Source organism: Hyperoodon ampullatus (assembly GCF_949752795.1).
Source record: "Hyperoodon ampullatus genome assembly, contig: scaffold_416, whole genome shotgun sequence".
NCBI classification, from domain to species: Eukaryota; Metazoa; Chordata; class Mammalia; order Artiodactyla; family Ziphiidae; genus Hyperoodon; species Hyperoodon ampullatus.
This window is the reverse complement of record NW_027641067.1, coordinates 84,791-228,969: the sequence shown is the minus strand read 5'-3', so window position 1 is coordinate 228,969 and position 144,179 is coordinate 84,791. Positions and strand designations below refer to the sequence as shown.

General features: G+C 38.6%; 1 pseudogene across 1 annotated transcript; it reads left to right on the top strand.

Moving 5' to 3' along the window:
- The first annotated feature begins 30,428 nt into the window (after positions 1 to 30,428).
- On the top strand, positions 30,429 to 34,780 carry LOC307069977 (ferritin heavy chain-like; annotated as a pseudogene). The gene is made up of 2 exons: positions 30,429 to 30,505; positions 34,196 to 34,780. The product of its transcript is annotated as a ferritin heavy chain-like (transcript).
- The last annotated feature ends 109,399 nt before the right edge of the window (positions 34,781 to 144,179 follow it).

The window sequence follows — 144,179 nt, the reverse complement described above, 5'->3', positions numbered from 1 at the left end:
AGTTTCCAGGCCACAGCTCAGGGAGGGGAATCCCAGGCAGAGACCAGCAGTCTCACTAAATAAAGGAGAAAGGGCTGAGAGACTCTACAGAACACGGTGGGTAGAGTTTTCAAGACAGAGTACCAGAGAGGAGAACGATTCACAGAGAGGGAACTCCAGAATCTTGCACCTAACTGTTCAGCTGTTTACTGTTCACTGATTGGCAATCTTAACTGTTCAGCTGATTACTGTTCAGCTAACTGTTCAGCTGATTACTGATCAGCTTATGTGTGTGAGTACATTACTAGAGGGCAGGAAAGGAACCACTTAAATGGACTATAGAAAAGAGTGCCTAGTATTCATATAGGGCCTGAGATACTGACCTTTCCTATCAGCCAGACTGTAAAACCTCAAGATTAACAGGGCAATGGACAATATACATGGAAAGGTCTTGCCTCGGTGGTTGGGAATATTTAACCATATATTATAAAAGAACAATATAGGAACATTATTTAGCCATATAATATAACAGGAGAGACTTCTATGTTTCTTTCTACCAAATCTTTAAAAGGACCTAAAAGGATCAAACCATTTCCAAGCAACTTCACAGTATCCCAGAAAAAAAGGTAAAAAATATTTGTAAAAATAAAAATTTATCCAGCACCCAAAAAGGTAAAATTTACAATGGCTGGCATCCAATAATCAATTATCAAGGAAGCAAAGAGGCAGTAATCGCCCTTGTAATGAAGAAATGAAGCAATCAAAGCCAACTCATAATCGACACAGATGTTAGAATTAGCAGAAATGACCATAGAACAATTCTTATTACTATACTCAAAAGGTTCAAAAAGTTAAGTTAGAGACATGCAATATATTTTTTAAAGTCCTAAATCAAACTGCTAGAAATGAAAAATGCAAAGTGTAAGATAATAAAAAAAACACACATTGAATGGCATCCATGACATTATTAGACACTGCAGATTAGTGAACTTGAAGACTAAGCAAGAAATATTAACCAAAATAAAACACAAACAAAAAGAAAAGATTTTTCAAAATGAGCAGAGCATCAGTAAACTGTTTGAAGAAAACTTCAAACTATCTAACGTATATATATAAAAAATTGGAGTCTCCAAAGGAGAGGAGAGAGAAGGCAAGACAGAAAACATGTTTGACGAAATAATGGCAACTTTTCCCCAATTTTAATGGAAACTATGTCCCCATATCCAAGAACTTCAACAAACTTCAAGCACAAGAAACATAAAAAAAAGGACAAGTCATATCGCAAACAAATTGTTCAAAAACCGTGATAAACAGAAAAATTTTAAAGGAGCCAGAGGGAAAAAAGACACATTACATACAAAGAAACAAAAATCAGGATGAAATCAGACCTCTTATCTGAATAATGCAACTGAGAAAAAGTAGACAGCCTTCTTAAAGAAAAAAATTGGTAAACTTAGAATTCTATGTACAGTGAAAACATCTCTTTAAACCAAGGCAAAATAGGGATTTTTTTTAGTCATACGAAAGATGAACATATTCATTACCAGCAGACATAAAGTACCCCCAAAAGAGTTGAATAATTTCATTTAGGCAGAAGGAAAATTATACCAGATGGAAATAAGTATCTAAAGGAATAAAGAGTAGTGAAATTGATAACTACATGGGTAGATAAATAAGATTTCCTATATATTAAAATCATTGGTGATTCAGTATTTAAAGAAAGGTATTTTTTTAGGTAGTATGGAATTTATAAGATACAAAAGAGCAAAATGGATGTCAACAGTAGAACAAAATTGGGAGGAGAACTCAATGAAATGGAAGACAGAAAAAATAGAGATAAATCAATGAAGGTAAAAGCTGATTCTTTGGGCTTCCCTGGTGGCGCAGTGGTTGAGAGTCCGCCTGCCGATGCAGGGGAAATGGGTTCGTGCCCCGGTCTGGGAAGATCCCACATGCCGCGGAGCGGCTGGGCCCGTGAGCCATGGCCGCTGGGCCTGTGTGTCCAGAGCCTGTGCTCCGCAACGGGAGAGGCCACAACAGTGAGAGGCCCACGTACTGCAAAAAAAAAAAAAAAAAAAAAAAAAGCTGATTCTTTAAGAAGACCAATAAAGTATATTAACCTCAAGCCAGTCTAATTAGTAAAAAAAAAAAAAAGACTGCTAAAATCAGCAACGAAAGAGGTGACATCACTCTAGAGATTCCACAGCTATCTAGGATAACAAGAAGTAACATGTATACTTTGACTATAATTTTGACAAGATAGATGAAATAGATATATTCCTTGAAATACACAAACTAATAAAGTTCATTCAAGAATAAATAGACAATGTGAATATACCTATATCTATTAAAGAAGTTGAATTTTGCTTCAGGTTCATCAATATTTTATCAACTATGAGACCAACATTCATATATACTCCTCTCATATTTTTGTAGTGCTATGAACATTACACTGTTGTATCAATTACTGGTGAAAATGAAGCCATAAGTAAAAGCAGAATTACTCTTAAAAAAAATGATGTAGTTGGGCTTCCCTGGTGGCACAGTGGTTGAGAGACCGCCTGCCGATGCAGGGGACATGGGTTCGTGCCACAGTCTGGGAAGATCCCACATGCCGCAGAGCAGCTGGGCCCGTGAGCCATGGCCGCTGAACCTGTGTGTCCGGAGCCTGCGCTCTGCAATGGGAGAGGCCACAACAGTGAGAGGTCCATGTACCGCAAAAAAAAAAAAAAAAAAAAAAAAGATCTTGTTAAGTCACTACAGCATGGGAGGAATCTCAAAATAATAGTGTTGAGTAAAAAGAGAATTGTATAGCTCCACTTATATTAAGATTGTAATGAAATAATTATGACAATTATTTTGTTAACCAAAAATTTAAACCTATGGTCAAAACAGTGTTAACTCTCCTTAATAATGAAATTATTAACTCCCCTTTTACAATTCCATCAAGCCCCCAAAGCCAGATTGAATACTACTTACTTAAATTGTAGGTAAAACTTGAGTTATGCCCTTTTACCTTATCTCCCAACTAAATATAATTTTTAAATTTTACAATATTCATAAAAATTCACCACAAAGGAATATTTCCATATCCTATATCACAGATACAGAACAGCAGGGTGCTTCAAGTCCCTGGCAAATGTAGTTTGCAAAATAGACATCTGTGATCAAAACTACACAGCAACATCAAATATCCTCAGAAATCTATTCATATACTTTGCATTTCATGAATAGCAATTTAAAATTCACTCATTAAGAAATCAAGCAACTCCTTTACATTTCCAAAATAACAGCTAAAACTGTCTGGGACAGGAAAATTTGTAGCTAGAAAAATTCATAGTGCAGACCTAAAGTGTACTTCTGTTTCCATTAATGAAGGAATTCATCTATAAATGGAAGTATATGTATATATTTCATCCTTATAGGAGAGGATATCTGTTTATGTGCAAATATTCTATTTCAAATGAAGTTTGCCTATGAGCATCGTGTGCCTGAAGAACCAGGTCCTTTCTATGTAGTTGTGGAAGCCAAAGCCTAGAATTGCTCTCTAATCTAAAATTTCTCACCACAACCTTAAGTCCATATCACTGCTGTATCTTATTTATGCAATGATTTCCAAATTAGTCTCTCTTCTTAAGTATATTTTTATAAAATGCAAATCTGGTCAAATTCATATGCTTGTTAATTCTCCAGGCTCATCTAAACTTACCTATACGCATAAACACATCTCTCTCACACACACACAGCCACACAAACACACTCTTACATTCCAGATTCCAGTCAACATGTCCTTTTCATACCTCTATGTCTTTGTACATGATCTTCCCTATTGTTAGGGTTTCACTCAGGCCACTGTGATCTTGTTTCAATGCTCTCTCCTTTGAGGCCAATTTTATGATTGATTTTATTAAGATCTTATGTTTTTAGACAAGGACCCTCATTTGCCAGTTGCCTTCTACTGAAGAATTCATTCTAATACTCCAGACAAATGAGTAACTAATGCCTTCAAAATCTAGGAAATTGGGGCTTCCCTGGTGGCGCAGTGGTTGAGAGTCCGCCTGCCGATGCAGGGGACACGGGTTCATGCCCCGGTCCGGGAAGATCCCACATGCCACGGAGCAGCTGGGCCCGTGAGCCATGGCCGCTGAGCCTGCGCGTCGGGAGCCTGCGCTCCGCAATGGGAGAGGCCACAATAGTGAGAGGACCGCATACCCCCACCCCCAAAAAAATCTAGGAAATTGAAAAACTTATTTACTCACACATCAAAAAGGCCAATATTATGCCCTCTGGCTCAGCATTATCTGGTTTCTGTGGCTCTTCATTCAAGCCTTTGACTTTGTGAAGCAGCTTTCACCCTTACACTATTCCATCCCATAAAATCTGCTTTTCCACATTTTGGTTACGTGACCTTGCATTTCACAGAACACATTTACTCAACTATAAAGTGGAAACCATATCATCAAACTCAAACTTTGGTGAGAATTAAATGATCACTTTACATAAGTCCCTAATATTACAAGCATCACAGAATGATACTCAGCAAATATTTGTAGAAGAGTAGGAGGGAGAGAGGAAGGAAGGAGAGTTCCAAAAAGGTACAGAGAACCCAAGACAAAAAAAGCTTTAATGGGGTTTATCTTGTGTGATAGCCTTCAATTAAAGCTCAGGCAATCTTATCTATTAAGATGAAAAAAATGTATTTGCAAAATGAGAGTCACTAGAAAAGCTTCCTATTGCTTATTGGTGATGGCTACTTCCAGTGAAATAAACTTTCCTTGGAGAAATTATGTGGTTTTTTCCATTGCTGTAATTACCTGTATTGGTATAAGTTGTCATATAGAAATAAACAGGAGCAATGTTTGATCTCTTTGGATTTTTTTTTTTTAGCATCAATGAGATTTTAAGAAATAACCTGCCCTCAAATCTGTAGTTTTTAGGAGAGAGAAACCAGGAGAGCCTTATATATCTGTGTTAGTGTAGCCTCCTAAAGTTTTCAAAGCCCATTCACAATCTTTGGGTTTTTTTTTTTTTTTTTTTTTTTTGTGGTACGCGGGCCTCTCACTGCTGTGGCCTCTCCCGTTGCGGAGCACAGGCTCCGGACGCGCAGGCCCAGCAGCCATGGCTCACAGGCCCAGCCGCTCCGCGGCATATGGGATCCCCCCAGACCGGGGCACGAACCCGTATCCCCTGCATCGGCAGGCGGACTCTCAACCACTGCGCCACCAGGGAGGCCCTGGGTTTTGTTTTGTTTTTTTTTTTTTTTGGTTGGTTGGTTGGTTGGTTTTTTTGTGGTACGCAGGCCCCTCACCGCTGCGGCCTCTCCCGTTGCGGAGCACAGGCTCCGGACGCGCAGGCTCAGCAGCCATGGCTCACGGGCCCAGCCGCTCCGCGGCATGTGGGATCCTTCCGGACCGGGGCACGAACCCGTCTCCCCTGCATCGGCAGGCGGACCCCCAACCACTGCACCACCAGGGAAGCCCATTTTTGGTTTTTTTGAGGTTAACGATATAGAGAAACCAGAGGGTATTATTGTCTTCATTTTAATAACTGAGAAAACTCCAGATAACTTGAGTTACCTAAAGTGTGAGATCTGAGTCAGTGTCTTCTAATTGTGTGCATTATTTCCACACTGACATTCAGCAATATTATGAAAAATGAAATATACATCTTGAAACCTTGGACCCCAACTATTGAAACTAGGGCAATAACATATGTACCAGAGCCTCTAATAAAGAAAACACAAAGATATACTTTCATTTTCTGGAATGAGTTGTACCCTGCTTTTCATCTTACCTGTTGTTGGTCAGTTATGTGGCAGGAGGGGGAATAAATTCCTTTCTGGATGTAAAAGCCACAGACAAGGTGGAAGTGGACTACATGGCCACTCATACTCGTATCATGCTCTCCTGATCTTTCACTATTTAAAAAAAAGTTAAGGATATTGTTCTCTTTCAATCTATCATTAGAGTAAATAAGGAACTTTTATTGTGCATAATAAAGACAATGCCTTTAAGTAAGCAAATATTTATGGCATAATTTATTCAACAGATATTTCCATCATGAGGAAGAAACTGATAGTACATGGAAGAATTGAAAGGTAATGAATAGCCACTCCTGTTATTTAATATCTTACAAAATGGAAACCTGTGATTTCTTAATTATCGCCCTTTCACTGCTGCTTTTTTTGCCCAAATGCACAGCACTTAACTTTTTACATCAAATTGTATCCTACTAAAAAAGGGAAAATATTATACCTCATCCTATTTTTTGAAACATGTATTTTCTATTTGCTACAACCCTACTGAAAACAAACACTGTGTAATTACTAAACATTGCTAACCAGGTTAATTATGCTCATATTAAAATTCTTTAAAATAAGGATTTGCTTAGGTTAGGAAAATAGGTTGCAGTAGACTGGAGGAAACTTCCTCTCTGTTAAAATTCCCTTTGGTGATATGTGTGTCCATGTGAGCCTCCACTTTAAGCCAGCCACGTGCCTAAAGCTGATGGTATATTATACAAATATTATAATAATCAATTGTATTACAGTGTCACATAAGGGGTAACAAAACCTTTGGAGAATTTCGTTCTAAGAATATGTAGTTTAATAAAGAAAAAGGAAATTGTTTTTCATTTCTGGCACTCTGCATGAAACAGCATTAAAAGTCCAGCCTTTTGAGCCAGGCAGAAATGAGTTCATAGTCCAGCACTGCCATGTTGTTATCCTGCGGCTATAGGCAAGTGGCTTTGCAGAAAATGTTATCTCATATACATACATATATACATACATATATATATATATATATATATATATATATACACACACACATACATACATACCTAAATATAAAAGAATATTATTCAACCATAAAAAAGAAGGATCTCCTACCATCTGTGACAGGGCTGGACCTTGAGGACATTATGCCAAGTGAAATAAGCCCGACAGAGAAAGACAAACACTCTATGATCTCACTTCTATGTCGAATCTAAAACAAAAAACTCACAGAAACAGCAGAATGGTGGTTGTTAGGTACTGGTGGGTGAGGGAAATGGGTAGATGTTGGTCAAAGTGTACAAACTTCCAGTTATAAGGTGAGTAAGTTCTGGGGACCTAAAATACAACATGGTGACTATGGTTAACAGTGCCATATTATATACTTGAAAGTTGCTAAGACAAACCTTAAATGTTCTCACCACATACACATAAACATTTAATTATGTGAGGCAATGGATAAACTAACCTTACTGTAGTAACCATTTCATAATACATACAGGTAACAAATCATCACATTATATACCTGAAACTTATACAATGTTATTTCTCAATTATATCTCAATAAAGTTGAAAATTTGTTTAATTAAGAAAATAAAAATTGGGCTTTCCTAGTGGCACAGTGGTTAAGAATCTGCATGCCAAAGTTGCACAAGCCTCTTAGATAGCCTCATCCACCAGAGGGCAGACAGCAGAAGCAAGAAGAACTACAATCCCGCAGCCTGTGCAACACAAACCACATTCACAGAAAGATAGACAAGATGAAAAGGCAGAGGGCTATGTACCAGATGAAGGAACAAGAGGAAACCCCAGAAAAACAACTAAATGAAGTGGAGATAGGCAACCTTCCAGAAAAAGAATTCAGAATAATGATAGTGAAGATTATGATGCAGGACCTCAGAAAAAGAATGGAGGCAAAGACTGAGAAGATGCAAGAAATGTTTAACAAAGACCTAGGAGAATTAAAGAACAAACAAACAGAGATGAACAATACAATAACTGAAATGAAAACTACACTAGAGGAATCAATAGCAGAATAACTGAGGCAGAAGAACAGATAAGTGACCTGAAAGACAGAATGGTGGAGTTCACTGCTGCGGAACAGAATAAAGAAAAAAGAATGGAAACAAATGAAGACAGCCTAAGAGACCTCTCGGACAACATTAAATGCAACAACACTCGCATTATAGGGGTCCCAGAAGGAGAAGAGAGAGAGAAAGGACCCGAGAAAATATTTGAAGAGATTATAGTCGAAAACTTCCCTAACATGGGAAAGGAAATGACCACCCAAGTCCAGGAAGGGCAGTGAGTCCCACGCAGGATAAACCCAAGGAGAAAAACGCCAAGACACATAGTAATCAAATTGGCAAAAATTAAAGACAAAGAAAAATTACTGAAAGCAGCAAGGGAAAAACGACAAATAACATACGAGGGAACTCCCATAAGGTTAACAGCCGATTTCTCAGCAGAAACTCTACAAGCCAGAAGGGTGTGGCATGATACACTTAAAGTGATGAAAGGGGAAGAACCTACAGCCAAGATTACTCTACTCAGCAAGGATCTCATTCAGTTTCGATGGAGAAATCAAAAGCTTTACAGACAAGCAAAAGCTAAGAGAATTCACCACCACCAAACCAGCTCTACAACAAATGCTAAAGGAACTTCTCTAAGTGGGAAACACAAGAGAAGAAAAGGACCTACAAAAACAAACCCAAAACAATTAAGAAAATGGTCATAGGAACATACATATCGATAACTACCTTAAACGTGAATGCATTAAATGCTCCAACCAAAAGACACAGGCTTGCTGAATGGATACAAAAACAAGACCCATATATATGCTGTCTACAAGAGACCCACTTCAGACCTAGGGACACATACAAACTGAAAGTGAGGGGATGGAAAAAGATATTCCATGCAAAAGGAAATCAAAAGAAAGCTGGAGTAGCAATACTCGTATCAGATAAAATAGACTTTAAAATAAAGAATGTTACAAGAGACAAGGACGGACGCTACAGAAAGATCAAGGGATCAATCCAAGAAGGAGATATAACAATTATAAATGTATATGCACCCAACAAAGAAGCACCTCAATACATAAGGCAACTGCTAACAGCTACAAAAGAGGAAATCGACAGTAACACAATAATAGTGGGGGACTTTAACACCTCACTTACACCAATGGACAGATCATCCAAAATGAAAATAAATAAGGAAACAGAAGCTTTAAATGACACAACAGACCAGTTAGATTTAATTGATATTTATAGGACATTCCATCCAACAGCAGATTACACTTTCTTCTCAAGTGCACATGGAACATTCTTCAAGATAGATCACATCCTGGGTCACAAATCAAGCCTCAGTAAATTTAAGAAACTTGAAACCATATCAAGCATCTTTTCTGACCACAATGCTATGAGATTAGAAATGAATTACAGGGGAAAAAACGTAAAAAACATAAACACATGGAGGCTAAACAATACGTTCCTAAATAACCAAGAGACCACTGAAGAAGTCAAAGAGGAAATCAAAAAATACCTAGAGACAAATGACAATGAAAACGAGACGATCCAAAACCAATGGGATGCAGCAAAAGCAGTTCTAAGAGGGAACTTTATAGCTATACAAGCCTACCTCAAGAAACAAGAAAAATCTCAAATAAACAATCTAACCTTACACCTAAAGGAACTAGAGAAAGAAGAACAAACAAAACCCAAAGTTAGCAGAAGGAAAGAAATCATAAAGATCAGAGCAGAAATAAATGAAATAGAAACAAAGAAAACAATAGCAAAGATCAATAAAACTAAAAGCTAGTTCCTTGAGAAGATAAACAAAATTGATAAACCAGTAGCCACTCATCAAGAAAAAGAGGGAGAGGACTCAAATCAATAAAATTAGAAATGAAAAAGGAGAAGTAACAACAGACACTGCAGAAATACAAAGCATCCTGAGACTACTACAAGCAACTCTATGCCAATAAAATGGACAACCTAGAAGAAATGGACAAATTCTTAGAAAGGTATAACCTTCCAAGACTGAACCAGGAAGAAATAGAAAATATGAACAGACCAATCACAAGTAATGAAATTGAAACTGTGATTAAAAATCTTCCAACAAGCAAAAGTCCAGGACCAGATGGCTTCACATGTGAATTCTATCAAACATTTACAGAAGAGCTAACACCCATCCTTCTCAAAGTCCTCCAAAAAATTGCAGAGGAAGGAAGATTCCCAAACTCATTCTATGAGGCCACCATCACCCTGGTACCAAAACCAGACAAACATACTACAAAAAAAGGAAAATTACAGACCGATATCACTGATGAACATAGGTGCAAAAATACTCAGAAAAATACTAGTAAACATAATCCAACAACACATTAAAAGGATCATACACCACGATCAAGTGGGATTTATTCCAGGGATGAAAGGTTTCCTCAATATACGCAAATCAATCAATGTGATACACCATATTAACAAATTGAAGAAGAAAAACCATATGATCATCTCAATAGATGCAGAAAAAGCTTTTGACAAAATTCAACACCCATTTATGATAAAAACTCTCCAGAAAGGGGGCACAGAGGGAACCTACCTCAACATAATAAAGACCATATATGACAAACACACAGCAAACATCATTCTTAATGATGAAAAACTGGAAGCATTTCCTCTAAGATCAGGAACAAGAAAAGGATGTCCACTCTCACCACTATTATTCAACATAGTTTTGGAAGTCCTAACCATGGCAATCAGAGAAGAAAAAGAAATAAAAGGAATACAAATTGGAAAAGAAGAAGTAAAACTGTTACTGTTTGCAGATGACATGATATATACATAGAGAATCCTAAAGATGCCAACAGAAAAGTACTAGAGCTAATCAATGAATTTGGTAAGTAGCAGGATACAAAATTAATGCACAGAAATCTCTTGCATTCCTATACACTAATGATGAAAAATCTGAAAGAGAAATTAAGGAAACACTCCCATTTATCACTACAACAAAAAGAATAAAACACCTAGAAATAAACCTACCTAGGGAGACAAAAGACCTGTATGCAGAAAACTGTAAGACACTAATGAAAGAAATTAAAGATGATACCAACAGATGGAGACATATACCATGTTCCTGGGTTGGAAGAATCAATATTGTGAAAATGACTCTACTACCCAAAGCAATCTACAGATTCAATGCAATCCCTATCAAATTACCAATGGCATTTTTTATGGAACTAGAACAAAATATCTTAATACTTGTATGGAGACACAAAAGACCCCGAATAGCCAAAGCAGTCTTGAGGGAAAAAAAACAGAGATGGAGGAATCAGACTCCCTGACTTCAGACTATAAGACAAAGCTACAGTAATCAAGACAATATGGTACTTGCACAAAAACAGAAACATAGATCAATGGAACAAGATAGAAAGCCCAGAGATAAATCCACTAACCTATAGTCAAATAATCTATGACAAAGGAGGCAAGGATATACAATGGAGAAGAGACAATCTCTTCAATAAGTGGTGCTGGGAAAATTGGACAGCTACATGTAAAAGAATGAAATTTGAACACTCCCTAACACCGTACTCAAAAATAATCTCATAATGGATTAGTGACCTATGTAAGACTGGACACTATTAAACTCTTAGAGGAAAACCTAGGAAGAACACTCTTTGATAGATATCACAGCAAGATCTTTTTTGATCCACCTCCTAGAGTAATGGAAATAAAACCAAAAATAAACAAATGGGACCTAATGAAACCTCAAAGCTTTTGCACAGCAAAGGAAACCATAAACGAGATGAAAGACAACCCTCAGAATGGGAGAAAATATTTGCAAACAGATCAACGGACAAAGGATTAATCTCCAAAATATACAAACAGCTCATGCTGCTCAATATTAAGGAAACAAACAACCCAATCCAAAAATGGGCAGAAGACCTAAATAGACATTTCTCCAAAGAAGACATACAGATCGCCAAGAAGCACATGAAAAGCTGCTCAACATCACTAATTATTAGAGAAATGCAAATCAAAACTACAATGAGGTATCACCTCACACCAGTTAGAATGGACATCATCAGAAAATCTACAAACAACAAATGCTGGAGATGGTGTGGAGTAAAGGAAACCCTCTTGCACTGTTGGTGGGAATGTAAATGGATACAGCCACTATGGAGAACAGTATGGAGGTTCCTTAAAAAACTAAAAATAAAATTACCATAGGATCCAGCAATCCCACTACTGGGCATATACCCAGAGAAAACCATAATTCAAAAAGACACATGCACCCCAATGTTCACTGCAACACTATTTACAACAGCCAGGCCATGGAAGCAACCTAAATGGCCATCGACATACAAATGAATAAAGAAGACATGGTAATATATACAATGGAATATTACTCAGCCATAAAAAGGAACGAAATTGGGTCATTTGCTGAGACGTGGATGGACCTAGAGACTGTCATACACGCGTATGTGGAACCTAGAAACATGGTACAGATGAACCGGGTTGCAGGGCAGAAGTTGAGACACAGATGTAGAGAACAACGTATGGACACCAAGGGGGGAAAGCTGCAGGGGGATGGGGGTGGGGGGGTGATAAATTGGGCGATTGGGATTGACATATATACACTAATGTGTATAAAATGGATGACTAATAAGAACCTGCTGCACAAAAAAATAAAATAAAATTCAAAAATTAAAAAAAAAAGAAACTGCCTGCCAATACAGGGGACACGGTTTCGAGCCCTGGTCCAGGAACATCCCACATACCACAGAGAAACTAAGCCTGTGCACCACAACTACTGAGCCTGCGCTCTAGAGCCCGTGAGCCACAACTACTGAGCCCATGCACCACAGCTACTGAAACCTGCAAGCCTAGAGTCCATGCTCTGCAACAAGAGAAACCACCACAATAAGAAGCCCACACAACACAACAAAGAGTAGCCCCTGCTTGCCACAATTAGAGAAAGCCCACGCACAGCAACAAAGACCCAATGTGGCCACAAATAAAATAAATAAATAAATTTATTTTTAAAAATAAATAAAAAATAAAAACCACTGAAATCTACTATATATTGTATGTTTGCAATCTTTCCTCCAGTTTTTTTAAAAAGCAAATTTAGCATGATGAACCTTCAAAATTTTCACAGTACAGTGCATCATTACCAATATTTAGTGGATCTGTATTCAGTGGACTAAAAAACTCCATAAGATCTACTACTTGTTACACCATTATTATTGAGCCTCTGGGAGAGAAAAATCTGTAATGGAAACACAGACAATATCTAAGGTTCCTTTTCTGCTGTTTTTAGAGAGACAAGACAGTTACTCTTGAAATTAAATAAAAATTCAGGACAATAATATAAGAAATGTCTAAAGGCCATATAAATGTAGCCCTTGATAAGCTACTTTTTGAAGTTTAGTTCCTCTGTCTCAAACTAATCTTCAGGATTTATTGATTCCAAAAGCTATTCACATGCTGGAAATGTGCTACCTACTAACACTTCTACAAGAAAAACTATAAATGAGATTTCAGTGACTAGCTGGAAAAGAAAAAAAAAAGAAAAAAGGGGGGAAAGGTATTATGTTAGCCTTCCAAACTCACAACAGAAGAACCTAAAGTTTAAAAATGAACTTGAGTTTTTACATAATGAATAGACTACTTTGTCAAGGTCAGTCTTTTAAAAATAATTGCTACCACATATTAATTGAAGCCAATGAGCTAAGTGTAACATTAGCATCATTTTAAATGAATCATCTAACTTAATACTTATAATATATGGTATTATTAGCCCCATTCTTCTGATGAGTAAATCACTATATGCAAGTTCACATAGCTTGGAACAAGCTTTCAACTGAGGACTTTTTGACACAGAAGCCCAAGTCTTTCATACCTGCGAAAGAAATAAAGAATGCTTATTGCATTCATTTTGTACCTATATATCTTAAATGAAGTAGCAGTACACTGAGAATATATATAGATCATGAATTATCTCAATTCCCAGGGCTGCTATTATATCATTAAGCTATTATTGTTAACTTTCTGCTAACTACCAGAATATTGACTATTATAACTAAAATTAAAAAGAGGACTTCAATTTACAGACAAGTGAAGTCACACAGTATATGTGTGTGGTGACATCTCAAATTTGGGTGTTGACTTTTACCTTTTCAGTATAACAGTTTATCAAATGACAGCATGGTGCTTAAAAGATTTTACTTATAGGCTGTTTTCAAGAGGCAAATGTCTTGGATATTTTTCTCACTTCACTGTTCTTTAGCATAATGTATACCCTATGGCTCATTTTCCTAGTTAATGATCAACTTGAGCAATATGTCTTTTTAATGTGAATATGAAATTTGTGTTCTGCAAGATGATGATGACAGAACACAGCAACAAGCTTTTCATTCATTTATTTTTGCTAGCCTTTTTAAAATTAAAGTCATCTGACCAATAGTTTATGAAATTATTATTTAGAGCAAGAACGTTATTTATTTACTCCTGGGTAAGAAAATGAAAAAGTTAATAAAGTTCATAAAACTCCATTACCTAATGAACTCTAGTTCAATAATGCACCACAGACTTACATACAAAGGGCCTTGCAAACACTTAACCATGAGTTAAATCAATCAAAATAAATACAGTTGCAACCACAAAACTGACTACGTTGAAAATATTTATAACATTTCTGAGAATGTTTTGTCCATCCTGCTGGGTAAAAAAAGTCACTGCTGTAAACAACTGTGGTTTTTTCCTGTAATTTGGCAACAAAACAGTCAATATACAATTCCGCTCTTCTTATTACAAATATATAGGCAGTCAATACGTATGTTGACTGATTGGTTTTACTTTTAAAAAGCTATTTCTGTGGCCCACTGTTGATCTGATTATAATAAATTTTATACCAGAAATAATCTTAACACAGTGTTTTTTTAGACCCTGTCAACAGTTAGTCTCCAAACCGACAGATCTTGATTGAATACTGTTTTCCTAATAGTGATAAGGAGGAAAGCTAAAGTAAACTTAGTCAAGCCTTTCTGTAGTACTTTAATTCCCTTCATTTAATATAATTACTATCATCTAGAAAAAGACAACCAAACTTTAACCTGTCACCAAAATAAAGATGTGATAAATTAGTTTCAAAATCCTGGAGGAGGAAATGAAATGGGCATGGAGGAAAAAATGATATTCCCTTGCTCCTATCTTCATAAAGTACTTCTTAATTTATTTATTTAATACAAAGATATTAGAAATTTCTAATAATATACCAGATTAAATTTAACAAAATTTGATTGTAAAAAATGTATTTCCAATGCTGTATATTCTAAAGTGACATGGTTCCATTTCTTAAACTGCCCTGTGCCTTAATATGTTCTTTAATTTATAAATATTTTAGTAAAATAAATCTGAAAAATTCGCCCTATAAAATCGCTTAGAGTTTCCCAATGCCCATGAGTTCATTAAATGCCATTTACAATAACGGATTCAAGAAATAAATTTAATATTTGTTAAGCGCAGTGTTTCCTAAACTCTTTTAACTTTAGAAAAGATTTTTTTTCAAGTAATACCTATTAAACTCTCATATATCAAGTGGAACATCCTTTGGAAAAACACCAGGTAAGAGAATATTATCTGTGTTTACAATTCAGATTAAGCAAGTTATAAAAATCAACACAATATTACATTTATATATTATAAATAAATAATTAAAATACTATTTCTGGAATTTAAATCTTCAGTATAGGAACTGAATAATGCAATGAATCAGGCAAAAGGGAAATAAAATTGAGGAAATACTACAGAATGTTGAATAAAAGTTACAGTGATTAAATATATGAGGGATAATTAAGATATATGGTGATTAAGTCCAACACAAAACTAGCAGAAGTTCTTAAATCAGTTAACATAAGAAACAGAGAAGAAGTCATCAGAGCCATTAATAAAATAATATCCCTTAGCTGAACAAATATCTGAGTTTTTAGACTGAAATAGGTCCACGGAGTAATTTACAGAGTTCAAAGTGTTAAAAAAAAGATTCATAGCGAACCATACGCTGATGAAATTTCAGAAACTTAAGTATAAGGCTTTCTAAAAAGATGTCAGAGCAGAAAAACAAGGGACCTACTAAGGAATCAGATGTACATCTAACCCTTTACCAGAACTGCTGGATACTAGACGTCAACAGAATAATGCCTGATAAAAACTATTTTATACCAATAGTTTATACCCAATCAGATGACCAATTCTGTGAAAGAAGAAAAAAATGCAAATGCGAAGAAAATTTTCCTACCACATGTTCATATTTTTAAAATTCTACGAAAAGTATTTTTACAAAAAACTATTGCTTCAATTTATGTCAGAGTGTTCTGCCTATGGTTTCCTCTAGGAAGTTGTATAGTGTCCACTCTTAAACTAAGGTCTTTAATCCATTTTGAGCTTAGTTTTGTACATGGTGTTAGAGAACATTCTAATTTCATTCTTGTACATGTAGCTATCCAGTTTTTCAGCACCTCTTATTGAAGAGACTGTCTTTTCTCCACTATATATTCTTGCCTCCTTTGTCACAGATTAATTGACCATGAGTAGGTGGGTTTATTTCTGGGTTCTCTATCCTGTTCCATTGATCTATGTGTCTGTTTCTGTGCCAGTACCATACTGTTTTGATTACTGTAGCTTTGTAGTATAGTGTGAAAACAGGAAGCATGACTCTTCCAGCTCTGTTCTTCTTTCTCAAAATTGTTTTGGCTATTCGGGATCTTTTGTGTTTCCATACAAATTTTAAAATTATTTGTTCTAGTTCTGTGAAAAATGCCATTTGTAATTTCATAGGGATTGCACTGAATCTGCAGATTGCCTTGGGTAGTATGGTCATTTTAACAATATTGATTCTTCCAGTCCAAGAACACGATATATCTTTCCATCTGTTTCTGTCATCTTCAATTCCTTTCATCAATGTCTTATAGTTTTTGGAGTACAGGTCTTTGCCTCTTCAGGTAGGTTTATTCCTAGGTATTTTATTCTCCTTGATGCAATGGTAAATGGGATTGTGTCCATAATTTCCCTTTCTGATATTTCATTGTTAGCATATAGAAATGCAACAGATTTCTGTATATTAATTCTGTACCGTGCAACTTTACCAAGTTCACTGATGAGCTCTAGTGGTTTTCTGGTGACACCTTTAGGATTTCCTATGTATAGTATCATGTCATCTGCAAACAGTGACAGTTTTTACTCCTTCCTTTCCAATTTGGATTCCTTTTATTTTTTTTTCTTCTCTGATTACCGTGGCTAGGACTTCCAAAACTATGTTGAATGAAAGTGGCAAGCATGGGCTTCTTTGTCTTGTTTCCCATCTTAGAGAGAATGCTTTCAGCTTTTCACTGTTGAGTATGATGTTATCTGTGGGCTTATCATATATGGCCCTTATTATGTTGAGGTAGGTTCCCTCTATACCCACTTTCTGGAGAGTTTTTATCATAAATGATGTTGAATTTTATCAAAAGCTTTTTCTGCATCAATTGAGATGATCATATGGCTTTTATTGTTCAATTTGTTAATGTGGTGTGTCAGACTGATTTGGGATACTGAAAAATCCTGGCATCCCTGAGATAAATCCCACTTGATCATGGTGTATCATCCTTTTAATGTTTTGTTGGATTCAGTTTGCTAGTATTTTGTTGAGACTTTTTGCATCTATGTTCATCAGTGATATTGGCTGGTAATTTTCATTTTTTGTAGTATCTTTGTCTGGTTTTGGTATCAGGGTGACGGTGGCCTCAAAGAATGAGTTCGGAAGTGGTACTTCCTCTGCAATTTTTTGCATTAGTTTCAGAAGGATCAGTGTTAACTCTTCTCTAAATGTTTGGTAGAATTCACCTGTGAAGCCATCTGGTCCTAGACTTTTGTTTGTTGGAAGTTTTTAAATAACTGATTCCATTTCAGTACTGGTAATCAGTCTGTTCATATTTTCTATTTCTTCCAGGTTCAGTCTTCAGAGATTGTACCTTTCTAAGAATTTGTACATTTTTTTCTAGGTTGTCCATTTTATTGGCATAGAGTTGCTCATAGTAGTCTCTTAGGATCCTTCGTATTTCTGTGGTGTCAGTTGTAAGTTCTTTTTCATTTTCGATTTTATTGATTTGGGCCCTCTCTCTTTTTTTCTTGATGAGTCTGGCTAAAGATTTATCAATTTTGTTTATCTTTTCAAAGAACCAGCTTTTAGTTTCATTGATTTTTTGGACTGTATTTCATTTATTTCTGCTCTATTTTTTGGATTCCTCTCCTAAAGTAAAGAAAATATAAGCAAAAATAAACAAATGGGACTTAAACTAATTAAACTTAAAAGCTTTTGCACAGCAGAGGAAACCATCAACAAAATGAAAAGACAACCTATTGAATGGGAGAAAATATTTGCAAATGATATGACCAATATAGGATTCATATCCAACATATATAAACAGCTCATAAAACTCAACATCAAAAACAAACAACCCAATTAAAAAATGGGCAGAACTGAATAGACATTTTTCCAAAGAAGAAATGCAGATAGCCAATAGCCATATGAAAAGATGCCTAACATCAGTAATCATCAGGGAAATGCAAATATTGGGTGGGCCAAAAAGTGCCTTCAGTTATTAAGGAAAAATAAAAGACACATCTTTCATTTTCACCAAGAACTTTATTGAACAACATATTCACCCATTTGTTCCACTACCTTCTGCCATTTTTCAGGCAAATTCATGATTCCATCTTCCCATAACATTTTATCTTTTTGAGCAAAGAACTGTTCCAGGTGCCTTTTACAGTCTTCCGGGGAATTGAAATTTTTTCCATTAAGAGAATTTTGTAAAGACCAAAATAAACCGAAATCCAAAGGTGCAATGTTTGGTGAATAGGGCAGATGAATCACAACTTCCCAGCCAAGCTGTAACAGTTTTTGCCTGGTCATCAAAGAAACATGTGGTCTTGTGTTATCCTGGTGGAAGATTAATGCATTTTCTGTTGACTAATTCTGGATGCTTTTGTTGACTGTCACTTTCAGTTGGTCTAATTGGGAGCACTACTTGTTGGAATTAATCCTTTGGTTTTCTGGAAGGAGCTCATAATAGAGGACTCCCTTCCAATCCCACCATATACACAACATCACCTTCTTTGGATGAAGACCAGCCTTTGGTGTGGCTGGTGGTGGTTCATTTCGCTTGTCCCACGATCTCTTCCATTCCACATTGTTGTACAGTATCCACTTTTCATCACCCATCACAATGTGTTTTGAAAATGCAACGTTTTCATTACGTTTCAGTAGAGAATCGCAGGTGGAAATATGGTCAAGAAGATTTTTTGTACTTAACATATATGGAACCCAAACATCAAAGCGAGTCACATAACCAAGTTGGTGCAAATGATTTTCAGTGCTTGATTTGGATATTTTGAGTATGTTGGCTATCTCCCACGTGGTATAATGTTGATTGTTCTCAATTACTGTTTCGATTTGATTGCTATCAACTTCAACTGATCTACCTGACCATGGAGCATCATCCAGCGAGAAATCTCCAGCACGAAACTTCGCAAACCACTTCTGTCATGTTCAATCAGTCACTGCACCTTCTCCATACACTGCACAAATCTTTTTGTGCATTTCAGTTGCGTTTTTACCTTTCTTGAAATAATAAAGCATAATATGCCAAAAATGTTGCTTTTTTCTTCCATCTTCAATATTAAAATGGCTACACAAAAATTTACCAATTTTGATAAGTCTTTCTTTATATGCATGCTGATATGACAGCTGTCACATACAAACTAACAAAATTGTTTTGAAGAAAGTTAAAGACAACTAAGTGCTACTGGAGCCATCTTACAGAAAAAATTGAACAAAGCTTTTGGCCCATCCAATAAAAACCACAGTGAGATATCACTTCACACCTGTCAGAATGGCTATCATCAAAAAGTCAACAAATAACAAATGTTGGTGAGGATGTGGAGAAAAGAGAACCCTTGTACACTGTTGTTGAGAAAGTAAATCGGTGTGGAAAACACAGTGGAGGTTTCTCAAAAAACGAATGGCAGAGATACCATGTGACCTAGCAATTCCACTCCTGGGTATATACCAAACAAACAAACAAACAAACAAACACTAATTCAAAAAGATACATGCATCCCAATATTCAAAGCAGTGTTATTTACAGTGCCAAGGTATGGAAGCAACCTAAGTTTCCATCAACAGATAGATGGATGAAGAACATGCGAGATATATATATATATATATATGCAAATATATATATATAATGGAATACTACTCAGCCATAAAAAAGAATGACATTTTGCCATTTCCAGCAACACGGATGGACTTGGAGGGCATTATGCTCAGTGAAATAAATCAGACAGAAAGATAAATACTGTATGATATCGCTTATATGTATCATCTAAAACCACAGCAAACTAATTAACATAACACAAAAGAAGCAGACTCACATATATAGAAAACAAACTAGTGGTTACCACACATGAGGGGAAAGGGGAATATAGGGGTGGGGGAGTGGGAGGTACAAACTCTTGGGTGTAAGACAGGCTCAAGGATATATTGTACAACACGGGGAATACAGCCAACATTTTGTAATAACCGTAAATGGAAAGTAACCTTTAAAATTGTATAAAAATTTTAAGTACTTTAACAAAATAATTTTTAAATGAAAGAATAATATGAGAATTTTAAACAGTGGTGATACCGTATGATCTGTAAGAAGACAATAAATCTCCAAAGAAATAAAAATAAATACATTATCGCTGCAACTAGAGAAAACCCGCGTGCAGCAACAAAGACCCGACGTAGCCAAAAATAAATTAATAAATAAATAAATTTTAAAAAATAAATAAATAAATACTTTAGACTTCGAAAACTGAGACATTTACCTCTTAAGCAGTAGGTGATTAACATCACAGATTTATATTTGTTACTCTATAGATCCAATTGCAATCCTTGATTTTTCCATGAATAATAACAGTTAGATTTTTATCTCTTCTATGGTGCTTACAACAATGCCCGTGAAAAAGCTGTTTTCTAAAGATTTGAAATACAGACAAATTCATCTTGGATTATTCTTTTATCACAGTATTTTTCATGACAGAATTAATTGTTCTAAACATGTTTATTAACTTGTCAAGGGAATATTTATCATTTCCTTTGTTAGATGTAGCTGAACGATGTTTTCTACCTTACTAACAAGTATGCCTTAGTTTCTCCTTGTGAATGAGGAATGATAAATGCCTCTTTTGCCTCTGGCTCTTCCTCTGTAAACTGGACACAATATAGATTCTTTCTAAATTTCATACGAAATCAAACGGGTTATTTGTAAATCAATATAATTTATGTAACATGGTTTTGCATGTTATCTGTCTCAGAATAAGCATCCAGTATAATATTGCTATTTCATACAGTATAATTATAATCAGAAAACAGAAGTAAACTATATTCAATGCATAAAGCGGAAGCAAAAGTCATAGAGATCTTCTTATATCTCACAAATATTTTCATTTATTTATAGGAATATGCTTTAAAGTCTCAAGATATTTAGATTTCATGATGTTTATTTATATAGTAAGAGAATTTTCATAAGGATATAATTTTAGCTTCCTTACCTAGAAAAATTCTGAGGAACTTGTATAAGAGCCAATGTTTCAACCATTCCCTTTAATAATACTGTAACTAGCAAGCCTAATGAGTATTCACTTATCTAGAATATCCTAAAGTTCAACTGGGCAGCTTCAAAATTTTTCATATGACTGTTGATTAAAACTTTTATTTGTACCTTGTATCCATTTCATTTCTTTTACTTTCCAAAACAATATATTGTATAAAGGACTCATATCTAGGATATATAAAGAACTCTTAAAACTCAACAATGAGAAAACAAGCAACCTAACTTTATATATGTGTGTATATATACACACACACACACACACACACAATCTATAAGAACAAAAGAAAAAAAATACATATATACATATTTTTACCAAAGAAGATATACAGATGGCAAATAAGCATATGAAAAGATGCTCAACATCATATGTCATTAGGGAGATACAAATAAAACCACAATGAGATATCACTACACACCTATTAGAATAGCTAAAATTCGATAACTGACAATACCAAATGCTGACGAAGTGCAACAGGAACATATATTCATTGCTAGTGAGAATATAAAATGATACAGTTATTTGGGAAAACAGTTTGACAGTTTCCTACAGAGCTAAGCATAGTTTTACAATAGGATCCAGCAATCATACTCCCCAGCCAATTGAAAACCAATGTTCACACAAAGGCCTATACCCAAATGGTTATAGCAGCTTTTATTGTACTTGTCCCAAACTGGAAATAATCATATCATACTATCCTTCAACAGGTGAATGGATAAAAAACTTGGTACTCGAGATGATGGATACTTCAGGTGATAAAAGGGAAGAAACTATAGATTCACACAACAACATGGATGAATCCTAAATGCACGTTGCTAAGTCAAAGATGCCAAATTCAAAAGTCTACATATTGTATGATGCCATTTATTCAACATTCTGGAAAAGACAAATTATAGGGATGGAAGACAAATCAGCATTTGTCAGAGGCTGGGAGTGAATGACTACAAAGGCCACGCACAGAGAATATTTTAGGTTGATGAAACTACTGTATGGTACTAGGCATAAGATACATGACTACGCATTTGTCAAAACACATAGAATAGTACATCACAGGGTGAACTTTAGTGTATGCAATTTTTAATCAGAGTATCCTGGATGTAATGCATACTGTGACAAATAAATTTAACTGTATTCCCAATATATGACAAAACGGCACTGAAGGGGGTGGAGAAAAAGGAACTGACATAAGTGACTTTGGAAAATGATGTTTTGATTGGTAAATATAAGAGTAGGCGCAAAAATAACTGTACATAAACACAATTTTAGTTGGTAAGTTTGTTTCTCACAGGAATACAGTTAAGAAATCTGAAAACACATTTACACTACTGTAGAACAGTAAATAATGGTAAATAATTGGAGTCAGGTTTCTCACTGACAGTAAAAGAACTTACAAATAAGCAAGGGGCAAAAGCTAGAATGAACCATGTGATACTGGATTAGAGTCTTATACATTACTATGAACTCTCGTTTAGTTTAATAGGTATAGAGATAGACACCTATAGAAAGGATTATAGATATGTGTGTATATATTGGTTAATATACATGCATATATTTCATAACTCTGCGGAGAGACTAGAAACAATGACACCAAGTAGCAACAAACACATCTAGCATCCAGGCCTTAGTTTCTAAATATGGTTCTCCAAAATAACAAAAACCAGACATCCTTGGAGAAATGACTACTTCTAGGCCTGGGGCAATGAAAACACAAGATGAGCCTGGAGCATTATGTAGGGCCAGGAAATAAGGCGGCACTCAAAAATCAAAAGGATAGAGGCAGATCAAAGGGACACAAGAACCCAACTGAAGGAGCACCTGATGGCCTAAGCTGGAACAATTTGAGTCATAAAATTAATTAAACTTTAAAGTTATAGAGAAATATAAAATAAATATTCATGAGTCCATACTGATAGAAATAACTGAATACATAGATAAATGGGGAAGAAGGTACAAATCTTTCTTACAAAGAATTTCAAATAACATATGTAAATACTCTTCCCTCCAGGAGATGGGGCTTAAACTCCCTCTTAGGAGTATTGGCTGGATTCCAAAAGATAGATTATGGAAAGGGAACAATAGTAACTTCACAGTGAAGAAATCTGGCAGACCTCACCTTAACCAAGTGATCAAGGTTAACATCACCAGTAATAAGTCATTACTGACACAAGGTGATGAGAAAGACATTTCACCTTTATGGTAATCGTCCCCAAAACCCCAAAAACCCTGGTCTGTCTAATCATGAGAAAAACACCAAACAAACGCAAATTCAGGGCCATTCTACAAAAGCCTGGCCAGTACTTCTCAAAACTATAAAGGTCATGGGAAACAAGGAAAGGCTGGGAACCTGTCAGAGACCATAGAAGAGAGATTATAACTAAATTCAATGTGATATACTTGATTACATCCGAGAACAGAAAAAAGACATAATTGTAAAAAAAAAATCGATAAATCTGAATAAAGTCTGGAGTTTAGCTAAAAGTAATGCACCACTGTCTTTTTAGTTTTAACATATGTACTACGTAAAATAGTAACATTAGAGTAAGATGGGTGAAGAGTACATGAGAACTCTCTGTACTATTTCTGCAACTGTTTGATAAATCTAATATTCTCAAAAACAGGTTCAGTTATTTTAAGTGCGTAGTTGCATTGCATTATGATGAATCAACACAGAATAGCTATTAAGCATAGTAGAAACTGCAGCTCCTGTAAAATGCAGATTTGCAGACCCCCCCTCTCCATATAAATTGTATCAGAATTTTCTAGAAATGGAGCCAAGAATCTGCATTTCATATAGCTATAGGTGAATCTTATGCACACCAAAATCTGAGGATTCCATTTCTAGAGCCCTGCGCCTTTTATAGTCCAAAAAACTTTTAAAAGCTTTAAAAACCAAAGTAGTAATGGTATTATCCAAGGTAACCAAATTTGAAGAAAGTCAAAATTCAGCATATGCAAGATAGTAAGGAAAGATAATATGTACATAACTGGTGGGCACATAGGATAACAGGGTCATGATAGTTTGGCAAGTGGATTCAAAGTATGGTAAGTATCCAAGTAGCAGCTGAAAGACTAGAAGTGGAAGCAACTTGCTTATTCAAACAACCCTTCCTGGGTTGAAGACAAGTGATATTGCTATGGAGTGCAGAGAAATTACAACGGGCCTGTTCAATCAACAGGCAACAACTGCCTTAGTATGAAGTGATACTACTCCAAAAATGAATAGTGCAGTACTGACAACCAAAACCTACACCACCAAGCTAATAAACAAATGCTCAAGCAAGTTGAAAGGCTCTGACTGGAGTATTATATAATGAACAGATGAACAAGGGAATGAGAATGAACTATGAAAATCAATGTGATGAAACTCCCTGGTTAAATGAAGCCTAATTGGTCTCAAGTATGACATCCTATGTGCCTCTGCCTACCCTCAGTTGCCTACCACATTTACTGTGGTAGAATTCATGCTGGCTCAGGGCACCATTTTTGAGCCCCAACAGATTCAAGTAGTCCACAACCTTGCTGCCTCGTCCACCCACACAGCATATGCCAGCCCTCCTCTGATACCCAATCACATTCCCTCTGAATGAACCCACTTCGGCATTCTTCTGCCTGCATCAGCCAGCCCTCATTCATGTTTACCATTTATGATGGTTAATTTTACATGTAAACTTAAGCTATGGTGCCTGGTCCTTTGGTCTAGAAGCTGCTGTGAAGGTATATTTGAGATGTGATTAACTTGTAAATCAGTAGACTTTGAGAAAAGCAGATGAGCCCTCCATAGTGTGCTGGACGTCATCCAATCAGTTGAAGGCCTTAAGAATGAAGACTGAAGTCCTCCCATGAATAAAGAACTATGCCTCCAGACTGCAATAGAGAAATTCTGTCTGAGTTTCTAGCTTTTGGACTCAAGACTGCAACATGAACGTTTACCTTAATTTCCAACCTGCTGACCTACCCTGCAGATTTCTGACTTGCCAAGCCCCACAATCACATAAACCAAAGCCAATAGACAATTCCTTAAAAGAAATCACCCCTCCCCACATATATACATTTGACCCTTGGACAACATGGGGGTTAGGGTGCAGTTAAAAACTGCATAATCCGGTTCTGCGTCCACAGATTCAACCAACCACGAATCGTGTAGCACTGCAGTATTTACTGAAAAATATCCGTGTATAAGTGGACCCACACAGTTCAAACCCATATTGTCCAAGGGTCAACCGCAATAGGATATTTTACCCTATTATATAAAATACAATAACCTATTATATATCCAATCCAATCCAATATAATATAAATATCCTATTAGGTCTGTTTCTCTGGAGAACCCTAACTAATACACTATTCTGATCATTTTTCTACCAGTAACACTGTAACCATCTTCTCTTATAATGAAATACACTGCAGCTATTTTACCATTGCTACACCCAATGATATTTTTTCTTAGTAAGGTGTGATATTTAGATAAGTTATAATCAATATATAGACTGAGAGATTCCCATTTTGTTCTTTGCACCAAATAGCATAGAATCAATATTCCATATCCTGGCTGAGTATCAGAATCACTTGTGGCACTTCTTAAAAGTACAGTTGATCCTTGAACCACACGGACTTGAACTGGGTGGGTTCACTTAATCTACAGTACTACTCAATCTGGGGTTGAGTGAATATGAAGATGTTCAACCATAGATACGGACGGCCAATTGTAAAGTAATACCTGAATTTTCGACTGTATGAGGGTCCACACTCTTAACCCCAAAGTTGTTCAAGGGTCAACTGTACATATGCCAGAGTTCAACCCCGAACTTGCTGAATCAGAATTTCCTCAACTGATTTTGATTCACAGCCAACGGCTGAAATCCCTGGGCATAAAATCATTTGACCACAGTATCTGCAACAGGATCTAGTCCAAGGTCACTTTTTAAATAGAGAACTTGAGGTTAAGGGAGAATAAATTACTTATTCAAATTCCCCAAAATGGTAAGAATGAACAGTATCAGGCTGCTGTTTTTCATATTTCTATAAAGTACCTTTTATTTTCTTATATAGACATTTCCAGAAAAAAGATAACAAGTGGCATTCCAATCTCTCAGTGCACACAGTTATGCATATCTTATCATCTGATCCACAGCTCCAGTTCACTAATATAGATAGATTATAATATTTAGGAAATAAAAAGAGGCAGCTGTATTTTATTAGGTAGTTCATGCCATGTACACATCAAACTATCTGGTATATAGTTAGAAGACCTTGTAAATAGCTAAAATCTTGGCTATTAATTGTGTCGTAATAAAACTTTGAGGACATGTAAATGGTACTATGTTATGTTTCATGATTTAATCAAAGAAGGGTGACCTCACTTTCCTAGTGATGGAACTTCGGTAGATGCATTCAAAGAGCTAACATAAATCTTAGCTTATTTTCTAGTAGCTAGCAAAAAACTTCCAAAATCACTTCATATTGTGGATATGAAAACACAAAATAATCAATAACCTCAGTTTTCCACTACCACCGACTTCTAATACTCCATGGCTTCTAATACAATATTTGTATTTTTTAAAGAATTAAAAATTGACAGAGCATATACATACACAATCAGCTAAGATGCATGTTTCCACTAGTGTCTGCTTTAACTAACTAACGTCCAATATTGGAAGGGTAGGCAAAAATATTCAATATTATTATTTTTAAATTATACCATTCTAACCCTAATTATAAAATACAGAATACTATTCTATATTAATAATCATTTTTCTTTATAATAATTTACTACATATATATTCATACTACAATCCACATTAAGGTACAAATTTTAGCGAACATTAACATTAGTGATCAAAGCCCAATATTACGTACAAATGTGTGCACTCCATACATACATACACACAACATGGTTTTCTAAGATGTCACTGAACGTAGCACAAAATGTGAATTGAGATGTTATTTTGTAGAGAGTTCTAATATCATATTATTACCTGTTTTCGCTTGTTCATTTGACCCAACAGCATTCTTTTGCAACAAGATAGTCTGAGGGATGCTCTACATCATCCAGCTATGAAACAGAGTTTTATAAACCCAAGTGTCCCATAGAGATACTTACTCCAATGAACTGGTATAATTCAAAATGTAATCTAACCAAACATGCTTAATAGTCTGGCTAGGAGAAGCAATACCATGGTTTATAGAATAGTGTCTCTGGAAAGAAAAGGAAGTGGACTCTTGGTTCTGCATAAAATCTTTTTAATCCTATTTCCATTTCCGCCTCCTACATTTGTAACAACTGAATAAACTGATTATTTTTTTTATCTTGTAGCTGCAATCTCTGTAGACAGATGGATTAAAATACTTACATTGATGTGATCAATACAGTTACCAATCAATAACGCTCCAGGAATTAATTTTTATAATTTGAGGAATTCTGCACCTTGATTCATTTATATGCTATTGTCTTTTTTCTAAAAATTAGGGATTGTTAATGTGGAAAATAAAAAAAGGATTAAGGGGGAAGGGCCACGTAGGGAAAATTGCAGTTCTCTACAGCATAATTGAGGAATACATGTGATTAAGGAAAAAGTGATGATTTAGGGGGGGATAAAAGCATGGATAATTGATAGAGAACTCGTGAAAGAGGGAAGCAATTGTGAATAGATTATTGTGGATGTGGAACTGACATTTTCAGTTATCATTACTGTTTTTTGTCCTTGACAGTTAAGATCTGAGAAATGTTTCAATAGCTGCATGTATAAGAAAATAATATTCCCGCCACCAGAAGCTGCTCTAGTACAGCTTCCCCCTTCTACTCCAGGCCACGGACTCTACCACACAGACACTCAAAGGCAAGAGTGTTATCCCTTAAAATTGTCAGTAGTTCTCTTCCCCTCAACTCCCAGTTCCAACAGCCTCTTCCCTTTCTAATGGGCTGCCTTTAGCCTCACCTTCCTTCCCAGATCCAGCAGTTACTCCACAATAGATCTGCATTGCACGTCCTGTAAAGGAATGCAAGGTTTTGTCTTGGCGTTCAGTCTCTCTTCCAAGACACACACACACACACACACACACACACACACACATAATGTATAAATTCATATTACTGCCAGTGGTTTCAAAGAATCACTTTTCTGGCAGAAGAAAATCAAGGGATTACATTACTAATGGAGCATTGAGTCATACAGCTGACAGTATTTGGCAGATTATTAATGAGCCTTTAATCCTGGGTTGTTTGTCATGTATGAAATCAGAACTTAAGAGCACCATCTACATTAGCAAAAGCAGGTTGATAATCTTTCTATTTAAAGAATGTATGCCAATCTTTTAATTCACTTTATAATAAATGAGATTTAAAATCATTTGGGCAGAAAGTTACTAAATATCAGATATTTCCTAGAAATTTGAAACTTTAAATAGGTTTAACTGACCTTAACTACTCAGATATATTTGGAAAATGGCAAAAGACTTCAAGAAAATAAGTCAAAAGGACATTGTTTATTTTTCATGTATGAACTGAAATATAAAAAGGTCAGAGGAAAAGTAATAAATGTGAATAATACACAGGAAACACTTTACAAAACATTTACTTTGGAAACTGTACTTTTTGCTGAGTTTCACAGTGGTTGGTTGAGGTATCATATTTTTATAAAAAAGGAAATCAGCAAATAAGTCATTGAGAATATAGTTAAAAAGTTTAGAAAATTAGGGCTTCCCTCGTGGCGCAGTGGTTGAGAGTCCGCCTGCCGTTGCGGGGGGCACGAACCGGGAGGATCCCGCGTGCCGCGGTGCGGTTGGGCCCGTGAGCCATGGCTGCTGGGCCTGTGCATCCGGAGCCTCTGCTCCGCAGCGGGAGAGGCCACAACAGTGAGAGGCCCACGTCCCGCAAAAAAAAAAAAAATTTAGAAAATTAACATGTGAGAGCACATTACTCATGTCAAATTATGAAGAATAATGATTACATTAAATACAAGCTTATTAACACATTGGGTTAATAGTATAGTAAGGTATGGAATCATAAGGAACATTTTATAAGGATTTTGCATTTTTTTCCTAACTTGTTTGGAAAAACTTACACTTGATTTTAGTGAAACAAAGTATCTACACTTTCAACCAAGACATTCTGGATTTGTAGGTTGACTAACACCATTCCACCAAAAATATTTTCCCTCAACCTAATTGCTATGTAGGAAAAGGTATGAGAACGTCTGTAGCAATTTCTGGATCTGTGACAATAGTAGTAAAGATTTCAAACAAAATATTATTGAATATATATGAATATTTCAATATATATATACATATTCTATTATCAACTCATTAGCATCTAATTTTACATCCATCCCATATACATTCTGTCAGTGAACATAGTGAACTGAAACCGACTCTAGGGCCCATGAGATTAAAGTCAACGCCTGTTGCAATCATTCAGCATTTAGCACAAAGCTGGAATATATTAGGTCCTAGATAGTTATTGACTAGATATATGGTGTGTCCATGCCATTCTAACTCAGTGTTCTCTACCTGTATTGGTGAATTCCATGGATCTGTTCTTGTGTTTACATCCAAATGAAAAATTACTGGAAGCATTTTCAGAATTATCTGCATCTGTCTATAGCTCAATGCAGCAGCACAAACTCACTGTCCATGCCTGCGTGTGTGTTCTGAATCACACTGAGTGTGACTGCTGCTAGGCTGGCATGTTCTAGTGTAAAAAGGACAACTGTCGCATGTCCACCCTTATAGTCACATTTTACCAGCTGCAAACACTAAAATTTCCTTTTAAAGTGATGACTGGGAGGTGAAAAATAGTTTAATAGAATGAAACTCAAAGGGAAGAGTGTCATCCCTTAAAATTCTGTCAGTAGTTCTCTTCCCCCTCAATTTCCAGTTTGAACAGCCTCTTCAGTTATTGAAGTTACTGAGGCTTTTAATGGTATTTCATGAAATCAACAAACTGCATCAGAATTACTTTTCACAAACTAATAAAAGAGAACATGGACAGACAATATTTGAATGATGACTTCCACTACCTGAAAGCAAAAGTACATTATGAATCATCATATGAGCTAAAGTACGTCATGTCTTCAGTAAAGAAGGGTGGTAGAGCGCTAAGATCTTTCACGGATGTCGGGACACAGACATGGCGCACTCGAAAGGAAACCTGCATCTCGTCAACTAGTGTGTTCTCAGTGACAAGGGACTGTGTGTAAGACAAAATGCATAATCGGATGCGTAACTGGAACTTCTTAATTTTAATAGTTTTATAGTTGTATTTGCATATATTTACAAATTGTCTGGTTTACAGTTATAAAAGCATACCAATTTCTATGCCTGGTTTTATGTTTATGCATATTAAAGTAAAATTATAATAGTAATTTATCACCATTGGGTGTCTTTGATTTTTTTTCCTTCTAAAGGAAATAGAGTTTAAATATATATTCAACATCTACTCCCACTCATTTTTTTAATTTGGAGAAATAATGAGACTAAAGCTTTTCATAGGCCACTCAATATTTTAATTTATATTTTTGAGCCCCTACTATGTGAAATTTAGCATCACAAGTTGAACAGTCTTTGTTCTAATGGAGCTCATGGTCCAGCCAAACTTCCCAAACTACCTAGAGAGGAATCCAATTCAGAGTGTCACTCTCTGCTATTTATAAGCTCTGTGTTTGATCATGTTACATACTTTAATTCACAATTTCTTTATCTGTAAAATATGGGTAATAAGAATCAAATCTAATCCAGTATCTGTAATAATGAGGTAATGCAGAGTGAACAGCCCAGAGATATAGAATATTGATGTATCACTTTTCACTACCTCTCATTAAATGATTGATTTATACATATGTATACACACACACACACACACAAAACACAGAGAGTGAGATAAGCCACCAACTGCTGCTACTTATGGTCTACTTCCTTAAGATTATACCATTGATCCTACTTCATCTATTAATTTTCAAAGAAGGAATTATATGTAACATTTACTAGCACTTAGCTACAAAAGAAATACAAATATGAGGAGCTTATAGAACAAGTTTTTATGTTAGTACCTAGAAAATACCTGTCATATAATAGGTGCTCAATAGAAATATGCTGAATGAATGAATGAGAGCTAATCATTGACATGGAGTCAGAACTTATTGTCTAATATCAGTTGTGCAACTATTAGTTCTTTAACATTTGTAAATTAATGAAGGGAACTGAAAGTCAAAACAGTTTTTGCAGATTATAGCATGAGAATTTTTATTTGTTGACTCTGCATTTATCATGAATAATACTGTGATAGCTAATTTTTATATGTCAACTTCAAAGGGGGTACCCAGATATTTAGTCAAATATTATCGTTTGTGCCTGAAAGGGTGTTTTTCCATGAGGTTAACATTTGAAATAGTAGACTAAGTAAAGCAGATTGCTTTCCTTAAAGTCGATGAGCCTCATACAATCATTTGAAGGCCTGAATAAAATAAAAATGCTGACCTTCCTCTGAGTAAGCAGGAACTCCTCTTGCCTGACTGCCTTGGAGCAGGGACATTGTTTTTTCCTGCCTTCAACTTGAATTTCCTGGGTCTTGAGCCTCCTGGCCTTTGCACTGGACCTACACCATGGACTCTCCTGGTCTCAAGTACGGCAACTGCAGATTTTGAGACTTGTCAGCCTCCATAATCACGTGAGCTAATTCTTTATTTTATATAATATACAAATATATCTTCTATTGGTTCTGTTTTTCTGGAGAATCCTAACATAATACCAACACTGACCACAAACATTTCAAAGAAACCTTCATCTTATAGTCCTAGATTGATATTTTAAAAGACATTATCTTAGCACAGACCAAGTTATAAACTATAAAATTTGATTATCAAATTTTTTTAATTTCGGGGGCTTCCCTGGTGGCACACTGCTTAAGAAACCACCTGCCAATGCAGGGAACATCCATTCAAGCCCTGGTCCGGGAAGATCCCGCATGACATGGAGCAACTAAGCCCATGTGCCACAACTACTGAGCCGGCATGCCACAACTACTGAAGCCCAAGCACCTAGAGCCCGTGCTCCGTAACAAGAGAGGCCATCGCAATGAGACGCCCATGCACTGCAACAAAGAGTAGCCCCCACTCGTTGCAACTAGAGAAAGCCCACATCCAACAAAGACCCAATGCAGCCAAAAATTAAAAAATAAAATAAATACATTTAAAAAATAAAATTTTAAATTTTTCTAAAAACATCATCTGCTCTGAAGTTTTTTCATTCTGTGTTTGTACTTAGCTTTACATTCCTCATTAAAGAAAAACTGGATGCAATGTTTTTGTTTAGATATATGTATATTTCCTTCATGGAAATTTGAGGTTCCAGTTCATGCTAGTTTATTGATTTCCCTTAAAAAAGTTAGATTTTAAACCTTAGGTTTCTCTTAGTTATAACATGTATTTTAACATTATCTTCTAACCTAGGGAGTAATGATGAGGGATAAAAAATCTGAGAAACACCATTATCACCCCTTAGTACACATAGAACCATTCAATAATATTATTTTAATATTTGAAGAGTAAAGTTGTCCAGATAAATTAATTATTAAATAATCTTGGGACATAAGGAGAAAATGTTCTACAAAATCAAGATTTCTTCTATTTAAATAGATTCTTCCAGTGAAGTCTACAATGGACTATTCCAAGGAAATTTTTGAAAGATTGCAATTATATTAAGACTAAACACTGGTGTTAAGCAAACACAGAATACAATTTTATCTCACTGAGAAAATGATCATGTAGTTCTTTTCCATCTCTAATGTATGATCTTATCATTAACATCAACTTATCAAATAGACAGTTATTATTCTATTTCTTTACAGACTCAACAATTAAATGCCTCTAAAATTGCTTAGATAAGTGTACAAAGTGACAGTTGATATTTGATCCTTTGCTTCCTTCATAAACAATGATTATAGCACAGCATGAGCTTTCAAAGAGAAATAAAGGGACCCCCCAAAAAAGTACATTAGTCAAAGTCATGGTAATAAAACTTTAAGTGAAAACAGCTATTTTATCCAAAAACTTTAAAACCATTGAGAGCACTTAAAACAGTCCATCACTCTTTCTTGTACCTTGAGAACAGAGACCATGTCTGATTCTTCTGTGTATCTCCAGAGTCAAACACTGACACATATTTGGAATACTGTATAGAAATGGCTGTTGAATTAATTAATTATAAATACCTAGATTGGTCTTATGTCTTCCACTATAACATCCTTAACTCCTAAGAAAATATTGACTTTTTAATATCATATACATGTGTAATATCTTATACGTATTTACTGGAGACAAGAAAGGGAGAAAAACAGTAGTTTTTTGTTTTGTTTTGTTTTGGTCTGCTTCTCCACTAGAAGACAAACCTCATGGGAACAGACTTTGTCTCTCTTTGTTACTAATATATGCCCAAATCCCATACCAGTGCCTGGGCCATATTAAGTAATCAATAAATATTTACTGAATGAATGAATGAAAGATAATTTGAGCTCAATGGTATTTCCTACCACTGTGGCTCATTCCATACAACATCATTGAGGGGTTAAAAAAAATGCTTGCTGAGTGGCAGTGAAAGGACAAATGAGGCTGGAGGGGAGAAATACATCCACACAGTTAAGCTCTTTCTCTAAGAATACACCTAAGCCTTTTGTTTTCTGACAAACAAAAGAGAAGTCTGCACTTACCCAAGAGGAAGGAAATTGGTAAATCACGTGAAAGGGACTCCGAGACAGGTACCGCAGGCCCCGCGGCTTCGCCTTCACCTTGGCCTTCACACCCACCACGCTGCCCACGCCGCCCTCGCAGGTGCGCCAGAGCTACCACGCCGACTGCGAGGCCGCCGTCAACAGCCATTTCACCCTGCAGCTCCAGGCCTCTTTCGTGTGCCCGGCCGCGGCCTTTTACCTCCACCGCGACGACGTGGCCTTGAAGCACTTCAGCCGGTTCTTCCTGCGCCACTGTGGGCCCAGGGCCTGAAGCGCCTGCAGAACCAGCGCGGGGGTCCGCCTCAACTTCCAAGACATCAGGAAGCCAGTCAGTGACGGGTGGAAGAGCGGCCTCAAGGCCATGAAGTGCGCCTTGTTCCTGGAGAAGCAAGTGACCCGGAGCCTGCTCCACTGCACCAGCTGGCCACCGACAAGTGCGACCCCCACCTGCTCCACTTCCTGGCAACTCACTACCTCAGCCAGTAGGTGGCGTTCATCAGACAGCTGGAGGGTCATGTCACCACCCTGAGCATGATGGGGGCCCCAGACGTCGAGCTGGCAGGGTAACTCTTTGACAAGCTCACTCTGGGCGACAGCGACAAGAAGAACTGAGCCTGGACTGGACTTCCCCAGAGCCACGGGGTGACCAGAGCCCTGGTCACCATGCCTGCCATGCAGACGGCAAGAGTGCCCTTGCAGAAGAAGTTCACTTAAGTTTTGGTTTTGGTTTTTTTTTTTGGCAACAAGGGCAGGACTCTCTTTTCCTGGACTTTATTTTATCACTTAAGTTTTTTTCTTCCAGTTTTTCCATTTCTTCCAATAAAGTTATTGGTTCATAAATAAATAAAGGTCTCTGGTTGATTCATGTGGGCAAATCTCTCATTTTTTAAGTTTTAAAACAGGTATCCAGGAGTTTCTGAACACAGCCATACCCCAACCATATGCAGCTCAGGATCTCCACAGTGGGAGGAAGAAGGTGTTCCATGGGGCCCTGGAAAACACAAAATCAGTCTTCCCCTTATAAATAATGTAGGTATATGGGGGTAGACTGGGGTGGGGTGGGGTGAGGTAGGGGTACCTGGTGAATGTGGGTGCATGTGCATAGTGAAAGTATAGAACCATAGCCTGAAAATCATGATTGCAGTTGCCTCTGGGGAACAAGTGAAGGGAATGGGATTGGGCAGGGATTAAAATAAAGGGTGTCTTCAGTTTCACCTGAAATGTTTATGTGCATTAATTATGCAAATACTAATGGTTAAGTATGAGTAGCAAGATGGGGGGTGGAGGGGTTTGGAAGTCTGAATGGTGGAGTATCTCTTTGACAAGTTCACTCTGGGCAACAGTGATAATGGAAAAATGAGTGTTAGGCTGTCTTGCTCAGAAACACGGAGGTGACCTCCCATGGTCACCAATGCCTGGCATGCATGTTGTAATAACAAAACATCCACTTATATATGTTTTCTTTCTTTGTATCATATGTATATATGCATGCTTGTGTGTGTGTGTATACATATATATATGTATAAACATATATATATATATATATAACTCCAACAAGCAGCAGAGCTCATTTTGAAGTTCATTAGGAAGACGCCCTTTGTTGAAAAGCAGTTCGGCAATCACATTACTGGAAATGATATAGCTGCTTCCTAGACCTTTCCTGAGCCTGGCTGTATTTCTGCCCTTGGGTTTCACATATCCAACTTTGATTTAGTTTTTGTTATTTGCTACCAAGAGAACCTAAGCTAATATGTCTTATTATCAACACACTTTTACCAGCCTCCACTATATTTACACTAGAGTAAATAGCTCTTCTAGGGTAGTAAATGACATTTTTGCCTTTATCCCTACTACAGAGTCCACTGAAAGGAAAAAGGATCAAGGGTGGAAGGGATCAAGTAAGAACAATTTCCCGAATGGAAATACAGAATACTGAAGCCTGCTACCATATGCACCTCTTCTCACCTAAAAGTGTTTTCCTCATAATTTACAGAATTTTAATTCCTTCGATCAACCTTCCCAAGACTGTGTTCAGTATCAGCCAGTGCCTCAAAAACATTCACAAGTGTTCAGTGGAAAACTTGTATTAATCGAATTAGCAGGATTTTTTGTTTTGTTTTTTCAGTTTTTGTTTATTCTAGGAATTTTATGTCTGATGTAAAAAATATGCATTTTGAATGTATAACGTGGGGATAAAATATTCAGTGCTTCCCAAACATTCTGATCATGGGATTCTTTTTCTACCAAGTCTCACAGAACAGTATTCCAAAGAAAATAGCTTTGGAAACAACGTTAAAAGGTCCCACTCTGGGCTTCTCTGGTGGCGCAGCGGTTAAGAATCCATCTGCCAATGCAGGGGACATGGGTTTGATCCTTGGTCTGGGAAGATCCCACATGCCGCGGAGCAACTAAGCCCATGTGCCACACTACTGAGCCTGTGCTCTAGAGCCTGCAAGCCACAACTACTGAAGCCTGTGCACCTAGAGTCCATGCTCCGCAACAAGAGAAGCCAGCGAAATGAAAAGCCCATGCACCACAATGAAGAATAGCCCCCACCTGCCGCAACTAGAGAAAGCCCGCATGCAGCAACAAAGTCCCAACGCAGCCAAAAAATAAAATAATATAAAAATAAAGTAAAAAAAAAAAAATAGGGCCCTTCGTGTGTTGTTCCAGAAGCACATACCTGGTAGCTAAACCTCATTCACTTTCACTTAGAGGTCATTATGAGGAACGGGAACCTTTGCTGTGAAGGTTTCAGCACAGTAAGCTTTAGACAGTAAGTGTAATGCAGGGCCCTCACCATGACAGTGGGTAGATATCACACACATCCATTTTGTTTCCTGATAGGTAACTCCCAACACTGTATTTTTCCATCTGTTCTAATTTACATTTCTAAATGAATGGTCTCTGGGAATGATAACATTGATGTTTCTCCAGCACTTATATCAAAGTCAAGAGAAAGTTTAAGGCTGCTAAGTAGTTTATATTCTTCACCTCCCTCTACCTATGTATTCATCTCACCAGCAGCAGAATTCTTCATTTATTTTCCAGACTAGATGGCTGAATTTTGGTCAGTAATACACCTTTTGGTCAAAAACAGTCTGTGCCTGCATCTTTTTGAAAATAAGATGACTGTTCCTCTCACCAAAGCATGCTGAAATTTCTCAGAATTCAGACATTTAACTAGAAGAAAAGAAATAAGGCATACATACTACAAAACATTGTATTAATAAAGTCCAAGATTGTTAAATAAATATATAATAAGTAATATGTTTAATGTGTAGCATGTTTTTCCTCCAGTAGAGATGATCAACATTATTCACATCATTATTTGATTTTTGAATGAGCACCTTATTGCAATGCATTCCTCTTTAGGTTCAATGCAGGACTTATCAAGTTTCTCTCCAGCCCTAAAATACATGATGCAATTCTATAAATTGAAACTGCATTATTCCCAAACAATATAGTGGGCATGAGACAATATCAAAAATCTTGTATATTTTTAAAATTTAAATGTGTTCCCACAACAACCCTTAGGTATCAATTCTCATGACACCTCCACTGAATTTGATAAGGTGTCTATTTTATTCCCAGGCAGATTCAGCGTAATACAAAACTATTATTTTCTCAATATGAGAAATATTCTAGCACATTAATACATGATTATATAAGGCTGGAAAATAAGAAGGTGATTAAAGTAAGCTTCTCAACAAGAATACTATTTCAGTCTGGCCCATCTTATTAACCACAACTTTCATTTGTCTACTGTTTGGCTGATTAATTCGATTCAACAGGCCTTTACTCTTTTTTTTTAAATAAAGTCCAATATTCTAGACTGTTTATTCTATTTTATTTTATTTTATTTATTTATTGGCTGCGTTGGGTCTTCATTGTTGCGCATGGGCTTTCTCTAGTGGTGGCGAGCGGGGGCTACTCTTCGTTGCACTGTGCAGGCTTCTCATTGTGGTGGCTTCTCGTTGCAGAGCAGGGGCTCTATGCATGTGGGCTTCAGTAGTTGCAGCACATGGGCCCTAGAGGGCACGGGCTTCATTAGTTGCAGCATGTGGGCTCAGTAGTTGCGGTGCACGGGCTCTAAGGTGTGTGAGCTTCAGTAATTGTGACTCACGGGCTCTAGAGCGCAGGCTCAGTAGTGTGGCACCCAGGCTTAGCAGCTTTGCGGCATGTGGGATCTTTCCAGACCAGGGCTCAAACCCGTGTCCCTGCACTGGCAGGTGGATTCTTAACCACAGCACCACCAGGGAAGTCCCAAGCATTTATTCTTAATAAATGAGTTTCTGCTGGGGAATCAAAGTTAAATAAGACATGTACTTGGTCCAGTTAAACTAAATATATTAGCATTTTGCCAATTTTCTAAGAGGAAAATACAAGTCCAATATGAGGTTATTTTAATAAACAATTAAATCAATAGTATAGCTAGGGAGTGTTTTCATTTATTACTCTCCATTTTAGCTTTATAAAGAGGTATGCTACCCAGTCGTTCAACAAACTCACAAATGGGAATGCAGCAATTTTTAATAAGTATGAGAAATAATGTAGGCCAGCTATTCTTCCTCTCTGAATGGTGGACTCTAAATGAATCTAAAGCATCATCAAAAAAAGTAAAATAAATCAAAAACAAATGAAGCATCATCATAATGACCATCATCTGGGTAAATTATGCTGTCGAAATAACATGTTAAGGAACTTCCTCTTCCTAATAATAAGGAATGTTACCTGACGGAGAGAGAGAATTTGGGGAAGAGCAATAATACAACATGATCAACAGATTAAATTTTAGCAAACAAGGACACTCATTTGTTTACATATTTTACACTGCTGTTGCCTACAGACAGAGGAGGCACCTGAAGGTATATTTTACTAGTGTGGGTCACATAGGAGTCTTCTAAGGAACTGGTTTAAAAACATCATTCCAAAACTAGTAAAAAAAAAAAAAAAAGTTATTTCCACTGTAGATTTGAACCTGTAAGTAATCTATAGGTAAATGTAATCTAAAAAATATTAGGGCAGCCTTAATGGCAGTTCTTTATATAAGAAAGAAACACATACTTGCTGAAAGCTTTTACAGCATCACTAGCTTGCATCCAATAATAAAAACAGCCTACACTTTTTTTTTTACATCTTTATTGGAGTATAATTGCTTTACAATTTGGTGTTAGTTTCTGCTTTATAACAAAGTGAATCAGTTATACATATACATATGTTCCCATATCTCTTCCCTCTTGTGTCTCCCTCCCTCCCACCCTCCCTATCCCACCCCTCTAGGTGGTCCCAAAGCACCGAGCTGATCTCCCTGTGCTATGCGGCTGCTTCCCACTAGCTAGCTATTTTACGTTTGGTAATGTATATATGTCCATGCCACTCTCTCACCTTGTCACAGCTTACCCTTCCCCCTCCCCATATCCTCAAGTCCATTCTCTAGTAGGTCTGTGTCTTTATTCCTGTCTTACCCCTAGGTTCTTCATGACATTTTTTTCTTAGATTCCATATATATGTGTTAGCATACGGTATTTGTCTTTCTCTTTCTGACTTACTTCACTCTGCATGACAGACTCTAGGTCCATCCGCCTCACTACAAATAATTCAATTTCGTTTCTTTTTATGGCTGAGTAATATTCCATTGTATATATGTGTCACATCTTCTTTATCCATTCATCCGATGATGGAAACTTAGGTTGTTTCCATCTCCTGGCTATTGTAAATAGAGCTGCAATGAACATTTAGGTACATGACTCTTTTTGAATTTATGGTTTTTGAATTATGGTTTATGGTATATGCCCAATAGTGGGATTGCTGGGTCATATGGTAGTTCTATTTGTAGTTTTTTAAGGAACCTCCATACTGTTCTCCATAGTGGCTGTACCAATTCACATTCCCACCAGCAGTGCAAGAGTGTTCCCTTTTCTCCACACCCTCTCCAGCATTTGTTTCTAGATTTTTTGATGATGGCCATTCTGACTGGTGTCAGATGCTATCTCATTGTAGTTTTGATTTGCATTTCTCTAATGATTAAAGGTGTTGAGCATTCTTTCATGTGTTTGTTGGCAGTCTGTATATCTTCTGTGGAGAAATGTCTATTTAGGTCTTCTGCTCATTTTTGGATCGGGTTGTTTGTTTTTTTGGTATTGAGCTCCATGAGCTGCTTGTAAATTTTGTAGATTAATCCTCTGTCAGTTGCTTCATTTTGCAAATATTTTCTCCCATTCTGAGGGTTGTCTTTTGGTCTTATTTATGGTTTCCTTTGCTGTGCAAAAGCTTTGAAGTTTCATTAGGTCCCATGTGTTTATTTTCGTTTTGATTTCCATTTCGTTAGGAGGTGGGTCAAAAAGGATCTTGCTGTGATTTATGTCACAGAGTGTTCTGCCTATGTTTTCCTCTAAGAGTTTGATAGTTTCTGGCCTTACATTTAGGTCTTTAATCCATTTTGAGCTTATTTTTGTGTATGGTGTTAGGGAGTGATGGAATCTCATACTTTTACATGCATGTACCTGTCCAGTTTTCCCAGCACCACTTATTGAAGAGACTGTCCTTTCTCCACTGTACATTCCTGCCCCCTTTATCAAAGATAAGGTGACCATATGTGTGTTGGTTTATCTCTGGGCTTTCTATTCTGTTCCATTGACCTATCTTTTTGTTTTTGTGCCAGTACAATACTGTCTTGATTACTGTAGCTTCGTAGTATAGTCTGAAGTCAGGGAGCCTGATTCCTCCAGCTCCATTTTTCGTTCTCAAGATTGCTTTGGCTATTCGGGGTCTTTTGTGTTTCCTTACAAATTGTGAAATTTTTTGTTCTAGTTCTGTGAAAAATGCCAGTGGTAGTTTGATAGGGATTGCACTGAATCTGTAGATAGCTTTGGGTAGTAGAGTCATTTTCACAGTGTTGATTCTTCCAATCCAAGAACATGGTGTATCTCTCCATCTATTTGTATCATCTTTAATTTTTGACCCTTAACGGACATTTCGTTTGTTTTCAGTTTGTGCTAATGCAAATCATGGACAGGAATCCTGCTGTACCGGTTTTTCTGGTGCATTTACACAGGGCAGGGGTGAGGGCTGCTGGCTCACAGGCTATTTATATAACTTCAGTTGATGGAGAGTGCTAAATGCTTTCCAAAGTAGTTGTGTCGATTTATACTCCAGTATAAGTAGGGTAGAAGACTCCCATAGTACTCGAGGTCTACAATACCTGATACTACCAGATTGTATGTATTTGTCCATCTCATTGGCATGTAGTTTCCCTTGGTTTTGACTCACTTCTCTCTTAGTACTTAATGAAGTTGTAGGCTTTTCTGTGTTTACTGGCTGTTTGGATTTCCTTTTTTATGAGGTTTACATCAACTATTGTTATTTTTTATTATTATTTTTATTATTTTATTATTTATTTATTTGTGGCTGTGTTGAGTCTTCGTTGTTGCATGCAGGCTTTCTCTAGTTGCGGCGAGTGGGGGCTACTCTTCATTGAGGTTGCTTCTCTTGTTAGGGAGCACAGGATCTAGGCGCATGGGCTTCAGTACTTGTGGCACGTGCGCTCAGTAGTTGTGGTTCGCAGGCTCTAGAGCGCCGGGTCTGTAGTTGTGGAGCACGGGCTTCGCTGCTCCGCGGCATGTGGGATCTTTCCGGACCAGGGCTCGAACCCATGTCCCCTGCCTTGGCAGGCAGTTTCTTAACCACTGCGCCACCAGGGAAGTCCAACTATTGTTATTTTGAATTCTTCTCCATTTCCAAGTAATACTCTTACATGACTATTTTCTCACTAAATTGGAGGCATTATCTGTTCATTTTCTAACTTACTAATAAGTAAGGGTTTAGTTCCTTTACACTCTTTCCTATGTCCATACTGCTCAGTAAAGTTATGTCATCATGAGTTATTCCACTGCTCATGATCGCTTTGACTTGTAGTGATATACTTAGAAACCTACATTGTTGATCAACTAGAGACTCTCTCAACGTCACGCTTTGTAAAATGAGGACATTCATACCATCTTCCCTTTTTTCTACCTCCTGTCTACCTTCCAAACCTAGCTTTTACGTTGTCAAAGTTGAAATTTATATTCTGTTCTATGTGCAGTTAAGTCTTCTGTTATTTGAGAGTCAGTACGGAGTAAGGTTTAAGAGAACAGGAGGAGAGCCTGAACTCAAAGGCTCGATCCAACCTTAAATTAGGTACAGCCTGGGCAAGTTCCTTCCCTGACTTAGCTTCCTGTTCTCAAAAGTGGGAATGATACTAGCACCAACCTCATAAGGCTATTCAGAGAATTAAATGAGTTAATATATGCAAAAACACTTAGAGCCTAATATATACTAAGTACATACCAGTATACAATACATTTCAGTACATACCAAGTTAATACTAATACATACTAAGTATAGTTTACTTTAGTTGTGTTTACATGCAAATTGACAATAAAAGCTGCAAACCAAGACAGTATTGCCATTATTACAATGAAATTAATATTGCCCACTGCAGATGTACTGTGTCTCTGTGTATAGACTACACCTCGTTCCATACTGTGCCAGTGTCACTGCCCTTGTGCAGGGTGACTACATACCCCAAGCTGCCTTGGGCTGTTCCAGTTTATACCTGTTGTCCTGATGTTACAGCATTAGAGTGCCTCCTTACACTATTGAAGTGTAAGGAGTTTGGACAAGTTCCGGTTTGGACAACAAATTAGATAGGTGGTCATTACCCCTGTGTGTCACTGAAAAGGGGGACATCTATAGTGTCAAGTTGAAGTGGATTCTTCCTTTCCTCACCAATACTAGGTTAAAAATCAACCATAGTTTAGTTGGCTTTATGTTTATGTCCGTATAGCCTTTTCTCCTCTGGAGTTCAAGTTCCTTCTCCTCTTCCTCTCCCTCCTCCCTTCCAACAGTGCCTAATACCTAGTAAGTACAATATGCCTCAAGGTGTTTCTATGCTCTCAATCACACAATCAATAGAAGCCTCTCTACTCTAGACTGGCTGCAATCTGCACTGAATCCCCTATTACCTTCCTTCTTGGTTTATTGCCTCATTTGGCTGGATTATTTCTATAAATAGCTTAAGATGTAGCACAGGAGGTCAATTTTTCAAATTTCTTTCTGTACAAAATATCTTCTTCAGCCTCCACTTATGACTGATAGTTTGGCTGGATACAAACCCCTAGGGTGAAAAGTATGTGCCTGAAAAACTTTGGAGGTATCTTTCTAATGCCTTCCAGGATCCATGGTGCTGATGACAAGTATGATAAAGTCAGATTTTAAATTTTCTTTTTAGGTAGCCAGTATTTTTCTCTCTGGAATGGATGTATCCTCTCAGTATTTTATTCTATTTTAATTTATTTTTTCAGTATTTTAAAGTTTCACAAGGAAGGGTGCCTAGGTATGAGGCTATTCTTGCTCGTCTTGTATAACTATTTTCAGTCTGAGGCCTGATGTCTACTTTCAGCTGTGGGGAATTTTGTTGCCCTTTGACAGCTTCCCTCCATTTTTTTTCTGGGTCTGGAGTTTCTAATAGTAACATGTGGGATCTCCCAGGTGCAGCCTCTCTAACATATTTCTATCACATTTTCCATTGTGTCTTTCTTTTTTATACACTGAGAAACTTTTTAAATTCCTACTGAGTTTATTTCAGCAACCATATTTTCATTTCCAGGAGACCTCTCTTGATTTCTGACCATTCTCTTTTTAATTAACTCCCTAGTCTTGTTTTATAGTTTCTAGCTGTTTTTAAAACTCTCTCAGGATATTAATTAAGGTTTTTCCTTAAATTATTTTGTCCCCTAAATTGTCCCTGGTCCTACTAGGATATGTTTTCACCCTTTTTCCCCCTCTCTGATGTTGTAAGCTTTACTCAGCTATCAGGCAAATGACAGTTATTTTCTATTTAAGAATGAGTGCAGAGGGCTTCCCTAGTGGCGCAGTGGTTGACAGTCCACCTGCCGATGCAGGGGACACGGGTTCGTTCCCCGGTCTGGGAGGATCCCACATGCCGTGGAGCGGCTGGGTCCATGCGCCATGGCCGCTGAGCCTGCGCATCCGGAGCCTGTGCTCCGCGATGGGAGAGGCCACAGCAGCGAGAAGCCCGCGTACAGAAAAAGAAAAAAAAAAGAATGAGTGCACAAAGCTCCCTGAAGTCAACGATTGATTGGCTTCTTATGCAGGAAGAAGTGGGGAGTAACTGTAACAGGATCCCCCCCAAACACAATTTTCTCGGGTGTAAAAACTCACACTAGCTGCCCTAGATCTCGCCAGTTTCACTGTTTTCAAAATGAAATCATCTCATTTCAGGAGGGTGAGGGCGGGGCTGGGTGTCCACTCCTCCAAACACAACCCTTCAATGAGCTCCCCTATTTCAGTCACACTTTTAACTAACTCCACCCTCTCTCATACATGCGCATCAAAGCACGGAGCTACTTCTGCAGGTGGGGTCAGAATCCTCCTCAGTTGCACGTGGTCCCTGTGCATATTCTAGGTGATGCTTTTCCTCTGTTCTACTGCTTCGGTTTCACACTCTTCCACCTGTCTTCCGTCTTTCCAAACTATGTTGAAATCTCTTGATTGTCGTGGACTTATATACTTAAACACTTTGATACCATCATTTTTGTGTCTTGTCAAAATGGAGAAGAGCTAAAAGGGTTCTCCTGCATTCTGAATCTGCTATTCTGTGGTCCCAGTGTTTAAACTTCTTGGTCTTCCCCAGTGTCTATCATTGCTTTTAGAAATACAATCTCCTGGTCTACTCGTGAAGGAAATGAATACACCACATCTAAAATGACAAGGAATGCGGGTTACATGCTCTAGGGTCTTGTCGTACTCTGCCATTTACTAATAAACCACTTACGTGCTACAAATTGTAGGTGCTCATTTATAAAACGAAAGGGGGTAACTCTACATGAACTAAAGATTTCTCCTGCTCTAAATCATAATTTTCTAAGTTCTTTTCTTAAAATTTCTCTATATTATCATTAATTTTCATTAAAAAAATAAAAATCGGGCTTCCCTGGTGGCACAGTGGTTGAGAGTCTGCCTGCCGATGCAGGGGACACGGGTTCGTGCCCCGGTCCAGGGGGATCTCACATGCGGTCGAGCGGCTGGGTCCATGAGCCATGGCTGCTGAGCCTGCGCGTCCGGAGCCTGTGCTCCACAATGGGAGAGGCCACAACAATGAGAGGCCCGCGTACTGCAAAAAAAATAAAAGAAAATAAAAAAAGAAAAATCTAACTTTCTCTTTTGAAAATCAAAGAGTAATTCCCATAGTCCTACAATAATGGGATAATTAGTTATGAAACCTGTCAAGATTCATGTTTCATATGAAAAGAAAATCACATTAAATAATTTTTAAATTTAAATAATTAAATTTAAATAATTTTTTAAATTTAAACATGGACTTTGTAGCACAAAGACAAGGTCCCCCCAAATGGTGTTGCTTTATTTACTAGAAGTGTTCAGCTCTGCACTGAAGTTGAAATAAAATAAATATATTATTTTTGAGGTGCAAAAATTTCTTATGAAAATCAATTTTTCTTTTCTGTCCATACAAACAAAAGTATGGAATGACATTAGAGGTCATGTTTATTTGGTAATAGAATGTAGCTTCTTGATATTTTTGATTTTAGGAAAGGAGAATATCAACATCGAAACGTTTTACAACTTTACTTTTATTTAAAATGAGGTCATATTTTCCTCTTATAAAAAGAGAGTTCAACTAGAACTGTCAATTTTCTCATCTTTAAACAAGATCACTGAATCAGCTGACTGTATTCATTCAGAACTCAATTTCCTTATCTTATGATCGCTAAGGTTCTCCCTAAATCTAATATACTAAGGTTCTAAGGAAAGGAAAATATATTACTAACGACAAGTTTTGATTTTTATTTCTTAGAGTTCAAATGTCCACCATTCACCTTGGTCTAAGTTTAAGGAACCATTCAAGGGGATACAATGTAGATGAGAGGAGAAAACAGAACCCTCACACAAGCTGTGCTGTGTTGCAATCAGCCTTCCGTTTGAAAAATAATCTTCTCTATAGCTTTAAAGTGATAACTTTGTACCTGCAATGCTTCTTGTTTCAAACGGATTTTCTCTGGCTCCTCCTGAACACGTTCTGAGGAATCATCGACCTCTTCGATTTCTGAGGAGGAAGGACTCTCTACTGTCACAGTCACAGGAAATTCTGATGGACCTGAGTGTCTGAGGAAGAAGATACGAAATCACAGAGTTGTTACACTAAAGTGCAAAGAAAGAAGACAAGATTGTAAAATAGATAACACAAGCCAGATCCAAATATGCAAACATTAGAGGGCATTTAACAAAAGTGATCTGCGGTATCATTATTTATAAATGTCTCTCACTGCTCCTTAGTCTAAACCAGGCAATGACTAAGTAAAATTACAGGAACTTATTTTTGCTATGTTACTGTACAGACCTCTGTTGTACATGGTTAGGATTAGTAATGGGAATTTCCCATATTATTTTATTAAGTTGCACTGCTGGTGGGAATGTGAATTGGTACAGCCACTATGGAGAACAGTATGGAGGTTCCTTAAAAAACTAAAAATAGAACTACCATATGACCCAGCAATCCCACTACTAGGCATATACCCTGAGAAAACCATAATTCAAAAAGAGACATGTACCAAAATGTTCATTGCAGCTCTATTCACAATAACCCGGAGATGGAAACAACCTAAGTGTCCATCATCGGATGAATGGATAAAGAAGATGTGGCACATATATACAATGGACTATTACTCAGCCATAAAAAGAAACGAAACTGAGCTATTTGTAATGAGGTGGATAGACCTAGAGTCTGTCATACAGAGTGAAGTAAGTCAGAAAGAGAAAGACAAATACCATATGCTAACACATATATATGGAATTTAAGAAAAAAAAAATGTCATGAAGAACCGAGGGGTAAAACAGGAATAAAGACACAGACCTACTTGAGAATGGACTTGAGGATATGGGGAGGGGGAAGGGTAAGCTGTGACAAAGCGAAAGAGAGGCATGGACATATATACACTACCAAACGTAACGTAGATAGATAGTGGGAAGCAACCGCATAGCACAGGGAGATCAGCTTGGTGCTTTGTGACCGCCTGGAGGGGTGGGATAGGGAGGGTGGGAGGGAGGGAGACGCAAGAGGGAAGGGATGGGGGAACAGATGTATATGTATGACTGATTCACTTTGTTATAAAGCAGAAACTAATTTAAAAAAATAATAAAATAAAATAGGTCAAAAAAAAAACAGTCTGGAAGAAAATGTAGTTTTTCAGAGGAAAATACATCAGTAAAGGGACTGATGAATAATCAGAAAGTCAACATATCTAAGCTGTGAATAATAGACATTAGAATTTTAAAAAATAAATCACATACACATACACAACTAAAACTGACCCATCAAAAATTTCATCTTCTCACCACCCTTAAGCCCAAACTAGGGCAACAGTAATACAATTCTCCCATCAAGCTTCACTGCCACTGCAATGTTGTTCAATAGGACATTTCCAAACATTTAAAAACTGACCTGGCCACAACCCCATAAAAGTCTACAGATCATAAAGAACTGTGCTGGGATTATATAACCACGCAGAAGACAAGTCACTAGGACATCATTTTGACAACAAGCAGCAAACCCTGCAGCATAGGAAAACCCTAACAGGAGAACGAGGTGCACACCCCTCTCTCTGGGAATGCAAGGCCAGGACTGACACCCAAGATGCTCTTCTCTCAACCTCAGCCGTGGTGCCATTCACAGAGCAACTATGCAGTCTCCCAAGACCACTGGGAAGGAGAATCTGATACTGACAGTATTAGCTTGCCACGAGGCCATAAGCGAGGGAATGTCTGTGGCCTTGGTGAGAGAGCAGAGGTTTGGGAGATGTTGCTTTATATTGGCTTTCAGATCAGGAATTTGTACATATAGCCCGCAAACAACGTTTCTTGAAAACATGTGAACATTCTTGAGTATGACAGCTCCAGGTGAGGGGTCAGAAATGGCAATCAAGTTCGTTTCACTGGGTAACAGCTGATTTGCGGACTGGAAAACAGGCTTCCTTGTTTACAGACATCACCACAAGGCTGCCAGTTGTGCGCCAAATCCACACAACTACACAGTTGCATTGGGAGAGCGACCAAACATGTTTTACATGGATTTATTTCAGAGAGGGAAATGCTTCATGTAAGGCTCTGTCAGTTTCAAAAGCAAGAAGAATGACCATCCACCTTTCCCAATTCAAGCCCTATATATCATAAATGTGATAGCTACACACCAGCAACTGCTTACATGTATCACAAGCTTTGATGAATGGAAAGCCCCTAAAAAGATATCAACAAAACGAAGTTAGATCTTCATGTAAATACATCACCAGTTAAACCCAGTTAATACAACTATTTAGTATTATGTACAGTATCCATACAGAATAGTGTATAAAAATAAATAAGCTCAAAAGAAAGGACCTGGAAGGCTCTGCTATGGAGAAAACTGAACAGCATTAAGCCGACTGGCTTGGTAATAACTCTCTGAACGGCTGAGAGCCCCCTTCAGTTCCTATGTTCAGGATGGTTGAGATTTCAGTCTCACTTCTTTAAATGGTGATATTAATTGTTCTCTAATTTACCACGCTGTGTAACGAGGATGGACCTGAGATTAAGTGTCTCAGGAAGAAGATAGGAAACCACAGAGTTGTTAAACTCAAGTGCAAACACTGGGGATTCAACACTATAGTTTAGGCAACAGCAATTCACATCACCATTTGGTCATACTCTTTCTACAAAACAAAAGCTGCACTCACATGTATGAAAAGACAAAAATTAACTGCCATCTGTATCAATATGTTAATGTGCTTCAATCACATATGTTTTCATGAAAGTTTAAACATCAAATCACCTTTAAGATCTTGACCATGTGATCTGTTCCCTGCCATGTCAGATTACACCCTGTGAAGTTTACTGTCTTAACAGTGATAGAGTTCTTTATACCTTGACAAGTAACTAAAAGGAAAAAACACACACACACACAATAAGATGAAGAGCCTATACATTTGTCAATCTTGACTTATTTGCTTTTCTTGAGTCAATTGGAGGTTTATAGCCACATTCTTAAAATCATTAACTACAATCTTCCCAAACAGGTAATTGATGAACTGATGCATCCTAAAACTCATCAGTAACAAAGTGTTATTCCAGTTTACAGCAACAGTTTAATTCTATTTAGGTACTAAAACTGAATACACTGAATACTGCAAACTTTATTCCCAACCACTCAGTAAAGTACTACATACTTTTGAGACAAAGGAAAAAAAAAAGAAAAACCTAAAAAGCATAAGACTCCTCCGATTTTCATTTCCAATGATACATGCCAATCTTGATGATCAATCAGCGATTTAAATGTCAACTATAAACCCAGTATTTTATTAGCTGCTATGCAGTATACTAGAGCAATAGAAGAGAGAGGACCTCAAACTCTCTGTTCCCTCAGATTGAAAAGCAGGCTTCCTGACCCCTCCAGACCACTACTGGACACAGGGAAGGCACACTAATCTTTCAGGACCCTAATCAAGAGTCACCTGCTTTGTGATTACTTCCATGACACACCCTCACCAACACCACTGAGTTTGCTGCTCCTACGGGATGTTACATATATTTCTTATTTTAACACATACCACGGTGCATCATAATTATGATTGCAGATAGATGTTCTAACAATTGAAAGAGAATGATGACTTTTTTGCTCTTCATCTTGCTATTTCCCTTCCCATAATATTTCTTGAAGAGAAACCATAAAAATATAAACAAACAGAGAAAACAGAAAATATACAAAACATGTAGTTTGTGGCTTAACACAAACTTAAGTAAGATTAATTCTGACAGTATCCAGCATGACAAACTTCCATGGTACAAATGAGAATGGACCAAGGTTTGAGCAGGTACAGGAGACAATCCAGGCCTGAACACTACCAACAAAAGGTAGACAGGAAAAGGTAGACAGACATGGTGTGTAGGAAATCACAAGACCAGTCTGATGGCAAGACACTTAAACAAGACTGAAACCCACTTTCTAAACCTCCATCCCCAACTGGACAATTCACAAGACACAGGTGCACCAAAGAAGCCAATTATTCAATCCCTTTAACGGGGAGGAACAGTTTAAACTTTTACTGGTTTAGTTAGCCCCAAAACCAACTATCAAATGTTGGCAGGACACAATGAAGGCTCACGTTTGTTAACATAGTTAAGTCTCTCTCTCACACAACTAGCCCACTTAGCTCCATGTTCCTTAGTGCACCCGACGCACTTACACAGCATTTATGAGCTTTACACAACTGAAAGGTCACATCTTTATTTCCTATCGCAGGAACACGACTTCTGTAAACTCCTTTTCTGTCACAACCTAAAGCAAAATTATGGTAAAATGAGTGATTTAAACCATACATTTTATCATCATTAAAAAGTATCTAAATAAAAACAAAAGCATCTGCTCTGTGCTAAGGATTAGAAACGACTCCTGCCCTTAAAGCCTTCATTAAGGAGGAAGATGTATAAACTCAAAATTTCAATCACATGAGATAAATAAACATAACCTTTATGCACAGAGGTTCCTATGGAGGTAAAAAGTTATATCTAAGTGACGGCTTCATGATAACCCTGAAGTACAGTCTGGAAAGATGAGGCTATGCAGAGGTGGAGTAGGAGGTGCATTAGCTGCAGAGGGAACATGTGTGAAAAGACACTCAAGCCTGACTCCTGCTGGGCACTGTAAATACTGCAGGTGGGGATGACTAAAGACCAGGGGTCCAAGTGTGAGAAGAGACAGAAATGAAAATAGAGATGTTGGTCCAAGCAAGCCTGGGAGAGAGCATGGCTTGTATCCCACAGGTGGTGAGACCTGGGGCTACCACTGGCTGAGCAAGGATGCCTCTGCTGATTAGAAAAAGGCTCCCCGCTGCTGAAGGACCGACTAGATAAAGGGAGTGATCACAAAAAGCTCCCCTTCCCCAGGGCAAAGAGCCCTATAAGGCTTGGCCGAGCACAGTTCATACTACACGCCTCCGTGCAGAGCACACGCTGGGCGGCTAGTATGCACTAACTCTGTGTGGGCAAGCCATTAGCAGCATTATTTTAAGCACATCTTTTTCTGTTAGAAGATCACTTAACCCGAGGAGGCAGATGAACTTAGAGGAACTGAACCCAGGGGCCGTGAAACCACCCAGGAGTTTCTGCCATAGTCTGGGCAAAATGTAATATGGATGAAGAAGCAAATTTAGGAGGAGGCCAAAATTAACAAGATAGACCCACTGGATGCAAGACATAAAGAAAGTTCAGTGAAGGAACTCTGAAGAGAATGGGCTCTACAATAAATTTTTCTTACATTCAATGTCAAATATCAGGCAAAATTAAGTACAGTGGCCTTTAAGGTCCCTTCCAGCTCTAATTTCTTTTGATTTCTAACTTATTACTCTGGTTAAGTAAAGTCCCTTCAGAGGTACAGAACAGTTCTTATACCTGAATGGGACACAAACAATAATCTGACTTCTCTTCACCAGGGGATGAGTTGATCTATCCTTGCAGAAGAGATAACAGATGGTGTGAACCCCAGATCCTAGAAAAGGGCCAGGCACACGATAAGTATTCAGCTTTTCAAAATCAAATGAACAATCATTTCCTGTCCTAGATCTTTACACCCTTCCTCTGCTGGCTACTTTCTCACAGCTTATAAACATCCTCAAATATACCCACTTAAAAATCTCTCAGACCTATGATTCTTTGGATCTTCTTGTGGGTAACCTAAGTCTCTACCATGCCTTCAAACACCTGGCCTCCCAAAAAGCCCAGATCTGTACCTTGGGTCCAGACCCGTCTACCAGGCCCCTCTAAAGCACTGAAGATGAAGTAAGATCCTCTCCCCACCCCCAATCCCTTCCCACTGTGCTCTGTATCTCTCAAAAAGATGCAGCTGTAAACTGTCACCCACGCTTGCTGCCCTCCCTTTTCTAACTGGTCACCAGGCCCCACCCATTCTCTCTCAGATCTGCAAAACCCAGTCCCACCTTTCATAACTTCAGTGGGACCCTCAGATTACAATTCACCCTGCACCAAATCAACTGCCTCCCACATGGAGGTCCGAGTGAGCCTCTAAACCACAAGTTCATCTCACTGTTCTTTGGTGTTTCCCACAGCCTTCAGGATAAACATCCAAACTTCTGACAGGACAAACAAGGCCCCCTTCTCTTGGGCCCCACTAAGTTTCCAGTATCAACTCTCATTTCTTTCCCAAACCCTGAGTTCCAGTCCTGTACAGTAGTTTTGCCATATTTTCTTATATTTCTCAAACTTCAACACACACTGCTCTCTCCAGCCACCCCAGGAGCTTCTACATATCCTTAGAAAGGATGGCACCTCCTCCAAAAATCCTACCCTGAACTTTCCCTTCCAAGGTTCTGTGCTCTGCAAAGGGGAAAGATCGGGGGGAGGGATACATTAGGACTTTGGCGTTAACATAGACACACGACTCTATATCAAATAGATCATCAACAAGGACCTACTGCACAGCACAGGGAACTCTACTCCATAGCCTGGAACAAACTGTACGGGACGAGAATCTGAAAAGGAATGGATATATGTATAACGGAATCACTTTACTGTACGCCTGAAACTAACACAATATTGTAAATCAACTATCCTCCAATATAAAATAAAAATTAAATTAAAGAAAAAAGAGATTCTGTGCTCTATAGCACCAGAACTCACTTCTTCCAGAGCACTGACTACTGTGCTTGTGTTTACTTGCTGCCCAGTAGAAGGGAAGATTACCTAGGGCAGAAGCATCGTCTCCAGCAGCCCTTGGTTCTGACAACTCATTCAAGTGCCAGGCTACTTTACACACATAACCTGCTTAATTAATTCTAAGAACCCACAGAAAGAGTGGTTATTAATGTCATTTGACAAGTGTGGGGATTGTAGTGCAAAAGAAACCTGCCCAGGCCACAGACAGCATAAGCCCTGGAATTCAAACCCTAGGCTGCCTTCACACCAGTGCTCTTTCCACTATATGATACGACTACTGAAAAACAGACTTTTTTTTCCTGAGCCCTGTTTTAATGGAAAGGAAATGAAGCTGGGATATATCCATTTCCTAATCGCTTTGATGTGTACCAGGCAAAGTCATTCAACAGACCAGGTAACATCTGTGCAACAATTAACGATGCTCCAAACTGTGCTAAGTGTTCTACTTTGTAGAGTCTAGAAGCATTAACACAGTGCATCCTTGTAACCGCCACAGAGACTGGGTCCTGTTAAGCCCACGCTACAGATGAGAACACTGAGACCTTGAAGCCTTAAGGCACTCGGCCGGGGTCACCGAGCTGGCAGGAGTCCTAGGCCGCACGCCCCGTCTAGTGCACGCACACCCGGTCACTGGGCACTGGTTCTAGTGCCCACCCTCCACCTTGCACCATTTAAAACCCCGCTTCTCAGCGCCCACACGAGGGGCCCTGGAAGCGGGAAGTACAAACCTGTCTCGACAAGCCATGGCTGGAAGAAGCTCTGGATACAGATCAGGGGCAGCGGGTGCTCAGGAGCGGCGCCCAGTGCACCCCGCGGAGGCGGTCGGCCTTAAGTCCAGCAGGCCCTGCTGCAGGGAAGCGCGCACGGAGGGCAGAAGCACCGAGTCCTGCAGCGCACACAGATCCTCAGAGCGCAGAAAGATATCGGCCACGCTGTCCCGGCGCAGCTTCACCAAGTGATCATGGCCCGAGCGCGGCCTCGGGGACGCTGGCTGCGGACACGATGCCCACACCCGCCTGGGGGCCCCGGCTCGCCTCCCGGCCCCTCGGGCGCCCACCGCCCGGCGGCTGCGGCCCCGCAGCGTGCGCAGGACCGGCGTCGCAGCCAGAAGACATAGGGCCACAGGCCCCAGCTACGCCAACCTCCCCCCCATGCCGCGCTCCGGAGACGCCGCAGGGCCTGGCGTTGGCGCACGCATCTACGCCCTCCACGCCGCGGGGCTGCCGTTTAAGTCAGCGGGCGGGACCGTGGGGGCGGGGCTCGAGGACGTCAGCACGCTCGCCGTGCGTCACGTCCGCATGCAGCCCTGTCTCCCATGGTGACGCGGCCTGAAGAGTAGGGGCTTGAGCTCCGAGACTAAGGCAGCGCGAAACGTTGGAGGTGTGGAGACTTTGGGGCTTCCAAAAAGCGTTTGCTGACTCATCCAAACAAAAGTGAGACCTGGTTGTATCAACGCATTTGAAAAGTAAACTCCCGTAAGTGTCTGTGCTCCCCCCGCCCAGGAGAGAGCGTGTATTCCGTGAGGGACACACGAAAGGCTGAGTGAACGTCTGCCTGTGGTCCCTTACCTGGTGCACGGGTGTGTGAATTTATGCGGAGAGCTCTTAGTTTCTATAGTTTCTGCTAACTTGACACGGTAGCTGGCAAATGGTGACGTGTTCCATGCATTCAGGACATGATCGTGTTTACTAATAATCACTTTGTTTTGTACTGACAACTCCACAGAGAATTTACTACTGAATATCCACTTTACAGAAGGGAAACTGAGGCGTAGGAAGTGAAGTGACTGAGTAAGAGTAAGGACTCAGACAATTGGTGTTAGTAAATTAACCCTGCAAGGAGGCCGTTAGCCTGCGGTGGCTCTAGTGATGCGGCCGCCTACGTAAAGCAACCAAAATCTAAGCCTGTCAACGCCTCAGGGTGACGCACACCGCTGAGGACAACCAGTCACAAACCACCAACTAGGCTTTAAAGCGATAGCAAGTCAGTCATTTCCTTGCTTTGCTTCTGCCCTTTGAAACTAAAAATCTCTGCAGCTCCTGTGGCTGGAGCGCTCCTCACCACTTCCGCTTCGGCGGTGCCGGAATTGAATCTATTTTTGCTCACGTAAAGTCTTGTTTTAAACATGCCTCAGTTTGTCTTTTAACATTGGCCGTAGAAGTTGGATTTGTGTCCAGTTTCTAGAACAGTGGTCGTCCTCTGGTGAGGCCTTAGGCGTTATGCATACAACGTTCCTCTTCTACCACCACCTTCTGGATGCCTCCACCCACTACCAGCTCCCGCGTATCAGATCCCCTAGATGTGGTCAGCAATGGCTTTCACATGCAGCGTGCTCACATTATAACATTGCAGACACTCCTCCCTCCTCCAGCCAGGGTGTGAACTGAAACATTACCATTCCTGTTGAAGAGCCTGCTGTGACCACTTTCCCAAACACAGCCACTCCCCAGCTGACGCTGGGTAACCACTCTTCTGAACTTGGTCTCCATCACTGCATGGATGTCTTTCTATTTAGGCTACATTTTAAAGTATTCTTAAACCTCATATAGTATTCTACTATGTTTTCTCTTCTTACTTGCTTTTTTTAGTGTTATCTTTACTAGGTTCATCCATGCTGACACGTAAAGATCTGTCTAGTTCATGTACTTTCCTCACTATGTAGGATTCCCATGTAGGGAAATACAATAATTTATATGTGCATTTTCCTGTTGATGGACATTTAAATGGTTTCCAATTTTCAGTATGATTTCTGTTTTAAAAAAATTTTTATATACTTTTTAAAGGATACTTTACATTTACAGTTATTACAAAATATTGGCTATATTCCCTGTGTTGTACAATACATGTTTGAGCCTGTCGTACACCCAGTAGTTTACATCTCTCACTTCCCCACCCCGTATTGCCCCCTCCTCCCCCTCCGCACTGGCAACCATTAGTTTGTTCTCTATATCTGTGACTCCCCTTCTTTTTGTTATATTCGGTAGATTGCTGTATTTTTTAGATTCCATATATAGGTGATATCCTATGGTGTTTGTTTTTGTTTGAGTTATTTCACTTACCACAATGTCCTCCAAGTCCATCTATGTTGCCACAAATGGCAACATTTCTTTCTTTTTTAAGGCTGAGTAGTATGCCATTGGTTATATGTACCACATCTTCTTTATCCATTCATCAGTTGATGAGACTTAGGTTGCTTCCATATCTTGGTAATTGTAAACACTGATGCTCAGAACATTGGGGTGCATGTATCTTTTCAAATACATGTTTTTGAAAACACGTGTTTTTGTTCTTTTTGGATTTATACCCAGGAGTGGAGTTGTTAGGTCATATGGTAGTTCTATTTTTAGTTTTTGAGAACCCTCCATACTTTTGTCCACAGAGGCTGCACCAGTTTACATTCCTACCAACGGTGTACCAGGATTCCGTTTTCTCTAAAAATTGTAAATTTTCTTCCTAGGGGTAATTGAGATGATAGTTGAATAATAACATAAGATCAGGCGAAGTCTAAAGAAATTTTAGAAAAGCTGGATAGAGTAGGAAAACTTCTGTTCGCTGGCGTCTGAATGTTAGAGAGACACCAAGACATGTGGGCCAAGTTCTGGAGAGAAGGGAAACACAGACGCAAGCTTCACATTTGGTGCAGCTTTTCTCCTTGAGGCATTTGCAGATTCAAATGTTACAGCCTAGGAGCTGAAAAGCCAAAGAGTTCAAAAGACTCTAACGACAGAAGCCAAACGGCAAGAACCGTTTTCCATTGATAAACAGCATTTTAACTATGTAGAAGCAGAAAATGAAAAGAAAGAACTTTGCATTACATTTAATAAAAGTTTAGGGAGATCTTTGTGGCATATTAGTGAACTTATTTGTGGAAATTTAGCCATGTACATTGTGTTGGAGAGGCACCAAGAGTTCAAGAATTCTCACAATTTGAGTACACAGTTGCCTTAAATGTAGACATGGTGGCATCCATTTACATAACAATGATTTGGAGGATGTTGTGTTAGTCAGCTCTTGCTGTGATAATGCTTTGGAACAAGTCACACCAAACTCAGTTACATAAACAAGAATTTATTTTTCTTGGACCTATGGGCTAGCTGCAGTGGCTCTCTTTTAGACCTCTAGATGGCTAGTTTTGCTCCGTGTCCTGGGTCAGTTTGAGGTCTCTCACACACATCTTCCTCTGGAGCCCAACTGTGAGGCCTCAGCTCCCAGGCCCTGTCTTCTCAAAAAGTTCACTGAAACATAAGAGGTGAGCCCAACCGCACAAGCCCATTTAAGGCCTCTTCTGCTCATTTAAGGCCATCATGTCTGCTCATACTTCAGTGGCCAAAACATGTCACAGATCTAAGCTGTATTTAGAATATGTGTATTTGTTTAAAGTTGGGTGCTCTCACAGAAGAATATTGCATTTTAGACAGTGTTAGCTTAGCATTTCCATTGGCATTTGCAAACGTGATAAATGTCGTGTGCACTTTTTCACCTTTGAGAACTTTTTGGAATTGTGGGACAATTTCTATGGGAAAAGAGGAAGGTATATTTTAGAACTCAACTCTAGTTATAGCAGTGTTGGGAGAAGAATTAATGAGATAAGGTCAATACAAATGAAAGATTTGGGATTCACATATTCATAATTAACATTAGCATTCTTCAGAACGTTCCTGGAGAATTGTGATGCTTGCTTTACGTGATTTTATCATAAATCATTATAATCTGACCAAGCCACTTCAGTAAAACATACATCATACAGTACATCTCATTTTAGTTTTTCCTACCACTACAACTTATCATCAGGCACGAAAGGCTACATATGGTATGGTTCCATTTATGTGAAATGTCCAGCAGTGGCAGATCCATACACACAGCAAATATTATAATCCTCAGCAAAAAGTAGCCTGAACTTGTAGATGATACTCATTCAACACAGTGCAGGGAAAAGTAAATAAAATAAAAGCCAACTCTTCTTCTTTAGCACATCTATGAAAGGTTAACTTCCTGCTCAGCCACATGGACATTCATGAAGACGTTTCACTTTAGGTGTCCTCTACTTCAGTACTTTACTCACAGCTCATTCACACATGTAGGCAACAGCATTCCTTAATTTGATGGAATCTGCAGTGCTGGTTGTGATCAGTCTCATGAAAACAAAGGGAAGGAGGAAAAAGCCTCCACATTGACTTGGTGGTCTTGACAAAATGGATGCAGAAGACAGCTTGAGTGTCAAACTGGAAACTTATTTTCCTTTTCCTTTTCTTTTTATCTTTCCTATCAGGTCTTCTGCCCACTTCCCACCCCCTTCTTTCAAACAGGAGAGACACTAATTAGCTGCTTTTTTGTGTTTGTGCTAAAACAACTATTGTTTTGGGTTTCTTGTTGTTCGGTGAACGTTATTGTTTTTACTGCCAAATGAGCTTCGGTGGTTGATGTAGGGGGTCTCTTGGGAACTTAACTTTTTCCAGTTTAAGTGGGAAAGCTTTTTTGTTTGAATGGGCTTTTACTGGGTGCTTCAAGGTTTGCTCTTGGCTCTTTGATGGGGGACTGGATAGCACTGTGTTTCCTTTGAGGTTCTGATAAATAAAGGATCCTACGTCCTCCTGGGCACTTTTTGTTGATTTTGCTGTGTGTCCTCTCTAATAGCCAGATGCAGATTCCAGGAAAATGACATATAAATGAATATAAGTAATCTAATATTTTTAGAATTTGCTTTGGCCATACTCCTGGTCTTATTCTACTTGTAGCAGATGGCTTTAAAGAGCATTAGCTATGTATATATTAAATATAATATAAATATACCAATATTAAATATTATATTGATATATAAATGTAATATACTAATATTTATATTAATGTATAACAATTATGTGTTATATTAATATATATTTTTGCCTAGCATATATTATATACAAAATATATGGGTAATGAAGTGTATTTATATGGTTAATATGTTCATAATATTAATATGATATATCCTGTAATATTGATTATAAAACAACTATATCATAATATATAAATTATAAATATATATTTATATATATTATAAATATATAATTATTATTATCTGATATAATACACTATAGTTAATATATTCTATATAACACAATACATAATGTATTAGTATAAGACAATTATATTATGTAATATAAATATAATACATCTATAAAACTATATATATTTTAATTATACATTACACATACAAGTATGTATAGCTATTTATAATTTTATTTGCATAGGAATCTGTTCATCATAACAATTGATGTAAAAATATGCAATATTTTCAAGCAAATGGGCCTTAACCTCACTATCTACACATAACTACTTTTATAATCGTGAACCCTGTCTAGCTCATGCTTCCATATCTCTCAACCTGCTTTTCTACACATGCACATAGACGACACACATTTCTACATGATATATATGTATACTACCATTTTTCAGTTCAATGTATATAACTATATAATATATATAATTATATTCCTTTGTATGTATACAAATATAAATCAAAGGTATGTGTATAGGTAGGTATTTCATACGTTTATATATCATACAAATAATGTATGTGTATATAAATACATGACTATATACATACATACACAGAAATATACTTATTTAAACAAAAGGGACCTAAATAAACATAGTTCTCTAAGAATAAAACTAGTTATGTCTCACTGTTTCAATAACAGTGTATAGTTTTCTACTGTATGTGCTTCTATAATTGTTATGAACAATTCCCATTTGTTGAATGTTAAGTTGTTTTAATTTTTTTGCCATTATTAATGAAGCTCTAAAGAATACGGTGGGCAAGATTACTTGAAAAACTCTCCTAAAGGAAAAGGGTTAGGTATGCTAGGTTAAATGTACACAACTTATTTTTAAGTGCGTGGTTGATTTTTGAAGTATGCAGTAGAAATTTCCAGGACCCATGAAAGAAGGGTGGTGCATGTGTGAGAGTTATAGCTATATTAGGAGTGGATTGAAGATCTTGATAGCTTAGAACAGAAGCTGGAAATCTTGTTTTTATGGAGCCAAGTGGCAAATATTTTAGGCTTTGTAGACCAAAGAGCAAAATTGAGGATATTATTTAGGTACTTATGTAACCATTTAAAATGTTACCAGTTAAAATGTGTAAATTATTCATAGCTCATAGGCCATAACAATAGGCATCTGTCTGGATTTGTAATACAGGCCATAGTTTAATGACACACCCGACATAGAGACTTGTTTTTAAATGGCCATAACCACGTGAGGGGCAGGAGGTAAGACTCCATCCCTACTAGATGGGAAGTTAGAACTAAACCTATCTATCCCTAGCTTCACCTTCAATGAAAGGGTGTGCCAGGAGAAAAAATATCTGCTGGCCAAGGGAGACTAAGACCAAATTCTCTTGGCCTCTGCTCTGGGTAGGAAACAGGTAGGAAATCTTGAGAATTCTGAACCCCAGATCCGTGTTCCCAGTGTTTGGGTTGCAAATTTATGTGCGGTCTTGCAAACAGAAGCTAAGAAATTAACTTAAAATGCTCCCAAATCGGTGGTATTCCAAACACAAAACTAAACCCTTTCTGGAGAGGTAGACCTTCAACACAGGCCTATAGCATTCCCACAGATAAAGTTTAGGTAAACATGAGCTCATGATCTAAATTTACACAATAATGAAGAAATCAGCTAGAAGTGGAGAGAATCAGCAAAAACCAATCAATACCAGAATTAGATTTCCCAAGACCATCCATCAGATGTTGGAATAATCAGGTGCAAGGCAGAAAATATACATAAAACTAGAACTGAAACAAGGAACAAGGATGTTTTAAAAGACTGGGTAGGATCTTTAAAACATTTTTCAAGTACATGTCATTGATAAAGCTAAAAACTCGAAGGTTGTGTAATACAGCAGATTAATCATGGAGAAGAGTGAATTTATGCTCTTTTAAAAAATATGGCAGGTCAGATTTTCTGCCTAGTTTTTTTTGTGTGTGTGTGGTGTGTGGGCCTCTCACTGTTGTGGCCTCTCCCGTTGCGGAGCGCAGGCTTCAGACACGCAGGCTCAGCAGCCATGGCTCACGGGCCCAGCCGCTCCGTGGCATGTGGGATCTTCCCGAACCGGGGCACGAACCCGTGTCCCCTGCATCAGCAGGCAGACTCTCAACCACTGCGCCACCAGGGAAGCCCTGCCTAATTATATAAGTAGATTTATCTTTTAAAAATACACATTATTTTAAAGACTTATTGGCTGTAAAATAAGTTAAGGGTATTTCAAAGGGCTTCTCTCCAAAGAAAAGTGAGAAGTAGCAAAACACAGAAAGTCGAGGGGAAAAAATGTCAATATATACATTGCGGTAGGGTGAACTTAGCCTTAGGCTAGCAACAATGTGGACGAGCTGACCCTTAGATACTTACAACTAAGCTGGAATCTTCAAAAAGTTCAACTATTTATAACTAAAAAGATTTCTTAAAATTAATAACCAAGTGTTTTAATTGACATCAGAAGAGTAAAACAATAAACCCTGAGAACATAGAAAAAATAGAAAATAAAGATATGAGCAGAACTTAATAAAACAGAAAAAAGTATAAATTGAGGTGATTTAGTAAGTCAAAAGAATATTCTTTGAAAAGATTTAAAAAACACACTTTGATTAAGCAAAACAAAAACATAAGTAAATAATATACAGAAAGAATCAGGACAATGTTATAGCAGAGAGTACAAACAGAATATATAAAATGCCATTAAATTTGAACATTTCTGTAAAGTGGACAATTTCCTAGCTCCTAAAGTTTACCAAAACTGACACAAGAGGAAATCTATAGCTGGAGTTCTTTCACCAGTAAAGGAATGAAGTCAATAGTTTACAGTCTTTCACCAAGAAAATACCAGACCCAGCCAGATCATTTGGGAGGTGAATTCTATCCAACTTCTATTAAACAGATAACATCAATATTAACAAAGAAAAACTTCTAGAGATAGCAAAGGAAGAATGCTCCTTTATTCATCTTCTGAAGTCTATATAATCCTAATACTGAAAATAGATTAGGACTGTAAGGAAAAAGAAATTTACAGGTCAAATTTACTTGTAAATATAAAAGCAAAAATTTTAAACTATGATATTAGCTACCCAAGTTCACTAGAGTCAGAAAAAGCATGAGCAAGTTAGGTCATCCAACGAATGAAAAGGTAGTTTAATGTCAAGAATATATATCAATAGATTGAAAACACCACATTTTATTTCTTTCATCTGTCTCTTTAAAAAATTGATAAGTACTTATACTGATCTCTCTTGTACTAGGCACTGTGCTAAGTCACTTACATATTTACTCCTTTAAACCTTCTATCATCCCTGCGGGAAAGTTCTATTTTGCTTCCATTTCTTAGCTAAGACTCTAACCCCCAGGAAAGTGAAGCAACATTTGTAAGTTTTTGTGGATGGGCAGTGATGGGACCAGTACAGGAACATCCAAAGTCTGTGCTTGGAAACAGTGCCCCATGTTGACACTCACATTACAGATGAAAGGAAAGGAACCATGCACTTACCATATGGATTAAATCTCACATTACAGGTTAAAGGAAAGGAACCATGCACTTACATTATAGATTAATACCCCCATAACAGGTTAAAGGAAAAAGAAACATGTGCTTCTCTCAAAAGTTGTAAAGAAAGCATACCCATTTCTTAATATATTTCCCAATTTCTTTTGCTTGTTTTCTGACCTTTGTAGTGCATTTTGCCATGAGGCAAATTTTATTTCTTATATAATTAAATGTATCCTTTTTTCTTTGTATCTTAGAAAGGTATTCCTCATGAATACTTTATTTCATGCCTCCCAGGTTTCTGATACTTTTACAGTTTCATTATTTTTTAACTTTTAACTACTTGCTGTATCTAGAATTTAGTAATGATAGCCATATTTTCCCACTTTTGTTGAATAATTTTTGCTACTGATCCAAAATGTGAATTTTAGTTTAATCTCAATTCCCTTATGCTCTTGCATCTAATTTTAAGATGCTTCCTATTCCACTGGTTGTTTTGTCTATCTAAAACAAAATGCTACCTTAATTATAATGTAATTATAATACAATAAATGTAATTAGTAAACATAATATGATATATAATAAATAGCATATATAAAATAACAAAATATAATTTACCATATAACAAGGTCCAAGGAGAGCAATACTATACAATCACTTGAAATAGCCCCCAAAAGATAGTTTATAAAATTCAATATTCATTTGTAATTTAAAAGAAAGAGTAAAATAGGGATTGATGAATGCTTCCAAAATAAGAAGAAATTATATGTCTAAAAGAGAAAGAGGTAAATGATAAACTTTAGTAACACTGGCAATAAATGCAGGACAAGATGAGGATGCCTGATATAATGTTAAAGAAAAAGTATTATGTAACATTGTTTTTGCAGCACTGATGAGTTCAGTGAAAAGAGAATCTCATAGAAAAGAGTATCTCGTTCTTCTTAATGTCTGTACACTTGTCCATTGCATGAACATAACAGCTTATTTAGCCAATATGTTACTGATCTGCATCTGGATTTCTAGGTTTTCATGGAATTTTATTATGCACAATTGTTTCAAACACTAGGACTTCCTCTCATGTTTATATCTTTTGAAAGAAACAATATCTCCACAGATGATTTATCTGTGCTGGCTGCTAGCTGACTTTGGGTACTTCTCAGTTCGTCCCTTTACCTTCCTTGTCAATATGAAAACGGAAGGCAAGAAGGTCTCCTGTTTAGAGACTGTAAAGATAGATCTTGGTGATAAAGTCTTGGTGGTAAAGGCTAAAAGTATCAACCCAGAACAAACGTTTTTCCAGCTGTAACTATGTGTGATTCCCTTGGCTTGATTGCGTAGAGGATGTAAGACAACACTGTAGAATCCGCCGTCAAAGTGCTTCCAGGGGCTTCCCTGGTGGCGCAGTGGTTGAGAGTGCGCCTGCCGATGCAGGGGACACGGGTTCGTGCCCCGGTCCGGGAGAATCCCGCATGCCGCCGAGCAGCTGGGCCCGTGAGCCACGGCCGCTGGGCCTGCGCGGCCGGAGCCTGTGCTCCGCAACGGGAGAAGCCACAGCAGTGAGAGGCTGCCCGCGTACCGCAAAAAAAAAAAAAAAAAAAAGTGCTTCCAGTAGGATGAGCTAAATCAAGTATGGTGGCATATGTAATTCAAGACAAAATATGATGTCTCCTTTTCTCTCCTAGCAAAACTTGGTGGAGTGAAAGTAGAAGTCACTGTATGCTTTGAATTAAAGGAACACAATAAATCTTGTTTTGGAAGGTAAGTATTCTGGTCTCTTTGTGGAGATGAATTGGAAATTGTCTAGAAGAAGGAAAATGAGGTTAACCAAAGTTAAACTCATAAATAATTGAGCATTAATTAAATAACTGTAGTCTATGTTTGTCTTTGATCATAATTTCTCCCAATTTATAGACCTCTTTGATACTTGATGAATCCTTGTCAAAGATGCACTTAACAATGATTATTACTTGTGTATTAGGTTTTGCCTGGGCCCTGAAGAAACTATCCTAAATTACCAGCTATGATTGTCACTTGATTTCCTCACAGAGAACAATCAGAACCCCTTGTCTTAAGTGGCTTGGAATGTGAAACTAGTTAGTCTCTTAGATATTGTTAGAGGACCCTACAGAGCCCATTGGTGAAAGTTTGGAAAACATTGGGCTTCTTAAAATTGATTCTTGTAGTGCTTTAGGAAAGATCACTGAACCAAAAGGATAACGGTGTTTCTGGTTCTGTTGTTAGCGTTCTCCATGGAAACATTGCTGAAGCTTCTGGACTCAATTTCCTTCCCCATGTGTGAATGTCACTGAAAATATCCAACTCCATTCTATCCCCATATAACTTCAGGAACTAAGCAAAATGAAGACTCAAAATTCATTTCAAATAATGAAATGAATATATAACGTAGAATGGAACTGGGAAAATACCTGGTTTAAATTCTGGAAAGTACCAAGTATACAATTCTGGATAAGTTGTTTACTCTTGCTTAGTCTAATTTAATGCCCATCTCACAGGATGTTATGATGCTTAATTTAATATCTTTGTATAACACACAGTGTTATGTAATTTCTTCTTGTTTTTCTTGAGTAAATTCATATCCTTAAGCAACTCACTGTAAACAATAGTTACTTACTTGCTTAAATTACTCTTATCTTCTATTATCACCTGAACTGTGTCCTGCTCAAGTTAATATGTGGAAGTCTTAACCCCCAGTACCTCGTAATCTGACTGTATTTGGAGATAAGGCCCTTAAATAGGTAACTGAGGTCAGATGAGGTCAAATGGGTGGGCTCTAATTCAATATGACTGGTGTCCTTATAAAAAGAAAATATTAGGACACAGACATGCACAGAGAGAAGACCATGTGAAGACAAAAGGAAAACATGGCATCTACAAACCAAGAAGAGGTACCTCAGAAGAAATCAATCCTGTTGACACCTTATCTCAGATTTCTAGCCTCTACACCCGTGAGTGAGTAAATTTCTGTTGTTTAACCTCCTCAGTCTCTGGTACTTTGTCATGGCAGCTCTAGGAAACTAATACAACTTTTTATGGCCTCCTTGTCTCAAGTTGAAAGTTCAATATTTGGCATCACAGCTAAGAAACAAAACTATCATCTACATTCCTTGTTGTAGTCTTTCTTCCCCATTCTCATCGCTACTAATTTTCATATTTGGGTCTGTTTTCTGTATCTTGTAAACAGAGCGTTACGCTCATTTCTTGTCTTACTGCTAATATACAATAAATGTGCAGATACCGAATAGATTTTGGAGAAGTGCAACATATAGTTGGTACATGTGTGATATGTGTGTATTCATATAATTTATACTTTTTCTCTATTTTCTTCCTTTGGTGTGAGCTAAGATTCTCTGCTTTTGTGACTAGTGCTCCTGAATACTAATCCCTGAATTTAATTCACCAAAAATTGTCCAAAATAATAATAATATGGGGAAAGAGAGAGTGATAGAGGGAGAAGAACAAACAATCAGGCAAGGGCAGTACTGTGAATTGTTAGGGTCTTATTAATAAGATTATGTTAGTCTAGAGGAAATGACCATAAGTACCATCAGTGAGCCCAGTTGGTCTTTACTGACTGCTAGACACATCCCTGAGTTCTGTTCTTAGTCTCCAACTGTATGATGACTACTGTCTGGAAGTATTATCTGAACAACTAAAGTCACTTAATGGAAAAGGAATATGTCTTTAGAGAAGCAACAGTAATTTTTCTATCTGATTAAAAAGCCATGTTGACTGTCTGGAAACCTCAGTCATATTTGTAAGCAGAAAAGCATTGGCTATTAAAAGTGGATGATGTAAAGAGATGAGCAGAAACTTTGGCGATAGGTATACCTGGATTTAATTCTCACTTCTACCACTTGGCAGCTGGATAGCCTTAGGCAAGTTTCATACCTCCCTGAAATTCACTTAATTCAGTCTGTAAAATGGCATAATAACTTATTATAGCATCCTTTTAGGAATTTTAAATCAGTTATTGAAATAAAAGTACACACTATATAGACAAGTATGGATTCCTCAATAGGTGTTTGACCTTTCATTTCTCCAGTATCCCACCCCCATCAAATAAAGAAAAATACTTTTTAAAATTTACGAATATTTCATTGTTCTAAAGTTAAAGCCATAAAAATAAAAATAATCAAATGGCCTACTATCATACCATTAGAAGAACAAAAAAATAGGTGTTCATGAGAGTTCCAAATTAGAATACAAGTTTTCATTAGGCACCTGTTTATGTATGCTATTCTGCTCTTTAAAATAAATAATTAAATTTGAAAGACTTATTTCCTCACTTTTAAGACTTTATTAGTTTACAAATTACATATCGACCTATGCTAAATATTATACCGACCCATGCTAATGAATTCAGTACAGAAAACAAAAAACACTGCACTCGAGCAAACTACATATATATGTGTATATATATATATATACATATTACTTAAATGCATTTATATCCTAGCGTGTCCCATAAAGCATTGTGGTAACTCACTGGAATACAGACAATCAAATATAATGGCAAAAGCACTTAATATAAACAGGGCCAAGGAAACATAGAAGATGAAGAAAAGATGAGGGAAATGTGAAAAGGAGGAAGCGTAGTTAATCGAGTTATATGTTTTGACCTTAAGATTCTCTGTGTGGGGACTTCCCTGGTGGCACAGTGGTTGGGAATCCGCCTGCCAGTGCAGGGGACATGGGTTCGAGCCCTAGTCCGGGAAGATCCCACATGCCGCGGAGCAAATAGGCCCATGTGCCACAACTACTGAGCCTGTGCTCTAGGTCCCGTGAGCCACAACTACTGAAGCCCGTGTGCCACAACTACTGAAGCCCCAGCACCTAGAGCCCGTGCTCCGCAACAAGAGAAGCCACAGCAATGAGGACCCCCACACCATAACGAAGAGTAGCCCCCGCTCGCCCCAACTAGAGACAGCCTTTGTGCAGCAACAGAGACCCAACACAGCCAAAAATAAATAATAAATAAATTTATTTTTTAAAAAAAGATTCTCTGTGGATAAAACAACATGTAAATAATTGGTTACAAAGCCACATTATTTGAAGGTGCCAGACTGCACATTAACAGTCTGACACAAAGGGACAGCACAGGAAAACTATTCAAAGAAAGAGAGTTTTAAATATTTGCAGTTTGAAACCTTTTAGAGCACGTATAATGAGCTCAACACACATTTCAACACTCAACATGTTAATCACATGTTCAAAGTATGTCTCAAAGTCATTGGAAATAGCTGTTGTCTCTGTCCCTGATATCCAAAACTGATCTGTGATGTGTAAAACTCAGGAGGTATTGATATCCACTTTTTGGCATCTGAACAGGAAGCAAAGTTGTTTCGCAGTGATAATAAAGAATGAAGTAAATGCAAACGGATACAAAAGACAAAGTACTGAGGGAATGTATTAACAAAACGAGTCAAACTAAATTCTGGTGAACTGGGGCCTACGATTGTACACACTCCATGGAAATACCCCAGCCTAAATACTGGCATAGGAGGAAGGGTACTGCGAAGCCCATCACAGTATAATCCTTTAAACTGTCCCTTTCAAGGTTGGCTCCACTCAACACTGAGTATAGGAAATCTTCCCATCAGGCAGAAACACTGGCTGCCCAATGATTGACCAAGAAATTAACACACTAATGAATAAATGATGCTAATTTATTTCTATCCCTGACAACGGAAAACAGCACACACTCTGTGTCAATGGTATGTCCTCTTTCCCACTTTTCTAAGTGGTAAATTATGTTTTTCCCTTCATTGCTTTATATCATGTGTGGCAGGCATGATGGGAAATGGCTATCAATGGCTCTGTTATTGATTTCTACCTTCATTTCACTGTGGCTAAACAAGATACTTTGTATGATTTCAATTTCTTAAAAATGTATTGGTACTTGTATTGTGGCCTAAAATATGGTCTTTCCCGGAGAGTGTTCCATGTGTACTTGAGAAAAATGTGTATTCTTCTGTTGTTGAATGGAGTGATCTATATACGGCTGTTAGGTTTAGTTGGTTAAATGTGTCATTCAGTCCCCCTACCTCTCTACTGATCTTCTGTCTAGATGTGTTTTCCATTATTGAAAGCAAGGTATTGATCTCCAACTATCATTTTAGAACTATCTATCTCTTCCTTCAATTCTGTCAATGTTTGCTTCACATATTTGGGGGTTGTTTGGTACATATATGTTTATAGTTGTTCTATCTTCTTGATAGATTGAACTTGTTATCAACATATAGTGGCCTCCTTTTCCTCTTGTGATAGTTTTTGATTTAAAGTTTATTTTGTGTGATAGTAACATAGCCATCCCAGATCTATCTTCCTTCCTTCCTTCCTTCCTTCCTTTCTTTTTCTGTCTCTCTTTCCTTCTTTTTTGTTACTATTTGCATGGGATATTTTATTCTATGCTTTAACTTTCAAGCAACTTGTGTCTTTTGAAATCAAGTGAGTTTTTTGCGGACAGCATATACTTGGATTATGTTTTTAAAGTCCATTCTGCCAATGTTTATCTTTTTATTGGAGAGCTTAATCCACTTACTTTCTCAAAAATTACTGATGAGGAAGAACTTAATTCTGTCTGTTTCCTGCTTGTTTTCTGTATGTCTTATGCATTTTTTGCCCCTGATTTACTCCATTACTGACTTCTGTGCTTAGCCGATTTTCTTGTGGTGAACTCTTGATTCCCTTTTCATTTCTTTTTGCATATAGTCTATTGATATTTTCTTTGTGGTTCTCAAGAAGATTACATTTACCATTCTAAAGTTAAAACAATATAATTTCAATTGAAACCAACTTCAGTAGCACACAGAAACCCTGTTCCTCTACAGTTCCATTCCTCCTATTTACATTATTGTTGTCACAAATTACACCTTTATACTTTGTGAGCCCAATAACATGGATTTATGATTATTTTATGCATTTGTTTTTTCAATCATGTAAGAAATAAAAAGTAGAGTTACAAGCCAATAACACAATACTGGCTTTAGTATTTGCCCATGTATTTATCTTTACTGGAGATTTCTATTTCTTTCTACAGCTTCGAGTTGCTGTCTAGTGTCCTTTCATTTCAACCTGAAGGTTCAATTTAGCATTTCTCCTAGGGCAGTGGTAGGAAGTTGTAAAATAAACGCCCTCAGCCTTTGTTCATCCGGGAATGCGTTAATTTCTCCCTATGTTTTGAAACCACTTTGGCCAAATATAGAATTCTTGGTGGACAATTTTTTTTCTTTCAGCACTTTAAATATGTCTGGCCTCTTGCTTCTGTGGTTTCATATAGGAATTTAGCTCTAATCTTTTTTTTTTTTTTTTTTTTGCGGTATGCGGGACTCTCACTGTTGTGGCCTCTCCCGTTGCGGAGCACAGGCTCTGGACACACAGGCTCAGCGACCATGGCTCACAGGCCTAGCCGTTCCGCGGCATGTGGGATCTTCCCGGACTGGGGCACGAACCCGTGTCCCCTGCCTCAGCAGGCGGACTCTCAACCACTTTGCCACCAGGGAAGCCCAGCTCTAATCTTTTTGAGGATCCCTGCTTTGTAAAAAATTTCTTTTTTCTTTCTCCTTTGGAAGAAAAGATTCTTTCTGTGTCCTTTGGCTTCTGAGAGTTTAATTATACTGTTTTTTGCTGTGGGGTTCTTTGAGTTTCTCTTAGTCCTGAAATCAGCCAAAGATTTATAGCAACCAAACACATACTGAACCAGGGAAGAGGCAATTTGGAAATGGCAGGAAAGCTTTGTGGCATTTTTACTTGCCCTTGCCCCATCCACTGTTAGTGTAGTGATGGTCTTAAAGTGGTGGAGTCTTAATGCAGTGATAGTCTTAAAGTAGCAGCAGACCATTCCTAGTATGGGACCCTCCATCCTGCTTCAGGAGGGAGCAGAAGAGACCATACTGTCAGATTATTATGTGTATCTGTTCTAACCTGTCTGGGAGCTACCTGAAGGACTGACACAAGATGCTTATCTCTGTCTTAGCTAACTTGGAACACAGTCTGGAAAAGCAGCGGTCATTGCTCAAAAAAAGTGCAAGGTGAACTAACAAAGCACAGATGGCTGGGGCAGAAGACTGTGCATTGAAATACAATAGACCACAGAAGATGCAGGAGCCAAAGTTGGGGGAGGTTCTTTGCGAAATTAGAACCTACAAAAAGTACACATGTGTCCAGAGAAATTAAGAAAGCCACATGCATACTCAAGATAAGATGCATGTTCTGAAAACACCAGAGGAGTCTCTAAGCTTTGACCATGGGCTGAGCCCTGAACTCAATGCAGGTCAGCTAAATGTTGAAGGAGTGATCCAGCAATCTGCACAATGGGCAGAGGTGTGTGGTTTTGAGTGTGCATGTGGATGTGCTTGTGTATATTTATTTTTGTTTGTTTTAGTTGCAGGAATTCAAGGAAATCTCTGTCAAAACATTAGCTAAACATGAACTAAAGGAACAGAGACTTCAGTGTGTACATACGATAAGGAAAACAGTCATTGCAAAAATAGTTTGGAAAGGTCCCTAAACAGACTACTACAGCCTTCAACAATCAAAAGCCCAGGAAACCCTGGGAAAGTGGGAGAATCTGATTTCCATAGATACCACATTATAATATTTGAAAGACAAATTTTCAACCAAAAAAATCACAAGGTATACAAAGACATGGAAAAGTATGGTCCATTTAAGAAAACAAATTAATTGATGAAACCATCCCTAAGGAAGCCCAGACATTTCTCCATTGCATATTCTTGCCTCCTTTGTCATAGATTCATTGACCATAAGTGCATGGGTTTCTTTCTGCGCTCTCTATTCTGTTCCAGTGATCGATGTTTTTGTGCCAGTACCATACTGTTTTGATTACTGTAGGTTTGTAGCACAGTCTGAAGCCAGGGAGCATGATTCCTCCAGTTGTGTTCTTCTTTCTCAAGACTGTTTTAACTATTCAGGATCTTTTGTGTTTCCATACAAAGTTTAAAATTATTTGTTCTAGGTCTGTGGAAAATGCCCTTGATATGTTGATACAGACTGCATTGAATCCGTAGATTTCCTTGGGTATGATGGTCATTTTAACAATATTAATTCTTCCAATCCGTGGCTATGGTATATCTTTCCAGCTGTTTGTGTCATCTTTAATTTCTTGTATCAGTGTCGTATACTTCCCTGGGTACAGGTCTTTTACCTCCTTAGGCAGATTTATTCTTATGTATTTTATTCTTTTATACGCGATTGTAAATGGGATTATTTCCTTAATTTCTCTTTCTGATAGTTCACTGTTAGTGTATAGAAATACAATAGATTTCTATATATAAATTTTGTATCCTGCAAATTTACCAAGTTCATTTCTGAGCTCTAATAAGTTTTTGATGGTGTCTTTCAGATTTTCTATGTATCATGCCATCTGCAAACAGTGACAGTTTTACTTTTTCCTTTCCATTTTCGAGTCCTTTTATTTATTTACTTTTCTTATCTGATTGCTGTGGCTAGGACTCCCAAAAGTACCTTCAATAAAAGTGGTGAGTGGGCATCCTTGTCTTCTTCCTGATCTTAGGGGAAATGCTTTCAGCTTTTCACCATTGAGTATGTTAGCTATGAGCTTGTCATATATGGCCTTTATTATGTTGAGGTATGTTCCCTCTATGCCCACTTTCTGGAGAGTTTTCACCATGAATGGATATTGAATTTTTTTCAAAAGCTTTTTCTTCATCTATTGAGATGATCATATGGTTTTTAGTGTTCAGTTTGTTACTGTGATGATAAGAGACCTAAGACAGCTACAGAGGCTAAGTGACCTTTCCCTCCCTGAATGGGTAGGTATCCTTGTTCTGCCTTCTAATTGAGTTAGTATCTGAGTAAAGAACTGCCAGGTGTCATTTAGTTCACAATACACTACTGTGGCAATATAGAAATGAATTTGCCTAAATCATTTGGCTTTTCTAAATTATAGTAAATGAATATACTGAATGAATACTTCAACTTAAGGAAATGTTCTTAAAAATATATTAATGTAGGCACTTCAGCGGAGAATTGAAAACAAAACAAATAATTCAGATAAAATTAAAGTACACTCAGTTGTATCCAGGTTCCTCTTGTAAATCTCTCCTTTTCATTTGAGTGGACAGTCACTGGAGAATATCTGTCTTGGGGCTAAGGAAATCTAAGCCTTCTTGGCCACACTGTATTCTCTTATGTCGTTTAATAAAGACACCAGTTGGGTTGCTGAAAAACTAGTGGGAAAAATCAATCCCTCACATCCAAAGGGCAGCTCTTGAAAATATGTGGATTGTTGTAGTCATTTTGCTCTTCTGGCCTCAGAAGTTCTAATCCTAACCTTAGCCCCTCATGCAGAGAGACTTTTTAAAACAATTCGCACATTACTCATTATGTGACTGTTGAATAAGAGAAACCCAGCACTTTTCCTGTGCTGTCAACCAGTTATCTTCTTCAAAAATTTGTTTGGATTGTTAGACCTTAATCTTGCCTGGCAAGGGACTTATGGGAAGGTTCTTATTGTTGGAAAGTTTGGTGCCAGTATCTGCAAAGAAAGAAGAAAGTAAAGAAGGAAAGGTGTGTTTATCAAACATCCCAATAGTGAAGGTGTGTGAAAGCAACTTTTGAAAAAGTTAATCTGTCAGAGTTTAGCTGTATTATTACATTTTATTTTATTCATTGAACATAAATAATTATCAGTGAATCCTTTCTAGATTTTCTAGTTTCCCAAAGTTCCCTGTATTCACATTCTAAGCTGAAAAATGGTATTTTAAGTCACTGCTCTCCACCTTATATTCTTTATAATCACGCCTCATGACCTCTTCCTTCAAAGAAACGTGATCCTGAGAAGTGTCCTTTGTTTGTCTTTGTGGAATAAGTGATGGGGATGCATCCTGGAGACCTGTGAGATGTTTAAATTGTGGCCTAATGACACTAGGATGGAGAGTTCTGGAAAGATCTCAAAGATGGCTGGTAGAGTGTGGCCAGATGTGGGAGAAGAGACACATACAGAGAGGGGGAGAGGAAATTTTCAGAGGGAGAAAATTAAACAAATAATTCAATAAGTTTTGTTGTGTGATGTGGGATGCAAGCCTTTCTCTCCCCCTTTCCTTCACAATCTCTTTGTTAAAGACTGTGTTTTTCATTAGTTGTACTAAGATAGGATTTGCCGTTTTGTTTGGATACTGAGAATGGACCCATGGAAACAGTTACATTTGGGTTATCTCTGACTATCTTTAATGAAGAACATAAATATGGGCCACACTATCTATGCACATGCTATCACCATGCCTTTTTTGTTCTCTGTTCATATATCTAAGTCCTCTTCTTTGAGGTCAATCTCAAATCTCATCTGAAATGTACATTTATTGATAGATTCAACCCATAATGAACTGTCCCTTCTTTGTCCTCCTTAGGCTCTGATTATTTTTAAAAACTCATTTTTGAACTTAGAAACTGTCCAATACGATATATTAGTTATTTCATCAGCATCTGTTATATCCTCAACACAGTTATAAGCTTTTGTGGGGCTGGGATCATACATTCTGTAATTTTTCTCAGTACTTACACTTACTTTGATAGAAAGCGCATTCATTCATCTAAACATCATTTATTGAGTGTTAGTTAAATGTCTCAACTCAGTAAATATTGTTTGAATGAATGCATGCATGAATGAGGGAGTATGCAATAGGTAGCCTAATGTATGGCCCGATGTGAAAAAACCAAAAACATAAACACAAAAGCAAGCCAAAAAGTGGCCCAGGACTTTCTATAAAATATCCTGCTTTTGTTGGATGAGGCCATGAAAATCAAGATGCTCCTGAAAGGTCTTAAGAGCTGACCAAGAATAGTAAACAATTGAAATTCTCTCAGGCTTATTCAACCCTATCACTGGACACATTTATACCTCTCAGGAATGTTATTAAAAGAAGAGATTAATAAAGCTTTTAGAGATGAGTTGATAAATCTCTAAATATTTAAATCTTCATTTCCTCCTAGGTTTCTCTATTTTGGGTTTCAAAAGATTTCAAGAAACCACAGGATAATTAAAACATTAGACATTAGCTTTCTTACCTTCATGTTTTTTGATGGTAAACACATTTTATTTTCTCCATAGTGCTGCCCAATTTCCACCAGTACAGTTCTTAAGTGAATTTTGCTCTGGATGGTGGGATATATAAGATGTAAATGAATTGTTTGTATATGTTTTAGAATTCTTCAAAAGGGCCTGGCCATGGAAATGCATTGAATATTGCTTAAATAAGTAAAGTAACCTCCTCAGAATTATTATTCTATTCTGGTTAGGATACTCTCTGCCCTGGTTTGTTAAAATTTCCCTCTAGAGTGGTTTTAATTTTGTTTCTGGTAGGGTCCTAGGATTTATTGCCACACCCATCCTGCATCTGTTTTTCTTTGAATTACTCTCCTTGCAGTTTCTGATTCCTACAGGGCCTTCCAGGTTAGTGACAACCTGGCCATCACAACTCTGGGAAGGACAGGCCTACTTTTCAGAGGTGTTGATGTTTTCTGTACCTGAAGGTTTTCAAGAGATATCAATCTTCCTCACCACCTCCCTTGGCCCTCTTAATGGACTAAGCAGTTCCTCATGAAATTTCTGTAGGATATCTGTACTAACTTCTCAATATTGTTCCATCCTGAGTCTAAATTCCTGGCCTCAAGGTAATGTTAGATTTCTAGCTCCAGCCCCTATTTACATAAGGCCTATACTAAGGAACGGAACCCATAGACATCAGTCTGCTCTTATTTCTCTGGATTTAATTTCTCTGTTACTTTCTGAAACATGCAGGTGTTCCTTTCTTTCTTTTAATCTCAGCTATGTGCTTTTAACTTTTTCAAAATTGACCCAGAATTTACATGTGTCTCCAGTAAGAGTACATTAAATTGAGCTTAGTCTGCTCTTCTACTGGCATATTTGAGATCCAAATAATTTGCTACTTAACTGGATTCAGTTACCTGTATATTTCAGGCACCTAAAACTCACCATGTTCCAAATTTCCCCCTTTATTGTTAGTAATTTTCTTGGGAATCTGGATAACTTTAGATGGAATAAAGTTAGTGAGTGGCCCAGGATTGCCTGAAATTTTGTTTGTCAGAGTGGCCAGGGAAAGTTAAGCAAAGAAGACAACCAAATGAAAAACAGAATCACATTATTATGGATGAGACAAGATTCCATGCAGAGCTCTCTGTAGAACTGGGTTGGGTCATAACTTATGCCAGAGCTCTAGGCGGGGTTGACACCATCTCATGCCAAGCTCTCAGTTCTGGGCTAACGTCATCTCTGGTCCACTCTATGGAGTGGAAACTTTGGAGGAATGGCCAATGTGTTCTGCAGTGTAGGAAGAGGGAAATTGTGAACGTTCCTTTCTAAATTGTGGAGGAACTAACCACTGTAAATGTGCCTTGAACTATGGTGTTTAATTTGACCAGTCAGATCAATGACTTTCCCCTTGAATGAAATGCTGCTACGTATATGAGCGGAAAAACAAAACTGGTATAAGGAATAGATAGCTAGTGGGAAGCAGCCGCATAGCCCAGGGAGATCAGCTCTGTGCTTTGTGACCACCTAGAGGGGTGAGATAGGGAGGGTGGAAGGGAGGGAGATGCAAGAGGGAAGAGATATGGGGACATATGTATATGTATAACTGATTTACTTTGTTATAAAGCAGAAACTAACACACCATTGTAAAGCAATTATACTCAAATAAAGATGTTAAAAAAAAAAAACTAGTATAAGGAGATGGAGAGACTGGGAGTCTTATTTTCCCAGCAATTAAGTTTTCCTCGACCATGACCTTCCCTTTGAGTCTCCTAGACCTTGGGGATGATCGCAACCCCTTGGGTTGGGTGATGGCAACCCCATCTTCACTAGAACCTCTATAGTTAACTTTGATTTTTCCCACTCCGTCTATCCATCCCATGTATGCAGTCAGACATTTGATCTTGGACTTTTACTGACACAATATCCTTGAATATAACCATTTCTTTTCACTCCCACTGCTACTGCTTTTGTCACTGCCTTAACTAGGGCTTTATCTTTAAGTCCTTTATATAAATATATAAATAAAATATACAAATAAATAAAATATAATATTAATTCTGATGATTTTAAAGTCTTTTCTTGATAAAGACTTTTCCTGATAAAGATACACAATATCTTATATAAATATTTTTGTATTATCTGTTCCTTTCTTAGAATTTTAGTCATATGATTCTATCTCTTGGTATGTCTAGAACTTTTTGATTGAATGCTGACTATTTTATTTGGCTTTTTAAATTTTTCTCAGTGGAAATATTGTTTTGCTTCAAAATATTTTACTCTACCTGGAAGTAGCAAATCTTCAAATTACAATTTTTTAAATGCTTTCAAATATCAATACTATAGGTGTCACAAAATCTAGAAAAAGGACATTTGAAAATTAACTACTGCCAGATGTGTCTCTATAAAACTTTTTCCCCACTCTTGTAGCTATATATTCTTTAACTGCCTCCTCATATGACAGTTTATGTGTTTTAGAAATAAACTTTTAAGAAATAAACTTTGTAGTTTATAGACATAGATTTCTTTTAACATGGTTGATTAGAGTTTGCTTTTAGTTATTAATAGTTTAGAAAAGTTTATTTCAGCGTCACAATTTATTATTGATAATGTCACATTAATTTTCATTGTTAACTTTGAGAAAACCTCTATGGATTACTTCCTCATAAATATTTACTATTATAAATGCATTACTGATTTCAGTACTGCTATAGGATTGTGCATTACAGGAATTCTGCTAAAATACTCATTCACACCATTCCATTACACACATTATTGATGGGGTATATTCTTTTATTTATTTATTTATTTATTTATTTGTGACTGTGTTGTGTCTTCGTTGCTGTGCGCAGGCTTTCTCTAGTTGCAGCGACTGGGGGATACTCTTTGTTGCGGTGTGCAGGCTTCTTATTGTGGTGGCTTCTCTTGTTGCAGAGCACGGGCTCTAGGCACGCAAGCTTCAGTAGTTGTGGCTCGCAGGCTCAGTAGTTGTGGCTCACGGGCTCTAGAGAGCAGGCTCCATCGTTGTGGCACACGGTCTTAGTTGCTCCACGGCATGTGGGATCTTCCCGGACCAGGGCTCGAACCCGTGTCCCCTGCATTGGCAGGTGGCTTCCTAACCACTGTGCCATCAGGGAAGCCCCTGGAGTATATTGTTTTTTGTTTTTTGTTTTTTTTTTTCGGTATGCTGGCCTCTCACTGTTGTGGCCTCTCCCCGTTGCGGGGCACAGGCTCCGGACATGCAGGATCAGTGGCCATGGCTCACGGGCCTAGCCGCTACGTGGCATTTGGGATCTTCCCAGACCGAGGCACGAACCTCTGTCCCCTGCATCGGCAGGCAGACTCTCAACCACTGCACCACCAGGGAAGCCCTGGAGTATATTCTTGACAGAAGGAAATTTCCGTTTTGCCTAAGCATTGAAGAAAACTGAATCTTTGACTTATCTTTCACATGCCTGATGATTGAAATAATTTTCCACAGAATAACTTCTGGTTTTATACTTTTCAGTTCTTTTTTTCTTCTTCAAATGCACATGCTTTGAGAGCTGTGAAGTGCAAGACATGGCTATATTGTGAGGTGGTTTTTGTCCTTACGCGTCTGTGTCTTGTGCCAGTTAAGTCAGTAGATTAGTCAGTAAGAGTACTGGAAGTTATTCCTGTAATGGGATATTATATAGTCAATTACATATGGTGGTGTCTGAAAATCACATAATAGCCTCACTTAAAACATCTGCTTAGCCAGATTTCAAAAAAGCCTGTGACCAATCCAATATGATCCAACATAGCGGACTATGATAGAAGGAACATTGGCAAAGAAATAGATGCTGGTCTTACCTGATGGAAGTAAAAATATCTCACTTTTGACAATTTTGCAAAAACCTATAATTACATGAACTAATTTCTAGGGTTCTTCGTAGGACCTAAAAAGGAACCCATAGAGTTGTGGAACAACAATAGAAGCTACTGTGATGAGAAGCCCCGGCACCACAACAAAGAGTAGCCCCCGCTCGCCGCAACTAGAGAAAGCCTGCACGCAGCACTGAAGACCCAATGCAGCCAAAATAAAAATAAATAAATAAAAATAAATAAATTTATCTTTTAAAAAGTAATACTCAGGTTTGAGTCATGAGAAATTTGATGAGGAGAAATTAGCTAATGTTTTCAGAACTTTTAAAATATCAAACTCAGTCTCTAAGATTTTAGCATCATATACAGCATCGGTTACTTATTAGTGGTTTGGGAAGGCCAATTTAAAATTTTCTCATCTTACTGTATTGAAATTCATGGCCCTAATGTTTTCCACGTTGACTATATGAATGATGAAGAAAAGTCAATCATGTATTTCATTTCCAACTGGACAGAAAACAATATTTTAAAAAGTGTTTGGACTACTGACTTTTGATTTCTTGTTAGGCAAATGGATAGGTAATTTTTATTCCCTGATTAGGAGAAAAATGGTGGAAGAGGGCAGGGTTAAGAATTAAGATTTCAAGAGCATGAGAGGTAGATGGCCAACCAGAGTTCCTAAGGTTCGGTGCCTGTAACTGTTGCCGCCGCTTAAGCCTGCCAAAGCAGTGGTACGGCTGCTGCGCTCCTGTTTGCTACCTCTAGAAACATTCTTGCCAGTAGTGGCGGCAGCGGGACTCAATTACCCCCTTTTTCACTCTCTCCAGAAGCTCCAGATGGCGTCTTCCGTGGGCAACGTGGCCGACAGCACAGAACCAACGAAACGTATGCTTTCCTTCCAAGGGTTAGCTGAGTTGGCACATCGAGAATATCAGGCAGGAGATTTTGAGACAGCTGAGAGACACTGCATGCAGCTCTGGAGACAAGAGCCAGGCAATACTGGTGTACTTTTATTACTTTCATCTCTACACTTCCAGTGTCGAAGGCTGGACAGATCTGCCCACTTTAGTACTCTGGCAATTAAACAGAACCCTCTTCTGGCAGAAGCCTATTCAAATTTGGGGAATGTGTACAAGGAAAGAGGGCAGTTGCAGGAAGCAACTGAGCATTACCGGCATGCATTGCATCTCAAACCAGATTTCATCGATGGTTATATTAACCTGGCAGCCGCATTGGTAGGAGCAGGCGACATGGAAGGGGCAGTACAAGCTTACGTCTGTGCTCTTCAGTACAATCCTTATTTGTACTGTGTTCGCAGTGACCTGGGGAACCTGCTCAAAGCCCTGGGTGGCTTAGAAGAAGCCAAGGCATGTTATTTGAAAGCAATTGAGACGCAACCGAACTTTGCAGTAGCTTGGAGTAATCTTGGCTGTGTTTTCAATGCGCAAGGGGAGATTTGGCTTGCAATTCATCACTTTGAAAAGGCTGTCACCCTTGACCCCAATTTTCTAGATGCTTATATCAATTTAGGAAATGTCTTCAATGAGGCACGGATTTTTGACAGAGCTGTGGCAGCTTACCTTCGTGCCCTAAGCTTGAGTCCAAATCATGCAGTGGTACATGGCAACCTGGCTTGTGTATACTATGAGCAAGGCCTGATGGATCTGGCAATAGACACCTACAGGCGAGCTATTGAATTGCAACCACATTTCCCTGATGCTTACTGCAACCTAGGAAACGCTCTCAAAGAGAAGGGCAGTGTTGCTGAAGCAGAAGATTGTTATCATACAGCTCTCCAGCTGTGTCCCACCCATGCAGACTCTCTGAATAACCTAGCCAATATCAAAGGAGAACAGGGAAACAGTGAAGAGGCAGTTCGCTTGTATCGTAAAGCATTAGAGCTCTGCCCAGACTTTGCTGATGCCCATTCAAATTTAGCAAGTGTATTGAAGCAGCAGGGAAAACTGCACGAAGCTCTGATGCATTATAAGGAGGCTATTCGAATCAGTCCTACCTTTGCTGATGCCTACTGCAATATGGGAAACACCCTACGGGAGATGCAGGATGTTCAGGGAGCCTTGCAGTGTTATACTCGTGCCGTTCAGATCAGCCCTGCATTTGCGGATGCCCACAGCAATCTGGCTTCCATTCACCACGATTCAGGGAATATGCCAGAAGCAATTGCTTCTTATCGCACTGTGCTGAAGCTTCAACCTGACTTTCCTGACGCTTATTGTAATTTCTATAATTAGGCAACAGCCTATTCCTCATGTACCTTTGGTTTTTACAGACGGTTCTTCTTCAGGAGTGGCTACTGTAATCATTGACGACGGAACAAAACTCATTAAACAAACTTCCTTGACTTCAGCTCAACGTGTTGAACTGTATGCTGTCATTATGGCTTTTAAACATTTGCCTTCTATATCTTTTAATTTGTTTTCTGATAGTAAATATCTTATTAGCTTATTATTTCTTCTGGAGACTGCAACCAGAGGATATACTAATGACCCTGAATTATCATCCTCTTTTCGTTTGCTTCAACAGCTTATTCATTCCCACGATGGTCCTGTTGCAGCTCTGCATATCCGTGCTTATTCTAACTTGTCTGGTCCATTGTCTAAAATGAATGCGACTGCAGATGTTTTAACTCGATCTAAACGTGATCTTTATCCTGTGCATTTTCCTCCCAAAAATAAAGTTAAAGTTACTCTTCCTCCTCAATCTCTTTTCCCTAAAGCAGGACATATCCCAATTTACCGTCCTCCTCCTTTCCGTTCGTCATGCTGTCAAGAATGGCTAAGGTATTGCATTCATTATCTTCATACTGTTGATACTCATGGTCCATGTCCTGGACACCCTCATATTATGGTAAGTTATGATCAAACTGCTTCACAAGCAGCACAACAATCGCATGCTTTACACCATCAGTCGGCGGCTACATTACGCAAACAATTTTCCCTTCCTCGTGAAGCCGCCCGACAAATTGTTAAGCAATGCCCACAGTGCTTACCTCACCTTCGTGTTCCACATAATGGTGTTAATCCTCGTGGATTATTACCTAGTCATTTATGGCAAATGGATGTTACTCATATCCCGTCTTTTGGGAAATTACAGTTTGTTCATGTCACTATTGATACTTATTCTGGTTTCCTCTGTGCTACAGCACAGACCCGAGAAGCTACTAAACATGTTATCACTCATTTATTACACTGTTTTGCTTTCACGAACCTTCCCAAAATTATTAAAAGAGATAATGGGCCCACTCACACTAGTGTTGCTTTTGCAACATTTTGTAATTCATTACAAATTACCAATATTACAGGCATTCCATATAACCCTCAAGGACAAGGTATTATACAACGTGCAAATAGATCTTTAAAGCTAACTATTGAAAAACTAAAAATGGGGGAATTATATAGAACAACACTACATAACCTTATAAATCATGCTCTGTGTATTTTAAATTTTCTCACTGTTGACAGGGGAAAGGTTGGTGGCTGAGCCAAGATTGGCCTTTCAATCTCTGGAGGTCCTCGGGAAAGATCCGCTAACCAGCACTTGGCGTGGTCCTGATCCTGTGTTGATTTGGGGACGTGGTCACGTGTGTATATTTCCCAGATCAGCTCCTGGACCTCTCTGGCTTCCTGAGCGCTTGCTTAGTCAAGCAAATAGATGGCTCGCCACAGCTCACAACTAGTTCAGAAGATGAAGAAGCTCTGCATCTCTCCCGAAAATTTGACAGTGTTGATTGAGAAAAAGAAGAAGAAGAGACCACTTGCCAGGACGACTCAAAGGAGTGATGTTCCAACTTGGGGACAAATTAAACAATTGGTTTCACGAGCTCAAGAGTTAGTGAAACAACAGAATAATCCTGTTACACCTGTGACTTTATTTTTGGCTATGTTGGCAACCATTTCATGTGTTCCCTCTGTTAATGCAGCAACTTACTGGGCCTATGTACCTGATCCTCCACTATTAAAACCCATATCTTGGTCTGAAGCAGAGTTTCCTGTATTTTACAATGATACTCTTTATGGGCCTCTTATCGGAATATAAAACAAATCAATATGTCTGTAAATTATACTAACTGGTTTAGTACCTATCCTGTCCGTCTTAGCCCATTGAATCTGGAAACTGGATGTGTAAAGGCTATTAGTTATGAGCATACAGATGTTTATGAGGGAACGGATCAATCAATTAGTTTGTCAGGCTCTCCAGGCATCCTTCGTTTTACAGGAACCAACATTACTCTTACATGCCTGGCTACCAGCCGACGAGAGGATCTTAAGGATACCATCATTTGCTATAAAAATGGGCAACCTATTAATATTAGAGGTCGAATCTCATACGCCTCACCACTTAGGGATTCCGCTATTACTATAGCCAAGGTTACAGGTGAAGATTCAGGAAATTATTTGTGTATGAAGCTTTTACTTGGAGGACAAGGGATACTTATGGCTGGACATATGGTTACTATTCTTAAGAGAAAGTCAAAAAATCAATTTCCTCCTTTTATGACCATTAACTTTCCTGGATCCAATTTTGAATGTTGCAATGCATCTTGGAATAATAACCAAATATGGTGTACTATAGATTATACCAAGGGGTAAATTCTTATCTCTTCTATTCCCGTCATAGATAGGTTTATCGCATTTCAAAAGAACTGGGATATATGGAAACTAGCTCTAACTTATTCCAACACACCTGTTATAACTTGTGTTGCTCCTCCATATACACTTTTGATTGGTTCTATTAACATTGGTAATTCTTCCAAAGGAGGATATAATATTAGCTGTGTTCATTGTATTTTTACAGTTGTATGTTCCCTTCTGCAGGAACACAATCTGTGCTTATACTAAAGCAACCCATATATGTTATGGTGCCTGTACATCTGAGAGAAACTTGGTATGAAGATACTGGAGTACAGGCATGGGTGGAACTCTCTAAAGCCTTGCAGAGAAGGAGACGCTTTATTGGGTGGCTAATAGTAAGTTTACTTGCCTTGGCTGCTCTGTCTGCTACTGCGGCTACTGCCCGTCTTGCTCTTTCACAGAGTATTAATCATGCTCACTTTGCTAATCAATTATCTCAAAATACCAGTCTTGCTTTATCTTTACAAAGTCACATAGATTTACAGATGAATAACAAGTTAGATGACTTTAAAAACGCAATTTGGGGGATTGGAGATCAGATGGCAGCATTAAAATTGAGGATGCGTTTAGCTTGTCATGAAAAGTATACATGACTTGTGTTACTCCTTACAAGTACAATGACTGTATTTGGGAATGGGAAAAAGTAAAAATGCATCTGCTGAGTGTTTGGTCAGATAATAATATTAGTCTTGATCTTAAGAAATTAAATGCTGAAATTCAGGATATGCAAAATGCACATCTTGATGATATTTCACAAGAAGATGTAATTAAAACTTTACTGGACCATTTAAAGTGGTTAAACCCTCAGTCGTGGATTACTGGAGGGTTGTCAGGATTTATTACCCTGGCCATAATTTGCCTATTATTGATAATAATCTTCTCATGTCTGTTTCGTATCCTCATGCAACAATATACTACTCTCGGCACTACGCTTCATGGAATTATTTTGCAGCAAAAATTAAAAAATAAAAAGGGGGAACTGAGGGAAACAGTCAGGCTTGAGATCAGGCTACGGACATGCCAGGCATGCCGCCGCTGCTCGAAGGGACTGTCCCTACTTGTTCCCCTCCTTGTTCCATTCCATGGGAGATAATCAGCAGGGCCCAGAAATCAGAAAGAATGTAAAATGAGACAAGCAAAGCTGTCTCCCCCCTGCACATGCAGGTTATTTTGGATGATTCTGGGCTTATGGGTTTTCTCCCAGGGAAGTTAACCTTGAGCCGAGACAGTCTATAGATAATGTAAACCACCATCTGGCAACCTTCCCTTTTCTAGTCTATATAATCTGCAACCGTAGCATAATAAAACTTACCTTGCAACCATCAGTTGTCTTGGTCCTTCTGACCCCATTCGTCGGTGCTACTTCAGTTCCTTACCCCGTCCCTTCTGACCCTGGGCGGTGAAATCCTCTTTCTCCGGCTGGTCCGCGGCACACATGAATATACGTTTTTGTCTTGCTGTACTGCACATATGCTGTCTAGTAACAGATATTTTGTCTGCTAGTAGTGTTGGTGATTATGTCTTTCCAAAGCGCTGAGGCAGTGCACCTATTCTGTAGTTGCAGCTGATGCCTGAATGTATCCTAGCTGACAAATTATTGATTAATAAGAACTTGAATTTCTAAAGATTAGTACTGTTAACCAAAATCTGAGCAAGGAGTCTCAAATGTAATTCTTAGCCAGAATTACATGTTAATGAACCATTTAACAGTGTAAATCAAGGAACATCAGTGTAGGGATTTCTTTTCATTTATTTTTTACCTGTTTGAAATATCAGTTAAAGGTTGGCAGCTTGGTTGCAGACGAACGGTCGTTTGAAGTTCACCAAACTACTTAATGTGGAATAGGATAACAGACTTCCAACACCCTCAAGGCTGTGACCTTGCAGCCATTTTACACAGCACATCATGATCCTATAGGGATGAACCTTTCCCTGGCCCGAAAAGTAGCCGCTCTGTTGAAGCTTTGCTTATTGGAACAGGCTTTTGTTTCCAGGTTACATGTCTGTGGAAGACTTAATTCTGAATAGAGATATAGATATTACTGGAAACTAATTGTTTTTCTATTATACTCTGCTTTATCAAAAAAGTAAAACATTTAAATTGTGCTACAAAAATTCAGATGTTGTCTTGCGATCTTTAAACAATAAATGAATGATTTGCCCTTAAAAAAAAGAATTAAGCAGTTAAGCTGTTGGTCCCACATCAGACAAATCATCCTTATACCTCCTGTCAATATTGTTAACAGAGACTGTTATTTTATGAATCCTTATGATCCCGTGATTCTTTCTTTCACGTTTCAGGGCACAGCAGGTGAGAGAGTGGATTTGTTAAACTGGGTGGGTTTATCCTTCTTTTATGCGTTCATTCAATTTTATGTTCATTTACTTACTATACACATATGGCAATAGAAGCTGCTAAAGCAATCATTGCTATTCTGCAAAACAACAAGGCACAGAAGCAGATGTCTTATTTCCGAGATTTCTCCCCCCAGGATTATTGTGATTAAAGCTACTTTCCCGCAATTTCCTGGAGAGGACAAGGGGCTACTCGCTGGAGGTTTTTTAATGACTTGGAGAAAGGCTCAAATATGCCCCCACTATGGTAATCCACCCCAGGGGCAAACCACACAAGAATATTATGAATTTATTTTATTTTTCTATCCTTGCAAAGGTAATACTCAGCTCATTAGAATACGAAAACTATACTGTCAAATTTCAGAATTACATGGATGAAGAAAATCACCAAAGTGGCATCATATCATGTGTGTTATAGTTGTATTGACTATATTAACTATGTTGTGTTAACAATGTATTGTATAACTCTATATTGAAAAGGCAAAATGCTGTACCTTATTTCAGAGAAAATAATTATGTTGGCAAACCCCAAATTGTACATTGTAGACGGGTCCTAGGAAAAGAAGATTTAATTCATAGTGGACAAGAGGTTAGCTTCTGTTTTCAGCCATGTGCTATTTCAAGAATTAAACATCATGAATAATACAGGATATAAGAGGAATAGTCTAAAGACGGAAAAGCACATTTTGATTAGGAAAGAGAATTTAAGGCTTAAGTCTTTATTTTTTTTTAAGGAAAACTGCCTTATTACTATGAGATAAGAAAATTGTTTCCTTCTTTTCTTCCTTGCTTTCTTCTTCTTCTTCTTCTTTTCTTTAACCTTTTTTGCTTTGGATATTTGGATATTTGACCTCTAAGCTGAGATGACTGGAAATGCCTCCTCTGGGCACTAAATGCTGACATCTCCTGATAAGAGGGAAGCTGCAAAGTAGAAGAATTGAAGGTCAGTATGTTGATATTGGTCTCCAGCACATTGATGTACATTTGTGTATTGGGGAAGGGGAGTGAAGCTTGAGAGTGGGCCAGTGGGAGGGGTAAATATTTTGTGATGCTGTCTACCTATGGGCTTATAAAGTTTACAGCTGCATTAGGAGGACAAGCATTACCATTCGCATGAAAAGTAGGGCAGACGTCAGTTGCAAAAGCTTCTAGCCATACACATAGGGAAATACATAAATGATACACCTTATTGCATTCACCCATTCACCCTCCCCTGTTCACGCTAATTGGAAATTTCTATCCATTTCAGAGAAGTAACACAACTATCAATCATTTTCCCTGGCAGGAATCTTCCAGGAGGAAGAAAATGGAACACACCTAGCAGCAGAGCTCACGCACTAGCCCATGTGTCTTAGATTTAATATCTGATCACTAGCTGGATTGAAGCCAAGAGGTGGTTCACAAAGTTGCTGCATATTAGAATCACCTGGGGAACTCTGAGACCTCTCCGTGCCCAGGCTCCTCCCTAGACCTACTGAATCAAAATCTCTGGGGCTGAGACCTAGACACAAAAGTTTCTCTTAAAAGCTCTTTAGGGGAAGGGATATGGGAACAGATGTATATGTATAACTGATTCAGTTTGTTATAAAGCAGAAACTAATTAAAAAAATATTTAATACTAAAAAAAAAAAAAAACTCTTTAGGTAATTCATACGAGCAGCAAAGCTTGAGAACCAGCCCAATAACGGGAACAAACGTATTTCACACAGATAAAGTGGGGCAATTCATATGTTAAAAAACATGAATATATATATATATATTTCTTTTTTTCTCTTTATTCTGTTTGTGTTTCAAATAGGCTTTTTTTTTCCTTCTGCAAAAAGCGTTATTGTTTCCATTTGGTCCAAGGCTTGGGAGAGGGCTCCAGGGCGGTTACAAAGCTGCCTAGTGGCTGCAGAGCTGGGCTTCAGGCAGAAACTCTGACGCCAGAGGGGCTCGTCAGAGGCCGCTGGACGTCAGAGACTCCTGTTTGTGCTCGAGCGTGAGCCTTTCGAAAAGATACTCGCCCAGCACAGCCTGCGGACCAGCCAGCCTGCGGAGGTTGGTCAGGTGGCTGCCCATCTTCTTGATGAGTTTCAGCTGCTCCTCCAGGAAGCGGCTCTCCAGGAAGTCACAGAGGTGGGAGTCTGCGCGGGCAGGACCCGGGGCGCGCAGATCCGATAGTGCCTGGTTCAGGTTCTTCTCCCTAAGAATGGCGGCTTGCACAGTGTCCTGGGTTTTACCCCACTCATCTTGAGAAGGCTTCCGCGCATCCTGGAAGAGGGCGCGGCCGCAGCACTTGTTTTGCATTTTCAAGAGTCGCTGGGCGCCCTCACACTTCTCTTCAGCCAGTTGGCGAAAAACGTGGCCCCCATTGTCCAGAGCCCCACTGTTGCTGTGGAAATAGAAGCTTAGAGAGAGGTAAGTGTCCACAGATGCATGTTGAACAGGCGGTGGATGGCGGCCTCCACCTCGATGGAATAATTCTGACGAACCTGGGAACTCGTGGTTGATCAGTGATAAGGAGCTAAGCTCCAAAAACGGTGTTGGCCTGTCCTGGAGGCTGAGGATAGCTGAGTGGCTGATTCCAAAGGTTGCGACAGGAAGAAATGTTGGAGGGTGGTCGGGGGCTGGAGCAAGGAGCATCCCTGGGTCTGTTCATTCCAAACACTGTGGAAGCAAAAGACAGATCTGCAGGACTGCCGAGTGCACTGCCTCAAATAGGCTTTGATATAAATGAACAAGAAGTCCAAGCAAGGACAAAACTTACCCTTCCCCCCACCAAAATAGCTGGTGATACTAGAATCTAGATCTGGGAAGGGATTCTTCCATTACTTTAACATTCCAAGCCACTAGAGCAGTGGTTCTCAAAGTATGGTCACCTTGTAAGCAAGCAGTACCCTATGGGGCCTTCCTAGGACAGACCCATCCCCCATAGCCTCTGCTGTAGTTCCTCTCTGAAGTCCTCAGATAATAGTATCTCAGGCATATTTCTTGAGTTTTCAGATGCTAAAAACCACCACCCAATGGAAGAAATTAACTCTTTGATGATCATGAGCACACAGCCCCCAGACCTTCTGGCACCTAAGGATGGATAATGTTACCTGCCCTGTGGCCTCAACATCAGCCAGTCAGATGATTGTGCACGAGCTGATCACATTCCCTGGGACGTCCCTCCCTCACGTGGCCTTTAAAAATGCTTTGCTGAAATCCTTTGGAGATTTCAGGGTTTTTGGAACACGGGCCACCCCTCTCCTTGCTCAATCCTGCAATAAACCTTTCTCTGCTCCAGACTGCAACCTTTCGGTTTGTTTGGCCTCACTGTGCTTCAGACACACGAACGTGCATTCGGTAACAACCTGACCAGCTTTACCAGCGTCCCCTGATAATGTGTCAGATATTCAAGTTTTAGGGCCCTGTCCCAGCCCTATGGAATCAGCAACTCTAGTGGGGCTCAGTGATCTCTGTTATAACTGGCCCTCCAGATGATTTTTATTCACCTTAAAGTTTGAAAATATCTGCGTTGGCAGCTGCCAAAGCGTCCACCAGCAGGTGAAGGGGAGAGACGCCTGGAAAAGATAGGGAGTAGCCAAGGCAAGTACAGCAGCATTTGCCGTGGTAGTAATGGAGAATCCCTTTTCTCCACTGGTTGGCCCAGACTAGTATCTGGGGGCAGTGGCAGGGTTATTTAGGATGCTTTACATTTCAATGTCGAGTGACCTCTGTCCTGGTTTGCCAGGGACTTCCCCTGTGTGAGCACTTAAAATCTCATCCTGGCAAACCCCTTAGCCCTGGATTTGAAGAACTTAGGAAATAACATGAAATTTAGGGGAAACATGATCTAGGTTTTGGGCAAGTCACAAGTGCTAATTAAAGCTAAGCAAGTATGGACAACATCTAGCCTTCTTTACCCCTTTGCAGGAAGGTAAATCTGATTGGGTGAAAGAACTTATTGTTAAGAAATCTTTGTAGGGCTTCCGTGGTGGCGCAGTGGTTGAGAGTCTGCCTACCGATGCAGGGGAGACGGGTTCGTGCCCCGGTCCGGGAAGATCCCACATGCCGTGGAGCGGCTGGGCCCGTGAGCCATGGCTGCTGCGCCTGTGCGTCCGGAGCCTGTGCTCCGCAACGGGAAAGGCCACAACAGTGAGAGGCCCATGTACCACAAAAAACAAAACAAAACAAAAACAACAAAAAAAGAAATCTTTGTAGAAACATCCCCTTCTGCTTAGTCCGCTGGTTCTCACTTCTGGCTAGACAATGGCATCATCTGAGGAGATTTAAAATGATTTTATTGGTTTAGGATGACCAACTGTTGGTGTGAGGGTTTTTAAAAAGTGCTTCAGATGATTCTAATGTGCAGCCAAATTTAGATGCCACTGCTTAAGCTTTTGAACCGCTGCTACATATTTTCACCTCATCTTCCTATGAGAATATCTAACTGTAGTTGGTTTGGGTTTTTTTTCTTTTTCTTTTTTTAACTGTCTTATTATAAGATTTACTGTCTTGGGCTTCCCTGGTGGCGCAGTGGTTGAGAGTCCGCCTGCCGATGCAGGGGACACAGGTTCGTGCCCCGGTCTGGGAAGATCCCACATGCCGCAGAGCGGCTGGGCCCGTGAGCCATGGCCACTGAGCCTGTGCTCCGGAGCTTGTGCTCCGCAAGGGGAGAGGCCACAACAGTGAGAGGCCCGCCTACCGCAAAAAAAAAAAAAAAGATTTACTGTCTTAAATAAGATTGAATGTACAGAAAATCCTGCTAGTCCATCTGGTATAGCTGGATCCTTAGAATAATATCGTTAAGATATATACCATTTAACTATTGTGATTGGCCTTTTAAAAATTAACATATGCATTGAATTAGTACCATCTGTTTTGAAGCTGTCATGTTGGGTAGCTCTACCTCTAATCTGCTGCCATTGCTAAATATCTGGACACCTCTTATTAGGAATTGCTTTTAAACATCTTTCGGGGTTAAAACCAAGATTGCTGTATTATTTGTACTGGGACCACAAAAACCTCACAAAGATCCCCCGCTGTACTTTCTACCCCCATCTCTAACCCTTGGCAACTTCTAATCTGTGCTCCATCTCCACAGTTTTGTTATTTTAAGAATAATATGTAAATATCATCATGAATTACTTAATCTTCGGAGATTGGCTTTTTAAAATTTTTCCCTCGGCATCATTCCCTTGAAGTTCATTTCAATTTTTGCATATATTAATAATTTGTTCCTTTTTGTTGCTCGGTAGTATTCTATCATAAGATTTTATCACAATTTGTTTCAACATTCATCCATTGAAAGACATTTGGGTAGTGGCCAGTTTTTGGCTGTTATAAATAAAACTGCTATGAACATTTATGTGTAAGTTTCTGTGGGAACTTAATTAAGTTTTTGTTCCTTTTGGATAAATGCTCAAGAGTACAATTACTGTGTTGTAGGGTGAATCTACTTTTAGGATTAAAAGGGACTGTCAAGCTGTTTCTCAGAGTGGCTAAACCATTTTCTTTTCCCACCAGTGATGTGATATCATTTTTCTATGTACTCACCAGCATTTGATGTTGTCACTATACTTTAATTTTAGTTATTCTCTGATATCTCATATTGGTCTTAATTTGCATTTCCCTAATGGCTAATGATGTTGAGCATCTTTTCATGTGCTTCTTTGCCATGTGTATATTCTCTTCCATGAAATGTCTGTTCCTGTCTTCTGCCTATTTTCTAGTTGGGTTTTTTTAAGTTGTTTGGAGAGTTCTTTGTATATTATAGATACAAGTCATTTGTCTCATGTGGGATTTTCAAATACGTTTTCCCACTGTGTAATTTGAGTTTTCATCCACTTAAAATGATCTTCTATGAAGCATTTCTAACTCATTTTGATGAGATCCAATTTATCAATTTTTGCTTTTATTGATCATACTTTCGGTGTCACGTCTAAGAATTATTCACGTAGTTCTAGATGCCAAAGATTTTCTCCTATTTTTTTTTCTAAAAATGTCCTGCTTTTACATTGAAGATTATGATCCACTTTGATTTAATTTTTGTGTAAGGTGTGGAGGTTTAGGTTAAGGTTCATTTTTTGTTTGTTTGTTTTTGTCGAGGGATGTCCAACTGTTTCAGTACCATTTTTTGAAAAGTCTATTCTTCCTTGATAGCTTTCACACTGCTGTCAAAAACACGTTAAATGTATTTATGTCAGTCTATTTCTGGGTTCTCTATTCCATTCCATTGATCTGTGTATCTAACCTCCATCATTACTGCAAAATCTTGAAATTGGGTAGATGAATTCCTCCCATTTTAATCTTCCTTTACAAATTGTTTTAGCTATTCTTCAGTCTCTTCTTACCATATAAATCTTAGAATAAGCTTGTCTATATCTACAAAAACCTTGAGGGCATTTTAAGAGTAACTCTGTTAAGCCTCTTAACTTGGGGAGAATTGACATCTTTATTATGTTGTGTTTTCTAATCCATGAACAAGGTATGTCTCACTATTTGTTTGGGACTTTTAAATTTTTCTTCATCAGCATTTTGTAATTTTCAGTATAGAGGACCTATAAATGTCTTATTGGGCTTATATTTAAGTATTTATTTAGGTCAGTTGTAAATGGCATCACATATTTTTATTTAAGCTTCTACACATTTGTTATTAATATATAATTTGATAAAACTGTGTTGATTTGTACTCTAAAACATTTACAAACTAATATTATTTCTCAAGCTTTTCGTGGATTCCTTGGTATTTTCTCCATTTAGATTATCATCTCCTCTTCAGATACCGTTTTACTTTTCCTTATTTAATATAATAGTATATATTACTATTCAACATTCAGTAGGATATACTCCTTCCTATTCAACGTAGTAGGAATAGTCCTTTTATCTTTTAAATAAATGTTTTAAAAATTTAACTTTTAAATGTATGTATTTATTTATTTTTGCTTTATTTCCTTACTAGAACCTCGATTAATATATTTAATAAAAGTGGTGAGGGCAGATATCGGTGCCTTGTTTCTGATCTTACAGAGAAAGCATTCAGTCTTTTTTTTTTTTTTTTTTTTTTTTTTTTTTAATGATTTTGGGGAAATTCTCCTAATACACTAAGGGAACAAAGGATCAATATAGTAAATACCATGTTTCAGGGCTTCTATAAATCTAAATGGCATAACGATCCCCTGGAGATCTTCTTAAAATGCAGATTCTGATTCAATAGGTCTAGCGTGGAGCCTGAGATTCTGCATTTCTAATGAGCTCCCAGGTGATGAGATTGTATTTCTCCACATTTTACACTCAGAAAAAAATGTATTTTTTTAAGTTTTCAGTGAAACTCTACATGAAACGTCCAGAAAAGGCTGATCTATAGCGACAGACAGTAGGCAGTGGGACTGGGGGGTGGGAAAGAGAACTATAAATGAGCATGAAGGGTCTCGTTGGGGTGGTGAAAATATTCTAAAGCATTTTATGGTGAAAGCATTCAGTCTTTCACAGTTAAATATAATGTCGGTATAGGTTGTTTGTAGATCCTCTTGATGAGTTTCAGTATGTTCCTTTTCTATTCCTAGTTTGCTTGGGGGTTTTTTTCTTCTTTTTAAAAAATTTTTAATTTTATTATTATTTTTTACAACTTTATTGGAGTATAATTGCTTCACAATGGTGGGTTAGTTTCTGTTTTATAACAAAGTGAATCAGTTATACATATACATATGTTCCCATGTCTCTTCCCTCTTGCGTCTCCCTCCCTCCACCCTCCCTATCCCACCCCTCCAGGCAGTCACAAAGCACTGAGCTGATCTCCCTGTGCTATGCGGCTGCTTCCCACTAGCTATCTACCTTACGTTTGGTAGTGTATATATGTCCATGCCTCTCTCTCGCTTTGTCACAGCTTACCCTTTCCCCTCCCCATATTCTCAAGTCCATTCTCAAGTAGGTCTGTGTCTTTATTCCTGTTTTACCCCTAGGTTCTTCATGACCTATTTTTTCTTAGATTCCATATATATGTGTTAGCATACGGTATTTGTCTTTCTCTTTCTGACTTACTTCACTCTGTATGACAGACTCTAGGTCTATCCACCTCATTACAAATAGCTCAATTTTGTTTCTTTTTATGGCTGAGTAATATGTCATTGTATATATGTGCCAAATCATGAATGGGATTGGATTTTGTCAAATGCTTTCTCTGCATTAATGGATAGGATCACATGACTTTTCCCCCTTAATCTATTGGATATGGTAGATTACATTGTTTGATTTTCAAATATTTAACCAACTTTGCATAACTGGAATAAATACCACTTGGTCATGATATATTATTCTTTTTATATATTTCTGGATTTAATTTGCTAATATCTGGCTGAAGATCTTTACAGGCAATTTCATAAAACATATTGGTCTATAGTCTTCTTCTTTTTATACTATTCCTGTCTGGTTTTGGTATCAAGGTAATACTGGCTTCATAAGATTAATTAGGAATGGTTCCCTCTACTTCTATTTCTTATCAAATCATGTAAAATTGGTTTTCATTCTTTAAGTCTTGGGTAAAAGTGAAACATCTAAGCCTGAATATTTCTTTTGGGAGTTTTGATATGAAAAATCAGTGTTTCTAATGGTTACAGGAAAATTGAGATTATCTATTTCATCTTGGCTGAGTTTGGGTAGTTTTGGGTGTAGAAGAATTGGCCCATTTCATCTACATTTTTGAATTTAGAGTGTAGACTTGTTCATAATAACTTGTCCCTTATTAACCTGCAGGATATGTCATGGTATCCCTGGTTGCATATCTGATATCTGTGATTTGTGCCATCTCTGTTTTTCCCTTTATCAGTCTTGCTAGATCTTTATTGATTAAATTGTTTATTTCCAAGAACCAGCCTTTTGTTTCATTGATTTTCCCCCCCATTTTCCTGTTTTCAGTTTCATGGATTTCTGTTTCATCTTTATTATTTCCTTCTTTCTGCTTGTTTAGTGTTTTTTCCTCTTCCTTTTTTACTATTGTAATATAGAAAATGAGGTTATTGCTTTGAAATATTTTATTTCCCAATTTAGTTCTATAAACTTCCCTTTTAGCATTACTTTCACTTCATTCCACAAACTTTGATCTGTTATATCTCCATTTTCTTTTATTCTATGCATTAAAAATTTTTTCCTTGATGCTGTCTTTTTTACCCATGAGTTCTTTGGAATTGTGATGTTTCGTTTTCATGTGATTGAAGATTCTCCTGTTGTCTTTCTGTTATTGATTTCTAGTCTGATTCCATTATGGCTAGAGAACATACTCTCTATGATTTTAATTCTTTTAAATCTGCTAATGTTTTTTTATCACCCAGTGTATGGTATATGAGTGAATGTTCCACGGACACTTGAATATGTATTCTGCTCTTATTGAGTGTGTTCTTTAAATGTCAGTTATGTCCTGTTGATTGATGATGTTTTCAGCTCTTCCATATCCTTGCTGATTTTTCTGTCTGGTAGTTCTATAAATTGCTGTGTTGACGTCTCAAATAATAATTGTGGATTTAAAATTTTCTCCTTTTACTACCTTTTTCAGTGTTTGCTTCATGTATTTTGAAGTTCTGTTGTTTGGTGCACACACATTTCGTATCACTAGGTCATCTAGGTGGATTATTCCTGTTATCTTTATGTAATGACCCTGTTTGCCCCTAATAATTTCCTTTGCTCTGAAATCTACTTTATCTGATATTAATTTATCCATTCCTGCTTCTTCTGATTAATGTTCACATGATATATGATTTTCATCCTTTTACTCTGAACTACCTATATCATGATGTTTAAAGTAAGCTTCTTATAGACAGTATATACTTGGATCATGCTTGTGATTTTTTCATCTACTCTTCCAATCTCTGTCTTTGACTTGGTTACTTAGATCATTTACATTAATGTAATTATTGCTATGTTAAAGATTAGGTCTACCATTTTATTTTTTGTTTTGTCTTTTACCTTAGTTTCTCAATCTTGTGTTTCTCTTATTTTGCCTTCTTGTGGGTTACTTAAACATTTTTTAATAAGCCCATTTAAATTTATTTATTTATAATCATTTGTGTATACTGTGTGTATAGTTTTCTTAGTGGTTGCTTTTGGCATTACAGTATACATATGTAACTTATCATAGTCTACAGGAATCAGTGTTTTATGACTTCAAGTGAAGTTTCAAAATTTTACTTCCATTTAGGTCTCTTAATATTCCCCAGTTTTAAAGTATGATTTTCTGTAGTATTTCCTTTCTCTACATTGAGAACCACATCAGATGGTGTCCTAATTGTTGCTTTGACCATCATATAGTATTTAAGAAACTCATGAGGCTAATGATAGTCTCTTCTATTTACCCCATTTGTTTTCACCCATTCCATTGTTCCCCTTTTCTTTCTGAAGTTCCCAGTGTTCTGTTTTTGTTTTTTTATGTTTTCCTAACTGTAGGTGATATCTGGTCTTTCCAGTGCCATTGGATATGAGTTTCAGGAAACCCTGAGCCTGGCTCACTTAATGCTGCTGAGTTGGAGGGTTTGTATATGTGGGGCCTGTTGGCTCAGCAGATGCTAGCAGATTACACTAATGTTGATGGGACTAGTGCCACAGGAGGATGGGTTCCCATTCAGGCTATGCTGCTGCTACAGTAGAACAAGTGCCCCTCTACTCCAAATGTGGGGCAATGACCTGCTGCTGTCACTGCTTTGTATTAGGCTGCTTTTCCTCAGGTGTGTGATGGGATCCCATGGAAGCTGCTGCTGTTGCTGTCAATCACAATTACACTAATATTGATGGGACTAGTGCCACAGGAGGATGGGTTCCCATTCAGGCTATGCTGCTGCTACAGTAGAACAAGTGCCTCTCTACTCCAAATGTGGGGCAATGACCTGCTGCTGTCACTGCTTTGTATTAGGCTGCTTTTCCTCAGGTGTGTGATGGGATCCCATGGAAGCTGCTGCTGTTGCTGTCAATCACAATGTTAAATTCATTTCAGAAATACTTAAGTATAAATATATAGCCTGGCTCTTGTAGAACCTCTGTATTTGTTTTTTATTGCTTTCATACAAATTACCAAAAACTTAGTGACTCAAAACAAGGTAAATTTATTACCTTACAAGTCTGACATTGGTCTCAATTGAGTAAAGTAAAAGTGTTGGCAGGATCGACAGACGAATGGATAAAGATGTGGCACAGGGATTCCCTGGTGGTGCAGTGGTTGGGAGTCCGCCTGCTGATGAAGGGGACATGGGTCATGCCCTGCTCCAGGAAGATACCACATGCTGCGGAGTGGCTGAGCCCATAATCCACGGCTGCTGAGCCGGCGCGTCCGGAGCCTGTGCTCTGCAACAGGAGAGGTCACAACAGTGAGAAGCCCACTTACCACACACACACACAAAAAAATGTGGCCCATATATACAATGGAATATTACTCAGCCATAAAAAGAAATGAAATTGAGTTTTTTGTAGTGAGGTGGATTGACCTAGAGACTGTCATACAGAGTGAAGTAAGTCAGAAAGGGAAAAACAAATACCATATGCTAACACATATATATGGAATATAAAAAAAAAAAGCAAAAATGGTTATGAAGAACCTAGGGTCAGGGCAGGAATAAAGATGCAGCCATGGAGAGTGGACTTGAGGACACAGGGAGGGGGAAGGGTTATCTGGGATGAAGTGAGAGAGTGGCATGGACATATATACACTACCAAATGTAAAATAGATAGCTAGTGGGAAGCAGCCACAAAGCACAGGGAGATCAGCTCTATGCTTTGTGTCCACCTAGAGGGGTGGGATAGGGAAGGGAGGGTGGTAGGGAGACGCAAGAGGGAGAGGATGTGGAGATATATGTATATGTATAGCTGATTGACTTTGTTATGAAGCAGAAACTAACACACCATTGTAAAGCAATTATACTCCAATATAGATGGTTAAAAAAGAAAAAAAAGTGTTGGCAGAGCTACATTGTTTTCTGGAGGCTCTTAGGGGTGTTTCTGTTCCCTGGACTTTATCTGCTGCCAGCGGTCACTTATAGTCTTTGACTCAGAGTCCCCTTTCTCCACCTACAAAACCCAAAATGTTGCATCGCTGTGATTCTGCTTCTATTAAGTCATCTCTATCTTTCTCTTTCTACAGTTGGGAATGGTTTTCTGCTTTTAAGGACTCATGCAATTAGATTTGTTCCATGAGGTAATCCAGGATAATCTTTCTATCTCAAGGTCTATAACTTCAGTCATATCTGCAAAGTCCTCTTCACCATGTAAGGTAACATATTAATAGGTTCCAGGGATTAGGGTGAGGGCATTTTTAGGAGCCATTATGCTGCCTACCACACCCTTAACAAGTGACCTTGAGAAAATGACTGAGATTTTTAAAGCCTTACTTTCCTCAACCATAAAATGGAAAGAAAGATAACTAGTTAATATCATGGAAGTGAAACAGTATATATGAAATCAACTAATTCAGAAAATAAGATTTCTTCTTTTTCTTTATGATTTACATGATTCTCAGAGTTCTGTTACTTGAAGAGTTACTTTTTTGTAAACAGAACTAAGGAATTTCAGGGTTCCGATGCTGTAAGATTGTCTGAATTATCTGAGTAACAATTAGCTAAGCACAGGTGTAAAGCATTTGATTTACTCCCTAGTGTTCTTTATCTTCTCATCCCACTAAATGCATATCCCTTGTCTAGCTCCAGCCAGTAGAGTCAGAGCTTGTTTTCCTGTTTAACTAAAGTTCAATTTAAATTCTCTCTACATCTCCAGATTCTCAGCCCTGGTTGCATATTATATTCACTGGGGAGATTTCAAGAACTACTGATGTCAGATTTCTACCTATCATGGATATTTGAGGAGGGACCTGGAATGAAATGCTCTAGCTTATGGCTTTTGGCGCCAAATCATGTTACCTGTAGAAGGTATCTTCTAGGTATGAAAATAGTTCAGATAAGTCAAATTTCTCAGTAAAAGATGACAAAACTATGGCTTAGGTGGTAAATTTTCCATGTCAATTTGTCTGGGCCACCATGCCCAGTTATTTGGTCAAATATTATTCTGGATATTTCTGTGATGGCGTTTTTGTGTTTTTTAAATTCTTTCTTTCTTTCTTTCTTTCTTTATATTTTTGGCTGCGTTGGGTCTTCGTTGCTGCCCGTGGGCTTTCTTTTGCAGCAAGCGAGGGCTACTCTTCGTCGTGGTGCACGGTCTTCTCATTGCGGTGCCTTCTCTTGTTGCAGAGCATGGGCTCTAGGTGCATGGGCTCAGTAGCTGTGGTGCATGGGCTTAGTTGGTCCACGGCATGTGGGATCTTCCCAGACCAGGGCTCAAACCCGTGTCCCCTGCATTTGCAGGCAGATCCTTAACCACTGTGCCACCAGGGTAGTCCCTGTGATGGTGTTTTTGGATGAAATTCATATTTAAATTAGTGGTGGACTTTGAGTAAAGCAGATTATCCTCCATAATATGGGTGGGCCTCATCCAATCAGTTAAAGTTCTAATAAAACAAAGACTGACTTCCCTGTGGCAAAAAGGAATTCTGCCAGAAGACTTACAGAAATTGAACTGCAACTCTTCCTAGAGTCTCTAGACAGCCTAACCTGCAGATTATGAATTTACCAAGCCTCTATTATTGTGTGAACCAATTGTTTAAAATCTCTCTCTCTCTTTCTCTATCTTTATATAGATATGGATATAGATCTAGGTATCAATATTGATATCTAGATCTATATCTATCAATATATATGGGCACATTGTATACACCTGCTGTTGGTTCTGTTTTTCTGGAGAAACTTGACTAACATAGTGGCCCATAGAAATAAAAGGATGAACCCAAATTCACCCAGGTAGAAAGTAGTACAATGAGAACTGGAACTTAAGGCCTCATGACTCATTCAGCTGTGAACGCTGACCCAGAACTGGGGTCCGCAAACTCTGGCCCACTGATCAGATCTCGCTTGACTCCTGGTTTTGTGCATAACGTTTTGCTTGAACACAGCCACACCCATTCATTAAGGTATTGTGCATGGCTGTTTCTGTGCTACAGCAGCAGATAGGCAATTGCAACGGATACGTATGGTACACAAAATCCAAAATATTTACTATCTGACCCTTTACAGAAAAGATCTGCTGACCCTTGCTCTAGGATGCCATCTGATTTCTGATAGCCCCGAGGAGAATAATTCATGCACATTGGGATAGATTGTTAATCTCATGTCCTCCTTATGTCAAAGATGTCTTAAATGCTCACCCTTGCAATAGCCAGCTTGGGGAGCACTGCCTGAGGATGCACAAATATTTCTTGTCAGGTCTTTCCAATGCACACTGCTCCCTGACTATGGTTCTTAAAACCTATTTTGAAAACAATTTTATTGGAGTATAGTTGATTTACAGTGTTGTGTTAGTTTCAGGTGTACAGAAAAGTGAAACAGTTATACATATACATATACCCACTTTTTTTTTTTTGCGGCACGCGGGCCTCTCACTGTTGTGGCCTCTCCTGTTGTGGAGCACAGGCTCCGGACGCGCAGGCTCGGTGGCCATGGCTCACGGGCCCAGCCACTCCGCGGCATGTGACATCTTCCCGGACTGGGGCACAAACCCGTGTCCCCTGCATCGGCAGGCGGACTCTCAACCACTGCGCCACCAGGGAAGCCCCACTTGTATTTTTTTTAGAGTTGTTTCCAAATAGCCCATTACAGAGTATTGAGTGGAGTTCCCTGTGCTAATAAGAATAGCAGGTTCTTATTAGTTATCTATTTTATGTAGAGTAGTGTGTATATTTCAGTCCCAATCTCCCATTTTAACCTCCCCTCCACAATCCCCTGGTAACCCTAAGTTTGTTGTCTACCTCCGTGCCTCTACTTCTAAAACCTGTCTATTTTAACCAACTACCACTCATTGCTTACTGTCTCTGGCTTCATGTACTTGATAATAAATCTACTTCTTGTTCTATCCTGGATGACATGTCCCAAGGACTGAGATAATATCTTATTCTACATAACTTGTCCTTGATATTGTCTACCTTGGGGTCTTCATCTATGTTCCAAAGAAGACAGTCACACTCTGTCTTCTAGTACTACTAAGAATACCACCTTTTAGGGCATGAATTTGACCCAATGCACTGAACTATCCCTTTAGAAGCTGTATGCAACCTGTCACTGGGTTTTAGCACAGGGGTAGAACTCAGATTAGTGTTCCTATTTAAACAAATCTACTTGACCAGAAACCTTTTGTCTCACGATTTATTTTATTACACAAGTAACTTCTGTCTTTGCATCTATGATGTAAGTATTTTTAATTTCCTAAATTATCTGAAAAATTATTTAGAGCTTCTGTTTCAGTAGGCATTGGAATTGCTGTGTTATGACTATTTCATTATTTTATTTCCAAATGTTAAATCAGGCTTCAAGCTTTGGCCAAGAGTAGACAGGAAAGGGTTTAAAAAGAAATGAAGAGTGGGAAAGACTTCTGATGCAAGGGAGACATGATAAAGATTTGATTTTGAATCAGTAATTTATACTACAGGTTTGATTTTGGATCAATAATTTATGTCATTGCAGAATAGCTCCCTGGTGAACTTCCACTCTCTGGTCGTCATTAAGTCCAGAAATCAACCATCAAAACGTGCAGTGCTCTTCTTCATTGTCTAAACACAAACCTGTATCTAGAGGAGAGGAGAAGTCATGTCATCACTCAGGCTCTGGACTTACGACTCCAAGTCCTGTCTTCTTTCAACCATACCTGCTAAGTTTCTGTCTAACTTCTTGAGCAGGAGGTAATGGCTTCAGCTTTCATCCCCTTCCTCAGTATGTAGCTTAGTGACTATGAGTAAGGGACCTAAAACTTGAGAACTTGGATTCAAATCTTGACTCTCAAATTTACTTGTTGAGTACTCTTGAGCATGTTATCTGTTTTTGCCTCCGTTTTCTCATCTATAAAATAGAGATAACATTACTTCTCTCAGCGAGTTACTATTAGGGTTAAAAGAGAAAATTCATACAATGAAAGAATTTATCAGTTCTTGGAACACAATAAATGCCAGAAAGAAATGTTAGCCATTATCTAGGGCCCCTTATTTTATGGATAATATAGATTAGTTTATATAGGTCTAATATTTACATATACATAAACATTTTGTACCTAGATGTGTGTATACGTTCCTCTTAGAAATTGAGCAGTCAACATTCACATCTAAAAGTATGTGCTCTGTGAAACGTAGATCTCCTGTGTACAGACACAGTGCTATATTATGTATTAGATAATAGATATCTAACTGTGTTATCTAATAGATAACACAGTTATGTACCGCTACAGAATTAAGAAGTCCAAACTTAGTGTTGAAACAAAAAACAAATGTTAATATGTGCCCAGATTCTGTGGGTCAGCAATTCAAACAGTACACAGAGGAGATGGCTTGTCTCTACTCCATGACTAATGTCTGAAACCTCACCTCATGAGGATTGAAATGGCTGGGGCTGGACTCATCTAGATAATTTTAATTCCCATTTCTGGCCCTTGAGATGGGATGACTTGAAGACTGGTCCCAACAAGGACTGTTGACTGGAGTGCCTATAGATGGCTGCCCATGTGGCTTGGACTTCTCATAATGTGGTAGTTAGGATTCAAGGTAGAGTATCCCAAGAATGAGTGTCCAGGGTTCAAGCATTCCATGAGAATCATGCAAAAGCTGCATGACCTTTTATGACCTAGTCTTAGATGTTACATAGCATCACTTTCATTGTATACTATTGCAGGCGTTGGAGACCTTTTTCCATAAAGTGTCAGACAGTCAATATTTTAGGCTTCACAAGCCATACAATCTCTTTTGCAACTACTAGCTCTGCTGCTGTGATGTGAAAACAGACACAAACAATACATATACTGAGGAACATGGCTGTGTTCCAATAAAGCTTCATTTATAAAAGCTGGTAGAGGACTAGATTTGGCCCACTAGCCATAATTTACTGACCCCTGCTCTATTGTTTGTTAGGATTTGGGAGCCAAAATGTTCCTCAGTATTTACTGCTTTGCTAGTCCATTTAAGAAAATGGACTATTGAAAAAATAGCTTCAGACACAATATGGCATTTTATGATTTAGCATAAAATCTGAGAAATATAGAGGTTATCTGAAGCCTGCAATGGTAAAGTTCCCTCTGCTATTGAAGTTATTGTCTTTAAACAAAGATTCTACATCAGTAATGCCACATATATATATATATATATATATATATATATATATATATATATATATATGATATTCAGGTTAATTTCCTATTCTCTCTAAGGAAGTAATTGGTTGGTTGGTATGAGAGATGGTGTGGCTTCCAAAGGTGAAAAGTATTATTTTGTTGTAATTTCCGGCTACCTAAGGATGGGAGAGGCCCAGGACACTGAAGTCAGTATATTATGTGGAGCAGGTTATATTGTGGTTTATTCATGAACTTTTACATGTTTATTTTCCATGCAAGTTTGTGTGCTCCTTTTCGAGTTTTGGTAGATAAGTGTTTTGTAACTTTCAAATACTTGGAGTTATATATATATATATAACTTTTATATATACATATTTTAATGTAGTAGTTAAAGCAGTGGAGAGTGTACTATAGTCTACCTAGGTTCAAATTCTGGCTTTACCCTATGACTTCCCTGTGGCTTCCTCTGCTCACCTATTAAAAAGGAGTATAATAAGACTGCTGTGGTGAGTTATCTACTAAGTGCTATTTAAGCATTTGCTATAATGATTATGTATACTCGAAGGCAAGGAACTTGCCCCTTGATCGTGTCTGTATTCCTAGTGCTTAAGAATTCCTAGTGCTTTCCTAGTGCATTGTCTTAGGATAGAGATAGCTCAGTATAGTTCTTCTCACTCTAAAGTACTGTTATGTTGAAAGTCTTTGCTTGTGTACTAATAATCTATGACATATCTGCTGAGGACAAGGAAACAAATAGTTTTAAAACGGCAATGGATTACAAAAGATTGTATGATGTAATGCCTTTATTATGTAATTATAAAACTAACAAATGATCATGGTAGAAAATTTGAAAAACTCCTAGACAAAATAGAGATCAATAAAATTTGGAGTAACTTTCAGAATGTAGAGTTGTCCATGAATATTAGTGCTTTCACATTTTCTGGGACTTTAAGTAGACTCTGCTTCTTAAGAGTCTATTCGTGATATCTTATTTTAATGATGTTTTCATCATGGGGACACACACACACAGAAATCTGCTAAAAAAAAAAAGACATGTAAATCACTGATGTTTCAGATAGCCACATGAAATAAAGTGAGAAAGGTCAACAAGCTGAAAGAATGTGCAGTAGCATCTCCTTAATTGCTTACAGAATTCTGATAATTACCTCTTTGTGGATGAAGTAACTAATGGGGAATCTAATTCAAGAAAAATGTATGAACTTCAGGCCGTCTCGAAGCCAAGTATTTCTTTCCACAGGAGGTTACTTTCCACGGCCGTGCTTCCTTATTACCTGACAGGGAAAGAGTATTGTACGGCAAAGGATCTTCCTGAAGGAGGGTGCTTCCCACACTGATTGTCATAAATGACTTCGGAATTACTGTTGCTGTATTACCAAAATCTTAAACTAGGATATTTTGGACAAATGTGGTCCTTAGTTAATTTTTAGAGCTACAAACTGTCAGATGGCTCTGCAATAGCAATTGTCTGGCTATTCTTCAGGGTGATCACAATATGGTAATGACCTTGAGGTATCACTAAAAAGCAGGAAGGTGGGAGTCTTCCTTTGGTTCCAGAGTGAAATGTGAGTTGCAGTTGGAGTTGGAAAAGAGGCCGACAACCAAGTGATAGAGAAGGAAATGTGAGGTCATTAGTGAAAAACCAGGTTTAAGTTAAGGTGAAGAGGCATGAGGAAATGGTCAGCTGTTACAGTATTACAAAGATCATCAAGAAGCAAATCCATGAATGTGGTTTGTATTGCAATCTGCTGAAAAAGAGACAAATATCCTGGCCTGGGCTTCATGGAGATTATATTTTATTGATTCTGATAATAGATTATTGTTGAAAAGGGCCTCCTATAAATTATAACCATGCAAAGGCAGCAAGATAATTTTTTTTCTTTATGTATGTGTTTCTCATTCCTACTCACTTGTCACTTAGGGGAAGAGAAAATCACAAAAAACAAACATGTCAAATCTCAGCTATTCATGTTCAAAATATTTTTTTTCCAAATTCCAATGGAGGCAATAGGTTAACTGTTAAGATTTGTAAGGCTCAAAAAGCTAGATTTTTACAAAGTGTAGCCAAATTTTATTCCATAAATAATAGCTTTGGAAAGAATATGTGATGATGCAAAGTTGGAAAAAGCGGGTTTTTCTTCCGTAAATGACTTCACCATGTTGGGAGAAGAGGCAGAGAAGAAATCAAAGTAATAAAACATGGGGTGAGTTTTTCTGATACGGGACTCTAGTGCTTTAAAATAGACTAGATAATCCTAGGGATAATCTGAGGTCGAACAGACCAATGCCTCATTTCCAATCTGGTACCCTGCAAGAAAACAGTGTATTTCCTTTGAGGTCTTGAGAGGTTTTTCTTCTGCTTTGTTTTGGTTTTGGTTCATTTTGTAATCAACCTTATTAAGGTATCATTTACATACAATAAAATGCAGACATTTTTAGTCAACGGTTCAGTGACTTTTAATTAATGTATACATTTGTATAACTACCAGCCCCATAAAGATCGATAACAATTCTAAAACCCTAGAAAGTTTCCTCCTAGGCTTTTGCAAAAGTATCCCCATCTCCCAACCCAAGGCAACCACAGATCTGTTTTTTATCATTAGAGATGAATTTTGCCCAGTTTAGAATTTCGTGTAAGTTGAATATTACAGTAGGTGCCCTTTTGATCTGGCTTCACTTGCTCAGCATACGGTTTTTGAGAGTCATTCATGTTGGGATGTTTTAAACGAGGACTTTAGCCTGGGTGGCAATGTTGTCTGAAGGCACCTATAGGTACATCTGAGTCTCTGGCATTGTCACTGTCTGTTCTTGGCTTAGTATTTTCAGCTTTACTAAGAAGCACAAGGTTGAAGTAAGGAAGACCATTGTCAGTATAATTGAGGTGAAGTGGGTTCTGTTATATAATATTCTCAGCATAAATTGACCTGCTTGGAATCATCATGTTGATAATCGACAAAGATACTCTTCCTCCAAAAACTTTGATACTATAAAACTTCTAAAGGACGCTGTCCTAGGACTCTTTTAGTTTTCATTTTTTGGGAAATATTTCCGGAAAATTCAGATGCTCACAACCTGAAAGAAGCAGTTATTCACCTGAAGGCTAGCTCTGCTAAAGTTGAGTTGTCCGACCTTTACATGCTGATAGAACCCAAATAGCCTTGCAAAACAATGCTCTCTTATTGGACATGAGCATATAGATTGTTTAAGTTGGACATGTATATGCAATAGAGTGAAAAAAACAAAGAATCTTTGAGTTTCCCTTGCTGGGTTTTTTAAATTTTTTCATTTAAGTTTCTATAGCATATGCTAATAGTTTAGGGTAACCTCAGGTTCGTTTTAGGTCCACTCTTTATGTAAATGTTGAAGTACTCCATACCCACCTTTTTTCTACCTTCCTTCTTTTCTTCCATCTTTCCTTTCTAACTTCTTATAATCCATTATACTTAACCCTGCATTTGTTGAGGTGGCAATTACTGTAGGAAAATTGAAAGCAGTGTGAAATTTTGCTGTTCAGAATGCATGTTGACCAAATTCTATATTGAGAAAAGGTCTGAATTTACCCACAGTAACCCTTTCTCAGCGTCTCTGGATAAGGGCCATAGAAAGTGGGCTATATATAATATCCTGACAGGTATGTAGAATTCATAGCAATTGCCCTCAAAGAGCTTACCTAGCGTAGATGCATATGAATGTATTTAATGATTACTTTATTGGCAGCAGTGCCAACATACACAGTCTATTTTGTTTTATATCATTATCATTACCTGCTGTTTACCACTGTATACATTGCTAATGGTGTGGTTTCTATGGCTTGTGAATTTCATGGCCAAATAATATGTAATTTATGGCACACTTTATTGTAGAAGATGCAGACTCCATAAATTTTCGTGTGCTCTTTGCCCCTTTGGAATGTATTACAATGAGATCAGGCAAAGTAATAAATTTATTTCAAATGTGCGTGATAGCTAAACATCAATTAGGACTGATGGGCAATATTTCACCTTCCAGCAACAGAACAGTTTTTAAAGACTAAGCCATTGAACGTGGAGTTCCTGAACATGGGACTCAGTTCACTGGGATCCCTTCTTAGAAAAATAAAGGAAAACTTGAATTGGATATGTGTGGCTTATTCAAGTAGTAACTAATCAGCTACATCTTTGTAAACTTAATTTGTCACAATCGTTTGGTATTTTATTAACTCTCTTGCCCTTCTTCCCCTGACTCTCACGAGAATGGATCATGAGTATGTTAAAACATACTAAGTCGTCTTCCATCCCTGTTAATCTAACTACAAAAGCACACTTTCCTTATCCAGTGTAACTTACTGTCTTTTAGAGTAGCTGTGGTTTTAATTCTCTACAAAATTAAAACCAGCAAAGAGAAACATTTTCAAGGAGCCAGCACATTGTAGAGCTTTAGGAAGAAGACTTTAGAATTAAGGGCAACTATATCATTTTATAGCTAAAGCACCTGAGGCCTAATGTAGGAAGGTAACCATCGAGGTCAGGGAAAGGGGTTGAAGATCAGGTTTCAAGCTGAGAAAGAGTCTACAGGGACTCAATCTGAGCAGGTCAAAAACTGAAATGAGACCACGCATGTTCTGGGAAGGCTGGCATCTGGCCTCAAGTGTGGGATTCAGACAGGGAGTGGGCCCGGGGGGAACTGAGCTTCTGCAGTAGGCAGAGAAGTCCACCTCATCTCCGGAAAGTGCCACTGACATCAGGGAGTTGAGGGGAAAGAGCAGTGAATTCCAGTCCACCTGAGAAAGCAGGCCAATCTGATTAACTCTGAATTTAGGCTTATTTCAGATACTTCTTGAGAAAGAACTTGGACAAGAGCAAGTCCCGCACAGCCTCTTTCAATCCATGCCCAGTATTTTCTGGTGGAGCTGCTTAAACCCTCCAAGTGACTCCAGTATTTTAATTTCACTCTATATTTAATTCTGACAGTTCTATGATTGATTATTTAATGGGCAAATAAGTAGGGTCACAAAAGAGTGTGAATGTATTTGACAGGATGAGGATGGGCAGAGTGGAACAGTCTGGAATAGGACACCAATAAAAAGGGATCTTGGTAAATAAGAAGGTCTATTAGAAATGGAGAGGAATTCTCAAGGAAATTAGTGCCTGACACCACGCCCTTCTCTCTGCATGTTTAGAAGCTAGTTTCTAATTTTATTTTCATAGGAGATGTCCCTGTGATGAATTGTCTTTTACCTCCACACTACTTATCCCATGGAAATATTGTGAAGTTTGTGTGAGAGAAAGTATTAGAATTTGTCTTGGAAGCAGCTATAAACATTTCCTGGAACAATCTAGGGTAGAAGGAAAAGGAAAGGAAGGTGGCAACAAAGGAGAAAGACAGCTAATGCTGCTGGAGTCTCTCGCTGGGATTTGTGGTATCTCTTTTTGAAAGTAAGTACAGAAAGTCAGAACTTGACTGATTGTTTCTTGATCACGGTTTGTTTTCATTTTTGTTTTCTTGCTCTCTCATCAGTTATTCCAGCCAGTGATATGTCATTTTCAGTTTCAGTAAGCATGCCTGTCTTGTTTCCATTTGCATTATTCATGTAAACGTTGATTGAACTGATGACCCCGAGTTATCACGGAAACATTAGATACACCAGTGGATACATTTCTTAATTTTAGAAAAATATTACTGAGTGAAGGTTAAAATAACTCCTCTTAAATTTGTCATTTTAAAAAAACTTCTCCTAACATACAATACCTCATTGCCTAATAATGCCAGATAAATGAAGAATTCCTATGTATTCATGAATGCAGGCTAGTCTGTATATTTTTTGGCAGGTATGGCCGAGGGTAACGGCCTGGTTTGCTGGCCATGTCCTGTCTCCTAGAAGGTTGTAGTTTCTGTTGTCTTTAAGTTGGTCCATTGCATATCAGAGGTGAATTTATAAAACTATACTTCCCTTTCTACTTACTTTGTTTTGTTTTGTTTTGTTTTGTTTTACTAGAAGTATAGTTGATTGACAATGTTGTGTTTCAGGTGTACAGCCAAGTGATTCAGATTTATATATTTCTTTTTCAGATCCTTTTCCATTATAGGTTATTACAAGGCATTGAATATAGTGGCCTGTGCTATAGAGTAGGACCTCGTAGTTTATCTACTTTATATATAGTATACACTTACTTTGTGTGATCCAGGCTGGTCAGACCACATGATTATTTTCACTTTTGATATAATTTTTTCAGGTCCAACCTCAAATCTTTGATAAGAAGATATTTTAAAAGAAGTTTAGCATCTGCATGCTCTAAATCCAACAGTAGTTATTAGAGATATGGTTTTGCACTAGGTATTCCTCTCTTTTTTGTTCTTGGCCAACCAATTGAAAATTAGCTTTTATTTTCTGGTTGGTTTGCTAGATGTTTATGACTATAATAAAAGTCTTAAATTTTGTCTCATATCTTAAAACACAATCTGAATTAGCAATGGATATTGTGCTATACATAGGGGCTGTGATATAAATATAGTTTCTAACTTCAAAAACATATAACCTAGAAGGGAACACAGACACATGTGCAGCAATTATGGCAACTGCATTTGTTTACTAAGTGAAATAGTACTGAGATGGATAAAGTGCTAGCAAGCCTTGAACGGCCAAATCCGCTTCAAAAATAGATGTGCAGTTCTTTAAAAATATTTTTAACATTTTTCCAGCTACATGTAGAATATAACAGCATAAAAACGGTATAGGTTTTATTTTAAGTAATTAAGCATTTTGACATCGTCATAATGAAATTAAATCCAGAAGGAGGTTTCTCTCCATGATCTCTTGAAATGGTCCTTGATCATCCACAATATTTCCCATCATCACAAAGGTGATACCAAGGGCAGGGAAGTCCAACATTATTAAAGTTTCATAAAGCAAAGTCAATTTTAAGAATATAATGTCCCCAAACTGATAAAGGTCTTGACAGATAATTTCAAGGGAAGCATAAATTATTTTCTGTTTGTCAGAGGGCAAAAATATTTAGATTGAGTTAATGAATGGTAGAGTTTTTGAGTGGAGAGTGTCCTTAAAATATTATGTAGATCTGTACTGTCAACAGATGCTAGCTATGTGGCATTATTTATATGTAAACAAATTTAAAAATAAGATTAAAAATTCAGTTCCTCAGTTGCATTTGCCATATTTCAAAGATGTTTATTAGCTCCATGTAGCTATTGAATACTGCTTTGCATCGTACAGATATAGAATATTTTCATTATCACCCAAAATTCTATTGAGCAATACTAAAATTATACCCAGATATTCACAGAGAAGGCAACCAAGTCTCAGGGAAATAATCTAACTTCCCCAAGGTCACACAGCTATGTTTTTAAAGAAAAACAAAATGACACAAAGGAAATAGTAACAGAGGCATTAAAGAAACCCAGTAAGTTTCTGGAGCAGTCAAAGTAGGGTTTAAAAGTGCATACTTAGCTGTTAGCAGGGTTGAAGCTCTTGATGGTTGGTAAGATCTACCTGCCTGAATTTGGACATTAGCATTTTATGCAATGAATTAAAAGCAAAAAATCCTTTCAACGTGTGGCTGCCAGCTCCATATTTTTAGCCGCTGCCATGCTTCCAGATTATGTTTATCACTTTCATATACAGGGCACCACTGTGAAATGTGATGGTTTATGTGACCCCAGAGAAATCAAGAAATCTTGTGGGGGCTATGGCTATATTTGAAAAGGTTGATTTTTAAATGCATCATGCAGACTGGCCCTGTTTTAAAAGGGATTCCTGCCATCAATAATCAAAATGTAAACTCTCTTCTCACCTTGCAAAAGTCAAAGATAGTCCCTGCATCTTTATTATTTCCTTGAAATCCAAATAGTATTTTTCCATTCTCTAACTTGTTTTCCTCACAGTGTGATCAACTATTGCCAAGGAAAGAAAGGTTAGATTTATCAATCAAAGTTCGCTAAAGGCCCCCTAGGTAAATGAACGCTCAGGAGAAACAATCCTCATGTATTCTTTTTCTATTGTTTCAATAGCTTTGTTTCAGTATGTCTTGTTCTATAGCAGAGGTTCTGTGACATGCTTATCTTCCTCAGAGGTCCAGAAAGCCTACGAGTCTGTGGGTAAAGAAGGGTAAGGAGAGAGAGGGAAGGAGGATAGAGAGTGGCTCAGGGCTGAGATAAGGACAGTGTTCTACAGCCTCCTGGGGTGAGGCTGGGGTGCACAGACACGCACGACTAATCTAGACAGAAACTGAGGAATCAAGGGGATGACCACTGTGAAGTCATGTGGTCACCTCTCCCTCTAGAAATAAACATTGCCCTCAGTAAGTCTCCTCCCTCCCCAGAAGAGCATTAGGAAGGTCTGGAGAGGGGGATTATTGGCAGAAATGGAAAAATCAGGTTGAAGGGATTAGCCTGGAGCAGAGAGACCAAGAAACCCAAGCCAGTAGGTGGAAGGCAGACATTTCATGGAAGTCTCCAAGCCCAAGTCAAGTTCTGGGACCACCAAGTACAAGTCAAAGAGTGCTCATTTAGCCCCTTTGCGCCCCCATGGGAGTGGAGGAAGACTGGAAAGAGAGGGAGAATTGAAGGTACAGTATTTACTATGGGATTTAACTCCTGAAAGGCCTCCCAGCAGCTTCAGATCTGCTCAAGAATCCTTCATGTCCTGCTGGTTTGCAGTGAGTGGCTCACAGCTTCAAGGCCTCCTCTGCCAGATGGAGAACTATTTCAAACATCCTGCCTCTATTTTGTACTGTAGCAATGCAGACAGGAAACCTGACCCCATTTTCAGGTTGTAAAGAGAAATTCTAAGTACCTGAAGGACTGAGGAACATGGTGGCTTTTATTTAAGATGGGGAGCTAGAGAGCACATACCTGGACTTGGGCCTGCAGCAGCACCAAATTGCACCAAGAGTTCCCTTTAGTTTCTCTCGCATCTCTGTTTCTCCTTTTCTCTCTGCTGGATTAGCCACGGGGACTCCAAGTTCTTCCTTGTGTGGTCCTGGTACCAAGATTCTCCTGGGAATTATAAAGCTATTCACCTTCTACACCGAGCACTTCTTATTTTTTCCCCAGCAACGTTAAGTCATCCTTAAGAGGAGTCAGGTGCTAGCTCTTAAATATGTTTTAGTCATCCCTTTGTACATCAAGTGCTCTTTCTTGGAGACTGCTCCTGACGTGGCGTTCACCGTGCTCTCAGCTGGCCTCCTGAAGTTCTGCCCTGCCTTCCCCACCAGGTACAGTCCAGGAGCTGCCTACCTCAGGGTGACAGGTTATCTTCTAGTTGCTTTATTCCTGTCCCTTTTACATTTAGAGAATCTAATTTGAATACATAAACTTCTCTGTGACCACAGATTTATTTGCAACTTACAGGTTTTGCTAATACCATAATCATTTCCCAAAGGCCCCACCTACTAATACTATCACCTCCAGAAATTAAGATTTCAACGTATAAATTTGGAGGGGAACACAAAGACTACACCATAGCACTTATTATACATACATGGACCATTCATGGTCTGGCTTCTACCACCCTCTCCATTGTCTTCTTTTCTTACACTCCAGTGAGCATTTCTTTTTTTTTTTTTTTTTTTGCGGTACGCGGGCCTCTCCCTGTTGTGGCCTCTCCCGTTGCGGAGCGCAGGCTCCGGACGCGCAGGCTCAGCAGCCATGGCTCATGGGCCCAGCCACTCCGTGGCATGTGGGATCTTCCCGGACTGGGGCACGAACCCATGTCCCCAGCATCGGCAGGCGGACTCTCAACCACTGCGCCACCAGGGAAGCCCCAGTGACATTTCTTATACTGATTATGAATGGAACTCCTTTCTGGACTGATCCTTAACCATTCATTTTCTGGCAAACATGAATTTATCTTCTGTTTTCCTCAAAAATTCACCCTTCCTTCATGTTACATATCCATTTCAATTGCCTTCTACAGGAAGGCCTACTGATACCCCCATATACTATTCTCCGCAGCATGAATTAAGGTCTTACCGTGTCTTCCTATATCACTCTGTAATAATTTTTACAGTAACTATGGATTTTCTTATTTGAGTGTCACAATACATTGACTTCTAGGTGGCACGATAATGATTTTAGTAACAGTAACACTGGTGTCTAGTTTAACCCATGGCCTACTTTCGGTGTTCAATAAATGTTTGTTGAATGAGTGAATGAATGAATGAATAAATGGTCAGTTTGAAATCTTAATCATGTTACTTTTCAAAAATCTGTTAAAAAGATACCCACAGTTTTCCAGAAGATTAGGGACTTAGGATCTTCAACTTGATTTAATAGAGGAAATTTTTACTCATACATCATGCTTAAATACCTCAAAGTAAAACCATTAACCCAGGAATTTAAGGTTACCCATTTGGACTTGCAAGCCAGTAATTAATATCTCCTGCCCCGACTGTATTAGATGGTTTCAATGCTCCACTCATATCTCCCCAGCACTCATCATTCCAGTATATGCTGATAGACTCATGTTACCACCTGCAATTATCCACCTTAGGGCAGGCCAGAAATGTACAGGAGTTAATGTATCTGGGTGTAGCTTTCAACCAAGGACAGAGGGGACTGGAAGATAAGTACTTCAAGTTTCTCACCAATTCTTGGGATAACTCTGAGACATGTTCTGTAGAGTTTCACAGAACTCCCCTGAAGTACTGGCAGCAGTTTCCTGCAGGAGTAATTTATTCAGTAATGAACCTCTGTTGGCTTCCTTCCATGCGTCCATTCTCAATTCCCACTCCACTTCTGAGTCTTCTGGAAGCACCTCCCAGATGAACAGTCTGCATTCAAATTATTGCCTCAGGTTCTGCTTCTAGGGGAATTCAATTTATAGCCTCCTAACAATCCAGTGCTCCTTACAGAGCCGTCACTGGTACAAGTACCAAGGCATGGCACATTATGTATCACTCCTCCTAAATCCTAATATTTTTAAACAGATAGGAAAGAGCATGACCTTGAAGAGAAAAATCATTTCTATGAGAATAGCCAATGGATAAAGGGAAGGAGAGACAGTGCCATTAGTTTTCCATTAATGATAGTGTGAAATTTATGGGCAGATGGTCTAACAGGTGTGACTATAATTTGAGGAGCCTGCTCCCTTGGTTACAGAAGACTGCTATTGTTATTATTATGGAAGCACAACCTCATGACTTTATTGCTTCACTTGATGTAGCCTTTTCCTTTACCCTTAAATCTTTCTACATCACTGAATTGCAGCCAATAGATTTATTTTCTCCCTATGGCTCCATCACAAAAAAAAGACACACATGTGCACACACACACACACACACAGAGTTTTGTGTATGCCAGTGCTAGAAAAGACAAGCTCATGGTGCATGTGTATGCAATGGATATTGTACATTACAGGTCTCTGTGAAATAGTCTTCTGCAGGTTCCTATGTTTATTTTATGAATAATTAACTTTAGTAAAGTTAATTTCCTGAAGATCTTGCTGAAGACTGAAGAAAGGAAGTAAATTTTAAAGAAAAAGACTTAGAAACTTGCCCTTTTTGCCTTTTCTTTGTGTCTTAATGAACAAAGGATAACTGGGACTTTTTTGAAGTCTTTGCTTGAGTTGAAGACACAAAATGCAACCTGTACTCTTATCATAATATGTTCAGTTTATGAGTACACAAACTTATAAACTGTGAATTTCCCTAAAGTTATTATACCATTTAGAAGATGTTTGCTGGGACGTTTACTTAAAACCAAACAATTGAGGTCTATATGTCCAAATAATTTCCTTCTCTCTTTCTGTCTCCATTTCAGTTTCCTGAGTTTCTGGGAAGGCCTGGTTTCCCCAAAGGAATGATTTCTGGTAGAAGTCTGAACGTCTGACCCAAGAAAAATAATCCAGTATAGCCAATGAATTGAGGACAAGAAGTTTTCCAATCAGGTAGGAACATTTAATCTCATACATTACAATCACCTTAAGTAAGGTGTGCTGATAGCTGGATATGATTTAACTTCTTGGAAAATGATGCATATATAACCTGCCCCATAAGGAAGCTGTTCTCAATTCCCTTAGTGGTTGTGGTGTTTATCAGAGAGTGCCTTGGGGGAAGATGAATACAATAACAGTATGATGCTTTTCTTTTCATTTTTAGCTCATTGTTGCCAAGTACCCTTGGTGACCTTGGTGCCTGTGGTTTAATCCCAGGAGGTTAGACATGTGGAACAGCACATTAACCCTTTTTAGTATTTTCTCCCAATACAAATCATTTTTATAGGTTGTCTCCATGGTCTTCTAGTTGCTTATCAAACTTAAGCATCAAGTCTTCTAAGTGAGCAATAGCCCCTGTCAGTGTGAGGAAATCAGCTTGGTTCTTATTGGGGCACATCTTCTTGGTCTTGGCACAAAGTGAGTTCACATAGGGAGTTAGAAGGAGGAGAATGGGGCATGCGAAAGGGGAGTTCTGTGTTCTCATTTACCTATGCATGTTGAAACTCCACTAACAGTTTTATTTTCATTAGCAATTTGTGATAAAAACTTAGGGTAGGGCTTCCCTGGTGGCGCAGTGGTTGAGAATCCGCCTGCCGATACAGGGGACGCGGGTTCGTGCCCTGGTCCGGGAAGATCCCACATGCCGCGGAGCGGCTGGGCCCCTGAGCCATGGCCGCTGAGCCTGCGCTCCGCAACAGGAGAGGCCACAACAGTGAGAGGCCCGCGTACCGCAAAAAAACCAAAACTTACGGTAAAGGGAATAATGAAGCTGTCCCACTATATGGCACAACAAAAGATAGTAGTGACATCAAAATCAGGGCCTATCCATCTCATTTGCAGTTATATACTCAGTGTTTAGCATAGCATTTGATCCCTCATCAGTATTCAATAAGAAGATGCGTGTTGAATGACTTAAGGATGAATTAATGAATGAAAAAAGTTAGTATGGTAGAAAATGTGTTTTATCCTTGTATTTTCGTGTGTTGACTTCTGTATTTCAAGACCCAGCACTGTAACTGACACATAGAATATAAGCAGTAAAATTGTTGAAAGACTGAATGAGTCCCCACAATTCTAAGAAGAATTTTAAGACCAACACAGACCCCATATCTGCCAAGGTCTATGACAGAAGTATCCAGAGAAGAAAGCCTGATCTCAGCTAGTGGTAGAGTTGACAGAATTTATCTAGTTCTAATAATTTACAGCTCATCCCATTACATTTAGGCATAGTACCTACATGAGCCATACAATTAAATGTTGACTGAAGAAAAATGCACAACCTAAAAGTTGAGAATTATGTTTTATTTGGAGGACATACTGAGGACTTAAGTCAGGAGACAGCCTCTCAGATAGCTCTGAGGGACTGTTCTGAAGAGGTAAGGGAGGGCACAGGATATTTAGGGGTTTTTGCAAAAAAAAAAAAAAACCCGGTAGTTGGAACATCAACGTCTAGCTCCCCCAAGGTAGACTGCAGTGTGTTACCCTTCCCTCGGCCTACCCTGGGGCACCCTGAAGGGCCTACGGGTCTGAGTGTGGCCCAGCAAGCCCAGGGGAGCCGGCGGGTCCTCAGAGTTCTTGTCCTGAAACTGGCGCTGACGCGACGGGGCCACGAGTCTCTAGACACTTACTGCCGTTAAACGAATGCAGAGCTGCGACTAAGGCCTCAGGGAACCTGCTTCACGCCTACCCTTCTGGATGCCAAATCAAGACCTTACGTTGAGGCTAGGGCCCCCGTTGAGATTCCCCTTAGCTCTAGAGCAGGGCAGGAAGAGCTCCCACCCAGGACCTGGAAGCACCCTCTTTCTTTCAAGAAAACTCTTTTTTTTCTCAGAGCCATGCCTGCAGGGACTAGAAACACGGCAACAACAGTGTTTTTCAGGTTTTTTCCGGCTGCAAGAATGGAGCTTTCAAAATGGGAAAACCAGGCTTTTCACTATAGACGCCATGTCTAGATTGACACGCAGCCTAAATACGTGTGTTTTCTAACAAGTAAAAGAGACACAAGCTACCCACTGTGCCCTAAACTGCATCAACTTTTTAAAGAAGGGTGTTCTGCGACTAGCGAACTGCCGAGGGGCCTGTGTATCTTCCAATATCCGGCAGTGTTACACGAAGAACTGTTCTTTAGTTGAAGTTGCAGTGCAAGCTGAATTTCCCCTTGAGGTATGGTGACTTCATGTATGAGGTCCGAGGAAGAATTGCCTTCCTCCCCTTTGAAGTCCCAAACCACTACACCCAACATGTTTGTCTTTAGTTGAAAGTGGTATTTAAGGTGAGGATTTCAGCCATTTGGGAGATTTACTGAGTTCTCCTGGGTCTCTTCCATGTATACGTATTATTAAATTTTGTTTGATTTTCTCCTGTTAATCTTAATCTGTCTCATGTCAATTTAATTCCTAGACTAACCAGAAAAATCTAGAAGGGTACAGGAAACTTTCTTCCTGCCCAACAGGCATTATAGTGCAGGGCACATTGCCTGCCTTTGAAAGCATCTGAACTTCTACACATTGAGAACCCTCTCCTTTCCATGCCCCTTTACCATAGGCATAAAGATTTCTGTGCACATCGAGGCTGAGAAGAACTCCTGAGTCCATCATTGTTTCTCCAGGCAGTCATGAAGACTGTCAGAGAGGAAGAACTTTGCCTCTGCCCTTCTGTAGGCAAATGGAGTAGGGAGTCCCCAAAGAAAAAGAATCAAATATAACTTTTTGACATAAGAGAAGCCATTTTAAGCCTAAATCATTTGTGATCTCAGCCTGGTCATGATGCTTGCTCTTGAACAGGTCTCAGTAATTAATGATCTTGTGAAATAAAATTGTCCCTTACCATCTGGTTCTATAAGAATGAAGTCACTAGCCACTGTAGTCTCTGACCTTGACAAAAAAGTAATCACTTGATCTAAAAGAGAACTGGAAATTTTTCTTTGAGCCAAATTTGAGGATTATAACCTGGGAAGAGCATCTCAGAAAACTCTGAAAACTGTTCTGCCCATTAGAAACCCAGGGAGGTGTATAAGTTTTTTTTGAGACAGAGGGCTGTGCATCAAATGACATTTTATTGAACGTTTACATAATTCAGATCTAAGTGCCATCCTGCTGGTCATGTAACCCCTTACAAGGTCAAGAAGAAATGTTCTCTCTTAAGGAGGGAGTTGTCTTGTTGGTGTTAGGAGAATGTTGCTCTTTATGGTTGAGCAAGTGTCCCTGCCTATGGGGGAGGTTTGGTCAATGTATAATGCAGATGCACAATGCACAGTGTGGGGAGAGAGGAGACCAAAGGGCAAAGAAGAATATATGTTTAAATTTCTCTTGTCTTGCCATAAAATATAAATTTTGTTTCACAACGTTCAACACACCCTGAATGGAATTCAGGACAGAGATCAGGAATGAGGCAGTCTATGCTCTGGGAAAACCCGGCAGAACAGGCCTTCAGATAGTTAGATATTTTCAGAAGACTTTATGAGCCCAGTTTCTTTTATCTTCTCATATCTAGAAAAGCACTAAAATCATTAATGGAGACATCTGCTCCTTGTGACTAGCAGCCACCATTTCGTGACTAGCAGCAAATTTCTGCCAAAATGTGTCCCTGATTCCATGTGTCCCCCTTCACCAAAATCACATACATGCTGACCTTCCCCCTAACTCTTTCGAGCAGTTCCTCAGAGCTATCTGAGAGGCTGTTTCCTTGGCTATAGTCCTCATTTTGCCCCAAATAAAACTTAACTCACAACTCTCAGTTTGTGCTTTTTTTTTTTTTCAGTTGACAGTTTAAAACTTTCCCAATTTGGCTGCTCAAGGAGCCACCGTTTTGGGAAAATCCCTGGTGTTCTCCTTACTTGCTGCAAGTAATAAAGCCTTCCTTCTCCTGCCCTTTGGCTTGGTTGTGTCTTTTGGCTCAACAAAAGAAGTGTTTCAGGTAACACTTTTAGCTGGTCTAAGAATTAAATTGACGTGAGACTGATTAACAGGAGAAAATAAAACAAAAGTTTAATAATATGTATATCTAGGAGTCATTTTTGGCCTAAGCCATTTTGCAATGTAAGCCTGGCCAGGATGCTTGCCGTTGAAAGGGTCTCAGTAATTAATGATCTTAAGGGAACAAAATAATGCAGAATCAAAGGACTGTTTTCAGGTAAAAGAAGTAACAATAACAAAGATAATTGTAAAGACTCCCAGTTCTCTTTCAATGGTAAAGATTAGCCTGATCAACTGGGAACATAAGGAATGATGATATTGACCTTTTCTGACCCTCGTGACTTCAGTCCACTAAAGCTTGGACTCTGTGGACCACCCAAACCCCTTCATGAATATGCATATACCCTTAGCTTAAAAATTCCCCAATTTTGCTGTTCAGGAAGACACTGCTTTGGGAAAGACCCCCGGTGTTCTCTTTACTTGCTGCAAGTAACAAATCCTTTCTTCTCCCAATCTTTGTTTTTGTTGTGCCTTTCAGCTTGACACCCACCAAGAGGCAAACCCAGGTTTTTGGGTAACATTAGCTCTTTGGCTGGCAATGAAAATGACATAAGGCAGATTAACAAGAGAAAATTAAATTATTATGTGCACATGGGGAATTCACATAAGTATGAAGAATTCCAAAGACAGCAAGACAAGGTGACATATATATATTCTTGACTAAAGAGAAGTGAAACTGAGCAGGACCCTGTGGGGCTCCTGGGCACTAAAGTCTTTCTGTGTCCCCCATTTCTTGTTTGCAGGGACTAGGCTTCAGCCTCCACAACCTTCCCTGAATTCCAAAGGGTAGGGTCAAATAGTTGCTAATCAGGGAAGGGAGGGGCTGCAGAGACAAGGGAGGAACTGTCAAGAAACAATAGTGCAGCTTTGGGACAAGATCCTGGTTCTGCCTCAAGGGAAACATATAACAATAACTGAGCTCTTCTACAGAACTAAAACCCCCAACAAATGGAAGATGTTAACTACTTGATGAAGCATCCTTCATTCTAGAGAGAAGATCACAGTTTGATAACCTTGAGAAGCATAGAAGCTCATCAGGAGACCACTTGAGGCCAGATTAAAGGATTGCAGGCCCTGAACACACCATAATCCTTCTCAGCAACCCTGACCTTGAACCATTGCTATAAAACTCCTCACCAAATCCCCCCAGGTTGGGACACACAGTTTTGAGGGCATTAGCCTGCTGTGTCCCCCTTTGCCTGGCAACACAATAAACCTATTCTTTTCTACTTCACCCAAACTCTGCCCCCGAATTCGATTCCATACCAGTGCACAGAGGCCAAATTTCGGCATCAGAAGGAGGTATGGGTCTGAAATTTCAAGGGGAAGTAAGGTAATTCACAGGAAGTTAAAAAGAGTTAATGTTTGGTAAACAAATGTTTGCTGATCCATCCAAAGACAATGAGCCACAGAGAGAATTTTTTTTTTGCGGTATGCGTGCCTCTCACTGTTGTGGCCTCTCCCCTTGCGGGGCACAGGCTCCGGACGCACAGGCCCAGCAGCCATGGCTCATGGGCCCAGCCGCTCCGCGGCACGTGGGATCTTCCCGGACCGGGGCACGAACCCGTGTCCCCGGCGTCGGCAGGCGGGCTCTCAACCACTGCGCCACCAGGGAAGCCCCACAGAGAGGATTTTGATCAAATGGGCTTTTCAATGTTCCTCCTGTTCTACCACACCTAATATTATACTACATTTATCTCTAGTGATAGCTTCTTCCTGGGACAGGCCTCCTGTCTTAAATTATTTTAGGCAGTAAGGGGGAAGTTCAAAGGCTCTTCCTGAGTCTTTTGGGCCTGATTGTTTTCAGCTCAAAATAATCCACATGCCATAGTGGCACATCTTGTGGTGGCCTGCACTTAGACCCATTGGCTCCCACGTGCAAATGAGAACCATGCAATGACTCAGGGAGAGCCCTGAGCACATTATTCAGATAGACACCAACATGATGCAATTTTTCTTCGGTGTGTTCAGTGAGAGAAAGCAATACAAGAGGCACTGCCGTTTTACTTTGGGGGAGGTTGAAAGTCCCTTCTTGGAAAGGAAAAATAAGTACTTTTAGAGCATTTAGAAAACCTAAAACCTGTGAGTCAATTTTTTTTAAGTGCAGAGTTAATTTTACCCAAATGTGTTTTCTTAAAAATTGCAACCAGTCAAGATCAGTATCTTCAAGGGGTGCACCAGTTGTGATATTTGCTGACTTTACACTGTTCTGAAATTGAGGATACCTTCCCTCTACTCAGTTAATGTTTATTTTTATTAACTTTTAAAACTGTTTGAAGTAGGAGATCTTTTACTGGAGCCTGAGGATTGATAATGTGAACCACTGTGACACTGCTCTGTTACCTCCCATCAACCAAAGAATTGTGCAGGAGCTGATCACATACCCTGTGATTCCCCTCTCACCTGGTATTTAAAAATGCTTTCATGAAAGCCATCAGGAAAGGGGGTTCAGGTGTTTTGAGCACTAGCTGACCTGAACTCCCTGCCTGGCACCTGCAATAAACGCTGCACTTTCCTTCGCCATAACCTGGTGTCAGTAGATTTGCTTTACTGCACATGGGAGAGCAGACCCACGTTTTTTTCATCAGCATATTTATATATATTATTATATATTGTAGGCAATGGAGATATTTTACTTCTTTCCTATTGTGCTGTTTTATTTTTTAACTGAGTTAGCCATGAAAGTCAATTTTTGTTGATAGAGGAGAAAAGGTACAAATTAATGAGCTATAGTTAAAAATTTAAAGCTTTTAAAATGCTTGTTATTTATAATGAGATTTATATAATAGAGAATTAGGAAATAATTCTGTATTTAAATGGTTCGATTGTGATTGTGGAACATGAAATTGGTAGTCCACAGGACATATACTAAATTTTCACCCTTAGTGATACTGTATTTGTACTGTCCATGTCAAGCTAAAATGTTGTTTTTCAACAATCTTTAGCAAACATATCTTAGTTTTATTATTCAGAGGGAATATAGGAGCTCAGTTTGACATAGGGAACTTGAGCATTCCATCAACATGAATTTGAAGAATACACTAAGAATATCTTCTACATTACATTGGAGTAGTGAATTACTGGTAATTATTTAGGGAATTCTTTTGAAAAATAGAGTCACCAGGGGCCAATAATTGAATTCTATTGAAATATAGAGATAGATATTAATAAGAATGGAAAATCATATTTTCATTTTATATTGCCCATATCTTCATTTTATTTGTAGGTTTTGAAAGTTTGCAAGAGAAAGATATCAGAATTTATACTTCATTCAGCAGAATCCCTTGGACCAAATGACCACACACTCAGAATACATAAGTGGAGACATTACTGACTGTGGCCCAGGAGACAAGGACAAGACCTAGAAAAGACACAGTAAATAATGGAGGGAAAAAAAGATTGGAATAGACAGGCATTTCTCTTAATGAAAAATGTTAACAGTAGAATCCTTGAGGGAGAATCTTTGAAAACATTGGATTTCTATAACAATAAAAAATTGAGTCCCAAAGTACAATGAGAAATAACAATAATGAATAAATAGGATAAAGAAATTATATGTTAACTGGCATACATTCCAGGCGATTATCAGACTCCTGCAGAAATCAGGGCTTTCTGGCCTTTAATTCCCCTTGGGCAGAACTGCAGCGCCCCTGTCCCCAGCCTTCAGCCATCAACTCCAGGACTACAGAGGCAGAGTCCTGGCCCTCAAGTCAGGCTGCCTCACTGACTTGAATGCCCATGGAAAAGGGAACATTGATCCTGACCTGAGACACAGCCCTCAGATGTTTGTAAGCTGGAAAGTCTGCATCAGACTTCCTCCTTGCATCTCTCTGGGGTGAACTAGGGAAAACAAAACGTCACAAAACCCTTTCCCACAGAAGAAGTCTGGGAAGAAACACATGACGATCTTGGCCTTGGTGCCAGGTGAGGCTGATATAACTAGAGCACACCTTCTCCTGGGTTTGGTACCAGAATCCAGGGCCCTGGTGGGAGGACCTGGGCTCTGCCCTGGGTTCCATGGACACAGACAAGCAAGTGTGATGTCAGCAACCTTCAAGGACCCAGATGTGAGAAAGAGGCAATGAAGACACGATGGCTGCTTCAGGGTGGCTTGGTGTCAGCCTAGAACAGCTGGACTTCATAAGGAATAACACACTGTGGAGGGAAATAATAAAGAATTTATAATAGGAACAGAAAATCGTTTTAGTTGAGCCAAGCTGAGGGCTATAATCTGGGAGGCAGCCCCTCAAAAGGCTCTAAGGAACTTCTCCACTGAAGCATGGTAGTCTTATACTTTATCAGAACAAAGAACATACATCAAACATGACAGGGGTATATTCCTTAAAGATTTCAAAAGAGACAGATTTAGCACATATATAGTGAGACAGTAGGATCCTGGTACTTGGGAAAGGAACCTCATCTTTGAGAGGGTGTTAACATGGACATCATAAGAAGGGAGTCATTTATCCTTATTTTTGAATCAGACATTTCTTTTCCTTAATGGTTAAAGCAGATGTGCTGTGTGTGTTTGACAGGCTCTTTCAGTTCACACAAAGTTTAGACTGAACCATGTATAAGCCTAAATGATTTCCCCATACCTCATTACGTGAAAAATTTCTCCCTCAACACTATAATTTGGGGCTTGACTAATCTTGGCGATAAACCAGACACATAATACCCTCAGCTCTCTAGGCCTCTCCACCTGCAGATCCTGCTGTATCCTCCCCCCAGGGCACAGCACCACAAGAGGGTGTCAGGTGAGGGGTTTGGGACTCAGAGAACTGACTCCCGAAAGTGTTTCTGTTTTCCAAGATAAATAACAATACAGTTTAGATTCTAAAAATCATCCAAATAAGTGGAAAAAAAAATGCTAGAGCAACAGTGAATCACAGCGTTTTTCATAAGATAAATGAATGTTATATAATGAAAGAGTAAATAGAGCCCAGAGGCTTTAATATGTAAAATTAAAATGGAGTTCAGTAGTGTTTAAAACACATCCAAAGGTCATATTTATGAGCTGCAAGTCCAGCTGTATTCCACAAGAATTGAGGCAAATGCGTGAAAGATGAGTTATGAGTAAAGCACTATCCCCAAACTGTGGGTGTGGGGAAACTCATCCTAGCACTTTCTGCAGAACTAATACATTGCAACCATATCTGGTTTCAAAACTGATATTTTCTGCAACTAAAAAGGCAGAAATAAGCTAAATAAGCTACCTATCCCCCCTTTGTCCTTCAGTTATTAATTAAGACTCCTATTTCTTCCTCTCTTATCTATTTTTTAAATTCCAATTTCAAATGCCAAAATATTCAGCTATTATATATGTTATTGTTCTCTTAATTTAGTCTCTACACAGCCTGAAATTTCTTTTTAATTTCCCTATTATATAATTAGTTTTATATTCATCAATTATGTGATATTTCCAGCAGGTACTGAGCTTTTATGCTCCAATTGTATGCCCTTCCATACTTTAATGCACATAAATATACTTTATACTTTTACATCAATTTAAAAGGTAATCTATTGAGTGCAAATTCTGTCTTCAGCATTTTGTTGGGGTCAGCAGTGGGGAGAGAAAATGTAGAAGAAGGAAAAGACATGGCTTATTGTTCTCAAAAGAAGTTACAGAGAAACCTCTGACTTCCTTATCAAAAGGAGGCCCATTTCTTTTTCACTGTCTTTTCTTTTTTTAAAATTTATTATTTATTTATTTATTTATTTATTTATGGCTGCATTGGGTTTTCGTTGCTGCGCGTGGGCTTTCTCTAGTTGCGGCAAGCAGGGGATTCTCTTCGTTGCGGTGTGAGGGCTTCTCATTGTGGTGGCTCCTCTTGTTGCGCAGCACGGGCTCTAGGCTCATGGGCTTCAGTAGTTGCAACATGCGGGCTCAGTAGTTGTGGCTCGCGGACTTAGTTGCTCCACGACATGTGGGATCTTCCTGGACCAGGGCTTGAACCCGTGTCCCCTGCACTGGCAGGCGGATTCTTAACCACTGTGTCACCAGGGAAGCCCTCAATGTCTTTTCTATTGACTTCAAATCTATCGGGCTTTAAAATTATTTGTGTGTGTGTGTGCTTATATTCTGACTGTCTCTCACAGCAGATTGTGAGTTCTGTGAAAGTGAGGCAGGAGATAGATGGGCCCCAGGGTAAGCAGCAGGAGTTCATTCCCTCTGGACAGAAACTCCAAAATATCAATAACAGGGCAATCGAGAAAGGAGGCTGTGCCCTGCCCAGATAAGAGATAAAAGACTAGATGTTCCTCATTCTCGTAGTCAAGGAGACCTTCCCAGCTACACATGTGCAGAAGGGTTCCTTGGAGGTCAAAAAGGGAGAGGGCACCACCCCATAGTAAGTGATGTCAACTACCCATAGGCCTCTTCGCTAGACTCCATCTTGGCTAAGAGATGCACATGAACACGGGAGGACCCTGAGGTATACCAAATATGGACTCAGAACCAGGCAAAGCAAGATGATTGGTCACAGGAAACCTGGAAGAAATTCCCCATAAAAGTGATTCAAACTACCCTGCGAGCGCAACTCTCTCTCTGAGCCCGCCCATGTGTCTATCCACATGTATTCTTTGTCCTCCTAATAAACACTTTACTTGTTTCACTACTTTCCATCTCTGTGGAAATTCATTTCTACACAGCAGACAGGCCAGGACCTTGTCACTGGCCACTAGTCCCTGGTGGTCTAGTGGCTAGGATTTAGTGCTTTCACTGCCCCGGCCTGACTTCAATCTCTGGCCAGGAATCAAAATCCTGCTTCAAGCAGCTGCAGGCTGAGGCCACCTGAGATGAAAACAGGGGCAACGTTTATCTTGTTTAAGGTCATGTCTTGTTAAAAAACAAAATTCAACTGAGTAAATTTGAAAATCTGATTGGCCTTATTTGATGCTTTATGAATTGGGCAGCATCTCATCTAGTAAATAGAAGGGCACTTTGAGAAGTTACACAGAGTGGAAGGTTTTTATAGAAAGGAGGGTGGGCAAGAAAGTCATTAGCAAAAGAAAAAAAGGTTATTTGGGACCAGTACTATCTTCTCTTTGTAGGGAAGGGAAGCCTTGAGTTTTATCTTGCAGATTGCCTCTTCTTCTTGGGTTGGGGGAGATGGAGAGGGCCCCTGTGATAGATTACCACATTGGTGCTGACCAGAAAATTCCAGATTTCAGAATTAAGATAACATTTCTGGTGAAGGTCGAAATTGCAAGTAGGTTAGGTATTAAATATATGCGTGGTATCGTGGGCTTCAGCACAAATGAAACCATTTTGTGTCAGTGGTTTTCCTCCTTAATAGTCCCTAATGCAGAACTAGCAGAAACACAACAAAGATTTGTGAAAAAGTAAATGAGTGCCTAACTCAATTGGTCAACTGGTGTAAAGAATGTGGCATAAGAATAAAAAGCTCTAGAGAGCAGATGACAGAAGCTTTTGTTTATATTTTTAAAAGGAATGTCTTCTGTGTTTCCAAATTACTGCAAATCTAATCAGCAATGTTGATGTGACTATTAAAAATGATGCTTTTTGAAAGGTTAGAGAAAGGAAAAACAAGAAAAAAATAAGGATGTTTGGCATTCTGGATGTTGGCTAAATGGCAATTTAATCACTAAGAACATATTTTGTTCTATTGTCATGATATATACGTAATATATGTAAACATATATTTATATGTCATACATAATATATATTTCCTTTTAATCACCCCTATTGGGGTACAATTTACATACAACTAATAGCACTCATGTTAAGTGTATAGCACAGTTAGGTAAATTTTGACAAATATATACAGTTGTGTAATCACTACCACAATCATGATACAGAAAATTTCCATCACCCAGAAAGTTTCCTTAGGCTCCTTTGTGGTCAATCCTCCCCTTCCTACAAAAGTGATATGATGATTTGCTTTCAGTGACTATAGTTTTCCCATTCTCGAATTTACATAAATAGAATCTAACAGTGTGCATTTGGTTCCTGTTTTCTTTCACTCAGCATGTTTTGAGATTCATCCATGTTATGTATATTAATATTTCATTCCCCTTTATTGCTGATGTGAATTACTCATTCACTTGATGATGAACATTTGAGCTGTTTACAGTTTGCAGCCTTAACCTTTATGAAACCATCGGGATTTCCATTAGAATTCTTTAATTTCTTACCCAATTCAACGGTCTGATTTGAAAGTTATCAGAAACCTGCACTTGTCAGAAAGTCTTTAGTATGAATCTTCCTGAAGATGAAGCATTTTTGCGAAAGCATCTGTGAATGATAAAAAGACTTAAAAAGACACAGTTAAAGAGCTGGTTACGGCGCCCACGGAGGGGCTTTTCCTCCTCGGCGACTTGGCCCCTCCTCTCGCCCCCCTCCTACCCCCGGCCGCGCTTGCCCAGCCCCCCTTCCCCCGGACAAGCTCACGCCGGGGCTCTGTGGACGTGTCACACTGTGTCGGCGGTGATGCCATCTCCCCTCGTCCCCGTCTGATCAGCTCTCCTCCTGCAGGAACCCTGGTTCTTGCCTCCGGGTTTGAGCCGACCCTGGTCAGACCGCCAGGCTCCGTTGTTTCTTCTTTGTTTCTTTTTGGCTGCACTGCACAGTATGTGGAACTTCCCCGACCGGGGATCGAACCCCTGTTCCCTGCACTGGAAGCGCGCAGTCTTAACCACTGGACCTGCAGGAGAGTCCCGGGGTCCATTGTTTCTAACTCGTAGGCCCATGGTTGGCCGCCCCTCTCGGGGCTGGACCCGCGAGTGCACCCCCCCCTGTGCCCTGGAGGCCCCGCGTGGCCATGGGGTTGTGCCCCTCATTTGGCAGGAGCAGTGATGGTGGGAAACGCAAGCTTTGCAGAGAGGATTCCAGGCGCTGGTCCACTAAACTGTCCCTCAAGTCTTAGGCACTGGAACAGACAGACGCACAGCTCTGCCTTGCTGTCCGTTATCAGGAAAGGGCCAGGGGGTGACCCTGAGGGGCGCCGATGCGAGGCTGCCATCCCTTCATCCTGGTGACAGGTGGCCTCGGGTGGTCTCACTCTAAGGCCGGGGTTTTGCTTATGAGGGAGATGCAGGGATTCAGGTGACTCGTATGTTTCCTCCTCTTCCTCTGGAAAGGGGACTAGTGTTCAGGGTTGTCACTGCCCTGAAATATTAATAAGAGCAGGAGGAAAAAAGAAACACTTGAGTTGAGGAATGTCAGTCCTGTAACAGGAAACTGTCTTAACAATGACTGTGGGTGTAGCAGCCTTTGCCTTTTTCCCCTCTTTTTTTTTCTTTTTTTTTGATTTTCAAATTAATTTCAGCCCTGCCAAAAGATAAACTATACCTTTCTAAATAGGATTTAGAGTTACTTTCACAAGACGCAAGCAAATCATACCTTTGTGTCGTACCTTCCCCCAGGCTTCCCCAGGTTATTAAAGTAGCGTGCGTTCATTGTGCACTTTTGGAAAATACAGAAAAGTATAAAGAGAAAATAAAAATTGCCTGCAATTATATCAGCCCAGATATGACCACTCTGAACATTTTGGTATAAAAGTGGCCACATTCTTTTTCTAGTTAAAGGAAATTAAGGGAAGTTATCAAGGAGCGATGTGCCCAGGGTGACAGGTAGAAACAGGCTGATCACAAAACAGCACGTACGATATGATCCCAGTTCTTCTGTTGCAGAAATACACGCGTTGACTCTCTCCCTGCTCACCTTCCCACTCAGCTCTCCCGCCAGGCCGGGGACCACAGGCTCCTGTCCCCATCTGTTCCCTGCACAGAACCCTACGAGCGGTCACTCTGGAAAGGAAGGATCCTGTCCTTTCCCTCCGGAAACCTTCCCACTGAGCTGGGGACGAGTTCTTAGCCTCAGGTCCCGCCCTTTCCCGCGGTCGGCACCCTGGCCCCGCCGGCTGTGTGGCCTCTTCTCAGGCTTCCCAACTCCAGCCCCCCCTTGCCTGGGTGATGCCCTCTCCTCTTGGGAGGCTTGTCTTAGTGTCATGGATTCAGAAAAGCCTTTTCTGATCCCTGGTCTAAACTGGAACCCCCTGTTTTTGTTCTTTCATTACAGTGGAAGTTCCCTCCGTGGCTTTTATCAGAATTTGTTTCTATGTGTGTAGTTGTGTATTTTGTTCAGTAACCATCTCTCCCTTCAGGTTTCAGACCTGTGAAGCAGTGGCTTTGTTCTGATCACCATCCTCTAGGCCCTAAAACTGTGCAAACCCTCAGAAGTGAAGGGATAAAGGTTTCATCGTGCACATTTTTGTTTGTAACATCTGTGTTATATTCCATTGTTCAAACAGATGTTCTGTAATTTATTGTAAATAACTGGTGTTAAAAGGTAAACCGAGGCATATTAAACATTTTAAGAGTTAAAAATAAATAAATAAAAAATAAAGAGCTGGTTAAAATGCAATTGACAAAAAAAAATTTTTTGTTTACTTCTGTAACATACAAATTTGACATATTCAAATTTTAGAAATTTTATTTAATTTCATATAACATAAGAATATCTATATTAATGATATTTAGTATAATCTAAATGTATAACCTAAGAAGGTTGGAGATACATTTATCTCTAATCAATTGACAGTGCCTCCCATAACATACCAAATAATCCTAATTAGTTTAATATCTCTCTTTGAGATGACTTAGGGGTCCTCTGAAACATCCCAAAGCTATCTAGAGGTCAAAATATCTTTAATTAGGATTCTCTCCTTGAGAAGTTTATCCAAAATGTTAAAAAGTTTCAAGACACTTGGTCAAATAGGATTACAGATCACTGTGAAGCAATGCTTATCCATTTAACCAAAGTTACAATGAAAGATTTTAAAAGCAAGTACAGAAAGTTATAACAGATTATTTAAAAGGTAAAGAAAATTTACCATCTGTAATCAAAAGCAAATCAATATTCCAAGAAAACTTTTTTCTCTTAACAGAGAGAGAAAAAAAGTTTAAGTTTTTGTACCACTTTACTTTTAATCTTAAAATTCATTTACTCAATTAAATTCATTCTAATCTTAGTGAGTCCTGACAACACATAGAATTTCTTTCTAAAGATTACTTTTTCCCCAGAAATCTACAACTTTCTATATTCATATTAACTTGCCCTTTATTTTATTTCCTATTTAGAAATAACCAGCTTTAAGACAAAATTACTTCCTTTTTCTTTAACAAAATAAATTCCTATTCTTCATACCTTCTTTTAATGAAAACACACATCCTATTACCCTGTATACTAAAATGTTCTCATTATTTCTAGTGGCTTTAATTACATATTTAATTAGAATTCTCAAGTCCTAAAAACCTAAATTCCTAGTGAAAATTAAGAAGTAAGCAATTATGAGCTGTTCTTTACATAGCATTCTGTAGATTGGCAAATTTATAAATAAATGCTATTTATAATTTCTAAAAATATGTGCTTTCTTATGGAAAATGTCTCAGTGTGACACCAAACATATTTATTAATAGTCTTAAATATCTTTACTTTCTCTGTAAAAGGAAGCCAATGTTTAGTAATTAATATTTCAGTATATTATTTTATTTGGAAAAGACCTCGATATTCAATGAATTCTCATCATTTAGCTTAATTTAGTTAAACTCTAAAATTCCAAGTTACTAAAACGTCCAGAAAAGCTATTTTTAAGTAGACATTCCTAAAACATAATTATTCCCAGAGTTCACCTAAAAACTCTTGTCTCATTTACCTCTATTTTATTCACTTGTTCTCAAAAATTATGTTTAGAGTACCCAAGAAAACTTTATGAGACATTAGACCAAGTCAGCCATTATCCCAAATTTAATATTGAATATTTTTCAGATCACATGAATCTGAAATTCATTCAAGTTAGTTTCTTTTATCTTTCTGAGAATTTCTGTAAGTGCTTAATTTCCTTTAAGTCAATTAAATAGAGCTCATTTACAAACTAACTTTGATAATACCATCCAAAGGAAAAGAGATATATTTATAATGTACACATGGATATACATACATTCCAGACAAACAGAGATCTCACAGTTTTCCTGCCTGAGTTTAAAAAGGACTCTTCTCCCTTTTTTTCCCCCCTCAGTCTCAGGAATTGGCGATGGTATAGACAAGAGTGAGTGAGAGTACATTAGAGCCCAGGGTAGAACATTTACATTTCAAAGGCACAGGGAGAAAAATGTAAGTTCCTCCTAGTAAGATTTGTTTCCTTCTGGTCAGAATAGTGAAGAGATACTTTTAACAAGCCAGCTTTTTCATTCGCAAAAACAAGTTTTAGAATGTCAAAAAGTGCCCCATCTGGGTCATTATTCTCCAGAGCCTAAAGAATACTGTGACCACATGATTTTAGAAAAATATCACCTTCTCCTTTTCATGGGTATGAGCCCATGAAACTAAGAGCTAAGAATTTCCCGATTCTGCAAAATACACGTAGGGAATATAAGATGAAACAGAGCTCTGATTACCCATTCTCAGTTGTTTATGGCTGGTAATCTTAAAATCTCAAACAAACAAACAAATGTAGTCTCTCAGGGTTTCAAACTCCTCAGCCCAAAAGGGAAAATCCCAAGAAATGGTTAGCCACTGACAGACCCAAATGGCTAAGAGAATGAATACCCTGGTATTATCACACACAAGTTCCACTACTTACTAGAGAAATCTCAACCAGCAAAGCATGTGTCTTTTTCCCTTTACCACAGAAATCAAAAGTGCCATGGGCCAATGATGCCTGGTCAGTGGCAAGTGTTCAGGGCCATCTCTGAGACAAAGGTGCTCAAGCAGCTGCTGAGTAGTATCCATGAGCTGCCACTGGTCAGGGGCCAGTGTGCTATGGTTGAGATGCCCACTAGGGATGGTGGCCCCTTCATGGTTGCCCAAATTATTGCCAAACCAAACACAGATTCACTCACCCAATGCAGAGCAAAGCCAATCTACTGATACCAGTTGTGGTGAAGGAAAGTACAGTGTTTATTTGCAGGATGCGAAGCAAGGATAACAAGCAGCTAATGCTCAAAAGACCCAAACTCCCTGAAGACTTTTGGGCAAGTGTTTCTAAAGACAGCATTAGGAGTGAGGGTCTCAGGGTGAATGATCAGTTCATGGACATTCTTTTGATTAGTTGGTGGAGAGGTGACAGGGTGATATTTTGGGAACCTTAATCATCAGCCTTCTTGTTCCAACCAGTCTGGGACCTACATGCTTGTGATCAGCATGTAGTCAAATCCTCCGTCAGGTGGAGAGCCTTAGCGTCTACAGAAAACGCTCAAGTGTCGTGGTCCATACGTGGGTTGGAAAAGAATTTCCAGACACAAGGCAGAATGTAAAGAAGATAGAATTTATTGGAGGAAAGTGTCTCTGCCAGAACAGCAGGCTGACTTCCTAGTAGTCTGGGGGAGTGGACCCCAAACATGTGCTATTGATCAGTTTTTATAGCCAGAAAACAAAGGAATGCTCCAAGGTGAAAATTTCGTTTACTAATTGGTCGAGGCACATATACTTTCCTTCTATAGGGTGGCAGTGGGACAGGGAAGATGCCTTTTCTTATTTGGGACAGGTCTCATCGCCCAGCTGGGCTGAGGAATTTCATAACCATCACAACATGGTGGGGAGGGCAATTAAGGGTCTGATAAGGGGTGTAACGCTGACACTTTTTCAGAGAGGGTTGTCCTTTGTCCTTGAAGCACCATTGTCCTTGGAGCACCACATCAAGGATATGTGTCAGACTGTTATCTATATCCCTTGAGGAGAAAGGGATATAGACAACACTGTTTTTCAATCTATTGTTACTTTTCTTGCTTGACTGCTTTTCCTTTGTTTCTGAATTTTGTCAGTTCTATAATCATTAACTGCTCTCTGGAAATCAAGGGAGGCCTAGGAGACTAAAGCTTTGTTCTACAAACAAGAAGCAGGGAACACTGGGAGTCTGTCACTGGGAAGGCCCCACAGGATCCTACTCAGTTTCACAATCATGAATAAAGTTGTTTCTATGAACGTTCATGTACAAATTTTGTGTGGACATATTTTTCTAATTTAAATTCCTAGGGGGTGAAATTAGGGGGTTGTATTAATGCCGAACTGTTTTCCAAGGTAGTACATCATTTCACATTTTCTTCAGGACTGTATGAGACTTCTGGTTGTTCTCCATCCTTACTAACATTTGATGCTATCAATCTTTTTAATTTTAGTCATTCTAGTAGATGTGAAGTTATTTGCATTGTGGTTTTAATTTTTCTTTGATGACTAATAATGCTGAACATTTTAAAATGTTGCTTATTTACCATTCATGTATCTTCTTTGGTTAAGTGTCTTATTAAATTTTTTGCCCAATTTAAATTAAATTGTTTGTCTACTAAGTAGTGTTTTAGTAAAAGCTGGAGAAGAAGCAAGTTTGGCTGGATTACAGAAAACAAGGGGGAGAGTGGTAGGAATGAGGCCAAGAGAGACATGGGAGAAGGGGAGAACAGATCAAAACGGACTTTGAGGCCTTGGTGAGAACTTTGGATTTATTGTAATTAAACTGAATTCACTGGATGATTTTGAGTGTAGAGTGGCACAATCAGGCTTAAATTTTAAGGGACCACTTTGGCAGCTCTGTGAACAGGCCAGAGGAATGGGAGTAAACACAGGATAGACCAGGAGGTTATCGCAGCAGTCAGAAAGAGAGAAACTGGTTAGTTGCAGTTCTGAATGACCTTTCCCCTCACTCTTGTTCCTGACATTCCAAACTGCATAATTTCAGATGTGGAAGACTGAGAAATTTCCTGGATTTTCTCAACAGAATAGTGACTTACTCAAGGCCTTTAAGTGGAACACACTCTACTGAGGGTTGAGAGAAAGCTGACAATAGTGGCTTGCTTAGCTTAACTCAGTGGTTATGGTTGTTAGTTGTGGTTGCAATATTATGGTTGTGTGACTCTTTGGTTAGTATTCACTTTCTCCATCTTGGAATATACGTTTGATGAGGATGGAAAAATGATCTCTGTTTTTAACTCACCACTGTAGCCTCAGTTTGAGCACAGTGCCTGCCAATTAGCATTTAGTCAATGGGTTTTTTTGTAGGGGAGTGAATGTGTGTATGTGTGAGGGAGAGAGAGAAGAGGGGCAGAAACAGAGAGGGGAAGAGACAGACATAGGGACAGGGGAACAAGTCCATATTGCAAAAGAGCAAGACAATATTTTCTGTGAGTAGAATGCTCAGAGCCTGTGTACTGTGTTCTTTTCTACTTTCTCAGGTTAGATTTATCACTTCATAAATTTTCTTTATCTTATCCAAAATGAATCTACATTTTTTTTTCTTATAAGTATAAAGAAAAAGATTTTTGGGGGGGGAAAATTTTTAATGTCTCACTACAATTCAAGTGCCATACATGTCTCTTTCTATTATTTGTATATCTTGAAAATATACCAGCATTATTGTCTAACACAAAGGAGGCACTAAATAAAATTTTTTCTTTGAAACATTGGTACTATAAATTATAAGAGACAGGAGCCGTTTTCACAGCTCTGTTTCTTGAGCACCCAGCCCAATGGTATTGTGGAGATGGAATAACAATCACCATGGGCACAGGTCACTGCTGACAAAGGGACTTGCTTTCTCTCTAAACCATTTGACTTTGTTGGTGCCCAGGGCAGGATGCTCCAAAATATGCCTCAGTGGAATATTCCTTTGAATTAAAGTTACTGAAGAAATGACTGATGCAAGAGAGATACACTGACCTTCCTATCTGTCTCCATGAAAGCAGGAAATTAATATCTCATGTGAATGGTGCCCTCCCTGTACCAGGAGGTAGAAAGACATCATTAGCACCAGAGATAGGGAATGCAGGGTCAAGAAGGCTGTATAAACCTTGTGACTTCTTTAACTCAAGAAGGTTGGCAGGGACATTTCTTCCTCCTCAACAGCTGACAAGACAACCAGGAGGCTGGCTAAACCCTGCTTCCCACCACAAGAGTGCTGCAGCTGAGAGATCCTAGGACACATGACAAAGGCCAGCAGAAGGTAAAATTTCTTATCTCCTCAACTTCCCAGGCCTGTAAGGTCTGGTGGGAGGGAAAGTGCTTAAGAGTCTCCTTTTCTCTATGTCTAAATTTAGATTAGCAGAAGAAAATACTTATGGAGGAAGATCCTTGTGACATAGAAAATCTGGTTTTTGGAAATGAGTAACCTCGTCTCAGTTTTTCTTAATCCTTTCCTCCCAGAGATAGTCACTGTTTTTCTTTGTCTCTGTCTCCTGAGTCATGTTTCATAAGAAGAAAGAACCATAGGGCAGAATACAGGCATAGGCCCTATAAGCCTGCTGTTTGAGACAGCCTCACAGACTGGTGAGTTAACAGTTCTCTCCAGTCCAGTGCCTATTAAGACAAACTTTGCTGTCAGTCCTCTATATAAAAACTGGATGAGATTTTTCCTTCTGTATTTTTCTATGTCCTGAGAGTTTGGCTTTTTGTCCAGTGAGAATATTCTCTCTGGTCTCCACCATCTGGATGGTGTATTTACTGGGGTGCATCTGGTAACCAGTTGAATTGACTGGGGTTCTGAGACACAAAGTCATAAACAGCACACTGTAGTCTTGTTGTGCCAGCTGTCAGAGGAGTTTGTCCTAAGGGGACCCAGTCCATAAGGGGCCTTTGTTGTTTCAACCTTCATTGCCTTTTTAGTGTTGGAAAAGTCCCATTCCAGCAGCATATGCCTGATGTCACAGATTAGTAGGTTTGGGGTCAGAGGTGCCTCAAATTCCCAGGAGAGACCAGGGACACAGTTTGCATTATACCACGCTTACTGCCTGTGCAATGAAGGCCTTTGCTTTCTTAGATTATCCTTGGAAATGAATATTCACATTATAGGGGCTATATCATCCGTGCCCTCTCCATCTGAAAGTATGCTTATTTCATCCATGGTAAGGATTTATTCTAAGCCTGAAAAGTTACCTCTGGGTCGTTCCATAAAAAGGCTTACTGATTTGAGTCACTATTTGAAATTAATGAAAGGTCTTACTCCTCAATGGCCAGATGATGGATCCTTTAAATTTGCTGTATTTAAAAGATTCCCTTTTTGAGAGCTCTCATCATAAACAGCTGTCATATTGGTATTTATGGAAGGATCAAATTGAAAGGAAAAATAATGTATAACAGCTAGCCTTAGGGAATCGTTATTAAGATGAAATAACAGAAATTAAAGATCCAACATGAATTCCCCTTTTTAAGAAAAATTTTAAAAATTGCCCCATCTCCTCAGCAATTCCTTAGGCCCTCCTACAAATAATTAGGAAAAGATCAGTTGGAAGCCAATATTCAAGAGCTAACAGAAACAATTATCTTTGTCTTCCAAATCTCTACAAAACCAGAAATGCAACTTAGGAACAAGTCAAGGTCCATTTATCTTCACCAACCCTGAAACCTATTCCTCTCAAATTCTTGCAGATATTATAAAAGTTGAGGCTAATTGGAGCAAAACTGTCCTGTACTTAAGAAGAAAAAGTTTTTCAAATAATAATTACCCTGAGACTTACGATAATAGAAAAATACACTCCAAAACTCACAGAAGAAAATTTACATTTTTTCTCTGTCCCTTTAAGTTATAAATCTTACCATGTCTTTGAAATGTAAACACAGCCACATTGCCTGAGACTGAGCCCAGATTATCTCAATTGTTAGAACCTAAAACTAAAATTTAAAGAAAAAAAGGAAAGAGGTTTGTTTTTAAACAAAAACCACCAGAAAAACCCTCTCTTGCTCAAACTCTAAATCACAGTCTCCTTCAAATTGTTTATCAAGAGCAAGTACACTTAAAGGGCAAGAAGACTTAAAAGTCTTCTCCATAAATAATAAAAGACTGTAGCTATCTGAGTGAGTAAACTTAATTTATTCCAACAAGCAATATAAAAATTCTCAAAAATATAACAAAAACGAATACAAATATTTTTCAAATTCACATGATCTAGGATAATTTTTGGTAAGTAAAATCTAGTTCAGGTTTAATGGTTTAATTAATACAGACATATCTTAAAATTTATCAGCATTAAGTATAATAGCTTTATGCTATGTAGTTTTACTAAAAGTCAAATAAGCTCATGTTATCTCTTTTACAAAATTTCTCAGAAAAAAGTAATAATAATAATAATTTAAGATGATGGCTAACACTACTTTAACATCTTATGAAATTGTCATGAGTAATCTGAGTGATTGTTAAGAACAAATTAATTAAATAGACATAAGATAAGAATTCTTTTAGGTAAACTTTTTTTAGCAATAATTGTTTTTGCTATGTCAACTTAAATAGTTTTCTAAATGTCTTTGATAAATTGTACCCTTAGAGTTTTGCTAAGTTAAATTAAATGAATTGAATGTCTAGATCATTTCCAACTAAGACAAAATACTGAACTATTAATTGCTGAACGAGTCTAAGTTTACCTACTTTTGACCTCTTATTACACACTAAATATGTTTGGTTCTATTAGTAAACATGTCTTGTGCTTCATTAAAAGCTTGTACTATGGGGCTTCCCTGGTGGCGCAGTGGTTGAGAGTCCGCCTGCCGATGCAGGGGATGCGGGTTCGTGCCCCGGTCTGGGAAGATCCCACATGCCGCGGAGCGGCTGGGTCCGTGCGCCATGGCCGCTGAGCCTGCGCATCCAGGAGCCTGTGCTCCGCAATGGGAGAGGCCACAGCAGTGAGAAGCCCGCGTAACGCAAAAAAAAAAAAAAAAAAAAAAAAAAAAAAAAAAAAAAGCTTGTACTATGAAGTAGAATATGTTTCTAGAAATTATGAAATGTATTTATAAGTTTGCCAAGCCACAAAATACTTACACAGTTAATAATTTTTAACTTTATCTTTACAAAAAAATTAAAGCTTCAAAGGATTAAGAATTGTAAATAATATATGTGGTTAAAGCTACTAGGAATTATAAGGAAATTAGAATATGTTTTGGGGTGAGAAAAAGTGTAAGGTATGGAGATGTTTTTGTTAATGTAAAAACTTTGTTAAGTGATTTTTGTCCTAAAGCTGGTAACTTCTAAATGGGAAAGAGAACAAGGGACAAATCAAAATGGACAGAGAAAGTTGTAAGAGGTTTGTTAAAAAGGAATCTTTAGAAAGGAATTTTATGTGTAGTCAGGTCTAAGATTGGAATGAATTTAATAAAGTGATTGAGTTTTAATATCCAAAGTAAGCTGGTAGAAAATTAAATTTTGTTTTTTCTCTCTTTTTGCAAAATTTTCTTAATTATTGGTCTGCTCTTAATGAGAAATTGTAAACAAAGACTTTTTTTTACATTTAATGTAATCTGTCTAGCAAAACAAATATTGTACATTTTGTCTTTATGAGTCTTTGATAATTTTGAAGAAAAACTGAGTGCTTTCAATATTAAAAGAGCTAAGTCTTTTTACACTATTTAACTATCTGTATTTACATGTGAATCTTTGTCACTTTGATTAAATTGATAACTAAATATTAATTCACAGTGACATATGATCATATTTGACAACGTGTTTTAAAACATTTTTATTTTTGAAAAAGTAGATTTTCCCCCAAGTCAAATTCTAAATGAAGTCTTATTGACCTGGAAATAACGTTCAGGTTTTCCAGAGGCCCCTTGGAACACCTTAAAAGATTTGTTTTATCTTATTAGAAAAGAGAGCTATGAAACTCATTAGGCTTATTTGGTATGTTACTTACATGGGAAGCATTGCTAAATAAATGATCCTAAACTCTAGGTTATATCCTAAGGGTGAATGTTATTAATATAAATGTTCTCGAAAGTATATGAAATTCCTAAAATTGGATATGTCCTAGTATAATGTTATCAGTCATAATTCTAGTTATTATCTTAAATGTTTTGTGTCACAGAGATAAATTTTCTTGTCAATTCCATTAGAATGATTCAAATTTTTAGTAATGGATATTTGTCTTTTATTACTTAGACAATGGTTTTACTCAGATGCTTTTACAAAAGCTTCCTGAAAATGTGTTTCATGTTCAGAGAAATTCATGGAAAAGGATCTAACAAGTATTCTAGAACACAAGTTTCTGATGAATTTCAAATCATTACACTGAACTGAGTAAGAATTTACAAAACCCTAATGGAGAAATTGACGGTTTCATAAAACTTCTAACAAAAGATCAAACAAAACAAGAATTAATTACATGGGACTAAGTAAACTGAAGAAGATGGTTATAACATTTTATGATTTAAAAAAAAATTTATTTATTTTATTTATTTTTGGCTGCCTTGGGTCTTTGTTGCTGTGTGTGGGCTTTCTCTAGTTGCAGCGAATGGCAGCTACTCTTCGTTGTGGTGCATGGGCTTCTCATTGCAGTGGCTTCTCTTGTTGTAGAGCATGGGCTCTAGATGCATGGGCTTCAGTAGTTGTGGCTCATGGGCTCTAGAATGCAGGCTCAGTAGTTGTGGCGCGTGGCCTTAGTTGCTCTGCGGCATGTGGGATCTTCCTGGACCAGGGCTTGAACCCATGTCCCCTGCACTGGCAGGCAGATTCTTAAACACTGTGCCACCAGGAAAGCCCCATTTTATGATTTTTTTCGTGGTACGCGGGCCTCTCACTGTTGTGGCCTCTCCTGTTGCGGAGCACAGGCTCCAGACACACAGGCTCAGCGGCCATGGCTCACAGGCCCAGCCGCTCCACGGCATGTGGGATCCTCCCAGACTGGGGCACGAACCCATGTCCCCTGCATCACAGGCAGACTCTCAACCACTGCACCACCAGGGAAGCCCTATGATTTTTAAATTTGAAACATTGCTGGGTTTTTTTTTTAAGTTTTGTTTCTCCAAATGTAGGAAAATTTGTTTTTCTCTCTTAAGCTTAGAGCAGTATGGTAAATTATACCCTTGTAAGCAAAATTGAATCATTTGTCTTTTTCTCCCTACCCGATTCCTCCAGAATTCAGAAGCTTTCAGTGAACATTCTTATTTTCTTGGCAATATAGTTATTTGCATAATTTCAATAAAAATCTGTTTTCCTTATAATAGCACATAATTGCAAACATTGATTATATTAGTAAAGTTTTGCCTAGAATGTCATATTTGAGAGAGATATACATAAACTTAGGTTTGACCAAACAGCTTTAAGAAACTAAGGTTGACTTCATGGAGCCAATAAAGCCCCTTGGGATAATAGTGTGGTACCTTGCTTAGAGTTCCCAGCAGCCTTACTAGCTGAGTAAGGAAGGTCACGTCCTGGCAAATGCAAGAACCTCAGAATATTTGGGGGACATTGAGGAGAAGAATTCACCCAAATCTATAGATGTCAAATGATTGGCTTGGCTTCTTAGCCTCAAGGGACTATTAAAAGTTTAATCTGGAGATTCCTTATAAAAAGTTCCAGCAAAGCAGATTTAAAAGAGCCTATATGGGAGATTTCCCTCTAACCCTGGAGATATTCTGCAGAGATAGTGGTTGACCAGCGGTAAAGCCTGAAGTCCTTCATGAATTTCAATCAAAATTGAACTTTAAGAAGCCAGAACTCCTCACAGTGACATTCAGGAGAGAGGGTAGAGACAAAGATGGCAGAGTAGAAGGACGTGAGCTCACCTCCTCTCATGAAACCACCCAAATCACAACTAACTGCTGAACACCCATCAACAAAAAAGACTTGAACATACAAAAAAGACATTCTACATCCAAAGACAAAGAAGCTACAACTAGATGGTAGGAGGGGTGCTTTCGTGATATAATCAAATCTCATACCTGCTGGGTGGGCGACCCAGAAAGTGGAAAATAATCATCATATCACAGAGGTTCTCCCACAGGAGTGAGAGTTCTGAGACCCACGTGAGGCTCCTCAGCCTGGGGACATGGCAGTGAGAGGAGGAGATCCCAGAGCATTTGATCTTGAAGGCCAGTGGGACTTGAGGGCAGGAGCTCCACAGGATTGGGGGAAAGAGACTCCACTTTTGGAGGGTGCACACAAGGTTTCATGTGTACTGGGACCCAGGGCAAAGCAGTAACTCCATAAAAGCCTGGGCCAGACCTACCTGAGGGTCTTGGAGGGTCTCCTGGGGAGGAAGAAGTTGGCTGTGGCTCACTGTGGGGGCAAGGACACTGGTGGCAGAGAACCCAGGGAATATTTTTTGGTGTGAGCTCTCCTGGAGGTCACCATTTGGGCACTGAGACCTGGCCCCACCCAATAGCCTGCAGTCTCCATTCTGGGATGCCTCAGGGCAAACAACCAACAGGGTGGGAACACACACCCTCCCATGAGCAGACAGGCTGCCTAAAGTTATTCTGATCCCACAGCCGCCTCTAAACACCACTTGACACAGCCCTGCCCACCAGAGGGAGAAGACCCAGCTCCACCCACCAGTGGGCAGGCACCAGTCCCTACCATCAGGAAGACTGCACAAGCTCCTGGACCAACCTCACCCATCAGGGGGCAGGCACCAGAAGGGAGAGGAGCCATGATCCTGCAGCCTGAGGAAAGGAGGCTACAAACACGGAAGGCAGAGAAATGTGTTCCAGATGAAGGAACCTCATCAAACTCCAGAAGAACAACTAAGTGAAGTGGAGATAGGCAATCTTCCTGAAAAAGAATTCAGAGTAATGATAGTAAAGATGATACAAGTAACTGGAAAAAGAATGGAGGCACAGACCAAGAACATAGATGAAATTTTTAACAAAGAGCTAGAAGTTTTAAAAAACAAAGAGAGATAAACAACTGAAATGAAGAATACTCTACAAGTAATCAATAGCAGAATAAATGAGGCAGAAGAATAAATAAGTGAGCTGGTAGACAGATTGGTGAGAATCACTGCTTTGGAACCAAATAAAGAAAAACAATGAAAACAAATGAGGACAGTCTAAGAGACCTCTGGGACAACATTAAATGTGCCAACATTCACATTTTAGGGGTCCCAGAAGGAGAAGAGAGAGACAGAGGGGCTGAAAAAATATTTGAAGAGATAATAGCCAAAAACTTCCCTAACATGGAAAAGGAACAGTCACTCAAGTCCAGGAAGCACAGAGAGTCAAATACAGGACAAACCCAAAGAGGAACATGCCAACACACATGAATCAAATTGACAAAAATTAAAGACAAAGAAAACATTAAAAGCAACAAGAGAAAAACAACAAATAACATACAAGGAAACCCCAGTAAGGTTATCAGCTGATTTTTTCAGCAGAAACTCTGCAGGCCAGAAGGGAGTGGCCCAATATATTTACAGTGATGAAAGGCAAAAACCTATGACCAAAAATACTCTACCCAGCAAGGCTCTTATTCAGACCTGACAGAGAAATCAAAAGCTTTATAGACAAACAAAAGCTAAGAGAATTCAGCACCATCAAACCAGCTTTACAACAAATGCTAAAGGAACTTCTCTAGATGAAAAAGAAAATGCCACAACTAGAAAAAAAGAAAATTATGAATGGGAAAGCTCACCATTAAAGGCAAACATACAGTAAAGGTAGGAAATCATCCACTCACAAATATGATATCAAAACAAGCAATCATGAGAAGAGGAGAGTACAAATGCAGGATATTGGAAATGCATTTGAAATTAAGAGACCAGCAACTTAAAGCAACTTTATATATATATATATATATATATATATATACACTCTGCTGTATCAAAACCTCATGGGAAATGCAAACCAGAAATCTACAATAGATACACAAAGAAAAAGCAACCCAAATGCAACACTAAAGATGGTCATCAAACCACAAGGGAAGAGAACAAAAGAGGAAGGGAAGAAAAAAGAGCTACAAAAACAATTAACAAAATGACAATAAGAACATACATATTGATAATTACATTAAAAGTAAATAGACTACATACTCCAACCAAAAGACATAGACTGGCTGAACAGATACAAAAGCAAGAACCATATGTATGCTGCCTACTAGAAACTCACTTTAGGTCTAGACACCCACACAGACTGAAAGTGAGAGGGTAAAAGAAAGGTATTCCATACAAATGGAAATCAAAGGAAAGCCAGAGTAGCAATAGTCATATCAGACAAAATAGACTCTAAAATAAAGACTGTAACAAGGACCAAGAAGGACACTGCATAATGATCAAGGAATCAATCCAAGAAGAAGATACAACAATTGTAAATATATATTCACCCAACATAGGAACGCCTCAATATATAAGGCAAATGCTAATAGCCATAAAAGGAGAAATTGACAGTAACACAATAGTATTGGGGGATGTTAACACCCCACTTTCATCAATGGACAGATCATCCAGACAAAATCAATATGAAAACACAGGCCTTGAATGACACATTAGACCAGAAGGACTTAATTGATATTTATAGAGCATTCCATCTGAAAGCAGCAGAATACACATTCTCCTCAAGTGCACACGAAACATTCTCGAGGATAGATCACACGCTGGGCCACAAAGTGAGCCTTGGTAAATTTAAGAAAATTGAAATCATATGAAGCACCTATTCCAAACACAATGCTATGAGATTAGAAATCAACTACAAGAAAAAAAAACTGTAAAAAACACAAATACATGGAGGCTAAACAATATGCTATAAGCAACCAATGTATCACTGAAGAAATCAAAGCAAAAATTAAAAAATACCTACAAATGAAAACAAAAACACGAAGATCCAAAACCTATGGGATGCAGCAGAAGCATTTCTAAGAGGGAAGTTTATAGTGATAAAATCTTACCTCAGGAAACAAGAAAAATCTCAAATAAACAACCTAACCTTATACGTAAAGCAACTAGAGAAAGGAGAACAAACAAAACCCAAATTTAGTAGAAGGAAAGAAATCATATAGATCAGAGCAGAAATAAATGAGAGACAAAGAAAACAGTAGGAAAGATCAATGAAACTAGAAGCTGGTTCTTTGAAAAGATAAACAAAATCGATAAACCATTAGCCAGCATCATCAAGAAAAAAATGGGGAGAGCTCAAAACAATAAAATTAGAAATACAAAAGAAGTTACAATGGACACCACAGAAATACAAAAGCTCATAAGAGACTACTACAAGAAACTATATGCCTATAAAATGCACAACCTAGAAGAAATGGACAAATTCTTAGAAAGGTACAACCTTCGAAGACTGAACCAGGAAGAAATAGAAAATATGAACAGACAAATCACAAGTCCTGAAATTGAAACTGTGATGAAGAAACTCCAACAGGGCATCCCTGGTGGCGCAGTTGTTAAGAAACCACCTGCCAAGGCAGGGGACACGGGTTCGAACCCTGGTCCAGGAAGATCCCACATGTCACAGAGCAACTAAGCCCGTGGGTCACAACTACTAAGCCTGCTCTCTAGAGCCCACGAACCACAGCTGCTGAGCCTGCATGCCACAACTACTGAAGCTCACGTGCCTAGATCCCATGCTCTGCAACAAGAGAAGCCACCTCAATGAGTAGCCCATGCACCACAATGAAGAGTATCCCCTGCTTGCCACAACTAAAAAAAGAAAGCCTACATACAACAACAAACACCCAATGCAGCCAAAAATTAAATAAATAAATAAATTTATTTTTTTTAATTTATTAAAATTTATTTTAAAAAAAGAAACTCCCAACAAACAAAAGTCCAAGATCAGATGGCTTCAGAGGTGAATTCTATCAAGCATTTAGAGAACACTAAACACCTGTTCTTCTGAAACTATTCCATAAAATTTCAGAAGAAGAAACATTCCCAAACTCATCCTATGAGGCCATAATCACCCTGATACCAAAACCAAACAAAGGTACTACAAAAAAAGAAAAAATAAGTCAATATCACTGATGAACATAGACTCAAAAATCATTTACAAAATACTAACAAAGTGAATCCAACAACACATTAAAAGGCTCAGACACCATGATCAAGTGG